The sequence below is a fragment of the Castanea sativa genome, chromosome 12 (genome assembly GCF_040712315.1).
Source record: "Castanea sativa cultivar Marrone di Chiusa Pesio chromosome 12, ASM4071231v1".
In the NCBI taxonomy this organism is placed as follows: Eukaryota; Viridiplantae; Streptophyta; class Magnoliopsida; order Fagales; family Fagaceae; genus Castanea; species Castanea sativa.
This window is the reverse complement of record NC_134024.1, coordinates 1,804,210-1,948,388: the sequence shown is the minus strand read 5'-3', so window position 1 is coordinate 1,948,388 and position 144,179 is coordinate 1,804,210. Positions and strand designations below refer to the sequence as shown.

Here is a 144,179-nt window from a genome sequence, read left to right as displayed (position 1 = left end):
CTTAAGCCTGACAATATTGTCTTAACTGCAGTGAGTGAGGATCTGAACCTTCAAAATGCTATCAGTGAAGTGAATCAGTAGAAAAGACTGGATTTGGTCCATGTCTTTCTATCCACCCATCTTGTAGATCTCTTAAAGTTTAGATTCTATTGGTACTTCTTCTCATCTCATTTAAAATTTTAAGAATCCCGTATGTTGGGTCCCATTTATCAAAGGAGATTCTAAGCCCACATGTGAAGGGGAGTATTAGAATTATGATTAAATTCATCATTTCCTAATAGTTTAAGTTTTTGGGAAAATCGGTAAATTGACAATAGACTCTGAATAAATTTGATTGTGCTCTCTACATCACTTCTTTTTATCAGGGTCACTGGATCTTTACACAGATTCTTTAACTTCTTTTCTAAGCTTTATGTCAGCCACAAGTTTTTATTTCAAATGCGTAGTAACATTACATTCTGAAGAGCTGTAAGATAATATAACTTCCTTGGTTTCAAATCAATAGTGGAAGATAAAGAATATTGTAGTAGATATGAGGCTATGATTTGGAGATGCTCCCTTCTGCTTCAAATTTTTTTGCTAACATCTTAATCGTCATCTGAAACTTTGGTTTTATTTCTCTTGGTGATTGATCAGCACCTGCCTTTTGATCAAGTTTTCTATCCTTTTTGCCTGCTTTGAGCAAGCAGATTTTAGGTGATCATATGGTTTCTCTTTAGACATATTACTAGTTTAAAATTACAGTTTAGGGTACCTGCATTATGGAAATAGGTTAAATGGTTCTTGTACATGAAGTTGGCAGAGAGGAGTAAGAAAAGGTCTCATAAAGGAGTCGACAACATTTTGAGTGGGGCTTCAAAAATAATCTAGATATGGAAAGCTTTGGGTGGGCGAAGGTTGCTTTAGTTTAACCTTCCCTTTGCATTTTTCTTTTTCTTTATAATATCAATAACTGGGATTATAATTCCCAACTTATTAGTGGGGAATCAAATGTCTCTTTGAAGATAAATGAGATTGAAAATGAAATTGTGCCTGGGGGTGGGGTTTCATTTCTTTGAAATTTTGGCTATGCTATTTGGTGAAATTTAAAGGTGGATTTGGCAATGAGCTGTGCCTCAATTGGAACTTCCTTGCCCCTTAGAATGGGGAAAACAGATTTTGAAATCCACTAGATGCATGTATAACTTGCCACTTATAAAAATAAAGTTGGAGTTTGAACTCTTGAATCTGTTGGTTTCAAGTACAATGGCACTTGTACTCCACTTGTTATAGATTTAAATCTGGAAATACCACTTATATATACTAATGTATGTAACTTTTAAATAGTTTTTTTTTGCTAAATAGTTAAAAGTAAACATTCGTCCTCTTCTAATCCTAGAAGTTGAAATATTTTCCAAATTAATCTTAATATTGTCACATATACCAAAGCTTCTACTTGATTGGTGGGTTCGATTTTGGCTTGACCCATAATTTAGCATGGCCATTGCCAGGTTCCCATTTCTCTCAACTTTGAATGAAGTAGTGTGTATGTGCATTCAAATTGACTACACTGGTTGGGCTGGTTTCCAGTTTGGGAGGATAGGATGCTAGCTCAATAAGTAATCATGTAAATATAAATAATCTCATATTGTTTCGGTTTAACTGTTCTCGTAATCATTTATAGTACTAAGTGACGTTGAGCTTCAGTCAGGCCCCTCAATCGCTATGTTACAATTTACCATATTATATGTGTGTGGTGTTTGCTTTTTACTCATGCAAGATGTTAAGTTCTAAGCTGTATGCTGTTTAGATAGGTCAAAGTACTCACAGAATGCCAATCCAGAAGCATGGATAGCCTAGAAGGTAACATAATCTTTCACCCTTCTGTTTTGCATTACTTTTCCTGATGGCCCTTTCATTGTTACTTCATATTATCCTCCTTCTGTTCATAAAAGTAAGGAGGATTGGGGGAATATATCTTAACAGAGTGGTCCTCTTCCAAGTATCTATATCAACCCCTCACCCCCCTTTCCCCAGGCCCCTGCTTTTTTAACAAATAAAAAACAAGAAAAACAGAGAAAAATAAATCAAACTGTTGCTCCACGACCAAAAAATAATTTTGATATTATAATCCAGCTCCACTGAGTGGTGGCTCAAACTAATCGGTATTTATTATGGAAATCCATTTTTTGCTATTTAAGCCTATCTATGGCTGTGTGGACAAGTATTTTAATCAATCTTCTGTTCTTTGATCTATATTATTAATACATGTAAAAATTATAATGTTTATATTGCAGAAGAGGGAGAGGATTCCCAAGAAAAAGAGGGGAGATCATATGGTTCTCTTATGATTCAGAGGTTAACTGGAAGTGAAGAAGGACGGATTGATCACATGCTTCAAGTGCGTTGTTTTACCAATTTGATGCTAAATCTTGCAACCATGTACATTGTCATGCACATGCGCATAATTATACTGCACATATATTTCTAGTGATAACTGGGATTAGCATCTTGCATGGGTTAATTGTTAGAAGTCATTAAAAATGGGTAAGGTAGTACCAGTTCAACATATAAGGACCTAATCTGATCATTGGAGCAGCTATCTTGCCAGATTCTTTGTATGTATCCCCACCTTGTTGCATGCTAATCTTAAAACAAGGATATGGACATGGTGCTGTGTACCCAGCACATGTTGGTCTTAGACATGGCAGCATTAAGATAAATGACATGATGTGAATGTTAAGAGGGTTCAGATGGATGACTCGCAACAAAAGGAAAATCAAATGAGGAGTTGAGATATTGATGCAAAGATTGGCATTGCATCAAACAAGGATAAGATGCGGGAGTGTTTAAGGGTAAGCCGATAGGGGGATTAAAAAAATACGTGGGTAGTAGTAAGAAGATTTCCAAAGAGTTAGCAAAGAACATGACTTTTGAAGTGTTGAAGTGGAAAAAGACTCATGTAACTGATATCAATGTTGTGATTAAGATTAAGTTGAACTTGAGTTGTATTTGCATGTTGAAATATGTTTTTCCAATAATAGTTTGATCTTGTTGGTGCAGGATAAAACATTTGAACATCCATACTTACAAGCCCTTGGATCACATACGTAAGTACCCGCTTTCTACTTTCTAAAAGAAGTCATTTTATACATAATTTTGGTTCTGTCAAGTATTGCTCGTTATTGGGCAAGTACTCACTATCTACATTGTGTGCAACTATATCATCTGCCTTCCATCATCAACTTCTCGTTTGAACATTTGGCACAAAATGTTTATGCAATTAGCATGTAATGATTAATGTATCTGATCCCACCAACCATATTTAAGCAACAACTCTCACTATATTTCTTCTTATGTGTTTACATTTATTGGCCTTTTTTGCATTTTTTCAAGCTATCCTATTTGGTTTTTATCTTATAATCTGTTTTTGCTAACCATAAGGTTTTCACAATGTCAATGATTACTATATACTTGCAATTGTTAAAAAGTTTTTCTTTTTTCGTTTCTCTTTCTTATTCTTACACCACAGAAGGGTTAAAATATTTTAACAAAATGTCGGATTGAGTTAAGGATATTTATGTTCTCAGAACTTTTTTTTTTTTCATCTGTTCGTAATCATTTGATAAATTACACTAATCTTTTTCATCTGTTTGTAATTGTTAAATTACCAATTGTCCTAAAAGTTTATTCTATTAGGATATGGTAGATTTAATCATTTAACCATATACTTCTAACACTTTCCCTCACGTGTGGGCCGAAAATTACCTTTTAATAGGTGAGGCACAACACGTAAGAATTTAAATCGGAGGTAGAATGGAGGAGACAAAGATCGAACTCAGGACCGCTCGCTCAGATACCATGTTAAATTACCAATTATCTTAAAAGATTAAGTTATTAGAATATGGTAAATTTAATCATTTAACCATATACTTTTAACAGTAATCTTGTTTTATGACTAAAGAAACTGAATTAATAACAGAACCACAAAGAACAGATGCAGCACCGACTTGAATTAATAACATGTGTACAACAGCAAAATCCGTAGGCAACAAAAATTGTCGCAAATCCATAATTTCAGTCAGAAAGAAAGAGATTGAGTTGCAGAATTGGAGAAAAAGATTAGGGAAAATTACATTTTACACCATATATTTCTAGGGTTCTTTCAAATCAAATACAATAATTGTGGTTTCAAAATAAATCCTATAATTTCAAAAGTTTCAATTTAAATCGTGAAGTTTAAGACTCTTACAAATTAAACCTTATAGTTTTGTTAGTTTCAAATTGAAATTTGGACTCTTAAAATCGTATCACTTTAAACTCTGGGCTTTTTGAGTTTGATTTGGGGGTTTGATTGTGGGGTTCAAAAATTTAATAGTTTTCTCCTCTTTTATCCCCATTCTTTGTAGTGGGAAATATAATAACAAACAAGTAACTTGAGCTTGCATGTTGTGTTGCTTTTGTACCTTGATCTTATTTTAATTTGTGAATCTTGGTATACAGAAACTATTGGAGGGATCATGATACCGCTCTTTTCATATTAAAACACATGTATCGAGATATACCTGAAGACCCCAACTCAACTGCAGAATCTAGTGGGGGCAACTCAAAAGAAGAAAGTGGTTCCACAGGCTGGTCTGATCAAAGAGAGACTGTTGATGAAGAACTTCCATTAACATTCTCTGACACAGTTATGGTTAGAAATTTTTCAAGAAAAGCCAAGAAGATTTGGAGGAAGCGTTGATGATAGAAGCAGTATTCAAATTCTTGCTGCACGCCTTTAGATGCATTGTGCAAGTGCATTTGATGACAATGGAAGCAATTTTTGTTATTATCATATCATTGTATTCAGGGCCAAATTATCTCATACTTTTAACATTGCGGAAAGTCCTGAAATTTATGATTGTGTCATGATGCGGTGGGAATGATAGTCAAAGTTACAATGAAAAGGATATGCTAGTCCACACCAGGGCTCACCCTTGAAATGTTGATTGAGAATGAGGGGAGTGGGTTAGTTGTGCTATGTAGCAGAGTAGCAGTTGGTTAAATGAAGTATACTTGAAACTAATCCCTATGGGATTTTGGTGAAATCAAATGGACATATACAAATAGTGTATAGTGTTGTTCAAAAAAACATGTAGACAGTGACACAATAGAATGATATAGAATGGCGTTAATGGAACTCTCTCTCTCTCTCTCTCTCTCCCTCTCTCTGGGTGATGAGAATTGCAAAAGATGGTGTAAATTTGTAGCTTGATTGTATAAAATTACTCCTTTTGTGGTGATTATTTGAGCTATCAAATGGAAAACTGTTGTGGTGTGTAACTTTAAAAATCAATTCACTATATTGAAATACTATTTTATCATGTTGATATTTTGCTACAAGCCGACAGATTGATAAATAAGGTTGAGCAAATTGTTGCTTAAGATGATTGGCAACTAGTAGTGGTATAAATCCTGGCTACGAACCCACCAAGGCTGATTTGTGCATTACAAAATCATTGCAAAGAGATCAAGTCATGGGAATAACATCCATGGTTCAAACAAAAAAATAAAATAAAATAAAGGTTTATTATCATTCCAAAAATGTACTAGTATAAAGTTGTCAAACCCTCCAACATGGACTTTATGTTATGTCTTGTACTTCCTAGGAATCTGGATGCTAGGAGTAATGTGGATTTCCCCGTACCAAACGCCACATTAATACCTACGCTTAATACAAACTCCCTCCTAACACTAAAAACATCTAGCTAATATTGATTGATATGTATTGTAAGGTTCAAATTTAAGACTTAAATACATTTCTTTAGATATTGTAAAAAGTGTCATCTTCTTTTGATAACAATTAAATTTAACCATGTAACTAGATGCTCAAAAAAAAAAAAAAACATTTGTGTAACTTAGTCTTCCCAAAGAGATGGAAAAGCATAGTTTGAACATGGCGGAACATTCACACTGTCACGAAATCTTCATGCTTACGCAGAATATGTTTTTGGCAAAATGTGTTCCACCCTTCCTTGAGAACATAAACCCTGGACTCCCAAAGTTTGAATGTCATTGAGTGTTCCTTATTATGTCATACATAATGATAGGAATTTGATTATCAACAACTTCATTCTTGTTTAACAATGGTAAGAGAGTTTTCGACATCTAGTTTGTTCAAGGACAGCTTGCTTTGGTCACCCCTTACATAACTGAATGCCAATTGCTTCTCAAAAGGCTTAAAGCATGCTCTTATGAGGCTGTTGAGGCGTGGGAATGGTGGGAAATCTGGGGCCTTGCAGGAATAGGCTTTCATGGACAAGGTTATTAACCATGGTTTTCTTCGGAAACATTGAATGGGTTCTGGCGTGCTAGTATTTGCTACATGTTGCTTATGCCTAATTCTTTGGCTTTTGATTTCATGCAAAGCTATGGTAAATTTCTCATCCAGCAATTGGTATGCTTTATGTGAAGAAGAATCATGGCAGCTTTGTCTTGCTCATTGAATTTGTGAAGGAAGTCATTGCCATTAACATATCCACTCAACCTTATTTTCCCCATAATTTAATTTCAGTATCTAAGTTTATATGAGGAAAGGAGTACGTCTACAAGACTAATATAGTAATAGGATGAAAAAGGGTTCATCAAACTATTATTCAAATTGTGTGCTCACTATTGTATCCATGAAAAAGATTTGTGGGTTCTCCAAAAATATTATTTAATTTGATTTAACAATTTTGCTATAAAGAGGGGCAGTAGGGTGTTAAATAATTTTTAGATAAAATGGAAACTTTATTTTATTATTATCATCAATCATAAGATGTACAGAGTTGTAAGAGCATAATTACTTATGAAAAAAGAAAATAGAGGTGTGAATGCATTGGAATAGGTTGGATTTTGTTTTGTGTTTTTTTAAAAGCCAACAATTTCACATGTTGAGAGTTCAACTCAACTTGATTCATAGGGAACATGTAGGATTGGGTTGGTTCGTTAGAAGTTAGAACCATTTTGTTAGGCCTAATAAAAAATTTTGGTTTTCATTCACCAATTTAAAGCCATTTTTTTAATAAATAATTACAATTTCATCTAAAATAAAACTCAAAATACTAAGATAGCCCGAACAAACAAATTTAATTTAAGTAATAAAGTTTAAAAATGTTTAACGTCTGTGCTATGTATCTAAGAGTTAGACCCTTTTGAAAATACACCAATGTCAGTTTTTTTAAAACCTTATCCTCTCTCTCCATGTGAATGTGTTAAAACACTTAGTATTTTTTTTTTTTTTTTAAATGATAGGAATATAAAATCTAAAACAAAATGAATTAAAGAGTTTATACATATATTGTTTTTTAAAGTATTAATTAATAGCGGGTTAGATCAGGTTATTTGGATTGAAATTTTTGTCAACTTTTCAACCTAATCCAACTCAAGTTTCAAAAAATAAGGACCCAACCAAACCCTTCAACCCACAAAAATCAAACCCTGATGTTGGTTTGGATCAGGTTCATCAAGTTGTTAAAGAAGAACAAACAAAAGAACTACAAAACTCATAAATAATAGAAAAAAATTCACATGGATGTTAATGTTTTACACAAGCTAAATTACATACAAATTACAACACAAAAGATGAGCAAATCCACGGTTGAACCAGTAGCAATCTTCCAACAAACTACCACAAAGGCATCTTGGAGTTCAAACTTTTACATTTATTACAGACAAATAAGAAACAAAGTCTTGAGTATTAATTTATTGAACAATAACCAGAATACCCAAACAGTATTTAGAATTGGAGCTCCTAACAAAACATAATCCTTTTGAAGCAAACAAGGTAAACCCATAATCTTCAGCATCATTCTGCCACGAGTAAAACCAAAAAAAAAAAAAAAAAAACAGAGACATGGCTTATTAAAACTGACAAATTCATGTTCCAAACCACAAATAATAAGACATCATAGCCAAACCAAATCTAAGATAGCTCAATACATACAATTGAAAGTCACAAACAAGATTAGGATTATTGACATGCATGGAGGACACATAATGAAAAAACCCAGAAAAAGTCAGTGTTGCATAATTCACAATCTTGTATCTTCCAATCACACATCATTCATAGAGGACTTTCTTGGAACATATGGTGGGCATTACTCACATACAGAACATGCCTACAAACACACATTACACATGCATACACACCAAAATACATTTTAAAAACAATATTTTAACATAGGATCTAGAAGCTAATTCATTCTATTTCAAAGAATTTGATGTATTTATTAGTTTATGCCAAGATGGTAACTAAATCAAACTCCAAGCAATCAAGCAGTAGCAAGCATTGTTAGGCATGAACATGGTTACTTATTTATCATGTCAGAAACCATTAGTTTCAAAAACTTAAGCTATTACAAAGTGGATAAATAATATAAGTTGAGCATATATAAATTTGTTAGTGAAATAACTTAGATGAAGCAAAGCTTTTTTTTTGGGGAGAAGGGGGGTTTAGATGAAAGATAGAAATGAGCGATAAACATTCATGAAGAAGAAGAAGAAGAAGAAGAAGAAGAAGAAGAAGAAAAACATAGAGAATTGAGAAGCTACCTTCATGAAACATTCCCGAATTACTACCAAATGTAGATCTTTGGGATGAACCGCAACACTAAATAACAAAGAGTAACTTATGAGTTATGTCTAAAAGTATGATAACAAATTTAAATAGATATTGCTAAGTTAGGTAATACAAAGTATCAAGTTGTAGTTCCAATCACATAAAAGAAGACATAAACAAAATTGTCAACATGTATTAGTTGGAAATTATGACTTGGATCAGTCATTTCTCTTCTTGAGCTTATGACAACCTAACAATGAGGAATGCAGTAAAAATACAGTTAAAGCAAGAGATTTGCTACCCAAAAGAAGAATTGGAAAAACAGAGGAAAATTGGAAATCTCCTTAAGAATTTATATGTAACTCAAGGATTTTTAACTAGGACTCAAGAACCATAAGTTAATGGCCAAGATGCATCAATTAAGGGAAAATAATTAAATTGTGATTATACTTATCAAAAAATAATCACATCTCATTCATATAGGAATTGTGAACTTAAGAGCATAGGGTCTAAAACAGAAACTAATAACTTTTTTCTTAACCTAATACAACCACTTTTTCATGCATGATGCATAGATATAGAAATGGAGAGAGACTATGCATCTTCTGGCTATTAGTTTTTGCATCTATTGGGTACTATGGTTAAGAGTCGGTGCATCTTCCCAAAAACAAGGCACTAGTCCCCCTCCCCTACATGATCTCCTCAAAATAATATTGTCTTAGCATAAATGGGAGGGAAACACTATGAGGAAAATATGAGGGTATATAAAGTCAAGAAAATTATTTCTTAACTTAAATGCTGCTTCTCAAATGGATAGTAGTATGTACAAACGAGTACAAGGGGCATCAATGAAAAGACATAGGGAGCATGTGCCAAGCTAAAGAAAATTACCAAAGACATCCTATCTTAAATTAGACTATAAATCTATGAACTCAGTGTGGCAGACTAACAATGTGAGCACTTAAAGAGTTAAAACATCCTATTATCAATGGCATAATAATAATAATAATAATAATAATAATAATAATAATAATAATAATAATAATAAAAAGAAGAAGCTATTATTAATCAATGTATTTCATGAGGACTAGTTCTCAAATTATATAAGAAGCAAAGTATGCACTTAGAAGTTTGAAATATAAAGATTTATATATAAACAAATCATAGGCTAACATGTGGCTTACTAAAACGGACAATATGTCGTCCAAACCACAAAAAGACATTATAACCAAACCAAAAATAAGAAACCTCTATACATAGAATTGAAAATTATATGCAAGCTTAGGATTATCAACACTCATGAAAGACGCATAATGAAAAATCTAGCAAAAGTCGTGGGGTTACATTATTCACCATCTTGTATCTTCCAATCACACAACATCCACATAGGACTTTCCTCAAACATATGGTGGGCTTGACATACCCATAAACATAATATACCCAAATACATTTATATAAACAGTATTTTGAGTCAGGCCCAGAAACTAATTTTATCTATTGCGAGGAATTTTTATTTTTCTATTCCAAGATGGTAGATAAAAACAAACTCCAAGGAATCAAGCAATAGCAAGCATGATTCTGTTGTGGGTAAAAAAAACAGAGATATGATCAAGTACAATTAATCGTTGGAACGGATTATTTATTTATGATCTTAGAAACCATTAGTTCAAAGAAATAGCTTAAATGATAAAATGAATGCAACCATTCATTTAAAGGTTAAAAGTGGAAGAAAAAATTGATTGAACTGAGAAGCTACCTTTGTGAAACATTCTGAATTATTTCTAGATGTAACTCTTTGGGATGTGCTGCACCTTTAGAAAATCCACGTTGTGAATGCGATTTTTAAGTTCCATTGAGATAGATTTCAAATACAGTTCTTGGAGATTTTGAAGGTATTCAATGCCCAAGGGCACTGTCTTTAACTCCATACAGCTGGCAATAAGTAGTGATTTCAGATTTGGCATCACCCCCTTTTCTATTATTATCTCATTCAATTGAGGAAAATTACCAATATTTAATATTGTAAGCTTAAGAAAGCCTGTATTGAAACATAGCTGTCTTCCAACATAGGCATTAGTAAGTTCAAGACGTCCCAAATTGGGCAAAGCAGCGATGTGAGGGAGTAGATCTTCTTCCAGTCTCGACCAACCTAGTGACAAAGATGTGACGCTTCGAAGTGAAAGAAACCACCGCGGCACCTTTTCTAGTTTTCCAACCAAAATAAGCAATCGAAGCTTGGGTGGAGGAGCTGAGAGTGAATCCATTCGGAGAGTTTCCTCCACATTAGTTGCCATAATAAACAAGTAGTGCAGTAGTTTCATGTTTTGAATTGAGAGACATAAGTCTATCTCATCTGCTTCTTTCACATTTGAAATACCGATCCTGGTAAGTTGGGTCATGCCACGAATCTGTTGCATCAAGTCACCATTTGATTCAATAGCGGACACTGACTGCAAATTCGTTAGTCTACTGATATTTGATGGCACGTTTGTCCCATTAACATATCTGAAATCGTTCCAATTCCGAGTGTATCGATACATAATTAGATGCCGCAAGTTTTGCAAATTCCCAATTCCACGAGGAAGGGCCTCTATTTGTGTGTCCCTGATGTCCAAGGTTTCAAGATTTAGGAGCCTCCCTATGGAATTTGGGAGCCTCTTAAGTAAAGTTCTTCTTAAATTCAAATACTTCAAGTTAAAGAAGTTGACTACTTCATCAGGTAATTCATCAATAAGGACATCCTGCAAATCCAGGACCCTTAACATTTTACTTCCGGAAGGCAATGTTTTGCAGTTGTTAAAAACAAGAAAAGACCGAAGCTTTGACATGCCCATGAACAATTTTAGTTCTACATCCTTTTTGTGAATTGACATGTGGCGTGCTTTGCAGTTTTCCATCTCTTCTCCTCCATCATATATAACACCAAAAATTTGTTTCTCTAAAATTGGTAGAGCAACCTCATGCATAAGATCATGCATTTTACATGCTTTTGGCCTTCCAAATTCATTCTTGTATACAACTTGAAGCATGCTTCGAAAAATGAGTTGTTCTAGATATCTATCTGCAACTTCTTCTGGAGTGAACCCTTTATCTTGTTCTACAAATCCTTCTGCCATCCATAGCTTAATGAGCCTCTTTCTTCGAATCTCATAACCTTTTGGGAAAAGGGAGCAATATAAGAAACAATGCTTCAATTGATGTGGCAAATCGTTGAAACTAAGCAACAAGATGGTCTTCACCATTTCTAGCTCAGGATTTTTATTTAGACTCCAATTCAAGCTTTTGTAAATGGAAGTCCACTGGGACTCATTCTTGGAGTACATAAGACTTCCCAAAGCCGCTATTGCAAGAGCTAGGCCTTCACATTTTCTCACAAGTTCTTGAGCAAACGAAACAAGGTCAGGGGAATAGCATATATTAGAACTACTCGAGAATGCTTTCTTGCAAAAGAGATCCCACGCCTCATCCTCTTCCAATGGTTGAATATGATAGACGTGCTGAGTAGCTTCAAAATTGAAGCTAGCTACATGTTCATTTCGAGTTGTAAGGATGATTCTGCCCATATGACAATTATCAAGGATAGACGACTTTATTTCATTCAAGATTCTTCTTTCCCACACATCGTCCAAGACAAGTAGATACCTTTTCTCCTTTAAATAGTCCACTAGCATTTCTACCAACTCTGTGTAATTCATGGAAGCCAAGTTTGTAGGCTCCACTTCATTCATTGACTTGTAAAATCTCTTGACCATGCTCCTCAATAAATCTTCTAATTCATATGCTTGAGAAATTGTGATCCACGCACAACAGTCGAAATGTTTCTTTACATCATCATTGGTGTAGGTGTTGGCAACTAGTGTGGTTTTGCCTGAACCTCCCATTCCAACTATCGAAACGACAGTTTGGTCTACTCCATTCATTAACCTTCTCATTAACTCTTTCCTTTTCTTTTCAATCCCTACAAGTTTGTCTTCTTTAAAAAAAGAGATGATTCAGCATGCTGCACCAGCCATTTTTGATTATCTTTAGAACTAGTTCCCTCTATATGATTAATATCATATCTCTGGTTTCTCTTTCGTATGCCTTTGATTTTCCCATTAATTTTTTGTATCTTGGTGGCTGTTTGATGCCTCACCCAGAGATTCTTTAAAAAGTAAATGGTGTGGTGAAGGATCCAGGAAGATCGACCCCTGATTCGCTGGTAATTTATGTGATACATGAACTCATCAATAATGTCTTCGACATCATACGCCATGTCTCTCACACTTGCCACCCAAGTTTTCTCTCCTTCACTCCCTACTCCCTTTCTATCAGCATCTACTAAGAATGATCGCATGCTTTTCAACTCCTCTTTGATATCTTCAATTGCATCACGAGTCCCCCATAACAACGATGCTTCATTTGCAAGGATTGAAATGATATTGTCAATCAAGAGTTCCACTACAGCCTGATCCATTTTTAACTTCACAGTTCAAACTCCCCTTCTACGTTAGTCACCAAGTTTTTGGGCTTCCCTTTTACCAATTATATCACATCAAAGAGAAAGAGAGTGCTATGCTTTGACTTGTAGCTCACCGATCCAAGGATTCCTACACAAAAAAGAATAGAGGTGAGAAACATAATGCATGAAGGTATTCTAATTCTCAAAAAGTGTAGCAATACGTCAGCTGAGTTTAAGAATGATTTTTTTTTTTTGGGTGAAGTGGTGTAGTCGCATAGATTTCGTTCATCAACGTTGACTTCAATTAGCAAAGTTCATATAACTCATAAGGATTAGAATTTCATAAATACAATGATCTTTGTGTTTATCTAAATTAAAAAATGATAGATATTACTATTTGTCGGTGACAACATTTTCAATAATTAAAATATATATCATCATTTCCATATGGTCTGTATTTATACACCAACATGTTGTCTAATTTATCTGGTCAACAATGGAAGAATGTGTACAACTGCACAATTTTTTTTTCTTAGAAGAGTGTACAGCTGCACATTCATATTAGTTTTTTTTTTTAATTGAACAATAATGGTAAGGGAAGGTGAGGATACCAGTAAATGTTTATGAAGATTTATTAAGAACTAAAATGAAATAACGTATAATCTGATAAAAGAATTAGAAAATTATATAGTTTATGGACCAACATTTTGACATTTTTTTATATCTTTTGAAACAAAATAATTGAAAATTTCTAAAATATTATTCTTATCTTTTCTAAAATATCATTCTTATCTACACAACTAAAAATTTTGAACAAATTATTACTTTATGATAATCACATTTATTCTCAAGTAAAGATATTAAAAAGCATCGACAAAAATATAAATTTTAGCATATAAGACTTGTTCAAGTGAAAATTAAATCATTAACAAGATGAAGTTTAATAAATTTGTTTTTGATTTGCTTTGTAAGAGATGATTTGCAATTTACATTTCAGTTTTCCTTGATCTATTATTTCTATATTAAGAAACCTTAGAGTCATGTTTCCATGAGGGGACCAATTTATTTTAATTGTTTTGAAACTTCCCTCCTTCAATAAAAATCTCATATCAAACTCTGAGAATTTCATTTTATACTCCATTATTTATAGCATATAATATGTTAGATTTTTTTTTTTTTAAAGTGTGACTGTATAGTGTATACAATTTTTTTTAATACAAAATAGAAATTTTACTCTAACTTAATTTAAATGTATACGTGTATAAAGCTCTCTTCTAAAGACTTGAACTCCAACCCTTATCCCTACAAAAAATATTTGTACTTGTAAGGTAACTATCGTGCTAAGAGTACTCAGTGTATAGTGTACACAATTGGTGGTGCATAAAGTGAGGATTGATGATTATTTTTTCCACTTTATCATTAATTGATCAAAAAATTTGGCATTTTTTTCTTTTCAATTTTTTTTAGAGAATTTAAACCTATGTCATCCACTCCTCATGATAACTCTTTATCATCAAACCAAAATACCAATAAGTTTTTAGTGTAAACAGGGATTGAACCCGAGATCTCTTATTCAACCATCAGAGACTTTATCGGTTGAGCTAACTGAAATTCACTATTTTCAAACTTGATAATAAAAGCATTGCCAATATTCAATTTAAAGATAGATGTAGAAACCTAGGAGATCTAAAAGAACAAATAAAAAAAAAAAATAGAAACAAATGCTAATAAATGCTTTTAAATATTTATAATATGCCAATACAATGACGAAATATTTTAAAGAATAAACTTACTTGAAAATTTCACTTGAATATTTTCTATCCACTTCAAGAGCTTACGTACAAGAGGACTTTACAGTAAAGAAATACAGGCATTGAGGATCGCAAATGAGAAATAATATCAAGTCAGGTTTCTCCACTCTGTATTTCACTTGAGAGTTGAGAATAAGTAGCCTTCTCTTTGAAGATAGATGTAGGAACCTAGGAGATCTAAAAGAACAAACTATCAAATATTATATCAATTATATTCTGTTTTATATCAAGAAATACATGACAACCACACTATCTATATATATATTTTTTATAAATTGATAACATTTAAACATTACTACTATTTTTAAATTTCTTTAATTTGATAACATGAATGTAAAAAAGTCTTTCCGTATATCACACGGATTAACGACTAGTTAATAATAACAACCAATACTTTGTTACATGAATAATAATATAATTATAATAATAAATAAAATTATAATCCTACAAAATATAGGCAAAATTCTTCAATTTTGTTATATTTTTTTTATTGTTCAATGTTTTTTTATTTTTTTTAATTGTTCAATGTTTCCCGTGAAAACACAAATAACAAGTTACTTTACTAATAAAAAGACAAACTATTTTTTTTTTTGAGAAAGAAAAGAAAAACTAATTGATTAAAAACTCAACCTCATGAGGTGCGGTCTCAATAAATAATAAAGAATAAATATATGACATAGACGTAAGTAGAATTAAACAACAAATTTACAATCTTCAAATTTATAAAATAATATATAAAAGTTTTCAATTCCAACCTCCATTACTAGAAATTGCTACTCAAGACTTGCACCATCTGATATTCAATTTGAAGATGTAGGAACCTAGGAGATCCAAAAGAACAAATTATCAAATATAGAAACAAAAGCTAATTTATGCTTTTAAATATTTAAAATATGCAAATACAGTGATGAAATATTTTAAAGAATAGACTTACTTGAAAATTAAACTTGAATATTTTCTTGAGAAGAATTATACACTTCAAGAGCTTACAAGAGGAGTTTACAATTGAAGGTGATAAAGAAATACTAAATAGGGTGGCTCTCAAAAGAGACAAATAAATCAAATAATATAAAGATGGTTTTTCTCCGCTCTGTATTTCACTTGAGAGTTGAGAATGAGTAGCATTTTCTTTCATCACAGCAAAACAGAGAATGAGTAGCCTTTTACTACAGACTTGAAGTAGCCATTGCTGACCAGTGACCCACTTTCTTCTTATTTTGTTTTCTCCAGTTCACACTTGACATTGGCAAATATCTCCTATATTCCTTTTTTCGTAGGAGACTTGAAAATAATATCTAGATAATTTTTCAACCGTCTTCCATGGTGAGAATGAGTAGCCTTAATGGAGTAGCCCTTCTCGACCACTTATTAACGAGTCACATAGCTTCATCTATTTTGTTTTCAAATGGGTCATCCGCATCTTTTAATTGTTGTGGTCCCGTGGTTTGTTTTCATCTGAATTATTGTTTCACATTTAAGTGGGAATTCGTGATTTCGGGTTAAGGGAAATTTTTAGGGATTAAGGGAAATGAAATTGTGTAATGGTGTAGACTAGTCAATAGCTGTGGCGAAGGGGCAATGATCTAGGAGAGAGTCCTTCATTTTTGCTACTTCTTACTGTACAAAATGACATCACTACATTGATAGACAATGCCAAAAATTGTTGCAAATCAATAATTTTAGGGCTGGTTTCAAATCAAAATTCTATAATTGTCGTTTTAAATTAAACCCTAAAATTTCGAAGTTTAAAACTTATCCATGAAGTTTTAGATTATTACAAATTAAGCCTCACACTTTTTGTTAGTTTCAAATTGAAATCTAGACCTTTAAAATAGTATCACTTTAAATTCTCGTCTTTTTGAGTTGGATTTGGGGCTTTGATTGTGGACATTAAGATTTAGTATTTTTCTTGTCTTCTATCCCCATTCTTTCAGTGGGAAAAATAATAATAGACAGGTAACTTGGGCTTGCATGTTGTGTTTCTTTTGTACATTGATATTGTTTTAATTTGAGTCTTGGTATACCGAAACTATTGGAGGGATCATGATACTACTCTTTTCATAATAAAACACTCGTAGAAAGATATACCTGAAGAGCCCAACTCACCTACGGAATCTAGTTGTGGGGGCAACTCAAAAGAAGAAAGTGGTTCAACAGGCTGGTCTGATCAAAGAGACTGTTGATGAAGAACTTCCATTAACATTCTCTGACATTGTTAGGGTTAAAAAAAATTTCGCGAAAAGCCAAGAAGATTTGAAAGAAGCGCTGATGATAGCAGCAGTATTCAAATTCTTGTTGCATGCCTTTAGATGCATCATGCAAGTGCAATTGATGACAATGGAAGCAATTTTTGTTATCATTGCTTTGTTTTTTGTATCTATCTTGCAGTTTTGCAGTCATATCTCTCATTATTTTCACACATAACATGCATACACTTTGCTAAATTGGGTACTCAACTTGATTTAAAAATTGATTGATTAATTTTTGAGTCTTTTGTACATTCTAGTATATGTTATTTTTTATGTGTGAACTATAAAAACTATTTTTCTTAAGAGATATGGTGGATAATCAATGTGCAAATATTTTCTCTACTCATGCAACTGTTTGTGGGTCACATAGTGTCTAGTTTGCATATATTAAAAGAGAATATTTTTCTTAATGTGTATCCTCAACTCAATTTTTTTTTAGTTTGGTTTGTGTCTTTTTATTTTTCCCCACCTCCTTTTTTTCCCCAAAACTGTTTTCCCAAAACTTGTTTTGTTTTTCTTATTTTTATAGGGGGAGAAAAGTTTTTTTAACCTTTGTTGTTCATAGGGGGAGTTATTGCTCTTCATTGGGGGAGTTGTCTCTATTTTCTATAGAGTTGAATTGTCTTGTGTTCCCTTTATTCTCTATTTTCTCTTATCCTTTGTTGTGTATGTTTTCTGTTTACTCTTTGATTGAGTTGTCTTTGTCAATACGTGACAAAAAGGGGGAGAAATAGATGAAATGTCTTTGGGGATCCTATGTGTTTTTTTTTTAGGGGGAGTTGAATTTGTTTTTGAAATGGGGAGAATATAAAAACTTTTTGATGTGTCTAACTTAGGGGGAGAATTAGTTTATTTTTGTTTTTATATTGTGTTTCATGTTGGTTTACTTGTATTTTCCACACATGCGTTTATGCGTTTGTTGAGTGTTTCAGGAATATACAGGTTGATTCAGTCATGCTACTATCTACACTTGCAACTGATGGATAGTAATTAGGTTGAATTTGTTATGTTGGGCTATATTTTTGTAATGGGTTGTTTATATGTAAACTTTGAGCATTTTGTTAGGTTTTTGTTTTGTCACAGATTGCCAAAGGGGGAGTTTGTTAGGTTCTAAGACTTTTAGGTTTAAATGTATTAGAACTCTAATTTGCAATGTTGGCAGACCATGATCAAAAAAATTTTAGTCTTGGTTAGACTGCTTAAAGTATGTGTCTTATATGTAAAGTTGGAATCGAGTTGCTGCAGAATTTACTGTGCAATTCTGCCTAACTCGATCAATTGAGAATTAGACTCGACCGATCGAAAGTTGTGTAGATTATTTTTCTGCAGTTTATTCTAACTCAGCCCAAGCTCATTAAGGATTAGGGTTTCAGATCTACTTCTCCCACTATATAAAGGAAACCCTAAGCATGTTTTTAAAGACTTCTAAGAGAGAGAAGAGTGTGCCTCTTTTTGTATCTAGGGTTTGTACCCAAACGCTCTCTAGAGTCTTTGTTTTTGTTTATGTTGTATGTGTGAATCTCTTGTAAGATCTAGAGGTGTTTGCCTTCACATATACTTAGGGTTATCAAGAATCAAGACTATGTCAAGAACTTGTTGATCATTCAATTGCTGCATTAAGAGCTTAAAAATATACAAGCGGGAGTGCTTGTACTTGTTGGAGAATCCAAGGAAAAAGGAGTCCGTGGTTTCGGAGCTTGCACGTGGTCGTGTCAGTAAGTTTTCTACTGGTGGGTAGCAATAGGATGTTAGTGGTCTAAATCGCTATTGTACAAACTTCGATTCTTTCGTAGTGGATTCAGTTTTACCTTGAGGATAGCTAGGTTAAATCCTCCCCAGGTTTTTTACCGGTTTGGTTTTCCCAGGTCATCATATCATTGTGTTCTTTATATTTCCGCTACTTTGCATGATATGATTATATGATGGTATTAACTTAGATCTGGAATTTGAACTAAGTAATAACTTGGCTGATTAACTAGGTTAATCCAATTGTGCTTCTAAGGGGTCTAAAAACTTTACAGATTGTGTGCTCACTATTGTATCCATGAAAAAATTATTGGGTTCTCCATAAATATTATTTAATTCGTTTTAACAATTTTGCTATGAAGAGGGGCAGTAGGGTGTCAAATAATTTTTAGATAAAGGGTCTATTTGGGACCTGCTTATTTTGATGAAATAGAAAAGTTTTTGCTGAAAGTATTGTAAATAAAGGTAAAAGTTAACTGAAATAATACAGTGGGACAAATGAATAGTACCAAAAAGTACAGTGGGACCCATGAATAGTACCAAAAAGTGCAGTGGGACCCATGAATAGTAACAAAAATAAGCTCAATAATAAAATAAGTTGGCTTTTTAATTTTTGTAAAACACACACAAAATGAAAACTTTATTTTATTATTATCATCAATCATAAGATGTACAAAGTTGCAAGAGCATAATTACTTATGAAAAAAGAAAATAGAGGTGCGAATGCATTGGAATAGGCTGGATTTTGTATTATGTTTTTTTAAAAGCCAACAATTTCACATGTTGAGAAATGTTCAACTCAACCTAATTCATAGGGAACATGTAGGGTTGGGTCGGGTCGTTGGAACCATTTTTTCAGGCCTAATAAAAACTTTTGGTTTTCATTCACCAATTTAAACCCATTTTTTTAAATAAATAATTACAATTTCATCTAAAATAAATCTCAAAATACTAAGACAGACTGAACTAACAAATTAAAAGTAAGTTATAAAGTCTAAAATAAATTAAATTTTTTTGATAGGTGTTTAAAATCTAAAATAAAGTAAATTAAAGAATTTATACACATATATTTTTTAAAAAGTATTAATTAAAAGCAGTGTTGGATCAGGTTATTTGGATTGAAATTTTTGTCAACTTTTCTACCCCATCCAACTCAGGTTTCAAATAAATAAGGACCCAACCAAACCCTTTAACCCGCAAAAAACAAACCCTGATGTTGGTTTGGATCAGGTTCATCAAGTTGTTAAAGAAGAATAAACAAAAGAACTATAAAACTCAAAAACAATAGAAAACAATTCACATTGATGTTAATGGTTTACACAAGCTAAATTACATACAAATTACAATCCACGGTTGAACTAGTGACAATTTTCCAACAAACTGGCACAAAGGCATTTTGGAGTTCAAACTTTTCCATTTATTACAGACAAATAAGAAACAAAGTCTTAAGTACTAATTTATTGAATAACAACAAGAATACTTAAACAATACTTAGAATTAGAGCTCCAAACAAAATAGAATCCTTTTGAAGCAAACAAGGCAAACTCATAATCTTCAGCATCATTCTGCCATGAGTAAAACCAAAAAAAAGAAAAAAGAAAAGAAAAAAGAGATATGGCTTATTAAAACTGACAAATTCATGTTCCACACCACAAATAATAAGACACCATAGCCATACCAAATCTAAAAAACCTCTGTACATACAATTGAAAATCACAAGCAAGATTAGGATTATTGACATGCAAGGAGGACACATAATGAAAAAACCCAGAAAAAGTTAGCGTTACATAAGTCACAATCTTGTATTTTCCAATCACACATCATTCATAGAAGGCTTTCCTGGAACATATGGTGGGCATTACACATATGCATACACACCAAAATACATATTAAAAATAGTATTTTGACAAAGATCCAGAAGCTAATTCATTCTATTTCAAAGAATTTGACGTGTTTGTCAGTTTATGTCAAGATGGTAACTAAATCAAACTCCAAGCAATCAAGCAATAGCAAGCATTGTTGGGCATGAACATGGTTACTTATTTATCATGTCAGAAACCATTAGTTTCAAAAACTTAAGCTATTACAAAGTGGATAAATAATATAAGTCGAGCATACATAAATTTATTAGTGAAATAACTTAGATGAAGCAAAGCTTTGTTTTTCTTTTGGGGGGGGGGGGGGGTTTAGATGAAAGATAAAATTGAATGCGAAAACTATTCATGAAAAAAGATAAAAAGAAGAAGAAAAAGGGAGAGAATTGAGAAGCTACCTTCATGAAACATTCTTGAATTGCTTCCAGATGTAGATCTTTGGATGCACCGCAACACTGAAAAACAGTGTGAGCACTTAAGAGTTAAAACATCCTATTATCAATGGAAAAAGAATAAAAGTAAAATAATAATAAAAAAGAAGCTATTATTGATCAATGTATTTCATGATGACTAGTTCTCAAATTATATAAAAAGCAAAGTATGCACTTGGAAGTTTGAAACACAAATATTGATATATAAACAAATCACAAGCTAACATGTGGCTTACTAAAATAGACAATACATGGTCCAAACCACAAATAAGACATCACAGCCAAATCAAATCTAAGAAACCTCTATACATAGAATCAAAAATTATATGCAAACTCAGGATAATGAACACCCATGAAAGACGCATAATGAAAAATCCAACAAAAGTCGTGGGGTAATCACACAACATCCACAAAGGACTTTCCTCAATCATATGGTGGGCTTGACATACCCACAAATAGAATACACCCAAATACATTTATATAAACAGTATGTTGAGTCAGGCCCATAAACTAATTTAATCTATTGGGAGGATTTTATTTTTTATTTTTATATGCCAAGATGGTAGATAAAGCAAACTCCAATAAATCAAGCAATAGCAAGCATGATTCTGCCATTGGAAAAAAATAGAGATACGATTAAGTATATTTAATCATTAGAGCAAATGACTTATTTATCATGTCAGAAACTATTCGTTCAAAGAAATAGCTTAAATGATAAAATGAATGCAACCATTCATTTAAAGGTCAAAAGTGGAAGAAAAAATAGATAGAACTAAGAAGCTACCTTCGTGAAACATTCTGAATTACTACCAGATGTAAATCTTTGGGATGTGCTGCACCTTTGGAAAATCCACGTTGCAAATGCGATTTTTAAGTTCCCTTGAGGCAGATTTCAAATCCAGTTGTTGGAGATTCTGAAAATATTCAATGCCCATGGGCACTATCTTTAACTCCATGCAGCTGTCAATCTTTAGGGATTCTAAATTTGGCATCACCCCCTTTTCTATTATTATCTCGTTCAATTGAGGTAAGTTATGAATTCTTAAACTTGTAAGCTTAAGAAAGCCAGTACTGAAATGGAGTTGTTTTCCAACATAGCCATTAATAAGTAAAAGATCTTCCAGATTGGGCAAAGCAGCGATGTAAGGGAGTGGATCTTCTTCTAGTCTTGACCAATGCATTTGCAAAAATGTGAGGCTTTGAAGTGAAAGAAACCATTGTGGCACCTTCTCTAGTTTTCCAGTCAAAGCAAGCTTTTGAAGGTTGGGACGAGGATATGAGAGTGCATCCATTCGGAGAGTTTCCTCCTCATTAGTTACCTTGATAGACAAGACCCTAAGAAGTCTCATGTTTTGAATTGAGATACATAAGTCCGTCTCATCTGCTTCTTTCACATTGTTAATACCAATCGAGGTGAGTTGGGTCATACTTCGAATTTGTCTTATTAAGTCACATGTTGTCTCAATAGTGCACATAGTTTGCAAATTCTTTAACAGACCGATATTTGATGGAGCTTGCATCCCCATATGATATGTAAAGTCATTCCAATTTCCAGTATAACGATACATTATTAAATGCCGCAAGCTTTGCAACTTTCCTATTCCAAGAGGAAGGGCCTCTATCTGTGTGTCCCTAATGTCCAAGGTTTGAAGATTAAGGAGCCTCCCTACGGACGTTGGGAGCTTCTTAAGTAAAGTCCCCCTTAAATTCAAATATCTTAAGTTGAATAATTTGAATACTTCATCAGGCAATTTATCAATGGAGGCATCCTCCAAATCTAGAACCCTCAACATTTTACTTCCTGAAGGCAATGTTTTCAACAACTTGTTAAAAAAAAGAAAAGAACGAAGCTTAGATGTACCCGTAAATGATTTGAATTCTCCATCGGTTTTGTGAATTGAAATGCGGCGTGCTTTGCATTCTTTCATTTCTTCTCCTCCACCATGTACAACACCAAACTTTTCTTTGACTGATATTGATAGAGCAAGCTCCCGCAAAAGATCATGCATTTTACATCTCCTTGGCCTTCCAAATTCATTCCTATCTACAACTTGAAGCAGATTCCTGAAAGTGAGTTTTAATAGATAGCTATCTGCTACTTCTTCTAGAGTGGACCCTTCAACTTTTTCTACAAAGCCTTCTGCCATCCATAGCTTAATGAGCCTTTTTCTTCGAATCTTATGATCTTCTGGGAAAAGGGAGCAATACAAGAAACAATGCTTCAATTGATATGGTAAATCATTGAAACTAAGCAACAAAATGGTCTTCACTGCTTCTAGCTCAGGATTGTTACTTAGACTCCAATTCAAGCTGCTATAAATTTCATTCCATTGAGAAGTATTCTTGGAGTACATAAGGCTGCCCAAAGCCGCAATTGCAAGAGGTAGGCCATTACATTTTCCTACAAGTTCTTGAGCAAAAGATTTAAGCTGCGGTGGACAACTTCCATTAGGACTGCTTGAGAATGCTTTCTTGCAAAAGAGTTCCCAAGCCTCTTCCATTAGCAACAATTCAATATTATGAATGTGATGCTTACCTCCCATTTGATGGCAAGCTACACCATCTTCTTTTCGAGTTGTAAGGATGATTCTACACCCAAGACAGCTATCTCGAAGTGATACCTTTATTTCATCCAAGAGCTTTGTGTCCCAAACATCATCTAGGACAAGTAGATACCTTTTTTTCTCTAAATAATTCACCAGTGTTTTTACTAACAGTCTGTAGTTCATGGAATTCAAGTCTACTGGATTTGTTTCCTTCCTTGACTCGTGGAATTCCATAATCAAGCTCCTCAATATGTCTTCTAATTCATATGCTTGAGAAATTGTGATCCATGCACAACAGTCAAAATGTTTCTTTACATCATCATTATTGTAGGTGTTGGCAGCTAGTGTGGTCTTGCCTGAACCTCCCATCCCAACTATCGAAATGACAGTCAGATGTGGTTCTCCATCCATCAACCAATCCATTATCAATTGCCTTTTCTTTTCAATCCCTACAAGTTCGTCTTCTTTAAAGAAAAGAGATGATTCAGCATGACGCATCACCCATTTCTGATTATCTTTAGAACTAGTTCCCTTTATACGATCAATACCATATCTTTGGTTTCTCTCTGGTATGGCGCCCTTGATTTTCCCATTAATTTTTTGTATCTTGGTGGCTGTTCAACACCTCACCCAGAGATTTTTTGGAAAGTAAAAGGTTTGGTGAAGGATCCAAGATGATCGACCCCTGATTTGTTGGCAATTCATGTGATACATGAACTTATCAATAATGTCTTCAACATCATACGCCATGTCTCTCACTTTTGCCACCCAAGTCTTCTCTACTTCACTCCCTACTCCCTTTCTATCAGCATCTACTAAGAACGATTGCATGCTTATCAACTCATCTTTGATATCTTCAATTGCATCACGAGTCCCCCATAACAACGATGCTTCAGTTGAAAGAATTGAAATGATATTGTCAGTCAAGAGTTTCACTACAGCCTGATCCATTTTTAACATCACAGTTCAAACTCCTGCTTCTAGCATAGTGACCAAGTTTTTAGACTCCCCTTCTTCCAATTATATCACCTCAGTGAGAAAGAGAGTGCATGCTTTGACTTGTTGCCCACCAGTCCTAGCTAGGAGACCTACACAATCAAAGAATAGAGGTGAGAAACATAATGCATGAAAGTATTCTAATTCTCAAGAAGTGTACCAATGCGTCAATTAAGTTGAAGAATGATTTTTTTTGGGGGGATAAGTGGTGTAGATACAATGATTATAATATTTATTTAAACTAGTCGCAGACTCGCGCGTTGTGCATGATAATTTTTTAGATAAAATACTATTTTAGCCCCTAGACTTTGTAAGGATTTTTTTTTTTTTTTTTTTTTTTTTATTATATAAATAGTTTTATCATATTTTCATAATCTTATCTATAACATTTTTTACCATTATCATATATTTATTGGTTGATCATTTGTATAAAATAGACATTAAATGAGAGGTAGAACTATTCAATAATTTTTTTTTAAGTCATGGTGTATGAAGAATATGATTTTATATATATATAATTTCCCTAGTTAGAGTTTGATTAGTTTTAAGTTTAAATTTTGTATTATTATATTTAATTGTTGATTTTATTGCACTATAAAGTTTTTAATGTCCTCTGTATAGCCATCTCTATTTTATTTCTTACTCCTCTTTACCACCTTTATATTTTCCGAATAACAGTTATTAATTGATATTTGATTTCATTTCTTTTTTTCTTCCTTCATTTATTCTTTATTACTTTGTATGTTCCTAGTTGTAAATTTTATGGTTATTAATAAGAAATAGACATCATAGATGGCTTAAATAGTTATAGATGTAGTTATGTTAGTGGTATGTTAAAGGTTTTTTTTTTTTTATTTATTGGGGATGTGGCTGAATTTAAATAATAAAATGATATGAGAAAAAAATAAAAATAAAATACATAACAATAAACACTAACTTATTCAAATAATTCTATGCAATATAATAATAGTACATTCTTATATACTATTTTTAATGCAATATGATAATATTTAACAATCAAAGTTAAAAAATAAAAAAATAAAAACTTAAAACACAAAACTAAATCCCATCAACTAAAATAGAGTTCTAAAGAATACAAAACTTTACCAAGCTAAAATAGAGATGCAAGAAAAATAAAAATAAAAATCCACCAAAAAGTTGAGAGAGAAAGAGTGGGAAATAACCACTTTTTTGTGAGAGAAAATTATGTAAAGAATGGAAGAGTGAATGACAAATTTATACTAAGAGGATGATAATAAAAAGAAACAAAATAAAGGAAGATGAAAGGAAAGAGAAAGAGTGATATCAAGGTAGAATGTTTGGGGAGATGAAAAGGTAAAAAGAAGGAGAAATGTTGGAGAAAGTGTATATGTTAAAAAAATGAGTACAATTTGATGAGCACAATAAAAAATTACATTTTTTATTTTTAAAACAAAAAGAGAGAGAAAATATAAAGAATTTAATTTTAAGGAGGATCTGGTTGAATTTCAATATTGAGTAAAATAGAAGAGAAGAAAAAAAAAATACGAAAAATTTAAAGATATAACAATAAACACTAAATTATCCAAATTGTGGTATGTAATGGAATACTATTTTTTTTTTATCTAGTATCTTTAATTTTTTATAATGTAATTGGATAAAATTTAACAATCAAAGAGCAAAATAATAATAAAAATAACTTAAAACACAAAACAAATTGTTTCAACCTAAATTAGAGTTCTTAAAAACACAAAAATTTATCCGCCTAAAGCGGAGATGCAATAAAAAATAAAAATGCACCAAAACATTGAGAGAGAGAGAGAGAGAGAGAGAGAGAGAGAGAGAGAGAGAGAGAGAGAGAGAGAGAGAGAGAGCCTTTTTGTGAGTGAAAACTATACAAAGAATGGAAGAGAGTGACAAATTTATAGTAAGAGAGAAGGGCTAAGAAGAGACAAATAAAGGAAGACGAAGGGAAAGATGAATAGCATTATTAAACTAGAAGGTAGTGGAGAGATGAAAAGGTAAGGGAAGAAGAAATGTTGAAGAAAGTGTAAATATTTAAAAAATAAGTGAATGTAAAAAAATTATAGAGAAATTGGAAATAAATTGATATATATATATGTATATATAAATGTTAAAATTGACAAAGATGAATATGCAAAGTCAATAATCTATTTATATATATATATATATATATATATTATTTTGTAAAAAAAAAGAATAAATAACAAATAATAATTATGTGGAGAATGACGTGGCGATGAGGTGGCACAACAGGAGCTCAACAATAATAAATGCCACGCCTCAGCTTTTAGTAATATATAGATATAGATTAAACTATGATCATTGTATTTATCTAAATTAAACAGAGATATATTTCCATTTGTCGCTGGCAACATTTTCATTTTTTTTTTAAACAGAACATATCAAAAAAAAAAGAGGATGTGTACATTAGTATATACGTTAGATTTTTTTTTTTATTGCATAATAATGACAAGGGAAGGCAAGGTATGAATAAATGTTATAAAGATTTAAGGAGTAATATTCTAAAAAAAAAAGATTTAAGGACTAAAATGAAATAACAATAATTTGATAAAAGAATTAAAAAATTATATAATTTATGGACCAAAATTTTGACCTTTTTAAAAATTTCTTTCGAAAAAAAATAATTGAGTCTTTCTAAAATATCATTCTTATCTTATTACGGAATTTTAAAATTTTTTAAAAATTATTACATGATAATAATTGCATTTATTCTCAAGTAAAGACAATAAAAGACATCGACAAAAATATAAATTTTCACATACTCTTAAACTTGTTCAAATGAAAAATTAAATCATTAATAAGAGATGAAGTTTAACACATTTGTTAGATTTTCCATTTTTAAGAGATGCTTTACAATTTACAGTTCAATTTTCCTTGATCTATTATTTCTATATTAATAAACCATAGAGGCATGTTTCCATAGGGGACCAATTTATTCTAATTGTTTTGAATCTTCTTATTTTCAAGCAAAAGTCTCACGTCCTATTCTAGTTTTTCACTTTATAGTTTATACTTCATCAATTATTATAATATGTTATGTGTTTGATTTTTTATTTTCAAAACAATATACTTTGGTTACCTGAAAATGAGAGGTGAAAAAATAATGTGATAGTATATTATAGGTGAGACATAAAGTAGAACACCCAAAGTATGACCAATGGTTTTTATTCCTCTATCATTAATTGATCAAGACAATTTGGCCTTTTTTTTTTTCTTTTCAAACAATAAGTTTCATTGATAATAAAAGCATTGCAATTTGCTATTTAAACCAATAATACAGTTAGACAATAGGTGACCAATGAGAGAGAACAGAAAATATTAATACATAAAATGAAGTGATTCCACCAACTGAAAAGATAGAAAACCCTTATTTTACTCCTCATGAAATAGCCCCACACTTACAAATGAAATTTACTAATAAAAGTACAAAATAATTGATTAAAAGCAGAACAATTAGAAATTCAAATTCCCCTTAAAAAAAAAAATTAAAAATTCTACTGACCCAATCTCAACCTCAACCTCATGAAGTGTGGTCTCAATAATTAATAAAGAATGAATAGATGATATAGAAATAAGTAGAATTGAACTCCAATTTATAATATTCAAATTAATAAAATAATAAATAAAAATTCCAACTCCAACCTCCAGTCCTGTCCTGAGTCCACTAATCAAAATTGATACCCAAGATTTACACCATCTGATATTCAACTTGAAGATTGATGTAGGAACCTAGGAGATCCAAAAGAACAAATCATCAAATATAGAAACAAATGCTAATAGAATTAACTTACTTGAAAATTAAACTTGAATATGTAAAATACGCAAATACAGTGGTGAAAAATGAGAAATATTTAAAGAATAAACTTACTTGAAAATTAAACTTGAATATTTTCTTCAGAAGAATTGTATACTTCGAGAGCTTACAAAAGGAGTTTACAATTGAAGGTGATAAAGAATAACAAATAGGGAGGATTGCAAATGAGAAATACTATCAAGATGGTTTTTCTCCACTCTGTTTTTCACTTGAGAATAAGTAGCATTTTTTTTTCCTTCTCAGCAAAAACAGAGAATGAGTAGCCTTTGACAGACCTGAAGTAGCCCTTTGTCACCATGTTCACACTTAAACGTGGACAATTATCCCCTATATTCTTTTTCGTATGGGACTTTTGAAATAATTGTGATTGGGTCTTGGCTTTTTCGATGAAGGTTTGGTATTGAATTATTGATCACTTTTTTTTTTTTGTTTTATGAGAATTATTGATCACCTGGTTTACCATTTGAGAGAGTATTCAATAGTCATCATATTATAAATGTTGAGAAAGATTGTCACCATGTTCACACATAAACGTGGACAATTATCCCCTATATTCTTTTTCGTACGAGACTTTTGAAATAATTGTGATTGGGTCTTGACTTTTTCGATGAAGGTTTGGTATTGAATTATTGATCACTTGGACTGAACAATTGATTTTGAATCTGCATTAGTAGATCAGCGAATATGAGGCAATGTTTGGTATCTCTAACAAAAATAACTTGTCGCTTTCAACTGGTATCCCAACAAGTTCAGAAGTTTTTATGTGCGTATGGAAATAGCTTATTCATAATAAATTTTTTTAATGTTTATCAAAATATATAATTTTTAGTAATTTTTATGTTAAATGTGTTACAAAAGCTAAAAATTAGTTTATTTCAAAAAAATCTAAAAGTTAGAGTATTTGAAAAAAAAAAAAGAGAAAAAGAAAAAAAACAAAACTTTTCTCAACAATTTCCAAAGGAAAAACTAATATTTCCAACAAAAACTTTAAGGTTTCAAATCCTCTTTTTTTTTTTTTTTTTTTTTTTTTTTTTTTTTTTTTATAATTGGTTCTAAAGTAAAGAAAAAAAAAAAAAGGCATGAAGCCTTCATTATTGAACTCATTTTTCAAAATTAAGCAATTCTCAGTTGATACTCAATACGTTAAAGTTAATAAAGATTTTGTTTTTGGTTTTTGCTCAGTCTCTCTGGGGCTTTAATTCTCACAGATTGAGCCCAGCCTCAAATTTCCACATATTGAAGATAAATAAATAAAATTATATACACTCTTAACTTTGGTTTGGATAGGCTAAATGTGTATCATAAGGATATCATATGATCAATACCATATCTTTGGTTTCTCTCTAGTATGGTGCCCTTGATTTTCCCATTAATTTTTTGTATCTTGGTGGTAGTTTGACACCTCACCCAAAGATTTTTTGAAATAAATCAGCGTAGATTTCGCTCGTCAGCGTTGACTTTAGTTAATTAGCAAACGTCATAAGTCTTAGAATTCCATAAATACAATGATCTTTGTATTTATCTAAATTAAACAATGATTTTTTTTTTCTTTTCGTTCTCAATTTTTTTTTGAGGAAAAAAATATTTAAACAATGAGAAATATTATTGTTTCTATTTGTTGCTGATGGCATTTTCAATAATTAAAATATCATCTTCTCCATATAGTTTGTATTTATGAGTTATGACACCAACTTCTTGTCTAATTTGTCTGGTCAGCACTGGATGGATAGAGAGTCATCCCACATCGGTAAGACGTGATATTGAGAAAAAGTTTATCACTTGCTCCGTGACACTAACTGCCACATGCGATTTTGGTGTTGGCGTGTGAGTGTATTCTCTTATCTCATCTCCCTTCTCATATATATATATATGTGTGTGTGTGTGTGTGTGTTTCTTAAAAAAAAAAAAAAAAACTCTGGATGGATGGGTGCATGTCTTTTACATTAAGCTTCTTCTTTTTAATTTTTTTTTAATTGCATTATAATAGTAAGGGAAGGCAAGGGTACCAATAAATGTTTATAGAGATCTAAGGACTAAAATGAATTAACCGATATTTGATCAAAAGAATTATTAAAAATTATATATTTTATGAACAAAAATTTTGACATTTTTTTATTAATTTGACATGTTTTTAAGAGATTCTTTACAATTTACATTTTAATTTTCCATGAGGTTTACATCTAATTTTTTCTATATTAAAAAAACCATAGTCATGGTTCCCGTGAGGGACTAAATTGTTTCAAGTGTTCCACAATATTCCTCTGTATCATTAATTGATCAAAGAGTTTGGCCTTTTTTCTTTTCAAACAATATGTTTCTTTGATAATAAAACTATAATAGCATTGCAATTTTATTTCCCAAATGGATTCTCTGCCTTTTGATTTATAGTTCTCACGCAGCTTTTTTTTTTTTTTTTTAAATTTTTTAGATTAGTGCTTCACATTTTATTTTTACATTTATTTAGGAAAAAGATAACAGCTCCACTTGCCTTTTACCACTTGAAATAGTCTTCAATAGTCCTCATATTATAATGTTGAGAAACATGTCACCATGTTCCCACTTAAACGTAGACAGTTATCTCCTATATTACTTTTCGTATGAGACTTTTAAAATAATTGTGATTGGATCTTGGCTTTTTTGACGAAGGTTTGGTATTGATCACTTGGACTGAACAATTGATTTTGAATCTGCATTATCATATCAGCCAACAAGAGGCAATGTTTAAAGCTTGTATTGTATATTCAAGAGTTAGGCCTTTTTAGATATACATCATTGTAAGTTTCTTTAAAATCTGCTCCCTCTCCTCATGTGTGTGTGTTAAAAATATTTAGTATTCTAAAAAAAAAAAAAAAGATCAGCCAACAAGAGGCAATGTTTGGTATTTCAAACAAGGGTTATTCTACCATACCCCCTCTTTTTTTAGAGGGTATGGTACCCACCTAAATCTAAACCGTTGAATAAACAAAAATTTGATCCGGACCATTCATTTAATTTAGAGTAATTTAAAGCAAACACTGGCTACCGGTCAAACAAGTTATATATATATATATATATATATATATATAAGTAAAAAAAAACCAGTCTTCACTGTGTGCTTCTCTTTCTCAAGAACAAAATTCTCTCCATCGGGCTTCTTTCTCTCACGCTTCCGATTCGGTTTATCTAAAGAACCCAGAATCGGCTTCTTCTCTTACTAATAAACCACAAGAACCCAAGGCGGCTAAACAAAACCCAAAGAAGAAGAAACAGTATCGGCCGTCCTCTACCCGGCGACGATATTTGAAATAGGTTTGTCTTTCTCTCTCTCTTTCTCTCAGACGAAGTTGATTTTACTGCTAATATACTGATTATTAAAGTTTCTTTGACTATCAACGCATGATTTGTATTTAGTTTTATTCATTGTTAGTAATCCCTAATGCTATTAACTGATTTGGGTTTTTATTTTTATTATTTTGATAGGAGATTTGGGTGTTGTTTGTTAACTTATTTTGGCTGAGAGATTTGTTGCTTCTGCTGTTTTTGTTTCTTCATGGGTGTGGATTTATTTGGGTTTTTGGCTGCTTTTGAGACCCCTGTGTTTTTTTTTGGTGGGTTGGGAATAAATGGATACAGTAGTTTTCTTTATTATGTTTCTCATTCAAGAATCATGATTGTGTTTATGGGCTTTTGATAAAAATTCAATTTTTAACATTCTTTAGTGATAATGATTGAATGATGATGAATTGGATGTGATTTGATTGCTATTGAACTGTGATCTCATTAATCTAGAGATATATTGTTGTTGTGGGGTTGGATTGCTAATAGGCAAGCATGGGATTCCAATTTTATAATACTCTGTTTAGGAGAATAATTGAGAGAAAAAAAGATATGGTTTACATTTGAGTCCCATGAGATGTAGTACAAGTTGAAGCCCCCCAAAAATGAAACTGCTCTATAGCTAATAAAGAAAAAAAGGCTGCGCTATTGCAATTTTAGCTACTATCTTCCTTGTGATCTATGGTTGGGGTTCAACATTTTAGGCTGCCAACTGCCCTATGGTTCAAACCTCACCTCCCCTCTCCCCACTATCTACCAATCAAAGAAAGACAGAAGAAGTAATGTGCCCAAGTACAGGATCCACCCAAATAGCAATTTTTTGTCCTACTAGCAATAATTGTTTCTACTTGATGGCTCTGATGCACACTCGAGAGTGTCCAATGTAGTTTTCACAAGCTTGTGGAACCACCTCCCAATCACGGATGTTGTTAGTTTCCACAGCTAGATGCCAACTGAGGTAGTCAATGCCGAGATTGTAGTGGCCGCCAATTTGGTGGGGGATTCCTCGGTGTGTTGATATAATGGTGGCAAGGAAGAACAATGATAAAACTTTCACGGTTATTTGTGAGGGAAAGAGCTAGAGCACTTTGTGCAAATTGACAGACTTCATTGCTTGGTGCCTCTATTTATAGGCTCTAACTCTGCAAAGTGGCCTTACTTAGGGATTTAATTTACTCAAACACCACCAGTCTAGTAAAAGATCATTTCAATTGAAAATTCATACACTTGCATGATCACACCATCATTAAAAAATTTACTTGGCTTTTGTTAACAACTTAAGAAGGAATCTATTTGTTTCTACTACCAATAATTGTTTCTAACCACCCTCCCTCATTGTAAATATTGTAAAAGCTAGCTTAACTACACGTATGTGTAAAACATAAAATGCCTTTGGTCAAAACCATAGAACTTATATATATATATATATATATATATATATATATATATATATATATATATGCCAAGACCTTGTAATTCAACTTTCACTTCTTGATATTTCCAGTAGACATCTAGGATTCCTCTTACCCCTAATTATCAATACATATATGAAGTGGGGTACATATCAGAGACAGACTTCCAATATTAGAAATTTGCAATGTCCTTTAGCCAAATTAATACATAAGCATAATCCGTTTCAGCCAATGAAAGGAGATCTCATATTCTCATCTTCTAAAGATTTGGTCTAGGGGTATGCATGGGACGGGACAGAGGTTTTATGAATTCTTTATATGGGCGGACGACGGGCTCAATGTTTTCTTCAATTGAGGGGTTCCTAGATTTTATGGACTACCTAGGCTCTAGCTAGTTGTTTTTTCCCCCTCTTTAGGATTCTTGTATACAACCTGTGTACTAGATTGTCATTTTTTAAATAAATTTATTTACATATAAAATAAAAATTCCCATCACATCCCAATCCCTCACATGTGTAGAAACCAATCCAACCCACATGGAACAAGTTGGGTTGGGTTAGTGGATTGTGCTTACATATTCCATGGCTTATAAAAATTTATGCTTTCATAAACTATTTAAGCATTTTTTTAATAAATTTTTACAATTCACATAATATGACTAAATCATATTCCAAACTCATCAAAACTAATTCTTAAAATATTAAAATAAATCAACCTAAAAAACTAAAATAACCGTAATCAAATGGGTTGGAAAACCTACCAACCTGAACCCAACCAAACTTAAGGCTCAAAATAAAATTCCAACCCAACCCAAGACATCGGGTTGGGCTGGGTTGATTTTGTCAAGTTAGTGGGTTGGCCCACTTCAGCTTCATACCTTTAAGCATTGACCCATCATCAATCTGTGACTTCTATTTTGTTAGGATGCAGACACGGTCAAATATCTTGTATAACTAGTGTCAAGGATAGTAACAGTAGAGACTGCAGTTGGCAGCCTAAAATGTTGAACCCCAACCATAGATCACAAGGAAGATAGTAGCTAAAATTGCAATAGCGCAGCCTTTTTTTCTTTATTAGCTATAGAGCAGTTTCATTTTTGGGGGGCTTCAACTTGTACTACATCTCATGGGACTCAAATGTAAACCATATCTTTTTTTTAATTGTGTTCCTTTGATAAATAATAATACTTATTAATTGTTTTTAAAAAAAGAATGAATCTTCATTCATTGGAATAATATCGCCTTCATATAGACACTCATCATTAACACAATTTTTATCATACCGCAATTACAACTTGTTTCCATAAGTAGTTGTGAGATTTTTTTTTTTTATTTTTTTTATGGACCTTTATTATATCTGTACATATCTATTCTATTTAGTTTGGTTAAGTTTATTACTTATAAACATTTAGTGTCAGTCAACTATTTGCGTTTAAAGTTGATAGCAGATTATTATCTCATCCCTAACTTTACAACAACAACAAAAAACCCTTGATCCCATGAATCAATGGTTGGATTCCTCATCTCTTACTAAGGAGGAAATTTAATGATCACTGATTAAGTTACGTGATCATTAATAATCATAGAGAAACTTGGATCCCAATTAGAAATTAGAATTTGGAATATACTAATATACCTTTCTAGCTAGCTCTTCGATAGGGTGATAGAATTTGTTTCTTGTTGACACAACATGTTACTAGATATTTTTAAATTAAAATATTTTTATATCTTGACTCCCAACTTTGCCCGAATTTAATCCAACTTGTATATTTAAAAAAAATATTATGAAGATGCAAAATTAAGCACAGAAAGAGTCAAGAGAAGGGTACAATCTAAAATAAATTTAGTCATAATCTTGAATAAATTAGTTATGTCAGCAAGACAGATGTGACGTGACAAAGCCTACTTCTTAATCATTATAATATGTTGTCTGATTAGATAGAAGCATCTTGGTGAATATGGCACTTTAGTGAAGGATATGACCATCCACAAATAACAAATATTATTTCCATTTTATAGTAGTGACACAGGTTATTGTATAAAAAATAAAATAAAATAAAATAAATAAAAACGTTGATCATCTATGTTGTCCAGGACGAAGTTTGCAAGGAAAAAGTTTGCAATTCCCATAGCTTTCAATTGTGATTTTTTTTTTCAAATGTATGTTATTGCTTACCTTGTTTTTATTTCATGTTATATTGAGATATGAGTATGGGGAGAGTGGAAAATATTGAAGAGCAGGGTGCTGTCCAAGTTCCCCCCCCCCCCCCCCGAAAAGACCTGTTGGACCATTTTTAATTTATTAGTAAGATTCATTTTCATTATATATCCATTTATAATATATTTCCTATTGTTATATTTAAAATAATATGTTTCATTAAATTTGGATTTTCAGTAAAAAGCAATTGGAATTGATGAAATCTAAGGGCATTGTCGATAAGATAAGCACAACTGTAAGTGAATAATATTTATAGTTTTTAGATTATTTTTATTGTTTAGTTGACATGACATATTCATGGAGATCTTAATTGAGTTTGAATATCTATTACAGGTTAAGAAGGAGATTAGAGAAAAGTGGATGAATCTTGATGAAGACTCTAAATTAGAGTACAAGAAGGAAGCACGTGAGAATTCTGAAAAGTATGCTAATTTGTCACATAATATTCCTCGCAAAGCACGTAAAGTAAGTATTTACCTATGACACTTTTAGCATTCAGGATTATGTATTAAATTTCACAATGAAACCCTTTTTATTCATTATATAATGCAGGTTTCATTATATACTCGGTGTGCCCCTAATCGTGTTCATTTGATGGTTTCAAATTTAAATGAAAGACAAAGATTTGTTATTCGAGAAATGAGATTTGGTAGTATGTTGGATTTAAGGTCTATACAGTTGAATAGAGATTTTTGCAAATGGTTAGTTGAACATTTTGACCACAATTCTTGTGCATTGGATATTTGTGGAAGGAGGTTACCAATATCCACTAAAGATGTAGAATTTATTCTAGGAGTAAAATCAAGTGGGGTAGATGTGTCTATTGTTGCAAGCGCTGAAGAGATAAATCATATATGCCAACAACATGGATTAAATGTGGTAAGGGATATACCAATTAACCTCTTAGAGGGTAAGCTGAAGGAGATGAAAACATCAGGAAAAGAATTTGTTGGTTGTTTTGTGCTGTTTGTATTGGGTACTTTATTATGTCCCACTTCTAAACCTTATATCAAACGGTCCTTTATCTCAATTCTCCTTAATATTGATGAGTTCAAAAGCTTGAATTGGGCAAAGTTGGTGTTGGATTTTCTTATTCGAGGTGTGTGCAAATATAAAGAAAAGAATTGTGTTGGCGTTAGTGGTTGCTTGCTATTTTTAATGGTAATTTGTAGAAAATAATTACTTTCAAGAATATGATTTTCTTTTTTATCAAATTTGTATGACTCTTTTGACTAAATTTCTATGACCCTTTTATACATATTGCAGTTGTTTTATTTTGAGCATGTCAATGTGGAAACGAATATTGAACATGTGTCCAAACGACCTCAACCACGTATCTGTTATTGGGGGAAAAAAGAAGTTAACCAAAGGATGCTTAAATTACATTCAATTGGAAGTTTTGACAGTCCTAAGGTAATAATTGACTTTTTTTAATGTTTGACTATTTAGAAATAAGTTAAATATGTTTTATATGTGAATTATTACCCCCATGTAGTTGACATAATTTTTATTTTCTTTTTATCATAGTTGTTTGTAACACAAATGGATGGTGGACATGAGACAGAAAATATTCCACTACAAAAACAAGATATTAATGAATCTCATGCTATGCCATCTCAACATGAAGACAAGCCAAATATGGTATCTTTTTTCAACCAATAAATCTTATGAATTTGATGATAATTTGGTGCTAGACATTTGTTGATGATTGTACCTATAAATTAATCCACAGGGTTTTGATGAAGCAATTCGTAGAATTGAGCAATCAATAACAAGTCTTAAAGATGAAATGCTAGTCATGCAGAAAACCGTGCAAATATTGCAAACAATGTGGACACATTTAAGAATGACATTCTTTTGGAGTTAAAGAAAACAGCAAGGGAACATTATGGACATTCCAATGACCTCAACTTAAATAATATTGTAGATGTTAAAAAAGAAATGAAGTCTGCATCTCCATATATAATCCAAGACACAATGGATGACGATGATACAGTATGTGCTAAAAAAGAATCTAAGATAGAGTCTACATCTCCAGTTCAAGACAAAATAAAACAAGATGATACAGAGCACATTAAAGAAGTATCTAAGATAGTGTCAATGGAGGAAGACTGTAGTGTTCACATTGCTGGGCAAACTCAATCTAATAAAAAACCTGGCAGCAAAACACCCTTATCTCATAATGTGGTAAGTGAATTAGTATTTGTTATTTATTTATTTTAAATGTGTTTAGGATGTTTAGTAGCAACATGAGTTTTTTTTATTTTATTATTATTTTTTTTTATTGCACAGGATGTGGATATGATGCAATTAACTTTCCCTCATAATGTTCGACTTAATGCATCATGTGTTACACCTTCTAGCAAGCCCAAAGTCACCAGATCACAAAAACGCAGCCCAATTGTCACATCACAAGCTGAAGTTCCAAAAGTCAATAAAAGGCAAAAAATCAAAGATTCATTGTAGGTGAGTTCATGAATGTGTGCATTGATATATAAGGGTGCGAAAACAACAAATTTTTATATGCTAATTTGATTATACTATATTCTTTTAGGAATCTAGATTGGGTGATGAGGAGGATATGAATGAGTTCGAACCATTTACTGAAATGGAGAAGATCATATGTAACTACATTTTTAATAAAAATTTTGAAGAGAGGTCTGTCCTTTTTGAAGTTGGTATTAAAAATAATGAATTTATTGAATAAGCTCTAACATAGGAATTTGTCAATGAATAATGTTTAGTGAAGTTCTTGTTTCCATGAAATATGAGTATGGTGATCGTGCAGCTTTCAATACCTTGCTCCCTAACCAATGGATAAGCAGTCAGGTTAGCGTATGAACTTTAAATACACTAATAAATATTTGTGTTGTTTATTTATACAATAATTATAACATTATGTTGTATTTTAGATTATTAATTTGGTCTTTGAATTTCAATTAAATATGCACCCATGTCAAAATTGGGACAAAATTGAGGTGAGAGGACTTAGTATATTCAGAAGCTAGCTGAATATTAGAGAAGAGGATAATTTGAAAATTCACCCGTTCAAAGAAATAATTTGAAAAGTCAATGCGTAAATATTTGCAAGTAATGATTGATAATAGAATATTGAAAATATTTAGCATGGAACTCATTTAAAATATCCTCTCTCTTTATTAAAAAAAAAAATTTATGAGCCGGACAAGGCCTGGCTTTCTGCTGATCAATAAATCTGGTAAGACACAGAATATATACTTACTTGGTGCACAGTAAATTGTCATGGAAAAAGCATGGGATAGCCTGTGATTATGTGCAACTTGTATGTCTAGCTATATATTAACCTAAAGAGAAGCTAAATAAGGATGTAAAGTTGTTGTTTTGTGCCTTAGCCTATGCACAAACCCATCTCCAAAAAATTTCATAATGTGACTTGTAAACTATTATCTAATTAACCAAATAAACACAGTAAAATATTTGCATATTAACACAACACATATTTGAATTAGATACAATATAAACATACAATGTCAAAAAGAACAAGTTGCAATGGAACAAATTAATGTTTGAACAAGCTCACCTCCTTCAGAAGGTCTGCTTCTAACAAATATGGAGACCACTGCAACAGCATCAAAAGATTAGACATAAAATGTTGATTACCACGCAGGATTTTCAGTGTACCAGTTGATGAATTAAACTGATAATCCACCTGCAATCAACATGGTGGACTTCAAAGTAAGAGAAACCAGGAAACACACAGTAATTGACACCTACCATGACTTTGTGATTTAATATTTATTCGCTCAAAACAAGACTCTACCCAGGCTAATCATAGTGTATAACTTATGAGATGTTCACGCCACAATGCATGAATATAGATCATATTAACACATTTATTGCTCACACACTAACCAAATGATATTTACGAGTTCACATTTTTTGATTTTTAAATGCAAATTAGCGAAAATACATGGAATGTCACTACTCACAATACAAGGACCTCAAAGTATAGCAGTGAAACTCACCGTGTGTAGTACTATTCTGTCTTGGCCTGATCGTGATAAAAATGGATACAAGAGGAGTCCAATGCTTTGAGTCAATATCCTGTTTATGGAATACACTAATATTAGGAAACAATAAGTTTGTACTGGCAATAACAAAAGTAACAAAATCAATATGAATAAATAGATTAAAAATTATTATTCTTTGATGTATAAAGGTTATTCTTAATATCTTTGTTCACATGTCAATGATATTTTTCTCACCATAATTAAAAAACAACTGTCAAATGAGTAAAGCATCAAATTACAGGGAATAAAGAAACAAAATGCAGAAGTACACATGTAGAAAAGATGCAAGGGATCTAGAAGTCATAGAATCCTTGAATACGTGAAAAGCAGATGGACCCCCAGGCCAAATAAATTTCCAACTTCTTGAAAGTCAAATAAAAAAAGAATTCAACTAAAGTAAAAAGAATTAGAAGGTGACTCCAAAGCTCCCATGCACGCACACACACATCTAGATTGCCAAATTGGAATCTATAAATAATATCGAGTTGCTGCAAAACTTTTTTGGTACCAGAGAACCCACAAGAAACCCTTTTAACCCCTAACACACATCTTGCTAATAACCATATCAAGCCCACAATTCAGCTGCTCTTATTCTATTCCCCAAGGCTCTGAAACAGCTCAGGTTTGACTTTGATGAAATGATGCAGGCCAAGACTTGTGAGGGGTGGTTGAAACCAAGGGATTCAACCAAGAAAATGGAGAACTCCAAGGATGCCACTCAATTTGGGGTAGCAGACTTAATCAACACTACTAAAAGCAAATGCTACTCAACACGACCAACTTAATTAGAAGTAATAACTCAACTAAACTCCAATTGTAACACAAACTTGCAAATATTTCAGAATCAAAGACGCCCTCTCTTCTCTTTCTCTTTGATATTTTATTGGAAATTACAAGGCATGACCAGTCAGGACTTTCAATAAATGCTAAGCAACTTCCAAGGTGCTTACTAGATAGTGAAAAAATTTATTCCCTGGACACAACATACTACGCACATTCTCACATTATCCAAAACTTACTAGAAAATCAAAGACAATTGACAAATAACACTAATACCAGAAGAAATTAAAAACTTATTATACATTTCAAGGCATCAAAACCTTCAATTTTTTCAAACACCTTGGTTACCATTTGTCATCCCCATGCTCGTGTTTCATGAAACCAGTCACAGAGGTCCAGATCACAAAACAAGCAACAACTCAACTAAAACCTAAAAGTGCACAAGCATGCAATTAATGATCAGGCCTAACATGAAAATGACATAGTACTCAACCCAAAAACAATTGGATTTCTTAGATGATAGAGAAGTATACTGTTTTGATGTGCTCAAGAATCTCCTGACTCTTTTTTCACCATCACTAACAATTTTTTTTTCTTAGAAAAAAAGCAGGAAAAAAGGTAAGGATTTATCATCACATGTTGTACATGATTGATGAGTCCATTAAGTTCCAACTTATTACTCTCATTTTGAAATTTAATTGAATTCACATCAATCATTTTCATGAAAAATAATATAGTGCAGGGGTGGACTCAAAATTGAATAAAAATTATGACCAGCTACTAACATCCAAAAATGTACTACAAGGTGATACCCATAACAAGCCCATGTATAGATTAAAATTCTTTATCTTCACTCCCATCCGACCCAAAATAAATAAATAAACAACAGATCAATACTATTTTTTACAAATTAACAAACTTACTTATAATTTAGGAAAAAAATTGACTACTGTCTAAATTTGCCTTACATAATGAACAGGGATCAATAAAAACATCAACCAACACTGCAACATAGATAATCATAGAATTCTCATGGTTTAAGTATATACAATCATCATAGTTTTCTCACCTGCTAGTGACCAAAAGGAGTAATAGAAGAAGTAAAACCTGCTGGGTTGTGTTCCTAGCAAACCTGCGAACCCAAAAAGGGAACCAAAAATTAAAAACAATCAAGCAATAAAGGGACCAAATGGAAATTTTAAATACATATAATAAAAAATAAAAACCAGATGGAAAAAGGAATGTTAAAAAGGGATGTACCGAAATTTAGAGGCGATAAACGGCAGATTTCGCGAACAAAGAGAGATGCAGAGAGAGATAGAGGAAACTGTATCTTTTATCGTCGACATCGAAGGGAAGAAGATATGCTGCTACCGAACTGAGAAAATTCCGGAGCAGACAAAACTTTAGAGCTCCGTGGGCTTGTGGGATTCTTAGAGCTCCGTAAAATGTGAAGAAAAACAATTCATAGAGAGAGAGAGAGAGAGAGAGAGAGAGAGAGAGAGAGGTGAAAACTGAAAAGAGGGAAAGGAAAGAATTGTTGGTCAGAGGAGGTGAATTTACAAGAAATGAGGGAGAGAGTCATTCTTAGATTTCAGGGGCATTATAGTCATTTTTTATGTTCTAATGGTATTTTGATCATTTTATAGGTTGTAATGGTTTTTTTTTTTTTTTTTTTTTAAATGTTAGAGGGAATTGAAGGAGTTTTGGTCATTTTTTAGGTTTTGAGTGAATTTCGGTCCTTTTTAATGTTTTCGAGATCATTTTGTAGGTATTAAGGATAGGGATGTGTAGCGAACCCACCAAAACAAAACCGACCCAACCCAACCCACCGGGTTAGGTCAATTTTTAGGAGATGGTGGGTTGGGTTGGGTCATGATTTTTTTTTTTTTTTAATAGTGAGTTAGGTTAGGTTTGGGTTATGAGATTTACAAACCTACCTAACCCAACCAGACTCACCTATATTTAATATATTTTTAAATTTAAAAAGATATATTATATAATTTTGATATTTATTTTTTTTTACCCCTTTTCCTAAACAAACCCTGTACATTACACCGCTAAGGCATGAGAGAATGCATATGTGGTTGGATCTGGACCCTACACTTGGAATGACTGTGAACAAAGGAAGAGGAAGCATTGGCTGAAAGATTCTATTCTTGGTCCGTGCTAAAGGCATGACTACTTTGGAAAGGAAGTAAGATATGCATCTGACATAGTACTTAAATACACACAAAAAAGGAGATAATGACTTTCTAAGTTCAGCAACTATAGGGACACTCCTTATTGGTTAAATGCATGCTGGACTACTTTAAAGACGTGTATCATTCACAGTACTCCTGATATCCCTCTCAATGTCCAGGACTTGTTTCCCAAGCAGCAGCAAAGTCACCTACCCACAGGTCTTAGTGCCACATTGACGCAATCTCCATCCTTTAGTCAGCTTTCCATATCACAGCTATGGAAAGTTAGAAAACAAGGTCTCTCTTTAAGGAAGAACACCCTTATTGTACAAGAGCGACCTATTTTCCCCACATAAAACAAATTTGAACAGAGCAATAACATTCAATTCTTGCTCAAACCATGGTTTTTCATCCATTTTTCTAGGGTTTTCCACGTACATCTTATTTCCTTTTTACGTTTTTGCTATCACTTTCATCTTCTCTAACATGTGTCATGTCAAAGTTAGCATTTTTGTCACTTACAAGCTTTTTCATCTTCTCGGTCTTTGTTAAGTTTCTAAGGGTATTTTTAGATATTCTCTATGTATAGGGACCATTATGGTCATTTTCTTCTCTAAGGGTATTATGGTCATTTTCTTTTGTAAGGGTAGTTTGGTCATATTTTAGTTTCGTGGTTATTTTAGTAATTTATTTAGATTTTATGGTAATTTCGGTAGGAAACTTTAGTTTCGTGCTTAGCAATTCAATTATACAATGGCAACAATTGAAGGAAAAAATAATGATGCCATGGCCAAGACAAGTCAGTTCGAAACTTCAATTTTTTTTTTCCATTACACAAGAATTTTTTTTTTTTCCAGAAACCAAACCCAAATATAGGCTGGGCTTTATTGAAACAAGGAAAAAAACATCAAGAAACATCACCCAAAACCAGAGGGGCAAAATCCTCAGGACAATCCTCTAACCAAACTTGTAAATCACACACTACTTTAGCACGTTTGGCCAAGGCATTTGCCACTTTATTACATGACCAAGGAACAAAACAAAAATCAGAGAAATATAAAAGAGAAGCTTAGGCTAGAATGTCATCGACTATGTGACCATACAAGGATTGGTTGGCCGATCCATTAGAAATAGCATTGATGATTACTATTGCATCACCTTCAAAAATCACTTCGTGTAGCCCAATTTCAATAGCAAATTGTACAGCTCACCTACAAGCTAGAGCTTCAACCATTGCCACGGATTGGGGGAGTGGGACTCGCATTGACAGAGCGCCTATGACCGCGGCATTGGTGTCTCGAATTATCACGCCCACACTAGCTGAGTCAGTGCTTTTGAATAGAGCTCTGTAGAAGTTGACTTTGTATCTTGGCCGTGTTGGGACAAACCATTTTGGCTGGACTGGATTCCGGACTAGGACTGGTGCATCATTGTGAGCCTCAAGGAAGTCTTGCAAGATTCTGGCAGCTTCAGAGAAGACCTGGTTCAGTGGCATTAACATCACTATGATGAATCTCCCTCAAGACTACACAACATACAAATAAATTAGATTAACATCACTTCAAATTTCTAACATATATTTTCTCAAACATCTTCAGTGCATTTCACAACTCAAACCACAATAGTAACATAGGGAATGAGAAAAAACTGATCCACTGTAACAAACTTCAAACTGAGATATTTTTATCAAGCTAAGAATCATAGTTTTGTTTTAGTGAAAGAAACTAAGGAATAAGAAATGGATACTCTTAGGCAAAGAAATCAAGATCAGAAGAAAAAATCAAAGATCTAGTATCAACATTTCCAAAATGCCAAAGCCAATAGACCCATACACACAACAATTACAAGAAAACCCATTTTCATTCAATCACAATAGATTCGGCCATATTGCAAAGCCCTAATTTTCAAACTCAAGCAAAACCATCAAGCTTTACACTCAACAAGAAAACCCATTAATCAAGCTAATAAAAAAAAATCCAATTTCCATACACATAGCATCACAGTTTTGGCATAAAAAAAAAAGAAAAAAAAAAAGGGCAGAATACAGAGAGATGAACTAAAACTCTATGAGGCATTTCAACAAACATCTTCAATGCTCACCCAAAAACCAGCTTTAAAAATGCCAATAATAACAGTTATTGCTAATTCCAGAAATCCAAACAAGAAAACCCATTCATCAAGCTAATCAAAACTGAAACAAAATTTTATTCATAAAACAAAATCTCATCCCTCTCACCCCAAAATCAGTGAGCAAACAAGAGGAAAAAAAAAACCCACATAGAAAAGAAAATAAATTAAGGAGAAAAAGAGGGTACCCGACGACCACTAGCGTTGGTGACGTTGTTGAGAAACCGCTAGAGATGGTGGTGTTGGGGTAAGCAAAATCTTGGTCATGGCTAGACTTGAGAGAACGAGAAAAAAGAGGGACCTTAAGAGAGGAGAAGGTTAGACCGGCAAGCATCGCCGGTGGTGGTCGGTGGGCCTCGGAGGCTTCCAGTTGTAGCCATGGTTATGGAGATTAAACTTGTTGGAATAGAGAAAAGTTTTGAAAATTGAATTTGGTGAATCTGAAGACAATAGAAAGGGGAGAGATGAAGAAAGGTAGCCCAACACTAGGTGAGACACGGATCGATGACGTGGCAACTAGTTGCAACTGTTGGATTAAATTAAAGGTTGAGATTATGAATCCAATTTTTCTTATACGAAAGTACAGAACAGTGGTACTACTCAATAGGGAATTTCATAAAAGTGCACTGACATGTGATATTGGTGTTGCATAATGTGAGGATAGTACCTTTAAATGTGAGAAAAAAATAAGAGAATTATGAATGTGATAAAAGTAGTGGCAGAGCTAGGATTTTAGTCTAGAGGGGGCAAAATTAAAAGACGATATTAAAAGTGAAATTTATCTAATAAACATTAATCAACAATAATAACAAAATAAATAAAAATTGTAAGCAAATATGAATATATTTCATATTATTAAAATAAATAAACAAAAACAACCAATTCATAGCTACTAAAAAATTTACAAACTGATGGAGTAAAAATATGATTAGTGTTACTTAAAAAATATAATGAATAAATGTTTGAAATTATTTTTTGTGATTGGTGACATGCTAATTTGTAAGATATAAGTAGTAAAATTTGTAATATCTCTAGCATCATTTAAAGATAAAATGCTGTGAAAAGTATCATAAATAGTAACAATGATGTAAATAATGATATAAAAAAAAATAGTGAAATAGGTGGTTTGGTCACTTTCAAGTTTCAACAAGTAGAAGCTTTTTTTTTTTTTTTTTCATGTGACTACTAATACCAAAAAAAAAAAAAATTAGGAGTCAAGCGGGGCAGGTGCCCCCCCTCACCCCCCTCTGGCTCCACCAGTGGATAAAAGTACAGTCACATGTGATGTTGATATTATGCAATGTGAGGCTGGTACCATAAAATGTGAGAAAAAAAAAAAAGGGAATCACCGAATGTGATAAAAGTACAGTCACATGTGATGTTAGAACAGTCAAATGTGATGTTAGTACAGTCATATGTGATGTTGGTATTACGAAATGTGAGACTGGTACTATAAAATGTGATAAAAAAATTAAGGGAACCATCAAATATAACAAAAAAAATAGTCACAGGTAATGTTGGTACTACGTAATGTGAGGATGATACCATAAAATGTGAGAAAAAAATAAGAGAACTACCAAATGTGACAAAAGTGCAGTCACGTGTGATGTTGGTACTGCGCAATGTAAGGATGATATCATAAAATGTGAGAAAAAAATAACAGAACCATCGAATGTGACAAAAGTACAGTCACATGTGATGTTTGTACTGCATAATGTGAGAATGTTACTATAAAATGTGAGAAAAAAAATAAGGGAACCATTGAATGTGACAAAATTACAATCAAATATGATGTTAGTACTACACAATGTGAGGATGGTACCATAAAATGTGAGAAAAAATAAGGGAACCACCAAATGTAACAAAAGTGCAGTCACATGTGATGTTGGTACTGCACAATGTGAGGATGGTACTATTAAATGTGAGAAAAAATAAGGGAACTACCGAATGTGACAAAAGTACAGTTACATGTGATATTAGTACTACACAATATGAGGATGGTACCATCAAATGTGATATTTTGGTAACCTGGTATAGCAGGTTGACTACTAGTGGGTACCATACCCCCAAAAAAAAGGGGGGGGGGGTACGCTAGAATTACCCTTCAAACAAAAATAACTTTAAAGCTTCCAACTTGTATCCCAACAAGTTTAGAAGGTTTGATTCCATTTTGGAATAGCTTATTTTCAGTAATTTATTTGTGGTGTTTAATAAAAAAAATATAGTTTTTGATAACGTTGATCAATTTATGTTAAATGTGTTTTAAAAAAAAGAAGCTAAAAATTAGTTTATTTCAAAAAACAGCTAAGTTAGAATATCTGTATAAAAAAAAAATACAAAAAGCAAAAAAACAAAACTTTTCTCAACAATTTCCAAAGGCAAAACTAACATTTCCAACAAAAACTTTTAAGGGTTCAAAATTCAAATCCTCCTCTCTTTTTTTTTTTTTTTTTTTTGATAATTGGTTAGAAAGTAAAGAAGAAATGCATGAAGCCTTCATTATTGAACTCATTTTTCAATATAAAGCAATTCTCAGTTGATACGTTAAAGTTAATCAAGCTTTTGTTTTTTTTTTTTTTTTTTGCTCAGTCTCTCCGGGGCTTCAATTCTCACTGATTGAGCCCAGCCTCTAATTTCCACATGTTGAAGATAAATAAATAAAATAAATACACTCTTTAACTTAGGTTGAAAAGGCTGAATCCGTATCATAAGGATATCATACGCGGAATCCTTCTTTATTTCTATGGAATTGATTGTATTCACTACCTACATGCATGTTTTAAAACATGGCAAAATGTTCATCATATCATAAACAACACAAAGGATCAGAGTTGGACATCTAAGCCTGAAAGTAAGCATATGTTTAAGATCTTGAACAAGCAATAATTGGCAAGATTTACCATTTCCAAAACAGTAAACCATATGATAAATAACTTAAGTATAAGATTCATCTATATATGCTGCCCTTGAAGAGGATGGAATAATCAATAGTTGGGAAGATTTGCAACTTTTAAAGTAGTATATCATGCCTTAATTTACTAATACTAAGAATATGGGACCAAGCACTACAAAAAAAGAGTCTAATAACGAGGCTCAAATGCCCTCGCAAAAATTCAAATATGGTCGCAAAAGATTATTAGCGAGGGCATATGGCCCTCGAAGGCCGTCGTATTTGCTCTTGTTACTAAAAGAGATTTTGTGATCATACCTTCGCAAATAGATAATTTACGAGGGCAATTCACTGTTGTTATTGAACAAATTTTCCCTCACAAATATATTACCAAAAGACGATAAAAGTCGACGACTTATTTTTAGCGAAGGAAAGTAGTCGTCGTTAATAACTATTTGTGAGGACCTTCATACCCTCACAATTAATTATTTGTGAATTTCAATTTGACAACATACTTTTTAGAGACAAATACTGCCGTCGCTAAAATTTATTTGCGAGAGCTTTTGACCCCTTGCAATTAGTTAGAAATAATAGTGACGACGTTAAACTGTCAGTTAAAACGTTTTTGCAAGGGGTCAAGTGGTATCGCAATTCTATAAATTGCGAGGGACTTTGTCGTTACTATAAAGTTATTTATAACCAAATTTTTATGTCAGTGATCATATTTTATATAATATTTTAAATATTTTACTATTTATTTATTAATAATTTATTTTATATCATTTTTGTTTAACTATCCTGTTACAATATCACAATGATTACTAAAAATTGATCCATTAAAACATAAAAATTCTTATAAGTTCAAACTTTAAAATATATAATATACAAAGAAATCCTGAAATTAAACCATGATATAAAAATATTGTTTTAAACAACTAGAATTATGAAAAGATCTATATTAGTTTTCCTCTAAGTCACCCTCCAAGTTGCTTTCGACCTCCATGTAGAAATATTGTTTGAGTTGTCCTCTTCATCCCTGCTAGTACCATCCTTTTAAAAAAAAAAACATTAAACATGAGTTAAAATGAAACAATTAAAGTGAATTTGTATTTCTATCAATGCTTCAATAAATAAGTACACATATTAATATATCAAAGATAATCATATAATATATCATAAACAACAGTAATATATATATATATATATATATATATATATATATATATATTTAACAATAATAATAACTTAATTTGATTACTTAAACCACTATCAAAATTAAATATAAACTAAAATAATATAACAATTGTGAAAAATGTAAACTACAAATAATGGTTAGAGAGAGTGCAAGAGAGATAGAGAGAATTTATGACATGTATTTCATTCATACTCACCCCTCATTCTCCATCCATCCATTTATCCACCATCTTTTTCCAAAAGAGTGTAGGAATGAAGGAAGGACCATTCTGTCAAATGAGAAGCACAATTAGAATTTTCAAGATATAAATCATTTGTACATGCACAAGTTTTATGAAAATGATAGTACTCTTTAATCTAAGATGCATTGAATCATTTACCTATTAGGTTAGTTGCCTCACTTGTTTGCAATAACCACTATTTTATCTATGGTTTTTCTTTAATAATTATTCACTAATTATGCAATACCTCCCTCCCCCAAAAACTTCTCTTAAGTGCAATTTATCCTAAGAATGGATCATTCAAACTAGTGCTTGTATTGGACAAATGAACTTCCACTTATTTTTTAGTTTCTTTTCATCTAATATTCAGAAATTTGACCAAATTCTCACAAAAAGTTCAATCTTAGTCTCTATACATATCTTTATTAAATTAATATAGACCAACCCAAACCACAATTAGATGATTTTTTTTAAAATTTATTTGCAAAAATATAGTGTTAAACCCAAAAAAAAAAAGTTAGCATATAGATATAGCTCTGTCATATTCATGTTTAGCACCATCCTAAAGCCATTAACTAATTAGCATCCACAAATCTCTTTATTTATTTATTTTTGACTCTCTGGGCAATTTTTACACGCACTTGGCATGCAGACTCTGCCTCTATGGAAACAATAAAAAAGACATTAGCAAAAGACAAAGGCAAGTCCAAGTTGGTTACTAAGATGAAACATAAAACCAAAGTAGTATGGTATTATAGTAAAGAGTAACAAACACAGAGGGGTTGATAAGGTTACCTAGATGAAGAAAGATTATTGAGTTCGGCAATGGCAACCTCGTGGGTTCTTAGTTCTTTGATGAGGCCCACTCTGATGCTATACAAGCCTATTATTAGACTAATATATTAAATTAGTAGAACAGTAGAGTGCCGATCAATGGTAACATAGGCTTGTCCATGGGTTAAATAAGAAAAGGAAACGGAGCACAATAAAAAATAACTTACAAAATTCACAAAATATTCTACATTTATAGTTTCAAATATGGAACCAATTTTAGAAAGCTGTAAGCAAACACTACCTCATTGAATTCAACACTCCCACACAACTTATCATCCAATTTGTACCTTGGGTTGTGATCATATAGAATTGAAACTATCTTAAAATCACCTTGGTTCTTCAAAAGCACCATAAGAGAGAGCCTTCAATCATAGTCCACATCAACTCCTCTTTGCTTCAAGAATTCTTTGGCCTCTGCAATGTCCTGTGCAAAAAGAATTTACAATGGTTATGCAAACCAGAACTTCCTAGAATGAATTTAACCCAATACAAGTGCCATTCCACCTAATATATTGCACAAATATAATAGGAGAAAATTAAGGGTAGAGTGACAAAGAACACAAAACAAAAGAAAAGAGCTTCTGCCCAGGGGTGAAAATGTTGAGTTGTGTACATTGGATAATGATAAAAATCCAGTTAGTTCCAAATTTTATTTTTCAAATATTACAATTATAAGAGCATTATAATGGACCAAGAAACTACGACTACACAAATAGTTAAATCCATCACCAAATACACGTAGCATTAGAGATATATTACTGAACAACACATTTTTCAAATCTTGATCTGGACAAACATTAGGATTAAACTCAAAACACTCTGGAAACACTTTGATTAGTTTTCAAACTAGAAATCCTAACCATCACTTTGTTGCCTTATCCTTTGACCAAAAATCCTAACAATTCCAGAGATCCACAGTTTAAAGTAATGTAAAATCCTAAACTTGACACACTTATGTTCCACAACAAGTGATCCAACACGCTTTAGAGTCACTTATAAGTCAGTAAGTAAGCCAATTAAGTATTAGGGAAACATAACAGAACAAAAACCAGGGCAATTGAGCTGGTTCACTGCAAGGAGAAAAAAGAAACTCAACTTTGATAGCCTCAATCAAATTGACTAAGAGAGCTTTTTTTTTTTTTTTCCACTTGAAAATGGGTAAGGAGGGGAAATTGCCTCCTTTACCCCTCCAAAAAGGCTTGTCCTTCACCAAAAAGATGAATCCTCTTCCCCCCAATATCAACTTTTTTTTCCTCAATTATTTCTACAATTTTGTAATAGCTCTTTTAGGATTTTTACAATAAACATAGATTTTAAATAATTGGAAACATCAGCCAATACAAAAAGAGAAAATGCTAAATACTATTTAAATGGAAAAAAAAATGATTTTGCTGATGAGGATTGTAACTTATTCTGTGCCATGTGATTCTGTAAACAAACAAGAGTTTGACATTATAGATAAAATTAACTAGGTAGGTTAAATTAGATCAAATTGCTTGCTAAGTACAAACTAGAAATTAACAATTAGAAGACATTTAAGATTCTAATGCATATTACTTATAAAAAAAAATTCTAATGCAAATCTTCCACAGTTCCACTAATTAAGGTAGCTCTTGACACATGCAGTGTATATACACAAATAAAAATTTCCTGAGACAATCAAAGAAAAAAACAACTAGCCAATTACAAGAGAGAGAATGAGATCTAATTCTAGGAAGGGGAGAGGAAAAAGAGTACTGGAAGTGGAGAATAGTGGAAAGGTTGTTACCAAAATTTTAAATCTTCATAATAAAATAACCATAATTGTTTAAGTTAAATAGAAAAAATCATCATTGAAAACAATATAAGGGTTTTCTTAATATATAATGGAATTATATCATAGTAAATACTATTAACACATTGGTATCCACACTGCTGACCATGATTTGTTTAACTAGTCCAAAGAAAAGAACATGATTGGAAAGTATGCCTTGAATTTTATGGTCTGATAATCACAGCATCGGCATTCAAAGCAAAGCATATTCAAATACAACAAGACTCTCTAGGAACTTAATATCCATTGGTGGGGACTATAAATTGAAAGTCAAGTACATACAGTTTAGTCCTACCTTTTGAACAATTGCAACCACAAAGAAATTTGGGAGAAGGCACATTAGATTTCTTTTTCCAATGGTTTGGACAGTCTTAATGAATTTCGAAATCCAATTCATCAAAGATATTTAAGATAATATGCCCAAAGAAGGGTGGAAATCATCTAACTATATAAATGACCAAAAAAAAAATTAAAAAAAAAAACTGTTAGAAAGAAAAGAAGAAGAACTTACAGTGAGTGTGGGTTTGAGAGATAATCTAATGAAGAAGATCAGATCGGTGGCCGTGGGTGGTGGCTGAGGTGAGAGAGAGCAGATCTATGGCGGCAGTGGCTACAGCTAAGGCAATGGCGGCGGCTACGGCTAGGGAGGTGGCGGTGGCTAGGGCTAGGGAGGTGGCTAGGGGCGGTGGAGATGTGAGAGAGAGAGCTCCGCATGGTGAAAATGAAAATGGGTTAGAGAGGAAAAAAAAATGGAGTTGGATGGGAAATGAAAAATGAGTTTTTAACTTTTAACAGCTTGAGAAGTGGGAGCCGAATGAAAAGAAAGGAAAACAAAATTAAAGAAAAAAGTTTTGGGGAAAAAAAAGGTGGGAAATGAAGAATAGGGGGAAATTTTATGAGGCAATGAAAAATTTGGGGGGAAGCATATAGCACCATTTTATGGAACATGTCTATGCAACACATAAATTAATTAATAAAATAAAAATGAAATAAATTAGATACAGTTTCACACATTTGAATAGTTGGTCAAAAATAGATAATAAAAAATAATAATTATCTTAAGTCACATGTTAAAAGAAAAATATGTAATCACCACAGTAAGCTAAGAACAATATGTAATCCCCACAATGAGCTAAATCATATACAATAAATTAAAATTTTTAAATTTAAGAGCTCTTGGCAATTGATTTGGGGAGAACTCGTTTCATAATATGTCTACTATTAAACTACTCAATAACTTATTATTGAATTCATATTTGGAAAATCCAACTGTTGGATTACATGTTCTCTATGGTCTCAACATGCATGCTAATTTTTGTGTCAATCGGATGTAATTTACCATTTAATCTATAAAGTCATGTTTTTATGCCTTATTTTAAACTACAAAAACTTAAATTTAAACAATTGATTGATGACATGGCTATTAATCTTTGATCACCTTGAAATTTTGTAAACATAAAAAATATATGAAAATAATGTAATGTAACGGTAGATTTATCAAAATTCACATCGAATTAAGAAATCTAGAGTTTATATTAAGTTACACCTGATGTAACTCAAAAAAATGTTACACCTCCCAATAACTTATTAATGGATTCATATTTTGAAAATCTAACCATTGGATTATAAGTTGTATATGTTCTTAACATGCATGCCAATTTTCATGCCAATCGGATATAATTTACCATTTGATCTATAAACTCGTCTTTTATGCATTATTTTAAGCTACTAAAACTTGAATTTAGGCAATTGATTAATGACATCACTATTGATATTTGATCACCTTGAAATTTTGTAAGCATGAAAAATATATGAAGATAATGTAATCTAATGGTAGATATGTCAAAATTCACATCAAATTAAGAAATATAGGGTTTGATTCAAATTACACCTGACGTAATTTTAAAAAATGTTACACCACCCAATAACTTATTATTGAATTTATATTTTGAAAATCCAACCGTTGGATTATATGTTCTATACGGTCTTAACATGCATGCCAAGTTTCATGCCAAATGAATACAAGTTACCATTTGATTTATAAACTCATCTTTTATGCATTATTTTAAACTACTAAAACTTAAATCTAAGCAATTGATTGATGACATGGTTATTAATTTTTTATCACCTTGAAATTTTGTAAGCATGAAAATATCCGAAGATAGTGTAATCTAATGGTATATTTGTCAAAATTAATATCGAATTAAGAAATATAGGGTTGAGTTCAAGTTACACCTAATGTAACTCCAAAAAATGTTACACCATCCAGTAACTTATTATTGAATTCATATTTTGGAAATCCAATCGTTGGATTACATGTTTTATATGTTCTTAACATGTATGCCAATTTTCATGTCAATCGCATGTAATTTACCATTTGTTCAATAAACTCATCTTTTATGCATTATTTTAAATTACAAAAACTTGAATTTAGACAATTGATTGATGACATGCTTATTGATCTTTGATAACTTTGAAATTTTGTAACCATGAAAAATATATGAAGATAATATAATCTAATGGTAAATTTGTCAAAATTCACATTGAATTAAGAAATATAGGGTTGGGTACAAGTTACACCTGACATAACTCTAAAAAATATTACACCAGCTAATAACTTATTATTGACTTCATATTTTGAAACATCAACCGTTGAATTATATGTTCTATATGGCCTTAACATGCATGCCAATCGGATGTAATTTACCATTTGATCTATAAACTCATATTTTATGCATTATTTTAACCTACTAAAATTTGAATCTAGACAGTTGATCGATGATATGACTATTAATCTTTGATCACCTTGAAATTTTGTAAGCAAGAAAAATATATGAAGATAATGTAATCTAATGGTAGATTTTTCTAAATTCATATCGAATTAAGAAATATAGGACTGGGTTCGAGTTACACTTGATGTAACTCTAAAAAATGTTACACCACCTAATAACTTATTACTGAATTCATATTTTGAAAATCCAACTGTTGGATTACATGTTCTATATGGTCTTAACATGCGTGCCAATTTTCATGTCAATTGAATGTAATTTACTATTTGATCTATAAACTCATGTTTTATGTATTATTTTAAACTACTAAAACTTGAGTCTAGACAATTGATTAATGACATCACTATTGATATTTGATATCCTTGAAATTTTGTAAGCATGAAAAATATAGGAAATAATATAATTTAATGGTAGATTTGTCAAAATTCACATCGAATTAAGAAATACAAAGTTGGGTTAAAGTTACACCTGTCGTAATTTCAAAAAATGTTACACTACTCAATAACTTATTATTGAATTCATATTTTAAAAATCCAACCGTTGGCTTACATATTCTATATGATCTTAACATGCATGCCAATTGTCATGCCAATCGGATGTAATTTACCATTTGCTCTATAAACTCATCTTTTATGCATTATTTTTAAACTACTAAAACTTAAATCTAGACAATTGAATGATGAGATGACTATTGATCTTTGATCACTTTGAAATTTTGTAAGCATGAAAAATATACGAAGATGATGTAATCTAACGACAGATTTGTCAAAATTCACATCGAATTAAGAAATATAGGTTTAGGTTCAAGTTACACCTAACGTAATTCTAAAAAATGTTACACCACCCAATAACTTATAATTGAAGTCATATTTTGAAAATCCAACCGTTGGATTATATGCTTTATATGTTCTTAACATGCATGTCAATTTTCATGTCAATCGGATGTAATTTACCATTTGATCTATAAACTTATCTTTTATGCATTATTTTAAATTACAAAAACTTGAATTTAATCAATTGATTGATGACGTGACAATTAATATTTGATCACCTTGAAATTTGATAAGCATGAAAAATATATGAAGATAATGTAATCTAATGATAGATTTTTCAAAGTTCACATCGAATTAAAAAATAGAGAGTTAGGTTCAAGTTACACGTGTTGTAACTCTAAAAAATGTTACATCACCCAATAACTTATTATTGAATTCATATTTTGAAAATCCAACCATTAGATTACATGTTCTATATGTTCTTAACATACATGCCAATTTTAATGCCAATCGGATGTAATTTACCATTTGATTTATGAACTCACCTTTTATGCATTATTTTAATGGGAATAAATTTTTATTCACTTGAGAGAGAGAGAGAGAGAGAGAGAGAGAGAGAGATAGAGAGTACAAAAGGCTGAAATTCTTGAGTTTTAGGCTACCATTTTGAAGTTGAAAGTACTATCATTTTTTTTATGGGTACAATTATTTAGAAAATAAGGGCAGACCTTTCTTATATAGAATGTATATAAAATGTTTTTTTTTAAGACTGTAAACAAAAGGTTAATTTAAAGAATACAAAATACTATATGTTTATATGTTTCTTTTTATTTTTCTTTGAATTTTAGAATAACTTTTATCTCCAAAAAAAATTAATATTTTATTGATTTTTTGCGAAGGTCAATCGTGGCCCTCGCAAATAATTTAGTATTAGTAAGGGCATATTTTTAACCCATATAAAAAATAAACTTTTTGCAAGGGATTTTTACTGTCCCTCAGAAATAATTTGGTGAGAACATTTCCCTCCAAAATTTTTGACATTTTAATGATTATTTGTGAAGGTCGATCCTAGCCCTCGCAAATAATTTAGTATTAGTGACGGTTTTCTTTTAACTGTCACAAATAATACACTTTTTGCGAGAGATTTTTAATTGTCCCTCGCAAATAATATGGAGGGAAAATTTCCCTCCAAAATATTAGTATTTGTGACAACTATAACACATAATTGCGACAGCTTTTTTTGTTGGTCACAAATATTTCACATTTTACCAAGTATTTATGAGGGCTTTATTTTGCCATCACAAATAAGATTTTTTGAGAGGGCTTTTTAGGTCCGTCAAAAATTCTTGGTTGCTAATATGCATTTTTTTTTTTGTAGTGAAGATATCTATTGTGAATTGAGATAATTGAAAGATAATGTAGTCAATTCGAGATGACCAATCTCTTGAACTTGAGAGCGGAAATAGACATTTTTCGATTAATTTTCTACTTGCTTCATTCATAATTCCTACGTACATAAATACTAGTAAGGAGATAAGTTTCATCACAACCAAGTCCTAAAACATAGGATCTAACTCCTACTTAAATGTAAATACAAATTGAAATTAAATCCTAATCCTCACCCTATTGCATAATTTTATTAGAATTCTATTCAAATTCAAACTTCTTTAACTACTTCAGAATTATTTGCCATTTGGCCTTGGGACACAACATTCCTTTCCCCTTCAGATGAATCTTGTCCTCAAGATTCTGCAACATAGAAATTAACCCTTGCTCACATTGATTAGTTAATACTCGGCCTCGTATTTTGAAGTGTTGAAGGAAAATTATGACCATGAAGACTTGCACCAATTCTTTAACCATTTTTGTGAGCACTAGAAACAAAAATATCTTGCTTCTCATACCCTTGAACTCATCAGGAATCACAAATTCAATGTGTGGGATTCAGATCGACTCTTTTGAATTCATGAAAAGATCCCTTTGATCAACATTTTCCACTTCATTAAACCTTTGATCTTCAAACTCAATTTTTGCAGAAAGTGCACCCTCCAACATATTACTTTCTTGAATTGTTGGTGATGCTTGGAGTACATCACTTTGATTCTCCGAAATTTCATGGGATCCTTGTTCTTTTGATTGTTCTTTGAGTTCCAAAAGAACATTGGATTGTTTATCTAAAACCTCTATCATTTGATCCCAAGAATCTTGCATCTTTGCTTCCATCCTTGCTATGCTTTTGGACATGTCCTTGGTAATATCTAACATTCAGTTGACAATTTCCAACATGCTCTCCATTCTTTGTTTTCTGGGATTGACACTCTTGATAGGTAAATGTGGGTTTTTTTTAATTTTTTTTTAATTTTTTTATTTTATTTTTTTATTGGTTGGGTGTTGCAGCAGCTGCCTGGAAGTATATTGGCTGTTGTTTGCCTTGGGTTGTAGATTGGAGGATAGTATGGGATGAGAATACGATTGAATTTTTTTTTTCAAGAAATTGGATGGATCTATTGGCTCTGATACCAAATGTTATGAACTGAGATAATTGAAAGATAGTGTAGTCAATTCGAGATGACCAATCTCTTGAACTTGAGAGAGGAAATAAATATTTTTTGATTAATTTTCTGCTTGCTTCATTCATAATTCCTACCTACATAAATACTAGTAAGGAGATAAGTTTCATCACAATCAAGTCCTAAAACATAGGATCCAACTGTTGGGCTTTGTGGAGCTTAGTTGTGTTTGATCCGGTTGTCGTGTGAGAGAAATAAGAGACTGCAGCTACACTTTGTATTTTACCCTAATTAGAGTGAAATCTCTACGACTCTGTGGACGTAGACAAATTGCCGAACCACGTAAATACTGTCTTGTGTGTCATTAATTTTTCTTTGGCATGTGTTTTCTCTATTTTTTCTGTTTTTCACAGGTTGGGAATTTCTTGGTAATTCCCTACAACTCCTACTTAAATGTAAATACAAATTGAAATTAAATCCTAATCCTCATCCTAATCTATTGCATAATTTTACTAGAATTCTATTCAAATTCAAACTTCTTCAACTACTTCAGAATTATTTGTCATTTGGCCTTGAGACACAACAATACCCTTTTCATCAAATAATCATTTAACTAGTGAATAAAACAAATTACAGCTTCAAAACAGAATAAGAATTAAATAAATGTCTTGGTTCAAGGTCTTGGATTTATGGTTTCAGAGACACGGACATTTAACGACAACCCAATAGTATCAAGGCTCTTGAGTTGATCCAACTGTTTCTTACCACAGCGAAGGGAGTACTCAATATAGAGGAAAAATTTTCAATCTACTTGCTTAGAATTATTGCAGAACTTAGTTGACACAATGGAAGCAATCTTATGTCAATCTTCAGCAGATTTGGAATAAACTACTCACAAAAACCCTCTATATAGAAGTGCTTGCTTCTGCATTCCAGAAAGCCTTGGACCCTTAGAGGTTCTCATGGAATCTTCTCGTTAATTTCGCAATTGAAGATGCTTTCTGTGTAGCAAGTAAAGAAATCTATGAACTTTCTTCTCTCACATTGCAGAGCAACATTAAACAGTATTTACTTGTAAAACTTGAACAAAAATATCCATAACTACATTTTGAGGAAAGCAAAAGTGCAAGCATGTTAGAAGATTTCTTACTTCCTTCTTCCAAAATGACTAAAAGATGATAAAAAATGATAAAGAGGAAAAACTACTCAAAGTGGCTATTGTATCAGTATATGGACATGCAACAGTGAATAAAAAAAGAGAGTTACTTATGAGTCATGACTATGAGTACGATCCCAAATTCAGATAGATATAGCTAACTTAGATAACACAAATTATCAAGTTGTGTTCCCAATCACATAAAAGAAGACACACACAAAATTGTTCAACAGGTAGTCTTGGATATTATGACTTTGAGCAGTAATTTCTCTTCATGAGGTTAAAGACAACCTAACATGAGGATGCAATGAAAATACAGTTTAAAGCAATAAATTTCTACGCAAAAGAATAATTGGAACTAAAGAGCATAATGAATTGCGAACTAAATAAACCTGATTATACTTATCCAAAAATATATAAACCTTAATCACATCTCATTTATAAGAGCATTGCGAACTAAAGAGCATAATGTGTAATGCAGAAACTGGGAACCTTTTTCCTTAACTTGACACACTTTCATGTGCTGCTGCAGAAATGGAGGGGGATAGCACAGCTAATCGTTTGTGTGCATACTGGGTATTAAGGTTAAGAGGATGCAAAATGAAGGTTCAACACTTACCAGAAACAAGGCACTAGTGCATATGCTCCTCAAAACAATCATGTCTCAGCTTAAATATGAGGGAAATACCTATATAAATCAAGAAATTTATTTCCGATCTTATACATTGCATCTCAAATGGATAGCAGACATACAAGGGCCACAATGATAAAATGCAGGCAGCATGTACCAAGCTGATATGCAAGTACAGAAGACAGTCGAATAGTCTATCTAAAATTAGACAACAAATCTATAACCACAGTGTGTAACACAAAATATGTGAGCACTAAGCAATCGAACATCCTATTATCAATGTAAAAAGAAAAAAGTTATTAGAACAGAAGGACAAATAGTCAAATTTGTTAACAACTAACAAGGTCGTCAAACCTAGAGTTGAAAACAAAGGCTCCAACTGTGATTCCATCTAAGATCGAGTATTATGCTGTAACTTGGGCATGAAGGAATATATCCTGCTCAAGAATGTTCAAAGATGGTTGATGTTGACAATTGCCTAGTGTGTTGATGGATTGCCCCGGGTGCTACTCTGTGTTGAAAGCAGTTGGCCTTAATTAGGCCCTAAGATGTTTCCAATCTGGTGGAACTGTTATTGGCATATCCAAGAAACTATACCTGTTTATAGCCAGGCTTTGATAGTTTTGGTGTCAAATTGTTAGTATTGTTGATTTGTAAGTTAGCAATCTCAGTTAGGTGGTCTATGAAGGACTTTTTGTGCGTATAGGAGTTGTTGTAGTCTGCTAGCTGTGAGCTTTTGCTCTTTGTTTGTAATGTGTTTATTCGTCAATAAATTGTCTGAAAAAAAAAAAAAAAAAAAAAAACCCTACTATTAATCAAAGTTTCTCATTATTACTGTTCTCAAATACAAGAAGCTTTTTTTGAGAAACCTTAGATACAAGAAGCTAAAAAAGCACTTAGAAACACGAATATATGAACAAATCATGGGCTAACATGTGGCTTATTAAAACAAATACATGTTCCACAGACCACAAATAGATATCATAACCCAACCAAATCTAAGAAATCTCTATACATACAATTGAAAATCACATGCAAGCTTAAAAATAATCTACAAGCATGAAAGACACATAATGAAAAATCCAACAAATTAAAGTCTTGGGGTTCACAACCATCTTGTATTTTCCAATCAGACAACCTCACAGAGGACTTTCCTACAAACACACTAGCATACATGCATACACACACCCAATAACATATATAAACACAGCATTAAGAGTCATACCCAGAAACTAGTTATATCTATTTCAAGGAAATTCATGTGCTTATGCCAAGATGGTAGCTAAAACAAATTACATGCAATCAAGCAGTAGAAAGTATTAGTGAAAAAAAAAAAAAACAGAGATACAGTAAAGTAAATTAATTGTTAGAAAAGATTACTTATTTTTCATGTCAGAAAACATTAGTTCCATTTCTAAGTGAATTAATAATATAATATAAATCAAGCATGTTACAAATGTATATAAATTTATTAGTGAAATAGCTTAAATAATGCATTTTTTTTAAAAAAATTTTAAGTATAAAATGAATGCAATGACCATTCATTTATTAAAGATACATTTCAAATTACTACCAGATGTAGATCATTGGGATATGCTGCACCTTTAGAAAATCCATGTTGCAAATGCGATTTTCAAGTTTTACTAGGACAGATTCCAAATTCAATTGTTGGAGATTTTTAAGGTATTCAATGCCCATGAGCACATTCGTTAACTCCATGCAACTGCCAATATACAGGTATTTCAGATTGGGCATAACCCCCTTTTCTATTATTATCTCATTCAATTGAAGGAAGTTACGAATCCACAACTCTGTAAGCTTAAGAAAGCTTGTACTGAAATACAGCTGTTTTCTAACATAGGCATTAGTAAGTGAAAGACGTCCCAAATGGTGCAAAGCAGCGATGTGAGGGAGTAGATCTTCTTCCAGTTTCGACCAATGCATATACAAAAATGTGAGGCTTTGAAGTGAACGAAACCACTGTGGCACCTTCTCTAGATTTCCAGTCAAAAAAACCTTTTGAATGTTGGGAGGAGGAGATGAGAGTGCATCCATTTGGAGAGTTTACTCCTCATTAGCTACCTTGACAGACATGTTGTTAAGATGTGTCATGTTTTGAATTGAGATAAATAAATCCATCTCATTTGCTGCTTTCACATTTGAAATACCAAATGTAGTTACTTGGGCCATGCTCCGAATTTGTCTTATCAAGTCATCGTTTGTTGCAATAGAACACACGGCTTGCAAATTCTTTAACTGGGCAATATTTGATGGTGCCTGTATCCCTACAGAAAATATGAAGTCATTCCAATTTCTAGTGCAGCGAAATATACCTAGATGACGCAAATTTTGCAACTTTCCTATTCCAAGAGGAAGGGCCTCTATTTGTGTGTCCCTTAGGACCAAGGTTTGAAGCTTAAGGAGCCTCCCTATTGAATTTGGGAGCTTCTTAAGTAATGATCCCCTTAAATTCAAATATCGTAAGTTGAATACTTTGAATACTTCATCAGGAAATTTATTAATGGGGGCACCCTCCAAATCTAGAACCCTTCAAATTTTACTTCCTGAAGGCAATTTGTTCAACATCGTGTTAAAAACAAGAAAAGAATGAATCTTTGACATACCAGTAAATGATTTGAGTTCTCCATCGATTTTGTGAATTGTAATGCGGCGTGCTTTGCATTCTTTCATTTCTTCTCTTCCATCATGTACAGAACCAAACTTTTCTTTGAATGATAGTGATAGAGCAAGCTCCCGCAGAAGATCATTCATTTTACATCTCCTTGCCTTCCAAATTCGTTCCTCTTCAACTTGAAGCATGTTCTGGAAAGTGAGTTCTACTAGATAGCTATCTGCATGGACAGAGCCATGTTTGGACTTGGGGGCAATGACCCCCATTTAAATATATATATATATATATATATATATATATATATATATATATATATATATATATATATATATATATATAAAAGTACTAATTTTAGCAATTTTGTTTTAGACAATTATACTTTTGTTCCCTTTAAAATATCATTGATTTTTTTAAGAGTATTGTTATAGTCACAAATTTTTCTATAACATTTTTATAGACGGTTAAGATAGCAAATTCTTATTGGTTCGCATTTGGGCTCACCAATTACATTATTAGCAATTTATAAAAAAGTTTGTAGTTCAAACATTTTCCACATTTTAAAGACCATTAAAAATATTTATATGTCTAAAATCTAAAAAAGAAATATACAAGCCCAAAAAAATTAGTACAACAACAAAAATTATCAATAGTAAAACTAAAAAAAAATATAAAAAAAAAAGCCTGGTCAACCAATTTTACTTAAAACAAAAATTTTGACCCTTTAAAAAATTTAAACAATTAGTAGCTAAGCGATTAAGTAGCAACAAAGTCGAAAGCCGAAGTTATTGCACACAACCAACAGCAGAGCCGCCCCCCCTAATTCTAAATTCTGGCTCCGTCCTTGGCTATCTGCTACTTCTTCTAGAGTGGACCCTTCAATTGGTTCTACAAATCCTTCTTCCATCCATAGCTTAATGAGCCTTTTTCTTTGAATCTGATAATCTGCGAAAATGGAGCAATATAAGAAACAATGCTTCAACTGATATGGTAAATCATTGAAACTAAGCAACAAAATGCTCTTCACTCCTTCTAACTTAGGATTGTTACTAGGACTCCAGTTCATAGTTGTTCTTAATTTCATTCCATTGAGACATATTCTTGAAGTACATAAGAGTTCCCAAAGCTGCAATTGCAAGTGGTAGGCCTCCGCATTTTCCCACAAGTTCCTCAGCAAAAGATTTAAGCTCCAATGGACAACTTCCATCGGGACAATTTGTGAATGCTTTCTTGCAAAAGAGTTCCCAGGGCTCTTCATTTTGTAGCAATTGAATATGATGTTTATGATGTTTACCTCCCAGAGGATAGCAAGCTACATCTTCTTTTCGAGTTGTAAGGATGATTCTGCTTCCAAGACAACTATCTTGAAGTGGTACCTTTACATTATCTAAGAGATTTGTGTCCCACACGTCGTCCAAGACAAGTTGATAACTTTTCTCCTTTAAATAGTCCACCAGCGTTTCTATTTACTCCATGTGATTCATGGAACTCAAGTTTGTAGGATCCACTTCCTTCATTGACTTGTAAAATCTCTTGATCATGCTCCTCAACAAATCTTCTATGTCATATGCTTGAGAAATTGTGATCCATGCACAACAGTTGAAATGTTTCTTTACATCATCATTGTTGTAGGTGTTGGCAGCTAGTGTGGTCTTGCCTGAACCTCCCATCCCAACTATCGAAATGACACTTTGGTGATGTTCTCCGTCCATCAAATATCCCATTAACGATTGCCTTTTCTTTTCAATCCCCACAAGTTTGTCTTCTCTAAAAAAAAGAGATGATTTAGCATGCTGCACCAGCCATTTATGATCATATTTAGAACTAGTTCCCTTTATATGATCAACACCGTATCTTTGGTTCCTCTCTGGTATGGCTCCCTTGATTTTCTCATTAATTTTTTGTATCTTGGTGGCGGTTTGACGTCTCACCCAGAGATTTTTTGGAAAGCAAATGGTGTGGCGAAGGATCCAGGAAGATCGACCTCCAATTTGTTGGCAATTCATGCGATAGAAGAACTCATCAATAATGTCCTCAACATCATACGCCATGTCTCTCACGTTTGCCACCCAAGTTTTCTCTCCTTCACTCCCTGCTCCCTTTCTATCAGCATCTACCAAGATCGATTGCATGCTTATCAACTCATTTTTGATATCTTCAATTGCATCACGAGACACCTGTAGACGACTAAATTCTTAGTTCAAAATAAATCAAACAAGTAAAATAGTTTCACAAATGTGAATTTGTATTGATGAATATGTGGTACAATTCTCTGTAATTACAAAAGAGTGATCTTTTTATTCAATCTCCTTAAAAGATTTGTTAATTGCAATTGTGGTAATATAATTTTGATTCGAGCACAAGATATCCTTCAATTTGGCTGAGTTAACGGACCGAAGATCTTTAAAACGGAATTACAATGAATCTCTGGCTATGAGCTTGTTAGAAATTCTTTGTTCTTCACGTTCTTTATGCTCTTCATGTTCTTCATGCGTTCTTCTTTTCTAAAGGTTTGTGGTGGAGGTTCTTCAGGGCTTTAGAGGCTAGAATCCTTAGAGCTTCGCTAATTTGTGGTTTGTTGAGGTTTCTGGAGGCTTTTGAGCTTGATTCTAGTGACTTTTGAGATCTAGACAAGTAGTTTGGATGATTTTGCTTTGAATGTTGTTTGTATTTGAGGTTGAAGTTTTTGAAGTTCCTAGAGGCTTCGGGGTTTGATTTCGGCTGAGCTTCTGGATTTCTGAACTCATGATATCTTTTTCTATCCCCCCTAAATGTCTTAGGAAGGCTTCTATTTATAGGAGTTTGGGGTGGGTGAGCGACACGTGGCAGAGTCTGATTGGTGACACATGTCACAGCCTGAATGGTCCGCTTATGTCATTGCTTACACGTGCTAGATTGCTTGTGTCATCGCTTACACATGTAGGGCTGCTTGTGTCATCACTTACGCATGCTGATGCGTTTCATGCCTCTATATCAATAACACTTGGCAAATTTTTATTGGTTTTCGAATAGTGATAGCAAAATCTAGCAGCAATACGTGGCACTTTGTAATTGGTTGTATTTTGTGGACTTGGTAGTATGATGTGTCAGCTTGTGATAGGTCGGGAATTTTCCCTCTCTACATCCCCCATAACAACGATGCTTCATTTGAAAGGATTGAAATGATATTGCCAGTCGAGTTCCACTACGGCCTGATCCATTTTTAACTTCACAGTTCAAACTCCCTTCTAGCTTAGTCACCAAGCTTTGAGGCTCCCGTTTTTCTAATTATACACATCAATGTGAAAGAGAGTGTATGCTTTGTCTTGTTGCCTGCCGGTCCTCAGAGACCTACACAACAAAAGAATAGAGGTGAGAAACATAATGCAGGAAAGTTTTCTGATTCTCAAGTAGTGTAGAAATACGTCAGCTAAGTTTAAGAATATTTATTATATATATTTTTGGGATTAGTGGTGTAGATACAATGATTTTTGTATGGAAAATGTTAACAAATGTATTAGTTTAGTAAGTATTTTTAAAAATAATTTATGTAAAAATGATAAAATAATTAATTTTTTGGACAGCTTTTTATATTTCCCATTAAAATAGTGTTAAAATTTTACTAATATGGTTTTATTAATAGTTGCTCTAAGGGATCACTGCGCACCCTTAATGCGGTGGTCACTTCATAAGTATAAATGCTTTTTTGGAGTGTGATAAGCAAGGGTCAGGGTTCAAGTCTTCAGGAATGGGCTTCACACACATACACTTAGATTAGGTTAGAGTAGAATTTCTATCTTGTATATAAAAAAAAAAAAAAAAATTGCTCTAATGGCACCCGTTAACTTGACCATTTTTGTATTTATCTAAATTAAAGGGTGAGAAATATTACTATTTGTCGCGGGCAAGTGGCAACATTTTCATTATTAATATTTTTGAGAAACTTGCAATAATTTCTTTTAAACAGAACATTTCAAAATTTTGGTCCATAAACTATGTATCCGTTTGGATCCGCGTTTGTGGATCCACGTTTGCGTTTGACTTTTCAGTAGTGAAGCACTGTTCATGGGTCCCACAAACTTCACTGTTCAGTAACTTTTTCATTAAAAATGGGTCCCACGGCACTATTCACATATTTAAAAATTATTTTGCTACAGTGTTTTCAGTTTTCAGTTTTCAGTTTCAGCAAAATAAGTTCTATCCAAAATGGACCCTATATAACCTTTTAATTATTTTATCAAAATTATTGGTTATTTCATTATAGTCCTTACATTTTTTTTTTTCTTTTTATGAGAATTTTAGTCCTTAAATCTTTATAAACATTTATTGGTACCCTTGTCTTCCCTTAATATTATTATGCAATTTGAAAAAGATAAATTTTGACTACAAATTCAGTTGTAGCTTAAGGTTACAACTCCCATTAAAAAAAATTAACATAACTTTATATTTTGAAAATCTAACTGTTGGATTGCATATTCCTTATGTCATTAACACGCATAACAAATTTCGTGTCAATCAAATGTTATTTACTATTCAACTGATCATAAAATTATTTTTATGTATAATTTTAGACCACAAAAACTTGAAATTTAAACATTTAATTGATGACATAACTATTAATTTTTTTATTTTCTTAAAATTTTGCAAGTATGGAGGATATAAGAAGAAATGTAATCCAATGGTGGATTTGTTAAAATTCATATACTCAATATTTTTTTATTGGATACAAATTATAACAAATCCACCATTAGATTACATTTTTTTTTTTGACAAAATTTGGCTACAAACTTTTTTTTTTTTTAGAGTAATTTGGCTACAAACTTGCCTAAAACTACAATTCTACTCAATATCTTTTTATTGAATGTGAATTTTAACAAATCCACCATTGGATTATATTTTCTTCTTATATCCTCCATACTTGCAAAAATTTAAGAAAATAAAAAATTAATAGTTATGTCATTAATTAAATGTTTAAATTTTAAGTTTTTGTAGTCTAAAATTATGTATAAAAATAATTTTATAAGTTGAATAGTAAATAACATTCGATTAACATGAAATTTGTTATATGTGTTAACAACATAAAAAACATGTAATTCAATGGTTAAATTTTTAAATTATAAAGTTATGTTTCTTTTTTTTTTTTTTTATGGGAGTTGTAGCTTTGGGCTACAACTAAATTTGTAGTCAAAATTTGTCTTTTTTTTAATTGCATAATAATAGTAAGGGAAGACGAGGGTACCAATAAATGTTTATAAAGATCTAAGGACTAAGATTCTCATTAAAAAGAAAAAAAATATTTAAGGACTAAAAATAACCAATAATTTGATAAAATAATTAGAAAGTTATATAGTTTATGGACAATTTTGAAAATTTTTTATTTCTTTCAAAATTTTTTTTGAATCTTTCTAAAATATCATTCTTACCTAATTACACAATTAGAACTATTAAACAAAATATTACTTTACATTAATCACATTTATTCTTAGGTAAAGAGAATAAAAGGCATCGACAAAAATATAAATTTTCGCATTTTAGACTTGTTCACACGACAATTAAATCATTAATAAAAGATGAAGTTTAATACATTTTTTTGATTTTCCATTTTTAAGAGATGCTTTACAATTTACATTCAACTAGTCACAACCCCGCATGATGCACAGGAATATCTGATTATTTTCTAATATTCATAAAATCATATATTATGATTGCTTAACAATGATTAATTGGACCAATTAGAAAAAATAAAAAATTGTAGTAGATAATCTATTGAGATTATTTTCTTTGTAGTAACTACAAAATTGTCCACCCAAAAAGATAACAAATAAAAAATTATTAGCAAAATCTCCTACAAAATTTTCATCAGTGTATTATTGAAGGAGATTCAAAAATTGTGTTTAAAGCTTTAACAAGAGATTTTTCTGATCGCTCTAGTTTTGGTCACATAGTAAAAGACTGTAAGTCTATAATGGTTTTGCTACAAACTTGCTCTCTCTCATGTTAGATGGCAGGGTAATGGGGTTGCCCATGCCTTAGCTAGGAGAGCTAAGAATTCTTTTCCCCTTTTGGTGTGGATGGAATGTGTTCCACCAGGCATTTCTTTTCTAGTTCACGTTGATGTAATTCCTTAAGATTTCTTTAATAAAGATCGTACAGATTTCCTTTTTCTCCACCAAAAAAAAAAAGTTTCAATGTGCATCCTTATATAACAACAACAACAACAATAATGAAAATACAATTGCAAAAGCTAAAATATGTCACTCATCCCATCATTTTTGTTTGACTAGTCTTTGTTTTTGTCTAAATAAGTGACAATATAGGGTACTCTAATACAACTATGAAGAGTACTTTTTCTATAAACACTACAAATTTGTTTACCCAAAAGGATTAAAAAAATAAAAAATAAAAACTTAGTAAAATCTCATAGTTTAACATCTAAATGGATTACTAAAAAAAAAATCAAATTTTAACTTACAAAACAATATTAACACAAATCAAATCAAACCAATGGGACAAAGAAAAGAACTTGTGAACGGGAGTTGGAATACCAAAATACACAAATATGCATAAAATTCTATACAAATTTGCCAAATAGAGAAACAAATATAACGTGACAATTAAATCAATAATAACAAAAACACCATTAGCAGGAAAAAAAAATGATTGAAACAATAAACGACTCCACCAAAAGAGAAAAAAAATTGGAGAGAGAGAGAGAGAGAGAGAGAGTATTGACCTTTTTTGCCATGAACATCGTGGAAGGCATAGGGGAGAGAGGTGGAAACGAAGTAAAAAGAAATTTATAAGAAAATTAAGATGAAATAGGAATAGTTGAAGTAGATGAAAGGTTGGAAATTTATAAAGACAATGATTGAAAAAATTTCGAAAGAGTAGAATTTAAGATGATGGAGAAAATTTAAATTTTAATAAAGGAATCAAATGAAAATTTTAAAAAGATAATGATTTGAGAGGAGATAAAGATTGAACTAAGAAGACAATAGTTGAAGAAGATGAAATGTTGAATAAAGTAAAAATTGCAAAAAATAAAAATAAGAAATGATGATAATGATGTGGTGCAAAAAGATGTTTGTAAAATTTATTGCAAAGCTTCCATATTATATTTAGTATAGATAGATATGTCATATGTATATCGTATTGACCTATTTTGCCATGAACATCTTGGAAGGCATAGGGGAGAGAGGTGGAAATGAAGTAAAAAGAAATTTATAAGAAAATTAAGATGGAATAGGAATAGTTGAAGTAGATGAAAGGTTGGAAATTTAAAAAGACAATGATTGAAAAAATTTAGAAACGGTAGAATTTAAGATGGAGAAAAATTAAAATTTTATAAATGAATCAAATGAAAATTTTAAAAAGATAATGATTTGAGGAGATAAAAGATTGAACTAAGACAATAGTTTTTTTTTTTTTATAATACAAGATAGAATTTTTACTCTAGCCTAATTTAAGTGTATATGTGTGTGAAGCTCCCTGCTGGAGACTTGAACCCCCGCCCTTGCCCCCCACACCCCACAAGCATTTATACTTGTAGAGTGACCACCACACCAAGGGGGAGCGATGGCAAGAAGACAATAGTTGAAGAAGATGAAATGTTGAATAAAGTAAAAATTGCAAAAAATAAAAATAAGAAATGATGTTAATGATGTGGTGCAAAAAGATATTTGTAAAATTTATTGCAAAACTTCCATATTATATTTAGAATAGATAGATATGTCATATGTATATACATTGTTTTTGGTTTTTGATTATTCATTGATTTTATTTTATCGTTATATACTTCTAAATTAAAAAAGATGAATATGTAAAGACAAAGTTATATGAAAATTAAAAACACCAAAGATGAATGTGTAAAGTCAATCAATTTATATATTTATTATTGTCAACAAAATTTAGGAATAAAAAATAAATAAGAAAAAGAATAATTATATGACTAATGACATGGCGGATGAGATGGCGCAACATGAGCATAGCAACAATAAATGCTACCCATTAGCTTTTAGTTATAAATATAGATATAGATTTTCCTTGATATATTATTTCTATATTAAGAAACGATAGAATCCAGTTTCCTTAAGAGACCAATTTATTTTAATTGCTTTCAATCTTCTCCTTCCCAATAAAAAATCTCATGTAAAATTTCATTTTTACTCTTGTGTTTCATTTTATACTCCATCATTTATAATATGTGACGTATTTGATTTTTTATTTTTAAAACAATATATTTTGGTTACTTGTAAATGAGAGGGGGGAAAATGTGTGATAGTGTAATTGGTAGAACATAAAATAGAAACACTCAATGCGTTATTGAGGATTTTTATTCCTCTTTATCATTAATTGATCAAAAAATTTGACCTTTTTTATTGTTTTCAAACGATATGTTTCATTAATAATAAAAGCATTGCAATTTGCAATTTAAATCAATACAGTAGGTGACCAATGAGAGAGAATAGAAAATGGAAGTACATAAAATGAAGTGATTCCACCAAGTGAAAAGTTAAAAAACCCTTTATTTATTCCTAATGAAATACCCCCACACTAAAAGGACAAACTAATTGATTAAATAATAGAACATTTAAAAATTCAAACTGATCTCAACCTTAACCTCATGAGGTGTGGTCTCAATAATTAATAAAGAATAAATATATGACATAGACATAAGTAGATTTGAACAGAAATTTACAATCTTCAAATTTATAAAATAATAAAGAAAAGTTTTCAATGCCAACCTCCACTACTCGAAGTCGGTCCCCAAGACCTGCACCACCTGATATTCAATTTGAAGATAGCTGTAGGAACCTAGGAGATCCAAAAGAACAAATTATCAAACATGGAAACAAATGCTAATTGATGCTTTTAAATACTAAAAATACGCAAAATAAAGTGGTGAAATATTTTAAAACATAAACTTACTTGAAAATTACAGTTGAATATATTCTTCAGGAAACTTGTAGACTACGAGAGCTTACAAGAGGAGTTTACAATTGAAGGTGATAAAGAAATACAGATAGGGATGATTGCAAATGAGAAATAATACAACGAAGGCTTTTCTCCACTTGATGAGAATGAGTAGCCTTTTCTTTCTTCTCAACAAAACAGAGAATGAGTAGGCTTCTACAGAAAGCAGAAAGCCAACTTTTTTCAATATACCGGAAAGCTAAACACTCTTAGGGTCTGTTTGGTTGGGAGGATGGAAAGTGGGAGGATAGAAAAGTTTTTAGTTTTCTTCAGTTGTATTTGGTTGAGAGGGTGGAAAAGTGGAGGGATGAAAAATTTTTTAGTTTGGTTGAAAATAAGATTTATATAAATTTACCATTATGTCACTCTTAAATAAAAGAGAAAGTAATGCATTATAATTAAAAAAAAAATCGTGTATAGATGAAAGTAGACATTTCAAAAAAATAGCATAAGAAATCATCTAAAAGTGTTGTCTTAAAAAATAATAAAAATTAAAATTAAGAGAGAAAAAAAAAAAAAAAAACCTAATGCTATAGTGGAAAAGTAAAAAAAAAAAAAAAAAAAAAAAAAAAACTGAGAAAGTGGGGGCAGTTTTGTCAAAAAAAAAAACTTTTCACTTTTCACTCCAATTTTCACTCTAATTTTCTCTCCAATTTGGAGAGATTGTATTTTGAAGGGGAGGAGAGAAAACTTGTGGGCCCCACCACTTTTCTCTCCCCTTCTCCCTCTTAACCAAACAGTGAAAAATGTCATTTTTCACCCTATTTTCCTCTCCTTATTTTTCATCTTCCCTGTTTTCAGCCCAACTAAACACACTTAAGGATATGGACAGCTGAAATGAAGAGAAATAGAGTGGATGCTATGACTTACTGGAGAAAAAATAATGGACGAAGCTATTCACTTTCTCAAAACTGGTGTCGCTTATTTTACTTCGAGTCAGGTAAGACTTCCTCAGTGAACAACTTTTAACATCCAAGACATATTTTCAGACATGTTAGAAGATGAGCTGTAGTCATCATTGACCGGGGGGTTTTTTTTTTTTTTTTTGCGCGGGGGGGGGGGGGGTACTAGTGAAAAACATAAAAGGTGATTGCTAGCTTTATCACTACGTTAGTCGTTTGAATGATATAGTATCCATTAGCGGACGGTCCATTCAATGGACGATATAGTATCCATTGTATAGGTGAAATCATAGTATCCATTAGCGGACGGCTTTATTTCATTTTCAAATGGGTTGTTGTCTTCCCCTGACATAAGAATCTATCTCCACCCCTCGATCTATGAATTTTGCTTTCACCTTCACAATTTGTCTGCTTTTTTATTTTTAATTATTGCTCAGACATTAATTGTTTTGGATTATTACTCCACATTTGTATAGCCATCATCTTATTATATTGAGAAAGCTGTCACGGTCTACGTTGAGACGGCATTTAGCAATAATCTCCTATATTTTCTTTTTTGGAGGCATCGGTGAGTAATTGTCATTGGACATTGGGTCTTGGCTTTTTCAAATATGACTTGGGATTGATCACTTGGACTGGATGATTGATTTTTTGAATCTGTTTAATCAGATTATGCAGCAATGTTACATGACTATACTCCAAATTCCTTGGTACTTTTTACTTGTCCAAAAGAAATAAACCACTCACTCTAATGCCCATTTAAGCATTTGAGATGGAACACACCGCGGTATTTGCTTGAAATTCATCCATTTTTTTATTCATAAAATTAAGATTTCAGATGCAAGGTCACGTGAGGATTAGAATGTAGTGATCATTCTATTAAGGATTAGAATGCAGATTTGTTAAATACTTCAGGACACAATCATGTATTCCAGTTGGTAAAAAAGAACGTCAAAAAATAAAAGTTGGTAAAAAGCACTGTAAGCTAAGAACATCTTTTAGTTGCAAAATATTTATATTAATTTTTTTACATTGACATTGTTTTGAAATTATTTAAGAATTTAAGGGTCTGTTTGGTATATGTATTTAAACAACAGTTTTTAGTTTTTTTTGGAAATAGGTGTAGGTACAAAAGTGTGTGGAATTATGTGTAATGTTGTTTAAAAAATGAAATCATGGGTTTAAGATCATGTACCAAATAGGGCCTAAACTTTTTTTTTTTTTTTGTTGTTGTTGTTGATGCCCAGTCTTTAGTTAAGGTTGCTAAAGAGACTGAAGAGGCAAGGATGTAGTTGGAGGAGAGTCCCTCATTTTTCTTTCTGATTGTACAAAATGATATTTCTTGAGAGAAACATTTTATTTCCTTTTATTGTTATTATTATTATTATTTTCAAAAATTGACCAAAATAAATTGGTGGTCTCTAAAATTTAACTCATGGGTCGTTTTAGTCCCTAAAGTTGTGATAAATATTAGTCGCTAATAAACTTAAGTGATAGTTTTTAAGTCCTTCAAAAACTTTAAGTGATCTATTTTAGTTCCTAAAAAAGTTAAAGTGGTCACATTTAGTCCCTATGGAGAGATGACCTTTTAGTTTCTAGTGGTCACATGGCATCCAAGGGACTAAAAAGTAAAAACAAGTACTTTAAACTTTAGGTACTAAAATCGCTCATGATAATTTTTGGGGACCAACAATATATTTCAGCCTTAAAAAGAGAGAAGAAAAAAGAGGCTGAATGGAAAATTATTCATCATGTCATAAACAACACAAAGGAAAAGCATTGGACATCTAAGCTTGAAGTAAGCATATGTTGAAGATTACGAACAGGTAATAAGTGGCAATATTTACCATTGCAAAACAGGGAACCATGTAAGAAAGAACTGGAATAAGTAATAAGAGTTCTTCATCGAGAAATCATTAGTTAAAAAGATTTGCAACAGTTAAAGCAGTGTACCATTTCTTAATTTACAAATACTAAGAATTTGGGACGAGATTTAACTAATGAAAGAAACAAATTTCAGCTTCAAAAAAGAATAGGAATCAAATAAATGTCTTAGCTCAAGGCCTAGGATTTATGGTTTTAGAGACACTGACTTTTAATGACAACCACCCAATTGTATCAAGGCTCCTGAGCTGACCCAGCTTTTTCTTACCACGGTGAATGAAGTACTCAATGTAGAGGGAAATTTCCCAATCTACTTGCTCGGAATTACACAGAACTCAGCTGACATAATTGATTGAATTGTACATCGATCTTCACCAGATTTGGAACAAGCTGCATGCAAATTCCCTCTATATAGCCTCCATAGCATCTTCTCATCAATATGCAATCGGATATGCTTTCTGAACAGAAAGAAAAGGAGCCTATGAACTTTCTACACCCACACTGCACGGCAGCATAAGACAGTTTATTTGTAATGTTTAAACAAAAATAACCACACATATATTTCAAGGAAAACAAGAAGGAAAGCAGATTTGTAAGCAAAGAGAAGAGACATCTTACTTCTTACTATCAAAATGATTACCAAAAGAGAAAGAGGTGCATTTGATAGAGGAGAAAAACTACAAAAAGTGGTTGTTACATATATTAGTATATGCAAAGGCAACACTGAATAACAAAATAATAACTTGAGTCATGACTAAGAGTACGATTACAAATTCAAATAGATATTGCTAACTTAAGTAACACAAATGTATCAAGTTGCAGTTCTGATCACGTATTAGAACACTGAAACAAAATTGTTTCAACATGTATTACTTTGATATTATGACTTTGAGCACTAATTTCTCTTCATGAACAGACAACCTAACAATGAGGAATGTAATAAAAATACAGTTTAAAACAACATATTTGCTACCCAAAAGAAGAATTGCAAAAAAAAAAAAAAAAAAAGAGAGGAAAAAAAAGGGAAATCTCATTAAGAATTTATATGTACGTCAAAGATTTTTAATGAGGACTCAAGAACCATAGGTTAATGGTCAAAGATGCATTAACAAAGGGAAAACAATTAAACTATCATTATACTAATCAAAAAAATAAAATAAGCCTTAATCACATCTCTCTATATATATATACAGGAATAGGAAACTAAAGAGCATACGGTGTAAAGCTAAAACAGAAAGTGGGAACCTTTTTATTTTTTCCTCAACTTGATAGAACCACTATTTCATCATTTTCAAGCATGGGTACAAAACTGGAAGGGGATTGCTCATCTACCGTCTATTAGTTTGTACATCTAATGGGTACTAAGATTAAGAGATGATGCAAAAAGAAAGTATGACTAAGAGCGTCTACCCATAAACAAGGCACTAGTCCAGTAGTCCCCCCTACACAATCTCCTAAAAAGTAAAAACAACCATGTCTCAGCTTTGGGAGGGGAATACCTGTGAGGAAAGTATGAGGGACAACATGTATAAAGTCGAGAAATTTATTTCTGAACTTACATGTTACTGCTCAAATGGATAGAAGCATGTACAAGGGAATCAACAAAAAGACACAGTAAGCATGTACCAAGCTATTATTAATCAAAGTTTTCCATGATGACTAGTTCTCAAATTATACAAGAAGCAAAGTAAGCATTTGGAAGTTTGAAACACAGATATTTATATATATATATATATATATAAATATAAACAAATGGAGCAAATATGTAGCTTATTAAAACAGACCAATACATGTTCCAAATCACAAATAAGACATCATATCCAAACCAAGTCTAAGAAACCTTTGTACGTACAATTGAAAATCATATGCATGAAAGACGTAATGAAAAATCCAGCAAAGTCTTGGGATTACATAAGTCACCATTTGTATCTTCCAATCACACAACGTCCACAGAGGACTTTCCTCAAACATATGGTAGGCTTTACATACCCACATAGCATTAAGAGTCAGACCCCAGAAACTAATTCTATCTGTTTTGAGGAACTTGATGTGCTTATGCCAAGATGGTAGCTAAAACAAACTACAAGCAATCAAGCAGTAGAAAGCATTAGTGAGCCTGATTCTACAGTACCCCAGGGAAAAAAAAAACAGAGATACGGTAAAGTAAAATCAATCATTAGAAAAGATTACTTATTTTTCATGTCAGAAAACATTAGTTCCATTTCAAAGTGAATTAATAATATAATATAACAGATAGACATGAGAAGCTACCTTGATTAAACATTCCGGATTACTAACGGATGTAGATATTTGGGATGTGCTGCACCTTTGGAAAATCCACGCTTCCTTCTCCTTCAATGCGATTTTGAAGTTCCATTGAGACAGATTCCAAAAGCAGTTCTTGGAGATTTTGAAGGTATTCAATGCCCTTGGGCACTGTGTTTAACTGCATACAGCTGATAATATCTAGGGATTTCAGATTGGGCATCACCCCCTTTTCTATTATTATCACATTCAATTGAGGGAAATTACGAATTCTTAAACTTGTAAGCTGAAGAAAGCCTGTACTGAAACATAGCTGTTTTCCAACATAGGCATTAGTAAGGTCAAGACGTCTTAAATGGGGCAAAGCAGCAATTTGAGGGAGTAAATCTTCTTCCAGTCTCGACCAATGCAGAAACAAAACTGTGAGGCTTTGAAGTGAATGAAACCACAGTGGCACCTTTTCTAGTTTTCCAGCCAGAACAAGCTTTTGAAGGTTGGTAGGAGGAGATAAAAGTGCATCCATACGAAGGGTTTCCTCTGCATTTGTAACCACAATACACAAGTAGCGCATAAGCTTCATGTTATGAATTGAATCACATAAGTCCATCTCATCTGCTGCTTTCACATTTGAAAGAACGACCGAGGTAAGCTGAGTCATGCTCCGAATCTGTTTCAACAAGTCACCTTTTATTTCTAAATATGTCATAGCTTGCAAATTTTTTAATCTACAGATATTTGATGGTGTTCGCGGCCCAATAACAAATTTGAAATCATTCCAATTTCCAGTGAATTGGTGTAGAATTAGATGTCTCAAGCTTTGCAACTTTCCAATTCCATGAGGAAGGGCCTTTATTTGTGTGTCCGTGATGTCCAAGGTTTGAAGATTAAGGAGCCTCCCTATGGAATTTGGGAGTTTCTTAAGTAAAGTTCCCCTTAAATTCAAATATCTTAAGTTGAATAATTTGAATACTTCATCAGGCAATTCATCAATGGGAGCATCCTCCAAATCTAGAACCCTTAACATTTTACTTCTTGAAGGCAATGTTTTCAACGACTTGTTAAAAACAAGAAAAGAACGGAGCTTTGACATACCCGTAAATGATTTGACTTCTCCATCGGTTTTGTGAATTGAAATGCGGCGTGCTTCGCAATCTGTAATTTCTTCTCTTCCAACATGTACAACACCAATCTTCTCTCTCTCTGATATTGATAGAGCAAGCTCCCGCAGAATATCATGCATTTTACATCTCTTTGGCCTTCCAAATTCATTCCTTTCTACAACTTGAAGCATGCTTCGAAAAATGAGTTCTAATAGATAGCTCTCTGCTACTTCCTCTGGCATGGACCTTTTATCTTGTTCTACAAATCCTTCTGCCATCCATAGCTTTATGAGCCTCTTTCTTCGAATCTCATGATCTTCTGGGAAAAGAGAGCAATATAGGAAACAATGCTTCAGTTGATATGGTAAATCGTTGAAACTAAGCAACAAAATGCTCTTCACTGCTTCTAGCTTAGGATTTTTACTTAGACTCCAATTCAAGCTGTTGTAAATTTCGTTCCACTCAGACATATTCTTGGAGTACATAAGACTGCCCAAAGCCGCAATTGCTAGAGGTAGGCCATCACATTTTCCCACAAGTTCCTGAGCAAAAGATTTAAGCTCCGGTGGACAACTTCCATTAGGACTGCTTGAGAATGCTTTCTTGCAAAAGAGTTCCCAAGCCTCTTCCATTAGCAACAATTCCATTTTATGAATGTGATGTTTACCTCCCATTTGATGGCAAGCTACATCATCTTCTTTTCGAGTTGTAAGGATGATTCTACTCCCAAAACAACTATCTCGAAGTGATACCTTTATTTCATCTAAGAGGTTTGTGTCCCAAACATCATCTAGGACAAGTAGATACCTTTTTTTCTCTAAATAATTCACCAGTGTTTTTACTAACAGTCTGTAGTTCATGGAATTCAAGTCTGCTGGATTTGTTTCCTTCCTTGACTCGTGGAATTCCTTAATCAAGCTCCTCAATATGTCTTCTAATTCATATGCTTGGGAAATTGTGATCCATGCACAACAGTCAAAATGTTTCTTTACATCTTCATTGTTGTAGATGTTGGCAGCTAGTGCGGTCTTGCCCGAACCTCCCATCCCAACTATCGAAATGACAGTCAGATGTGGTTCTCCATCCATCAACCAATCCATTATCAATTGCCTTTTCTTTTCAATCCCTACAAGTTCGTCTTCTTTAAAAAAAAGAGATGATTCAGCATGACGCACCACCCATTTTTGATTATCTTTAGAACTAGTTCCCTCTATACGATCAATACCATATCTTTGGTTTCTCTCTGGTATGGCGCCCTTGATTTTCCCATTAATTTTTTGTATCTTGGTGGCTGTTTGATGCCTCATCCAGAGATTTCTTGGAAAGTAAATGGTGTGGTGAAGGATCCAGGAAGATTGACCCCCAATTCGTTGGCGATTCATGTGATACATGAAGTTGTCAATAATGTCTTCAACATCATACGCCATGTCTCTCACATTTGCGACCCAAGTTTTCTCTCCTTCACTCCCTACTCCCTTTCTATCAGCATCTACTAAGAATGATCGCATGCTTTTCAACTCCTCTTTGATATCTTCAATTGCATCACGAGTCCCCCGTAACAACGATGCTTCATTTGCAAGGATTGAAATGATATTATCAATCAAGAGTTCCACTACAGCCTGATCCATTTTTAACTTCACAGTTCAAACTCCCCTTCTACGTTAGTCACCAAGTTTTTGGGCTTCCCTTTTACCAATTATATCACATCAAAGAGAAAGAGAGTGCTATGCTTTGACTTGTAGCTCACCGATCCAAGGATACCTACACAAAAAAGAATAGAGGTGAGAAACATAATGCATGAAGGTATTCTAATTCTCAAAAAGTGTAGCAATACGTCAGCTGAGTTTAAGAATGATTTTTTTTTTTTTGGGTGAAGTGGTGTAGACGCATAGATTTCGCTCATCAACGTTGACTTCAATTAGCAAAGGTCATATAACTCATAAGGATTAGAATTTCATAAATACAATGATCTTTGTATTTATCTAAATTAAAAAATGATAGATATTACTATTTGTCGGTGACAACATTTTCAATAATTAAAATATATATCGTCGTTTCCATATGGTCTGTATTTATACACCAACATGTTGTCTAATCTGTCTGGTCAACAATGGAAGAATGTGTACAACTGCACAATTTTTTTTTCTTAGAAGAGTGTACAGCTGCACATTTATATTAGTTTTTTTTTTTTTTTAATTGAACCATAATGGTAAGGGAAGGTGAGGATACCAGTAAATGTTTATGAAGATTTATTAAGAACTAAAATGAAATAACGTATAATCTGATAAAAGAATTAGAAAATTATATAGTTTATGGACCAACATTTTGACATTTTTTATTTCTTTTGAAACAAAATAACTGAAAATTTCGAAAATATTATTCTTATCTTTTCTAAAATATCATTCTTATCTACACAACTAAAAATTTTGAACAAATTATTACTTTATGATAATCACATTTATTCTCAAGTAAAGATATTAAAAAACATCGACAAAAATATAAATTTTAGCATATAAGACTTGTTCAAGTGAAAATTAAATCACTTCTCAAAAAAAAGTGAAAATTAAATCATTAACAAGATGAAGTTTAATAAATTTGTTTTTGATTTGCTTTGTAAGAGATGATTTGCAATTTACATTTCAGTTTTCCTTGATCTATTATTTCTATATTAAGAAACCTTAGAGTCATGTTTCCATGAGGGGACCAATTTATTTTAATTGTTTTGAAACTTCCCTCCTTCAACAAAAATCTCATATCAAACTCTGAGAATTTCATTTTATACTCCATTGTTTATAGCATATAATATGTTAGATTTTTTTTTATTTTTTAAAGTGTGACTATATAGTGTATACAATTTTTTTTAATACAAAATAGAAATTTTACTCTAGTCTAATCTAAATGTATACGTGTGTAAAGCTCTCTCCTAAAGACTTAAACTCCAACTCTTACCCCTACAAAAAAAAATTGTACTTGTAAGGTAACTATCGTGCTAAGAGTACTCAGTGTATAGTGTACACAATTGGTGGTGCATAAAGTGAGGATTGATGATTATTTTTTCCACTTTATCATTAATTGATCAAACAATTTGGCATTTTTTTCTTTTTAATTTTTTTTAGAGAATTTCAACCTATGTCATCCACTCCTCATGATAACTCTTTATCATCAAACCAAAATACCAATAAGTTTTTAGTGTAGACGGGGATTGAACCCCAGATCTCTTATTCAACCATCAGAGACTTTATCGGTTGAGCTAACTGGAATTCACTATTTTCAAACTTGATAATAAAAGCATTGCCAATATTCAATTTAAAGATAGATGTAGAAACCTAGGAGATCTAAAAGAACAAATAAAAAAATATATAGAAACAAATGCTAATAAATGCTTTTAAATATTTATAATATGCCAATACAATGGCGAAATATTTTAAAGAATAAACTTACTTGAAAATTTCACTTGAATATTTTCTTTCCACTTCAAGAGCTTACGTACAAGAGGACTTTACAGTAAAGAAATACAGGCATTGAGGATCGCAAATGAGAAGTAATATCAAGTCAGTTTTCTCCACTCTGTATTTCACTTGAGAGTTGAGAATGAGTAGCCTTCTCTTTGAAGATAGATGTAGGAACCTAGGAGATCTAAAAGAACAAACTATCAAATATTATATCAATTATATTCTGTTTTATATCAAGAAATACGTGACAATCACACTATCTATATATATTTTTTTATAAATTGATAAAATTTAAACATTACTACTATTTTTAAATCTCTTAAAGTATTTTTAAATCTCTTTAATTTGATAACATGAATGTAAAAAAGTCTTTCCGTACATCACACGGATTAACGGCTAGTTAATAATAACAACCAATACTTTGTTACATGAATAATAATATAATAATAATAATAAATAAAATTATAATCCTACATAATATAGGCAAAATTCTTCAATTTTTTTATTTATTTTTTTATTGTTCAATGTTTTCTATTTTTTTTTAATTGTTCAATGTTTTCCGTGAAAACACAAATAACAAGTTACTTTACTAATATAAAGACAAACTAATTTTTTTTGAGAAAGAAAAGACAAACTAATTGATTAAAAACTCAACCTCATTAGGTGCGGTCTCAATAAATAATAAAGAATAAATATATGACATAGACATAAGTAGAATTAAACAACAATTTACAATCTTCAAATTTATAAAATAATATATAAAAGTTTTCAATTCCAACCTCCATTACTCGAAATCGGTACCCAAGACTTGCACCATCTGATATTCAATTTGAAGATGTAGGAACCTAGGAGATCCAAAAGAACAAATTATCAATATAGAAACAAAAGCTAATTTATGCTTTTAAATGGCAGAATTCTATAGCCTTTTGAAGAAGAGTAGTGACTATTGACTTGGATGTGGGCCATCAGCCAAGTCCTCAGCTAAGAAGTTTGAAAGAGAGTAGCGCAGATTTAGAGCGTGTGATGGGAATTAGGATTGCACCCAAGGAATTCATATTGGACTTTGTAATGTAAAAGAAAGGAGTGGATGATGCCATTTAAACAAGATTTCAAGGCCATTAATTGTATCCTAAATCCAAAGAGAGAGAGAGAGATATGTATAAAATATGTCGTTATTGCACCATGAAATGATTGCAATGGAAATTTTTTCACTGGTTGGATTCTTCTCAATGATTTAGAAGACCTGGACTACGTTGAAAGGATAGTCATCCCACGAAGTTACCTGGATGTCTTAAGAAACTTCTCGGATGACTTACAGTATGTGTATTAAAGTCACAAGTAGCACACAGCAACTACACACTTCACAAGCATGGCTCACTCGCCATTTCCATTTCCATAATGGTTGTACGTGTTAGTCTTGTAGAATTAGGGAATTTGAATAACCTTCTAGAATTACATCTCAGTTCAAATAAACTTATTGGTACCATTCCCTCAAACATAGGAAAGCTAAAGAAGCTGGTTCTTTTGGACCTAGAATATAACGTGCTCATTGGTCCAATCCCTTTCTCGTTGGGTTAATTAACCAGTTTAACCTATTTGTCTCTTGGTTCCAACCTTATCAATGGGTCCATTCCTCCACAAATTGCCAATCTAAGAAAACTCGGCTACTTGAGCCTCAATAATAATACACTTATTAATTAGTCCAATTCCTTCAGCTATGTGTCATTTAACTAATTTAGAAACATTATTACTCAGTTCCAACTGTTAGTACATTATAAATTAAATATATTGAAACTCAAAATAACTAAAGATGAATGTTGGGGACATATTTTTATGTAATTGGTATATCCTCAAACTTCCTTGTTACTACTCACATTCGGCCACAACTCACCTTAAAGAAGAAAACACCACATAGATTTAAAGAGAGATGGGCCACTCACCTAGATTGTGCAAATATCATACAGGTAGCTTGGGGTTCAAATGTACCTCATGGAAGCCCAATGGCAAAGCTATTTGAAAAAATAAGAAGATGCAGATTTGCCCTTGTTGATTGGAGCCGACATACCTTTGGACTCTCAAAACCACAATTGCAAGAAAAACAAAAAATGCTGGAAGAGTTGTGCCTACAGAATAGAGCCGAGAATTTAAGCACCATCAAAAATCTCAAAGCCGAAATTACAAATATTATCCACCAAGATGAGCTTTTTTGGTGACAAAGATCCTGATCAATTTGGCTACCTGCGGGAGAAAAGAACACAAAATACTTCCACAACCGAGCCAGCCAACGCTGACGAAAAAATCATATCTCCGGAGTGTTTGATACTGAAGATAGGTGGTACACTTCTGATGAGCAAATTGCCCAGGTGGCCGAATCATACTTCTAGTAATTGTTCTCCACGGCCCACCCACAAAACATTGAGAGTGTTTTACAATCGGTTCAAAGAAAAGTCACCCCACACATGAATGAGAGCCTCACCTGTCTGTACACTGCTGATGAAGTCAGACTAGCCCTTTTTCATATGCACCTATCAAAATCACCTGGACTGGATGGTATGTCCCTCTTTTTCTTTCAGAAATATTGGCATATCGTAGGAAATGATGTTACTGAAGCTATTTTATATGTTCTGCACTCTGGCCATATGTTGAAAAAAATTAACCACACACATATTGTTTTAATCCCAAAAAAGAAAGACCCTAAATACTTGGCAAACTACAGACCCATTAGCTTGAGTAATGTTGTCTCTTGGATAATTTCAAAGGTTATTGCCAATCGTTTGAAGCATATCTTTCCTAATGTGATTTCTGACTCTTAGAGTGCTTTTGTGCCAAACCGTCTTATTACTGACAATACAACAGTTGCCTATGAGATTCTACACAGAATGAGAAACAGAAGAAGAGGGAAGGTGGGACATATGGCGATTAAGCTAGACATTAGCAAAGCCTATGACCGGGTGGAGTGGCCTTTTTTGCAGGGTATTATGCAGAAATTGGGTTTTGATCAAAGATGGGTGAAGTTGGCCATGGAGACAGTCACCACAGCCTCTTATTTAGTCTTTATCAATGGGGAACCAAAGGGCTAAATCACTCAATCAAGGGGCATTCGACAAGCAGATCCACTATCTCCTTACCTCTTCCTCCTTTGTGCTGAAGGCCTCTCAACACTACTAAATAAGGCCGTGGAGAATCATGTGATCAATGGAATTATGTCCAGCCAAAATGGGACGTGCATCTCCCATCTTCTATTTGCAGATGATAGTTTACTATTTTGCAAAGCCACAGTTGGAGAGTGCCAACAACTATTGAGGATTCTTGGCCAATATGAGGTAGCATCAAGACAAGCAATAAACCGCCGAAAAACTTCCTTGTTTTTTAGCAAGAACACAAATCCTGAAATAAGGAGATTGATCCAACACCAATTGGGGGCTAGAGTGATGACAAAAAGTGACAAATACCTTGGTTTACCAATGATATGTGGTAAATCAAGAGTGAACAACTTCAAAGAATTACAAGAAAAAATTCTCAAGCATGTGTTGGGGTGGAAAAAAAAGTTTATATCAAAAGCAGGCCAGGAAGTCCTTATAAGAACAGTAGCACAAGCGATCCCCACATATGCAATGAGCCTATTCAAGCTACCCAAATCCATGTGTGACTCCATCAATTCCTTGCTAGCAAAATATTGGTGGAGACAAAATAGAGAAGAAAAGAAGATCCTTTGGGTTAATTGGAAAAAACTATGCAAAAACAAGAAGGAAGGAGGGATGGGTTTTAGAGATTTGCATGCCTTCAACTTGGCAATGCTCTCAAAGCAAGCATGGAGACTAACCCAAGACACAAATTCTTTGTTTTACAGGGTATATAAGGTGAGGTACTTTCCTAATTGTTCATTCATGATGGCTCAATTGGGGAGTAACCCGTCTTTTGTTTGGGGAAGCCTACTTGCAGCAAGGGACATCATTTACAATGGGTCAAGGTGGCGTGTGGGAGATGGCAAAACAGTGGGGATATACTGTCACAAATGGCTATCACACCCTCCAATTCCAATGAATGAACATGCCAAGGACATGCGGGTCTGTGAGCTCCTAGATGAAGAATCACGGCAATGGGACAGAGGAAAAATTGAGACAATGTTTGCACAGAGGACACGGCAGGAAATTCTGGCAATACCATTGGACCATCTGAACTCCCCGGATACTCTGATATGGACAGAAAATACAGCTGAAAAATTCACAGTTAAAACAGCTTATCAGCTTGCACTTCGACTGAACTCACAACCTTGGGCAAAGCATTCATCAACCCATGCGTTCAAACCAGCTTGGAGAAAAATCTGGACACTCAACGTACCACCCAAAGTTCGGATGTTTCTATGGAGAGCTTGCTCAAATTGCCTCCCAACCAGGGAAAATCTCCATAAGCGTCGTGTACAAGTGAATACAAGGTGTGAATTCTGTCATCAACAATTCGAGAATACCAGTCATATCCTATGGGAATGCCCATTCACACAGAATGTATGGGCACTGGTGAGCAACTAAATCCAGAAATGCAGAAACGTTGCAGACGATTTTTTTTCATTTATTCCAACAGCTACAGGACAAGCTTAGCCAACAGGAAATTGAGCAGTGAGCAGCTACAGCATGGTCGATTTAGAATGTGAGGAACAAATTTTACTTTGAGCACGTCCAACTCCAACCGAAAATAATTGTTGAAATCGTGAGAGGTCTACTGGAGGAGTATCAACCCCTCATGGCCATGCAGTGACAAGCTACATTCTTTTGCTTTATTGTAACTTGTTTTCAAGCTATTGAAACCCCAACACATACACGGGGGGTCACTACTGTACTTCAATTTTTATTCTAATGAAAATTTCTATCGTTTGGATGTAAAAAAAAAAAAAAAAATGTTAATGAAATGCTTTTAGATATATAAAATATGAAAAATTCAATGGTGAAATATTTAAAAGATAAACTTACTTGAAATTACTCAACTTAAATTTTTTTTCTTCAGGAGAATTTTATACTTAGAGAGTTGTACAAGAGGAGTTTACAAATAAAGGTGAGAAAGAATCACAAATGGGAAGGATTGCAAATGAGAAATATATCTTAATGGATTTTCCAGTCTTTAATTTGAGAATATGCATTTCTTTGATAGATTGTCCTTAGCAATTAATCTTGGAATATACATTTCTTTAGCATTTGGCCAAAGATAAGAATCTGGTCGTTGCAAATTATAATTTTTTACCATTTTATGCTTTAAATTTTCTTCTTTTGCATTATGTTGGTGCATTTTAAATTAACAATTATTTGCTAAATTTCTTTGAACCTTGGTTCTCCTTGTAAAGAAAACTAAGCATTGCCATTGAGCTAGAAGTCTTTAATTTTAGAAAGTTCCACCTTGACAATGATAAGTATAATATTTATGTGAAAAAATGGGTTATAATTCCCATTAATCTTGAATAAATCTTACAAGTCTACTAATAGACCCATTTGCAAGTTGCAACATCCCTCAATATAAAAACAACAATACAATATCTATAAAGATATAAAAAAGTAAAACTGCTTTTTCTTTATACCATAGTGTTCAGAGTCAATATTCTTATCTTTGGCTAAATGCTAAAGAAATGAATATTCCAAGCTTAGTTGCTTAAAGAAAACCCCTTAAAAGAAATGGATGTTCCAAGTAAATTGTTGGGCTATCATTGTCTCCATATATGTTTTGTGATTATAAGACCAGCATGTTGTCCAATGTATCATGTCAGCATTATTAGGAACTGTACAAAAAAAGTCTTTTAAATTAGCAAATTTTGTTTGCATAATAATGGTATGGCAAAGCGAGGGTACCATTAGGTCTTATCAAAACTTCAAATGAAGGTTTAAAATGAAATGACTGATAATTCGACAATTGAATTGGAAAAAAGGAGATAGTGTGAATGTCATGAGGAGTTTGAGCTTACCTGGTACGAGATCCAACAGGTTAATTTCAGGGTCAGCTCTGTGTCTTGTATTAAGCGGCCTGACTGGAAACTCTATAGCTCACTCGCTGGCTAATTAAGTTTGCCAGAAATCTGGCAGATGAAGTTGTTTGGATGGAAGATTCCCCTATGAAATAACATCAATTTCTTCTCTTAATATATATTTATATATATTAGGAACTTGAAGAACCAAAATCATATTTTGACATTTTTATTTTCTTCTAAACATAAAAGATAAAGGTCAAGACTTCCTAAATTATCATTATTAAAATTGTTGAACAAACTATTTCTTGGAACAAGTACATTGAGAGCAATTAGATTTAGAAGACACTAACAAGGATTATCTCATTGGTTAAATAGCAAAACCATTAGGAAGAAAAGAAAATTCAAACTGACCCAACCTCAGCCGACAAAATCTGATCCAGATTATTAATAAAGAATAGCACGTATAATTAAGAACAATTTACAATCTTCAGATTAATATAATAAAAATATACAAATTTTATAAATCCAACATGCAACACTCGAAAATGGTTCCCTAGGGCCTAGACTTACACCAGTTGATTTTCAATTTGAAGATTGACGTAAGAACTAAGAACCCACCATATACAATAGAGCAAAATTATCTAATATAGGAAAAAAAATAATGTTAATGAAATGCTTTTAAATATATACAATATGAAAAATTCAATAGTGAAATATTTCACTATACAATGTGAAATATTCAATAGTGTAGTCAATTCCAATTAAGTTTATCTTCTAAATATTAATATTTAGAAGATAAACTTAATTGGAATTGACTACACTTGAATTTTTTGCTTCAGGAGAATTGTATACTTAGAGAGTTTACAAGAGGAATTTTCAAAAAAAGGCGATAAAGAATTACAAATGGGGAGGATTGCAAATGAGAAATATATCTTGATGGATTTTTTGGTCTTTCACATGAGAATATACATTTCTTTGATAGGTTTTCCTTAGCAGTTGAGCTTGGAATATGCATTTCTTTAGCATTTGGCCAAAGATAAGAATCTAGACCCAATGGTATAATCCAATAGTATTTATTTGGTCGGCAAATAAATGTGCTTTATTTGGTAGAAGCTATTAGTGCAGAATTAGCTTAAGTTACACGACAATTAAGTTGGACTATTTATCATGGAGGGACAAGTCAAATAAAAATTCTACTACACTGGTTTGTAAGTTTTGCTGACTGTAAAGGTCTTGAATCTCTTATAAAAAATATTGAACTTTCCATATTGCTTTTGCCTGATTGGTTTTGTTCTATTTTTTATTTTTATATCTTTAATTGATTTTTTTTCTTTCTAAAAAATAATGATTTTGTTCTATTAGAGCATTTTAATATTAAATTATTATTTTATTAAACAACAAGTTGACAAATATAATGAAAATATATGAGAACTTAATGTAGTAAATGATGAGTTACAGTATTATCAAATTTAGAATCATACATTAATTTTTAGTTAACTTTACTCTATTCCCCTCCAAGAGAATCAATTTTGTACCCGAAACTGTTTCAGTTTGACTAAGGGAATGAAATATTTGAATAATCTAAGTACATGTATGTGAATATATTTAATTCTGATAATGCGAAGAAAATCAGTAAGCTAGATGCTCCGGACTTGAAATGACTACTTGCTCTTTTGATGGCCTGGAAAAGAAAGAAAAGCAATCAAAGATGACCGGGGCTGCCGGCCAAAAACCCTCCGATGGCAAAGTTAGTTTTTTTCTCTATATTTTCAGAGTTCCAACTTTTTGGGAAATGTCTCGCGTACCTTTGTTTTGTCTGAGTGAGCGTTTATATAGTATTCTAATAGACGGTTATCACACTTGTAACCTCCTCTGGATTCAAGGAGGTGTAAGGATTTAGAGATAACTTCCATAACCGCTTAGGAGTTATATACTTCTCACACGACGGTTACTGGAAGTTATACGTGTAATAAGGAGTTGTAACATTACACTCGGAAATTTTCCTAAGTGTGACAGCCTCGTCCTAGGCTCTCCTTGCCGAGCATCCTTAGCTTAGAAGAAATGGTCGTTCCTCTTATGGACGGATTTTGTTTAGGACAAGCTTTGCAACTCTCTTAGGTCGAGACGACTCGTTCCCTGGTCATGTGAACCTCGTCCAAGCTTCTTCCTTCATGGACGAGGTAATCCTAGGTAAGGTTTCCGGGGTTCTTGCTTTATTGGCTAAGTCACAGACAACCTATATGGATGACTTTAGTGTAGGCGCTCAATCGTACCCTATTAGTTGCCCCCTCGTCCAAAGGTCGTCCAGGGCTCTTGGTCTTTGGACACATGTTTCATTATGTCACCCCACGTGTCTCAATCTTGATGGTTGAGCTCCCTTGGCTTCGGATTGTGCCACGTGTCATCACTATGTTGGTTAACCGTCGCATCGATTTGTGTTTTCGAGGAAGTTGCCATATGGTTCTTCCTGATTGAGCACGTCGTTCCAGGTTCCGTTTTTCAACGCCTATTAATAGTGGATTTCCTCCCATACCCTCTGCATTTTTCAAATTTTCTTGTTTGACATTACTCGTCCATTGCCTTGTCTAAAAGTATTCCAGCGTCCCTAGTTTCCCTTCGTCTAGAGCCAGGTATTCTCTTTACACTCGTCTTTAGGTTTCCCTTAAATTTCCACAATGTCTGAAGTTTTTTCTTCGTCTAGTAATAACGTTGATAAGAGATAGACGAATACCACAACTCAACTAGTTACAGTGGCTCTAGCAGTAATAGTAGTAGTAGTGGAGGTAACACCACAGACGAGTACCTTTCTGGGGTTCCTGGGGTTCCCCTGGAAGTCTTTCAAGAGGAATTTAGAACGAGAGTGGCGTCTGGCTCTGGGGCTGGTCCTTCTAGTGCACCCTCGTCCACTTAGAAGGACGAGGTTGAAACCATCTATAGCTGTGCTGTGGGGGTTCCTGCTAAGACAGACGAGAAGAAATTAGCGTCTCTTAGGAGCTGGTATCAGATTCCAGATGAGCTAAATTCTAGGTTGGCCGTCCGTGATGAGTGGTGTTGCCAGCCTCATTTTGGCATAGGAGTCTACGAGGCCTATCTTCTAGGAGGTCTTAGATTGCCTTTCAATGCATTTGCTAGGGAGTTGCTCACTAGATTGGGTTTAGGGCTGTGTCAGTTCAATCCCAATGCATGGAGACTTATCATCTCTATGCAAATTTTGTGGAGAAAGGTTTTTGAAGGGGATTGTCCCCTTACCGTGGACGAATTCCTTTTCTGCTACAAACCCTCTGAAATTAGCCAATCCCGTGGCTTTTATCAATTTACAACCAGGAGAAAAGATTGTAGGATAATAAAATCATTGGTCACATCGGATAGGAATTGGAAGACGGAGTTTTTCTTCGTCTCCGGTTTTTGGGCAGGGCGCCCTGTTGAGGTGGGCAAGGATTCATTTGCCCCATATACAGGAGAGTTAAGGAACCTTCGTCCTGAAGGTATGCTTATCACTATTGTAGCATTACTGTTATCACATGTCTTTCTATACTAACTAAGCTCCTTGTCCTTACTGCAGGTGTTAGAAGGCCGTCTTTGAACAAGTTTGATTTGGGACGTGTTCAAAAGGCTCGTCTTCACCCAGAGAGGGACTTCCATTCTTTGGTTACCCTTCAACGTCTTGCTACTTGGGGACTTGGCCCTGAACCCTCTCCAGAAGCCCTAGCTCACGAAATTACAATTCGTCGACGTAAGTTCTTGCCCTGAGATTTTGTCTTCATTTTGTTCGTCTTGCCATCACTACAATCATATCATCATAGGTACATATATGTTGAGTTATTATTATTATTTTTTTTTTTTGCAGGAATGGCTACTATGAAAGAGAACAAAGGCAAGGGAGTTGTGGACGAAGCCAATAGGCAAGACGCTGAAACTAGGGCTCGTCCTGCTGTCGGTGATAAGAGAAGCCTGTCGAAGGCTATTAATCTTGAAAATCTCCCCAGCCATCTGAAGGAGAAGAGAGCTAAGCATAGGAGGTCGTCCAAGCCTGGGGTCGTCACTCTTGCTGTCCCCATTCCTCCTCTGTCTCAATCGCCGTCCATCCAGATCCTTGACGTGGAGTCGTCTGAGCCTACCTATACTCCTCCGTCTAAAACTGGTGTTCCTACCTCGTCCCAGCCTCCTGTGGAAGTTGCTTCAAACCTCCTCGAGAGTGAGGACTTTGCCTGGGAGAGGTTTGAGAAGGCAGTTTCTGGCGAGGACGTGGCTGCATGCTATAACATGTCCTTGAGAGAGTTTGAACACTCAGGTGTCCACGACCTTTTCAAGGTAATTAATATAAACTTCTCTTTTTTTTTTCTTTTTTTTTTCATACTCTTATTTCCTTTGCTTTATACAAAAATTCGTAATTACTTATGCAAGCTATGTCAAAGTTCATAGCCGCGTCCAGACAGGCTACTGAGCTGGATAAGACAAGGCTTTTATTGGAAAGGAGGATACAGGAAGTCAAGGACGACTGTAAAGGCTGGGCTGAAACAGCGGCTAAGGCTAAGGAGGAAACCAAGGGTTTGCAGAATCTCGTCGAAGAGCTAAGAGCTGACATAGTAGAGAAAAACACTCGTCTTGATCACTTGTAGAAGAAGACCAACGAGTTAAGCAATTCTCTTGAAAAGGCTAAGGAAGATGTTGTGGAGGAATTTAGGGCCTCAAAGTAATTAACCGACCTTCTGGACGCCAACTACGTAGCCGGATTCGAAGATTTTCGCATGGAGGCGAAGGAGAAGTTTCCCGAGGTTGATTTTAGCTCTATCGTCCTTCAATTAGGGGGTGCTGCTAGTTCTTTCCTCCAGACTAGTTCTAAAGATATCAATATTGAAGACAACGCCTCAACTAAGCCTGCCCAGGACGACCCCAATGCCTGATGCCCCCGCTACCTGAAGACTTTTTAACTATCTGTTCAAAGTGTTCCTTTTATTTCTTTGCTTTGGTCCACTATTTTTAGGACCTTTTTCAAATGTATTTGAATACAATTATTTCGTCCAACATTTTCTGGACGAGTCTATTTACAATTTCCTTTTAAGGCTTACTTCGCAAGGGTTTTTGGACGTTGGTCGTCTACCCTTGTTTTAAATTTCGATGAATATATACTTTTATCCAGTACTGAATTTTATTGTATGGATGAATCTATGCTCTGTTTTCACCATTAGATGTTATTGGCTTTTTAAACAGTTAGCACTGTAAGTGTTGTATGGTCGTCCATGAATTTTTCTTATGGACGATCTACTTATGTATGGACGTCTTTGTTAACTATTTTAATTTTGTATAGACGTTTTAAGTGTTTTTTCCTCATCCTATAATCTGAGCGTCTTGGCCAGATGCTCGTCCATGGACGAGCTTCACTGTGTGCCTTTTATGCCTTAGTCTCTCTTTGCTTTATCTTCGTCTTGAGGAAAGCTTACGAACGTTACGTCCTTGCGTCCAGAGATTTTCATTCGTCTTAGGATTTTGCCCCCCTTGTAGGTGTTATTATGGGAGTTAGATTTGTGCGTAAAATACACTAAAAATCCAAACCATATTATTACATAAACATTGTCCACAAATATGGCACACGCTTAGAAGCTAGTGCCTTAAGAAAATACTAAGTACATAACCTCGTCTTTTGTAAGCTGGTCTATAAGTGGTGCAAAAGTTTAAGAACTAGTGTACTTTTTATTCTTAATACACACCATAGTAGTAGTAAGAACACAACAATAAATATAAGCGAACATGCGGATCATAGCTGTAACTTCGTCACTGACTTCCCTCGTCCCTGCTTATCACTGATAGTACCTCTTCAGGTGCTCCACATTCCAGGGATGCTCTAACTTCCGCCCGTCCAGAGCTTCTAGGCAGTAAGACCCCTGCCTCTTGTAGTTGATTACCCTATAAGGTCCTTCCCAATTGAGTCCCAATTTTTCATAAGCTAGGTTCCTAGTTGCCAAGGAGACTCTTTTGAGGACGAGGTCCCCCACACTGAACCGTCTGGGTTTCACCATGGCATCATGTTATCTAGCCATAAGATTCTTGTATCTTGCTGTCCTTTTCTCCGCATCCATTCTTACCTCGTCAATAAGATCGAGGTCAAGACGAAATTGTTCCCCATTCTCTTTCTCCTGATACTCCATCACTCGATGACTAGCCATATGAACTTCCGCTGGTATGACAGCTTCGCTTCCATAGGCTAGTTTAAAGGGGGTTTCTCCTGTCGGAGTTCGTACAGTCGTCCTATAGGCCCAAAGAACACCTGGTAACTCGTCTGGCCATATCCCTTTTGCTCTCTCGAGCCGAGTCTTGATGATTTTCAACAGGGATCGGTTCGCTACTTCTGCTTGTCCATTCGCTTGTGGGTAGGAGGGTGAGGAATAGTGGTTCTTGATTCCAAAATGTTTGCAAAAGTCCCTGAAGGGTGCGTTGTCAAATTGACATCCATTATCCGATACTAATACCCTGGATACTCCAAACCTACATAGAATATTCTTCCATACAAAATTTTTGACATTTTGCTGGGTGATTGTTGCAAGAGATTCAGCTTCTACCCACTTGGTAAAGTAATCGATTCCTACCACCAAAAACTTCATTTGTCTGGTTCTCATGGGAAAATGACCTAGGATATTCAGTCCCCACTGTGCAAAGGGCCATGGGGCCATCATTGGGGTCTGGTACTCTGACGGTTGTCTAGGGACATTGCTATAACGCTGACACTAGTCACATACCTTGACATAGGCCTTAGCATCCGTCTGCATTGTAGGCCAATAGTGGCCTACACAGACGATCTTATGCACTAGTGATCATACTCCTGAATGATTTCCACATGCTCCTTCATGAACTTCCCTCAAAACAAAGTTTGACTCGTCAGGAGCCAAGCACCTTAGATAAGGTTGAGAAAAACATCGCTTGTACAGCATTTCATTTATAAGGACGTACTTGGCTGCCTTGACCCTCAACTTCCTAGCTTCATCTTTGTCTTCTAGAAGCCTTCCATCTTTAAAATAAATTACTATTGGACTCATTCAATTCTCTCCTCCTCCTATCTGCTGTATGTCAAGAATTTCTATGCTTGGCATATATTGGACATTGTTGCACTTGTCCGTATCTCTTGCAGAAGTTGCTTTTGCCAAGGCATCCGCTTCCATATTTTCCTCCCTAGGGAGTTGAACAAAGCTTATCGCTGAAAACTTTCGTGCGAGTCGTTTCACTCTACTGAGGTATTTCTTTATCTGATCCTCCTTAGTATCACACATTCTATTTACTTGGTTGATGACTAGCTGAGAATCTCCTCTAATTGTTATCGACTCCGCCCCTAAGGACTTAGCCAATTCCAATCCTTTAAGTAGTGCTTTGTACTTAGCCTCGTTGTTGGTGGTTTGATACTGTAGACGGGCCGCGTACTCCAGCTTATCACCCTCAGGGGACTTCAGTATAACTCCAATTCCTCTTGCATATAGTGTGGACGATCCGTCTACATTAATCACCCACCTTTCAACTCCTTCGTCCTTGTCCAGGTCATCCTGGCTGGGGGTGAACTCTGCAATGAAATCTGCTAATGCCTGCGCCTTTATCGCACTCCTTGGAAGGTATCTGATATCAAACTCGCTAAGTTCAACAGCCCACTATATTAGTCATCTAGCAGCTTCCAACTTGTTCATTGCCTTCTTTATGGGGTGATCTGTTAGGACGTTGATAATGTGAGCTTGAAAATAATGTCTCAGCTTCCTAGAAGCCGTAATCAATGCAAAGGCTAGTTTCTCCATCATCGGGTATCATCCTTCTGCTTCTCTCATTGCACGGCTGGTGTAATAAACTGGTTTCTAGATTCTCCCCTCTTCTCTGACCAACGCTGAGCTTACTGCGTGTGGGGACACTGCCAAGTACAAATACAGCTCTTCTCCAGGTACAGATGGACTAAGCAGCGGTGTTGTCATGAGATATATCTTCAAGTCTTGGAAGGCTTTTTGACACTCGTCCGGCCACTCGAATGCCTTCCTGAGGACTTTAAAGAATGGCAAACACTTGTCAGTAGCTTTCGACACGAACCTGTTAAGGGCGGCGACTCGTCCCGTAAGAGTTTGGACTTCTTTGATATTTGTCGGTGGTTCCATATTCAGTATCGCCTGGATTTTGTCCAGATTTGCTTCAATTCCTCTGTGCGAAACCATGAACCCCAAAAATTTCCTCGATGAAACTCTGAAAGTACACTTGCTTGGATTTAATTTCATGTTATACCGCCGCAGTGTATCAAAAGTCTCTTGAAGGTCGTTTAGATGATTGTCCTCATCTTAGCTTTTCACTAGCATGTCGTCTACATAAACCTCCACATTTCGCTCGATTTGGGGACGAAACATGTGGTTAACCAGTCTTTGGTAAGTTGCCCCTGCATTTTTCAAACCAAAAGGCATTACTTTGTAGCAATACAACCCTTGGCTTGTAATGAATGAGGTTTTTTCTTTATCCGCTTTATCCATCTTTATCTGGTTGTAACCTGAGAAGGCGTCCATGAAGCTAAGCACTCTGTGACTTGCCGTCGAATCCACCAGCTGGTTAATAAGTGGCAATGGGTAGCTATCCTTAGGGCAAGCTTTGTTTAAATCGGTGAAGTCCATGCACATTCGCCACTTGCCGTTAGCTTTCTTCACCATGACCATGTTCGCTAGCCAATCTGGATAATAAACTTCTCGGATAAACTCCGCGGCAACCAACTTCTATACTTCTTCTTTGATGGCATTGTCTCGCTCAGGAGCGAAAATCCTTTTTCTTCTGACGCACTGGTTTTAAATAGGGACACATGTTAAGGCTATGAGTAATAACACTTGGATCAATGTCAGGCACGTCTTCATGACTCCATGCAAAGACATCGAGGCTTTTCTTATGAAACCGGACCAAAGCGTGCTTTGCCCCTTCTTCCATGCTCGCCCCAATTCTAGTGAACTTCTCAGGCTGGTTCTCGTCCAAAGGGACGTCTTCTAACACTTCAGTGGGTTCCGCTGCGATCCTTCTCTCATCTATACTCATTGCCTGCATGTGCTCGTCCATCGCCAGCATAGCTAAGTAGCATTCTGTGGTAGCCAATTGATCTCCTTGTACTTGGCCCACTCCGTGCTCGATTGAAAATTTGATGGACAAGTGGTAGGTAGAGGTTACCACCTTCCAGCTATTCAGAGTTAGTCTTCCAATAATTGCATTTTATGACGATGCACAATCAACAACAAGGAAATTTACCTCCTTGGTTATCTGCCGTGGATATGTTCCAACGATCACTGGTAATGTGATGGTGCCCACCGGTTGCACCTTCATTCCTCCGAATCCCACCAATGGCGAATTTACTGGTCGAAGCTGATTTCATCCTAACCTCATTTGCTGGAAGGCGGGGTAGTAAAGAATGTCTGCAGAACTACCATTGTCAATCAACATCCTCCTGGTCATGTAGTAAAAAATAAGTAGGGTGATGACTATCACGTCATCGTGTGGGTGGTGAAGTCGTCCTGCTTCCTCATCCATGAACTTAATGGCCTGCTCATCTACTGCCCTCGTCTTAAGAGGTCGTCCAAACAGTTGGATGTTCTACACCACCTTCAGGTATGTCTTCCTCGACTTGGATGACTGCGCTGTCGAGTTTCCTCCTATAATTACCCTTATTTCTCCTAGTGGGAGTCGTGACGACTCTTCCACCTTAGCTTTCAGTTTCTCATCTTTTTGGTCTCGTCCAAGGAAGTTTCTCAGCTTTTCTTGTCTAATGAGATTCTCTATCTGCTATTTCAAATCAAAGCACTCGTCCGTGTCATGCCCGTGATTTCTATGAAAGCGGCAGTACTTGCTCCTATTGCGCTTGTTAGGATCTCCTTTCATCCTATCCGGCCATTTCAAGGTCGGATCATCCTTGATCTGTGTAAGAACCTACTCTAGTGGCATAGTTAGGGGCGTGTATTGCTGATTCCTCACAGAGGAACTTGCCTTCTTACCATCCTTGCCTTTCCTCTCATCTACCCGAGCTTTCTTTGGACAAGGTCCTCGATCTGAGTAACGATGGTGGCCCGCTTCTGAGCGCTCTGCCCTTTTTCTTTTCTTGGCTATGATAGCATCCTCAACATTCATGAAATTCTGGGCCAAATGGACGAGCTCGGCCATAGTCTGTGGTTCCTGCTCGTAGAGCTTATGAATGAACAAATCAGAATTGACCCCATTGTGGAAAGCGGCCAGCAACAACTTGTCATCCATTTCGTCCACCGTCAAGGCTTCCCTATTAAACCGGGTAATAAAGGATCGCAAACTCTCATTTTCCCCTTACTCTATAGTCAGCAAACTAGAAGAGGAACGCTTGTGGCGCTGTCCTCCAATGAAATTATTGACAAACAACTTACTCAACTCTTCAAACGATCCCACCGAGTTTGGGGGTATTTTACTGAACCACACCTGCGCTGGTCCCTTAAGTGTAGTAGGGAAAGCTCTGCACATAATCTCGTCTGGGACCCCTTGAAGGTGCATGGTCGTCTTGAAAGTAGCAATGTGATCGGACGGGTCGCGATTTCCATCATACGAATCCAAAGAAGGCATTTTGAATTTTGGAGGTAGGGGATGACTATTGATGGAAGTCGTGAAAGGGGAGTCCGTTCGGTGAACCATATCATCCACTAGGTTTGCCCGCCTCATGTTTTCCCTCATCTCATCCAGGGCTTTCCTCATCTGGTCCATCTCTCTTTCCAAGTATGGCATTCTTCTTAAAGCGGTACCCCTTGTCTAATTCTTGGACTCGACATTTTCTCTTCCACCTTCCTGACTTTGGGCCCGTCCCTCCGTATGCCCATCTTGGCGTTGCCTCCTAAGGTTGATCTCCCTATTCAACTCCTGATTCTAACGTGTCAGTTCTGCCATAGTGGTAGCCATGGATTGTATATGTTGAATAAAAGGTGGTTGCATGACAGGCGCTGACCTGTGATCGCGAAGGGGATTACTAGATGCATCCCTACTCTCCTGGTGGCCTAGGCTGGTAGCCCTTAATCTTGTTCGAACCAGTCAACCTTTTTTCTGGGAAAGGCTAATCCTTGACAACAAATGTAAAGTCGAATGAAAAGAATAGTGAATAGTATTTTTTTCACAGACGGCGCCAACTGATAATGCGAAGAAAATCAGTAGGCTGGATGCTCCGGACTTGAAAGGACTACTTGCTCTTCCGATGGCCTGGAAAAGAAAGAAAAGCGATCAAAGGTGACCAGGGCTGCCGGCCAAAAACCCTCCGATGGCAAAGTTAGTTTTTCTCTCTATATTTTCGGAGTTCCAACTTTTTGGGAAATGTTTCGCGTACCTTTGTTTTGTCTGAGTGAGCGTTTATATAGTATTCTAATAGACGGTTATCACACTTATAACCTCCCCTGGATTCAAGGAGGTGTAAGGATTTAGAGATAACTTCCATAACTGCTTAAGAGTTATATACTTCTCACACGACGGTTACTGGAAATTATACGTGTAATAAGGAGTTGTAACATACACTCGAAAATTTTCCTAATTGTGACAGCCTCGTCCTAGGCTCTCCTTGCCAAGCGTCCTTAGCTTAGAAGAAAGGGTCGTTCCTCCTATGGACGGATTTTGTTCAGGATGAGCTTTGCAACTCTCTTAGGAGGAGACGACTCATTCCCTGGTCATGTGAACCTCGTCCAAGCTTCTTCCTTCATGGACGAGGAGATCCTAGGTAAGGTTTCCAGGGTTCTTGCTTTACTGGCTAAGTCACGGACGACCTATATGGACGACTTTAGTGTAGGCGCTCTATCGTACCCTATCAAATTCATTGGGCTTAAATGTAATATAGTCTTTTGGGAGAAATATGTAATATAGTGTTTTAATATTGGATAAATTTCGTATTTAATTCTTAACCGTCTTCCCTCTCCCCTTGTGTGAGTGTTAAAAATACTTAATGTTTTTCAAAAAAAAAAAAATTTATATTTTTCTCTAGAGTTTAAATAAATTTGAGCAGTTTTGGAATTTGTAGCTTTTTAAGCAAAAAATAATACATTGAATGATGTTTTCTTAAAAGTTGGATTTTCTAAATAGAACTAACAATTTGGGACAGGAGACAGATTTTTGATATATTTTTAGTGAATTATTATCACTAACACTATCATATGTAAACCCTCTTCACCATATTTGTGTTTTTGAGAAATTGTGGGCAAAGGAAAGAGTCCTGGAATCTTAGAGCAACCTTTTAAACCGTAACTGACTGTAATTAGATTCCGAATCTTCTAAATATTTGGGTTTTTATCTTTGCCACAAATTTTGCTTTGACTAGGAAAATTATGAAATACTTCAAAAGCAATGATCTCTCTCATATATGAATTTTGGTTCTTTGTTTGAAGCACAAACCAATTCGATCTATTCGGTTGTTCACACAACTTCGCACAAAAAAGATGGGACTTTCAATGCACCGTTGAAGCTAGTGGGGGGTCATGGCCCCCAGACTTTTTCAATTTTCCATTATAGGTAGTATGGAAATCACATAAATAATTACGAGTCACAGAAAAAATGCACTTATTGGCCCCCTTAGATTTAGAATTTAGGTCGTAACTCCTTAAAAAATTTTATTCAGTCCAGAAATCCCCCCCAAAAAAGACCATACAAATTTATAATTACTCCTCAAAGTATTTGACTTATTGGTTGGTCTCAATAATTAATAAAGAATGAATATATGATATAGACATAAGTAGAATTGAACTAAATTTTACAATATTCAAATTAATAAAATAGAAAATAAAAATTTCAACTCCAACCTCCAGTCCTGAGTCCACTAATCGAAATTGGTACGCAAGATTTACACCATCTGATATTCAAATTGAAGGTAGATGTAGGAACCTAGGAGATCCAAAAGAACAAATTATCAAATATAGAAACAAAGGCTAATTAATGCTTTTAAATATTTAAAATATGCAAATACAGTGGTGAAATATTTGAAAGAATAGACTTACTTGAAAATTAAACTCGAATATTTTCTTGAAAAGAATTGTACGCTTCGAGAGCTTACAAGAGGAGTTTACAATTGAAGGTGATAAAGAAATACTAAATAGGGAGGATCGCAAACGAGAGAAATAAACTAAATAATATAAAGGTGGTTTTTCTCCACTTTGTATTTCACTTGAGAGTTGAGAAAGAGTAGCCTTTTCTTTCTTCTCAGCAAAACAGAGAATGAGTAGCCTTTTACTACAGACTTGAAGTAGCCATTGTCGACTGCTTTCTTCTTATTCTTCACTTTTTTCACTTTTATGACTCTTTGCTTAACTGCTTGTTTGCTTTATGACTTTTACTTGTCTGTTTCTTGAATTATTACTGTCAACAGCTTCTTCTTCTTTTTTTTTTTTTTTTTAAGATTATTGCTTCACATTTTTAAATTTATTAGGAAAAAGATGACAGATTATGTGCTTCACTATTTGAGACACAGTCTTCAATAGTCATATTATGTTGGACTGATTCAGTATACCACTCATCTCACATTTATTTCTACTATTTTATTTTTTAATTTGTTTAGCAAAAACCATCTTATTTTTAAATATTAAATTTTTAACTTTTTAACTTTTTTTTTTTTAATTTATCAATTTAAGCTATCCAATCAGGGTCATATGACTTTATTTATTTTGTTTTCAAATGGGTCGTCTGCATCTTTTAATTATTGCGGTCCCATCGTTTCATCTGAATTATTGTTTCACCTTTAAGTTGGAATTCATGATTCCAGGTTAAGGGAAGTGTTTAGGGATTAAGGGAAATTAAATTGTGTAATTGTGCTGGCTAAACTAGTCTATAGCAGTAACAGAAAGCAGAAAGCAAAACTTTCTTCAATATACCCGAAAGCTGGACACTCTAAAGATATGGACAGCTTAAATGAAGAGAAATAGAGTGGATGCTATGACTTATTGGAGAAAGAATAATCGACGATCGAAGCTATTCACTTTCTCAAAACTGATGTAGCTTATTTTACTACGAGTCAGGTAAGCGTAAGGCTTCCTCAGTTAACAAATTAAAATCCACGATATATATTTTCAAAAATGTTAGAGATGAGCTGTAGTCATCATTGACTTCGGTCTTTTTTATTTATTATATTTTTTTCTGTTTCTTTTTAATGCAGAAAGAAATTCATGTAATACTTCACGACTCATAAAGAAATTCATGCAATATCCTTTTATGTCCACTCTTACATTGACCAATTCATTGCAAAAAATTTGAAAATTTGTTTTAAAAAAATACTATAGATATTATTTCTTTCCATATCCCAAATTATTTGTCATGTTCAAAAAATCTTAATTTTTAAGAGAACATAATTTAAATTGTCTTCTTTTATGTAAAAGGATGGGACTTTCAAAACTATTATCATTAATTTAAGGAAAAAGCCAACGTTCCCTAAGAGCATTTATTAATGAATTATTTTTAAAAAAAAATTAGAAAGCATTACATTTTCAATATTTTTACAATAAATTATAAGATTTAAGTTTTTATTCGTTTTTACTTAAATCCATAAATAAATTATTATTTTTTTGTCCATCTATAACAATTAATAGTAACCTACTATTTAAAGATATATTATGAAAATATTATAAATATAACATTTCTTAAGTTTATATGGGAAAAGAAAAAATAAACAATTAATATCTTGATAATTTTTCTATTTTCATAAAAATTGTATTAAAATTTTCTAATATAGTTCATTAATAAATACTTTAAGAATATTTGTTAATTAGACCTTTAATTTAAACTCTAATGAAAAAATGGTATTGATATTTCAAAAAAGTAAAAAAAAAAAATTAAGAAATTTAGACACATTAAAATAAATAAAAGACTAACCACTTGAGACAGTTTTTTTTTTTTTTTTTTTTCGGCGTAGCAAATTCCGAGACGAGCTTAAAAAAATAAAAATAAAAAAGTTTTTGGTAGAATAAAATAAAAATTTTGTCGCTATACAGTATAGACTGTTAATTAATGTCGTTGGACCACCATTTATGGTTGTGCTGCATGGGAAAGAGTTAGATTCCCAGTCAGCGAGTTGGGGCAAGTGGCCAACACGAATTTAGATTCCCTATGGCAGTCCACCAAATCACGTGGTATTTTGACTATTTTATATTTTCACATTACCTGTCAACATGAATTTCAATTCTCGAGCCATGTGAAACTGAAAATGCCACGTAAAAACTCATGCTTGGTTTGGCAGCAATTTTTAAGCATTATTTTTTAAAATAGTGAGAAAATTATGATTTAAAAAATGTTATAAAAACAAGTATTTAAAATTTTACTAGCTTTTTTTTTTTTTTTTTTTTTGGTTAGTGGTCCTATTTTGTAGAAAAAAAAACTTTGTTTTTTTTATTTTTTATATATAATTTTTATTTTAAAAATCTAATTTATAAGTGAATAAATCAATTTGAAAATTAATAAGAGAGTGATTATATTTTTTAAGTAATATTTTAGTGGAAGTTAGAGTTATATTTTTACCGGATTGTCCTTTAATTTTTTCTCTACTTAAATATAGGAGTTTAGGGACATTTTTGAACTAAAAAATGAAGAATCTAAACAGGAGGAGTTCCTTAAAAAATAGTATAGATAATACAAAAAATGTATTTGGCACCTTATTTTAAACTAGCCTCATCACATGCGCTTGAGTCTTTTTTTTGGGTTAGTGATCCTATTTTGTAGAGTTTTTTTATTATTATTATCTATACTACTATTTAAGGGACTTCTCCTATTTAGATTCCTTATTTTTTTAGTTCAAAAATGCTCATACAGTCCTATGTTTAAGTATGGACAAAACTAAAGGACAATATGGTAAAAATGCAACTCTAACTCCCACTAAAACATTGCTGGGAGTTAGAGTGGTCCTATTTTTTAGGCAATGTTTTGCTGGGAGTTAGAGTTGTATTTTTACCGGATTGTTCTTTAGTTTTGTCTTTACTTAAACATAGGGCTGTAAGGGTATTTTTGAACTAAAAAATAAGGAATCCAAACAGCGGAAGCCCCTTAAATAATAGTATAGATTTGGGTTAGTAATCCTATTTTGTAGATTTTTTCTTATTATCTATACTACTATTTAAGGGACTTCTCCTGTTTGGATTTCTTATTTTTATTTAGTTCAAAAATGCCCCTACAGTCCTATGTTTAAGTAAGGACAAAACTAAAGGACAATTCGGTAAAAATGCAACTCTAGCTCCTACTAAAACATTGCCTAAAAATTAGGTCCACTCTCCTATTAATTTTTAAATTAATTTATTCACTTATAAATTAGATTTTTAAATAAAAATTATATATATATAAAATAATTAAATACAGTTTTTTTCTACAAAATAGAATCACTAAAAAAACAAAAGCCTCATCGCATGAAGCGCGTGTAATAAGGCTACTATATATATAATTTTTATTTTGAAAAATCTAATTTATAAGTGGATAAAGCAATTTAAATAGAGAGTGGTCCTATTTTTTAGGCAATATTTTACTGGGAGTTAGAGTTGTATTTTTACCGGATTGTCCTTTAGTTTTGTCTTTACTTAAACATAGGGCTGTAAGCGTATTTTTAAACTAAAAAATAAGGAATCCAAATAGTGGAAGCCCCTTAAATAATAGTATAGATAATATATTTTAAATTTAAAAAAATTTTAGTCGTATGTATGATGTGTATGTATTTTTAGAAAAAATTGATAATTTTTCTAACAAAAACAATATTTTTATTTAACCAGAGAGAAACTCCCACATATTGTAGTTAGCCATACCTCTCTCTCTCTCTCTCTCTCCTCCCCCCCCCCCCTCCCCCTCTCTGGGTTAAAAGACCCAACAAACCAAAAATCTATAAATTTCACCCAAATCAACCAAAATTGAGAACCTCTTCTCTTCCCACATCTTTTTCCTTTCGAGCTAAACATACTAACACACAAATTTGCAAAAGAAGTTTAAAATAGTTCACAAATTCCAATTTACAAAACCCATAAAATAACCCAACACACCAAATCTAAAAATTGAAGAGAGAGACAGCTAAAGAGAGAGAGAGAGAGAAGAATGGCAGAAGACAACGTGCAAGAGAGAAACGGGAAACATAAATAAATTAAAAAAGAGAAGAAGAGGAGAGAGTGGCAGCATGCGAGAAAGAGGGAAAAAAAAGGAAAAAGAAAGAAGGAGAATAAAGAATAACGATGTGCAAGAGAGAGAAAAAGAAAAAAGAAAAGTCTAGAGAGAGAAAGAGAATATGGTTACGCATTGTCAAATCCGTGGATCTCATTTTTCTAAATCAACATTGTTATTCAAAAACTAAAAACTAATCTGGATGTGTTCTTATAATATAGTGTTTCTTAAATTGAGAACTATAACTAAAAAACTCTTAACTAAACAACCTTACCAAACATACTTTTTACAACTTCAAGTAAGAGAGTTTTAAATTCCCTACAGTTGTGCTCCACTTGTTTTTTTTTTTGGTGGAATGTGCTCCGTGCACCAAAACAAAATGTTGGAGAAAACACAAAAATAATGGAAAAAACACAGAGAGAAACTGAATAATACTTCTAAATATTATTAATTTGAAGAGAAAAAGTATACAACAGTATATGGACTGAAGCGCGACATCAAAGCAAAATGTTGGAGAAAACACAATAATAATGAAAAAAACACAAAGAGAAACTGAATAATACTTCTGAATATTATTAATTTGAAGAGAAAAAAGTACACAACAGTATCTAGACTAAGGCACGACACTTGTTTTCTTTAAGAAGATTCAAGTCCTTAGTTGGTTGGTGCAAACCTTCTCTGACTTGTCTCCCCCAAAACACAACAGTCCAACAAATGTCGTACGGCTAGAATAACCCCTACACAAAGTGTTCAATCCCCAAAACTCCTCCAAAAAGAACACATTTCCTTGCCAAGAACCTCTATTTTTTAGGATATAAGAATGCTTGTAATTATTGTATTTTTTTTTTTTTTTTTGTGTTTGTGACATTGTATACTATCTTGAGTCTAAATGAGTCTATTTATAAAGAAGTTCTTTCTGGTGGAGTTTTGGGTTGAACATTTTATGCAGAGGTTATTCTAGCCATATGATATTTGTTAGACTGTTGTATCTTGGGGGAGACAAGTCAGAGAAGGTTTGCACCGGTTACAAAATTTAGCCAACTAAGGACTTGAATCTTCTTAAAGAGACTAAGTATTGTGCCTTAGTCTAGATAGTGTTGTGTACTTTTTCTCTTCAAATTAATAATATTCAGAAGTATTATTTGGTTTTTTTTTTTTTTTTCATTATTATTGTGTTTTCTCCAACATTTTGTTTTGGTGCCAGGAGCACATTTCACCCAAAAAAAAAAAAAAAAGATTAATTAGGTCCATTTGCAAGATTAATTGCTGGACATAATCTGATAGATTGGAGTTACACACTTAATAGATCAGATAAGAAGTTTATGAATGAATAAATAGGTCTAACCGCTAATCTATTAAGTGGATAAATGATTCTTCATTTTCCATAATAAAAAAGGTCATTTACTCACTAATAGATATGAAATATATTATGAATGTATCTAGCTTAAAATTTGCTCCAATACATATCAACCTTAATTACCATAATTAAAAAGAATAAAATAGTCTCTTTCATTTTTAATATAAAATTAATCATTTTACTAACTCCTTATCTTCCATATTAACTTTCATATAATTATATTTACATTGTGTAATTTATCTAATTTAATTAAATAATATTAAAATGTTCTACTACAAAACAATTATTTAAAATCTGTTTGATTAGTGATAGAAAAGTAGGAGTATAAAAAATGAAGAGGAGAAGAAATTTTTGTTAATTTGCCCATAAATTCATAAATACTAATATTGTCTTCATAGACCGTTGATTCGGTGTTTCGAAGCAAAATGTTGTCGGCCCACCAAATATTGTGCTGCATGGAATAGAGTATTAGATTCCCAGTCAACGAGGACGGGCAAGTGCGTAACATGAATTTAGATTCCCCAAGGTAGTCCACCAAATCACGTGGTATTTTGACCATTTTGATATTTTCATTACTACCGGGCAACACGAATTTCAGTTACCCATATCAGTCCACCAAGCCATGTGAAACTTAAAAATGCCATGTAAAAGGTAAAAACTCATGCTAGTAATTTACAACTTCAAGTAAGAGGTCCCACCAAAAAAAAAAAAAAAAACCTTCAAGTAAGAGAGTTGCGCTCCACTTGTCTTATTATTATTATTATTATGTTAAATGTGCCCGGGCACAAAAATAAAATACTAATTATGTAGGATTGGTTTGATTAATGACAAAAAAGTGGGAGAATAGGAATTAGAGAAGAGATAAAAAATTTTTAAATTTTTTTGTGCTATTTAGTTGGAGAGATGTAAAAGTAGAGTGATAGAAAACATTTTTTTTGTTTGGTAAAAAAGAGAAATGAGAAGATGAAAAATATAAATTGTATAAAGTTATTTTCATGTTCCTGGTAGATAATTTTTAAAAAAATATCTTATTAGGGAAAAAAAAATGTAAGCTAAAATGGAAAAAAAGAAAAATAAAAAGAGAGAGAAATCAATGTATAGAGTTGTGGGGTTGGGGGGGAGGATGGGGGTAGATGGGTAATTCCATCAACTCCTCCCCCTCTATTTTTTCTCCATTTTGAGAGAATTGAATTTTAATGGATTCAGAGAAAAAATTGCCGGACCCCACTATTTTTCCTCTCAATCAAACACACAAGTCTTTAATTTTTTCTTCTATTTTCTATCTCTTCAATTCTTAACGTCCGTTTGAATACGGCGCATTTTAATAAGTAAAATATATAATTTGTATAGTTAAATATGTGACAAAAAGTTATACAACTAAGAGAACAGAAGTTAGATTATTTGAGGGGCGAAAAAGTGAGAAAAAAATTAAGTCTTTTCCCAAACACATGGTTTTAGAAAATGCAATATTGACTACGCTTTGGTTTTAAAAGTTCTGTTACATGATTAGTCCATTCATCAATTGATATTTTAAAAAATCATATTGCTAATGAACATAGAGAGATTGCAATGATATCTATTGAGTTAAAAGAATTAGAAAATTGAAATTTTCTAAAGATTTAAGAACTAAAATGAAATAACATATAATCTGATAAAAGAATTAGAAAATTATATAGTTTATGGACCAAAATTTTGACATTTTTTTTTTAATTTCTTTTGAAACAAAATAATTGAAATTTTCTAAAATATTATTCTTATCTTTTCTAAAATATCATTCTTATCTACACAATTAAAAATTTTGAACAAATTATTACTTTATGATAATCACATTTATTCTCAAGTAAAGATATTAAAAGACATCGACAAAAATATAAATTTTAGAATATAAGACTTGTTCAAGTGAAAATTGAATCATTAACAAGATGAAGTTTAATAAATTTTTTTTTGATTTGCTTTAAGAGATGATTTACAATTTACATTTCAATTTTCGTTGATCTATTATTTCTATATTAAGAAACCTTAGAGTCATATTTCCATGAGGGACTAATTTATTTTAATTGTTTTGAAGCTTCCTTTCTTCAACAAAAATCTCATGTCAAACTCTAAGAATTTCACTTTTTTTTTGGATAAACTGGAGTGTTTCATTTTATACTCCATTAATTTTAGCATGTAATATGTTAGATTTTTTTTTTTTAAGTATGGCTATATAGTGTATACAATTTTTTTTATATATATAAAAAATAAAAATTTTACTCTAGTTTAATCTAAATGTATATGTGTGTAAAGCTCCATTGTAAAGACTTAAACTTCAACCCTTGCCCCTACAAGAATTTTGTACTTATTGAGTGACCATTGCGCCAATGTTCTTGGTGTATAGTGTACACAATTGGTGGTGTATAAAGTGAGGATTGAGGATTATTTTTTCCACTTTATCATTAATTGATCAAACAATTTAGCCTTTTTTTTTTCTTTTCAAACTTTTTTTTTGAGAAAATTTCAACCTATGAATTTATACTTGTGGAGTGACTATTGCGCTAAGGGTGCTTAGTGTATAGTGTACACAATTGGTGGTGCATAAAGTGAGGATTGTGGATTATTTTTTCCACTTATCATTAATTGATCAAACAATTTAGCCTTTTTTTTTCTTTTCAAACTTTTTTTTTTGGAGAAAATTTCAACTTATGGCGCCTATTCCTAATAATAGTTCTTTATCATCAGACCACACTTTACCAATTGAGCTAATTACTAAAATCCACTCTTTTCAAACTTGATAATAAAAGCATTGACAATATTCAATTTAAAGATAGATGTAGAAACCTAGGAGATCCAAAAGAACAAATAATCAAAAAATATAGAAACAAATGCTAACAAATGCTTTTGAATATTTAAAATATGCCAATACAATGGCGAAATATTTTAAAGAATAAACTTACTTTTTTTTTTTTTGAGAAAGAAAGAATAAACTTACTTGAAAATTTCACTTGAATATTTTCTTCACACTTCGAGAGCTTACAAGGAGTTTATAGTAAAGAAATATAGACAGGGAGGATCGTAAATGAGAAATTAATAATATCAAGTTGGTTTTCTCCACTCTGTATTTCACTTGAGAGCTGAGAATGAGTAGTCTTTTCTATGAAGATAGATGTAGGAACCTAAGAGATCCAAAAGAACAAACTATCAAATATTATATCTGATGAAGTACGAAAATTAGTAGGCTGAAATACTTCAAGTTACAGTAATGACTGTGTATCCTGAAAAGAAAGAGAGTACTGTCAAAGGTGACCGATGTGACCCGGCTAAAGACCCTCTGACAGTTAAATTAGTTTTCTCTCTAGGACACAAGGAAAGAAAACAATGAATGGTTAGAACTTACCTTGAGTAGACAAAATTTACTCAGTTTATAGAGAGTTAGACATGTGTCTACTTATTAGGATCCATTACCATCATGGGTAATGCTTGTGGTTGACAAAGAAAATGTATTACATGGGGCGTTGTATGTGGAATCTCTTCCACGTATCATGCAACATGTCATATTTTGCTTATGTGAATCTTATGGAGGGTTTTTATAAAATTCACCAAGTATGAATAACTTGTCCACGTACATGTTGTCTATAGATATACTCGTCTATAGAGAATTCTCTTTGTGGCATGACTTGGATGTCTATGAATGAGCCCCTCTATGTGTTCTCGTTCTTGGATGAGTTGATATGACTTCTCTTATGCTTTGGACGATGACACAAGGATGAATAGCACTTAGTGTTCATCACCATCAATATCAATTATGTTCTTTTTTATATCAAGAAATACACTTAGTGTTCATCACCATCAATATCAATTATATTCTGTTTTATATCAAGAAATACATGACACTGATGACAGTCACACCATCTCTCTCTCTCTCTCTCTCTCTCTCTCTCTCTATATATATATCATTTTTTTTTTGATAACATTTAAAAATAATAATAATAATCCTACAAAATAGGCAAAATTCTTCAATTTTGTTAATTATTTTTTTTTGTTCAATGTTTTTATTTTTATTTTTTTTATTGTTCAATGTTTCCTGTGAAAACACAAATTACAAGTTACTTTACTAATAAAAAGACAAACTAATTGATTAAAAAGCAGAACAATTAGAAATTCAAACTGACCAGAACCTCAACCTCATGAGGTGTGGTCTCAATAATTAATAAAGAATAAATATATGACATAGACATAAGAAGAATTGAACAACAATTTACAATCTTCAAATATATAAAATAATTAATATATAAAAGTTTTCAATTCCAACCTCCACTACTCGAAATCGGTACCCAAGACTTGCACCATCCGATATTCAATTTGAAGATAGATGTAGGAACCTAGGAGATCCAAAAGAACAAATTATCAAATATAGAAACAAAAGCTAATTTATGCTTTTAAATATTTAAGATATGCAAATATAGTGGTGAAATATTTCAAATTATAGACTTACTTGAAAATTAAACTTGAATATTTTCTTGAGAAGAATTGTACACTTCGAGAGCTTACAAAAGGCATTTACAATTGAAGGTGATAAAGAAATACTAAATAGGGAGGCTCTCAAACGAGATAAATAAATTAAATAATATACAGATGGTTTTTCTCCACTCTGTATTTCACTTGAGAGTTAAGAATGAGTAGCATTTTCTTTCTTCTCAGCAAAACTGAGAATGAGTAGCCTTTTACTACAGACTTGAAGTAGCCATTGCTGACCAACTATGAAGCACGGGTGCATTTTGGGATTCGGGTGCGGGTGCGGGAGCGGGTACCGGACTCGGCAATTTTTGAAAAGTAGGGTGCGGGTGCGGTGGGGTGCAGCGATTAAAAAATTATTAAAAATATTTTTATTTATATATTTAATATATTGCTAAACATACTTTTTTCACATTATATAAATATATACCGAATTTAAGAGCAATAGTAAATAATAATTAGAATACAGAGAATGGGAGAGAGCCTAGCTGAAGAGAAATACTTTTTTTTTTTTGAATTTCGGTCGGTATCGGCCGATTTTGCCGGTACCGGTTTGCGCCGGATACGTACCGATTCGGGCAGAATCGGCGCGAATCGGCCCGATTTCGCGCGCGTAGGCCCAAATCGGCACCGTATCGGCGTGAATCAGCGCGAATCGCACCGAAAAAAGTATTTTTTTTAATGCCTGACGTGGCACGGACTTGCAGGCAGCGGCGTCGCCTACGCGTCCCTGCGTCGGGCCACGTTGGACGTGGGTGCGGTGGCCCAAACGCCGCACCCGTGCTTCCCAGTTGACCAGTGACCCACTTTCTTCTTATTATGTTTTCTCCAGTTCACACTTGACATTGACAAATATCTCTTATATTCCTTTTTTTCGTAGGAGACTTGAAAATAATATATCTAGATAATTTTTCAACCATCTTTCACGGTGAGAATGAGTGGCCTTAGTGGAGTAGCCCTTCTCGACCACTTATTACAGAGTCACATAGCTTCATCTATTTTGTTTTCAAGTGTGTCTTCTGCATCTTTTAATTGTTGTGGTCCCATGGTTTGGTTTCATCTAAATTATTGTTTCACATTTAAGTGGGAATTTGTGATTTCGGGTTAAGGGAAGTGTTTAGGGATTAAGGGAAATTAAATTGTGTAATGGTGCAGCCTAGTCTATATAGCTGTGGCTGAGGGGGCAATGATCTAGAGAGTCCTTCATTTTTGCTACTTCTTATTGTACAAAATGACATCACTACATTGATAGGCAATGCCAAAAATTGTCACAAATCAATTAGTCACCAAGAATGAGAATAAGTTGCAGAGGTGGAGAATAAGATGTGGGAAAATTACATTTTAAACCATATATTTTAGGGGTGGTTTCAAATCAAAATTCTATAATTGTCATTTTAAACCCTAAAATTTCAAGGTTTAAAACTTATCCATGAATTTCAAGATTGTTATAAATTAAACCTTATAGTTGTTAGTTTCAAATTGAACTCTGGGCTTTTAAAATTGTATCACATTAAACTGGGCCTTTTGAGTTTGATTTGGGGGTTTAATTGTGGGGTTAAAAAATTTAATTGCTTTCTTCTCTTTTATCACCATTCTTTGTAGTGGGGAATATAATAACAGACAAATAACTTGAGCCTGCATGTTGTGTTGCTTTTGTGCATTGATCTTCTTAAAATTTGGGAATCTTGGTATATAGAAACTATTGGAGGGATCATGATACTGCTCTTTTCATAATAAAACACTTGTAGAAAAATATACCTAAAGACCCCAACTCACCTGCGAAATCTAGTTGTGGGGGCAACTCAAAAGAAGAAAGTAGTTCAACAGGTTGGTCTGATCAAAGAAAGATTGTTGATGAAGAACATCCATTAACATTCTCAGACACGGTTATGGTTAGAAATTTTTCAAGAAAAGCCAAGAAGATTTGGAAGATGTGCTGATGATAGCATTAGTATTCAAATTCTTGTTGCATGCCTTTAGATGCATCATGCAAGTGCAATTGATGTCAATGGAAGCAATTTTTGTTATCATTATATCACTGCATTCTGGGTCAAATTATCTCATATTTTTAACATTGCAAAAAGTCTTGAAATTTATGATTGTGGCATGTTGTGATGGGAATGCAAGTGAAAGGTACAATGAAAAGGATATGCCATTGTCCACACCAGGGCTCACCCTTTGAAATGTTGATTGAGAATGAGAGGAATGGGTTAGTTGTGTTGTGTAGTAGAGTAGCAGTTGGTTAAATGGAAGTATACTTGAAACTAATCCCTGTGGGATTTAGGTGAAATCAAATGGAAATAAACAAATAGTGTATAGTGTTGTTAAAAAACATGTAGATAGTGACACACAATAGAATGATATATGTTAGTGTATAGTTTAGACTAGATTAGCTCATTGGGCTTAGCCCAGTATACTGTACTTGTAGTTTACTCATATTAGTTGTTGTGCATACATACCTAGCCTATACAAGGCTCTCTATTGTACATATTATTTACACAAAATATACAGACTATTCAATCTTCTTCTCTCACTTTATATTCTTAACATGGTATTAGAGTCAATGCTCTGACTTTCTGGCGCCTGTGGTCTTCTCTAGCGTCTTTTCGCTGCCCTTGCCTTCGGCCAGTGCCCACTACTAGAAGAAGTTGTAGTTTTGTTATTACAAGTGAATATCCTCTTCTTATGGTTTGATCAATCATCATTGTAGTGAGTTTGATGAATTTTCCTCCAAAGTAGTTTAGAGGAAAGTTTTTTCTGACAGTAAAGGTTGTGACAAGGGAATATCTCCTTATCACATGAGTATTTTCATCATGAGAATATTGTAAATGTAAAAACAGAAATGGTTTGGCTAGGGAATATTCCATTACTATAAGCGATTTCTTCAACTGTAAACATCATTTCAAATGGACAGTAATTCTAAAGACTATTTCACATGGTCTCAAGAATTTACTTTCATTCCTGTATAAGCAAATTTAAGTTGACAATCTTATTTGTCATAATTACATTAATGTTGTCAGTGGCTTAAAACAATGAATTATTCTGTGTCACTTGATGATCAAGGAACGAAGTAAGCTTAAACAATTGAAACCCATACTGATGATTTTTGTCCCCTACCGAAACATTATTCAAGCAGGTGATAATCCTCAGTAGCTTTCTCGGGATCAAAGGACGGACCACAGAGCATACCACCCCGTTGAGGGAAGTAAATAAATGTGATTGGAAGTGTACACACGATCATCATCATACCCATTAGAGAAATGCTAGTTTGCTTTGAGAATTTAGAGCCTGAAAACAATAATAGCTGTGTCACCACTGCCCCCACAGTCCCTCCACTTCCGGTCATACCGAAACAATAATAGATTTATGGCATGCTGTAGATGTTAATGGTTTAATCCTTGCATGATGTTGGAGTTTCGAGTTTCATGGCAGATGTAGGAGCTGATTGGCTTCAATTACTAGCAAGTTTAATCTTTGATGCTCAATGTAGCACTGAAATATCATTTTGTTGTATTTGCCTATTAGAAGATGGTATGGATCCTCATTTTGGGGTTGGGTATGGATTCTCAACATATTTGTTAGGGTCAGCCGTATGTATTCTTTGCCTCCATTCTACTCTATCTAAAGTCATATTATATGTTACTCTCTTAATGACATATCCTTTTTTATTACTTCTAGTAATGTGATTTTTAATCTTCCTCTACCTTTTTTGTTTCCTCAACTTTGATAAACTAACTATTTCTTACTGATGCATTAGTTCCTCTACCTTATTTGATGACTAGGGACCTTATCAATTGAGCTAATTAGAACCCACATTAGATTCTATAAGCTAAAAATTCCTCATAGTATGCTGGTACATTACCTGAAAAATTCTCTATGCTTACCTGTGCAAGAGCCTTGCTTTTGTTTGATATGGCCTATACATATTAATCCAGGTTTGCTTGCTTGATGAGTGGGAGAATAGTGTGGTAGGAGTCCCTTTAAGATAACTCATTCTGCTGTATGTCTGGAATAAAAAAGCATATATGTGTGTGTGTGTGTTTGTGTTGTTTAACACAAATTCACTAGTCATGCTTAGGAAAAAAAAGGAGAGAAATAATCATGGTGCTTCCAAATTCATGAAAAGATTGATATTTCTCCCTGTTATTCTCTGCAAATTTACGATCAAACAACTGCATTGCTTGCTTAATAGCCTTAACACTTCTTTATATATTTATATTCATTTCGTTCCTTCTTTAATGTACTTCATGAGCATTAGCACATCAAGGTCAGGTATACATCTTGATGACATTCTGGTGCTCTTGTTTCTACAGAGCTAGCTGCCTCGGTCCCTCGCACTTAGATAGTGGGCAATAGCGATTATTTTCGTTTTCGAGTGAGGGATTCTCTTGCCATAGAAGCATCTTTCTTGCAGGTGATGTTTTTAGACTTCTTAGTTAGTTTAATAATAAGCTTTTCCCTTCATGTTCATCCTGGATTGCTGGATATCTTTCAGAAACTACAGACATAGGGAAAAAATGCTGATAGTATCTGTTGATAGTGATTGGTTTAAGCCGGATGATTGTTATTTGTTGAGTTGGCAGCTAATCTAAATGATTTTCTCTATTAATTGAATCACTTCTTGAATATACATTTACAGCAAGAAGAAGACTTGCTCTCTAGTTGGTGGAAGAATATGCAGAATGTAGTGAATGTCCAAGAGGACGACCCAGCTCTAGTAAGGTGGATAAGCAACAAAGTTGATCTTCTTTGGAGGGTGCTCGATCAGCCCAACTATATGAAGTTGAAGAAGAGAGAGTTGGTGTCCCTGTAAAGGGAGGACTCTATGAGCTATCTTTAAAAAAAAATTGTTTCTGCTTTAAGATATTCTATCTTTCGAGACATATATATAGTTTCAGTAAGCAATCTATCTTAATAGTTTTCTTTTTCTGGTGACTTCTTCTTTGAAAATTCCATTTTGAATTGAGACATCTACTAAATTTGATGCATATATTTTTTCTTTGATCAATGTAGATGAGAACTTAATAGAATGATTAAAAAAGAGGAAAAGATTGTCCGAGTCTTTAATTTCTTAGCCCTCAGTGAAGAAAATTGAAGACCTACAGAAGGGATCCTATAGAAAATCAGAAAAAACCAATTCAGGTCTAATGCTTTGTTAACATTTGAGAAACCATGTTGCTCTTGGGGAAAATGGCAAAAACGGAGGGGGAAAGGGAATGAAAATCATGCAGAAGATTGTTTTACCTAATGTTATGTCAGTGTGCCTACCTTATGATATGTCAGTGTGCTTTTTAGATGACAAAGGCTTTATTTACTTGACCTGTATCTTATTTGGTGATAGTCGTCACTTTTGAGCTCAATTGAACTTTAATCTACAATTTAAACCCTCATAAATCTCTGCAGAGGTGGAGACTCATCAATCTCACAAGTCAGCACAAAAAAATTGTTTTGGGCTCATGCTTAGAGGAAGGTGGTTGACTGAAGTGACCAAGGCCGTCTTTTGTAACACTGTTTTGAGTACAGAGTGACCTTTTTAATTCATAATTGAAATCAAATTTGGGTTTGTGTAATTATTTCATTAGCAATCATCAAAGAGGTATATAGTGGAGATCTATTAGATGCCAATGAGAAGAGAGGACTGATATATTTTTAGCTTATTCGTTTATTTGGCTAGGTAAAGCTTTTTAAAGCCTAAGCTTTTTAGGTATAGTTGTAAATTTACGTAGCTCTCACATTCACCACTTTGAGGCCATGATGATATTATACGAGCATTTTGTTTGGGATAGGTTAGGAAGCAACCCTTGAACCTGTTGATTGGTTGCCTTGGGCTACCTTTATACATTTTACTAAATTAAGTACCTGCTCCCAACTGCAGTTTTGTTTTTTAATTGGTGGGTTTGGGTGGGGTTAGGACAGGGGCAATAGGGTTCATCAGGTCACCATATTCTTCAGAGGTGTGTGCAGTTACATATTTTTAAATGAGCTTTGTCTGGACCCATTCTTAGCAATGGAGAATTGTGGTGGTTTCCGCTGTTATATTAGTTGTATTTTCTATTTTGGTCTGTCCAGTTCAAACTTTAAAATTGGTGTGATAGGCTTCCATAATGCCAACTGTCTATGGCAAGGTTCACAACAGGATCCTCGCAAGAACCATTGGCCGTCCCTCAACTCTGAGTGTGAATTGTTTCTTATATAATTTGTAGCATCCACCGGCCTCCCCCGAACTCTGAATCTAATTTTGTTTCGTATATTATTTGTTGGTAATTATAGACAATTACCGGAAATCATATATCTTCTTTGATCCTTTTGTTAATTTTACAATTTTGATGTATTTATTTTAGTGTCTGAAAAATTTCTTAGAAATGATATTCTATGGTTTTATAGGCATTTTGAAGAACTTTGTCGTTTTTGTTTTACTTAAATCATTGTTTGTAAAAGTGAAATTACAATATTTATTCAGGTAGATTTAGTGAAAAGACATTGTTTCCCTGTTTATTGGAATGGAGAAAATCAGCGTGTTTTAAGAGGTCATTGGTTGGCCTTGATTGGCTTCCACTTCATGAAGACACAGCTGAACAACTGGAGATTGCATATCGTAGCCAGGTTTGCTACAATACTGGGTTTTAACATTTTGGATTATTACGTCTTTTGACTACGAGGATTTTATATGTATTCTATTCGTTACTACTAGTTGTCTGTTATATTCAAGCATGTATATGAACGACACTAGAGTAAGAAAATTTGAAGTTTACGTGGATGTTGAAGATTGTGTTTTCTTCTTTAAGCCTAAAGAGTACATAATTTCAGGTCCATGGTATAGCTTTCAGTTGTTGCAGTCTGCATATTCCTTTTTAAAGATTTTTAAAATTTTAAAATGTTGAAAGTTAATATAAGATCCTTGCACCCTTTGTTTTAGCGGAGATTCGAGCATTTGTTTGTTTTTATTTTTATTTTTTTTTATCTTGTTTATTGAGTTATAAACAGATGACAAAATGAATTTCTTGTATCCAGGTTTGGCACCATCGAACATTTCAACCGTCGGGTCTTTTTGCAGCTCGAATTGATTTGCAAGGCTCTACCCCAGTATGTGTATTGTTTTTGTAAAGCAAGAGTCCCATTTAACTCATTGTTAATATCTGTTGCATGAATACATCTTGGGGCTGTTCTTGTAGTGGTTGTTGCATGCACTTTTTACTGGAGAAGACGATACTTGGGAGGCTTGGCTCAATGTTGATGCTTCTGGTTTTTCTGGTGTAATGGGTTTTAGTGGAAGTGGAATTAAGATAAGGCGTGGCTATTCCCCATCTCACTCACCAAAACCTACCCAGGTTTCTAAATTTTCTCCTCTTTAGTTTTGTAGAAACTTTATAGCCTTCCTTTTTATTTCCTGTTATATGTTTGTACAACATATATGGCTTATGCCAATGGTCTTTGGACTCATTCCTCCTTGAAAATAAGGGTGGAGGGTTCCTGTATGGGGGTGTGAGTTGTGTTCATACTTTACATACAAACACAGACATCAGCGAACACCCCCCCCCCCCCCCAAACACACACACACACACACACACACACACACAAACAAAAGGAAAAACCCCCACATATGTTATGCTTGTATGCATGTATATGGGAACAGTTGTTTCCATTTATATAAGGGCTGCCTCCCCCTCCTTTATCTCCTTTAACAATCATTTGATCTTCCCCCTCTATTTCTCTTTAGGATGAATTACGTCAGCAAAAGGAGGAGGAAATGGATGATTACTGTTCACAGGTATGCACCATAGCATTCTTCTTGTTATGAGTTTGTTCGTTTTTTTTAATGCACTTTGTTTGTAATATTTGTATGTTTGTCCCTATATTTTTCCCCCCTTTTCTAATTTAGACATGTTGTCTTCATTAAAACTCTAAAGAATCTTGTAACGGTTTTGATATTACAAATATGAGGTGTGGGAGGATAAATATATGAGTGATATCTTTTAAGTAGTCTTAAGCATTTCCTCAGTTCAATGGACAACAGTTTTTTTTATTTTTTATGCGTATGGACAACGAATTGGGTGTGGTGTTACCGTGGTAGCTAAGCAACTAGTGTTTTGTTTCTAACTAAAGAAACTGTGCATGTTTATAGTTAATGTGATTAGATGTTGAACACAATTTTTAAACCTGTGGGCGGCATATCTAATAATTTGGGCCATCCAACGTAACATAAAGTTATGTGGCCAGAACCTTATAATCAACTTACATTTTGGCTATTAGATAGTTTCGTCTGTATTTTTCCACAATTGTTGCATAAAATTATAATTTTAAGAGATATTTTAAGAGATAATTCTAAGAGATAATTTGGAACAACTTACATCTTGGGCTTAATTTGTTCTACAGCATATTTGGAGGGCTGTTTGTATTGTCTCTTTAATTTGAAGATAAGGTCTGTTTCAATTATTTAAAGCAACTTCAAATTAGAAAGCCAAATATTTGATTATGGCAGTACACCATGCTTGATGTTTTTTATTCGTAGATGGCCTGATCTTCGCTGTAATGGAGCTGATTGAACTTCTTGTTTATGCTAGGCTCGAGCTCCACTTGAACACTTCAACTTAAGCTCTAGCTAGGTTCAGTCACCATTTAGGGGCCCATGTCACCCAAGGGAATTTGGTTAAGCATTTTTTCTTCCAGTATTTATCTGTTTTTATAGAAAGTGTCACCCCCCTATTATCTGCTCTTGGTCAATGTGGGTCACATAAGTAGGGCAGGGATTAGGTTAAGCACAGAAGTTTTAAGAATCAGAGGATAGAACCTCGCTCAGGTACTTCATATTTTTTTGGGGGTATATGGGAAGGTAGTTTGAGAGCTCCCACAATTTTACATCTTTGCATGATTCTAACCCGATCAGGAAAGAGTAAGATTGAATTAGCCATTCCTTAGCAGGTTTAAGTGGACCTTGTGATCACTTGAGCTAATGGGTTTCCTTGGGCTTTCAGTGTCACTTTCTAATCTGGGGCTTGCTTCTGACTATTTATGTCCTTCGAAAAGAGCAGGTTCATAAGTGAAGTTGTACTATGTTCGAGTTTGACCTGCTTTTATTGAGCTTGGGATTTGCATTTTTTTTTATATGAAATGAGACCAGCTGAGCATCAGTTGTTTGCAAATGGCTTGACTCAGTTGCAGCCTTCAATAACTCTTCTGTGATAGACAAAAAGGGAAAAGATAACATTATTTATTTATATTTATTTTCTCTGTTTCAACTTTTCCTTTCTTCTTTTGGATCCATGGTATGGCAACCATGTCCAAAGACATGTTCCATGCAAATGTTACCAGCTTGTTTTGTTGAGAAAGGTGTGTTAAGGGACAAGTCCATATGCATAACTAGATTTCCTGTATTGGACCTAGAAACTCATCTTCCTCTTTAGTATTCAACACAATAAACTACCATATCATTTAAATGATCTTTGTCTGACTGAAATTGTTCTAGGTACCTGTTCAACACTTAGTTTTTATGATTCATGGTATTGGTCAAAGGTTGGAGAAGTCTAATTTGGTTGATGATGTTACTAATTTTCGCCATGTCACATCAAGTCTTGCTGAACGGCACCTTACTTCACACCAACGTGGCACTCAGAGAGTCCTTTTCATCCCATGCCAGGTAAATGCTGCCAATTTATTTTGTGGATATTTTTTTGGTTACATGAATAAAGAATTCCTAGGCATTTAGTTTCCTGTGATATTGACAAGATCAAGCTTTGTTTATTTGAGGAAAATAGGATATAGAAAATATGAATGTGTGGATGAGGTTGGACAAGCTATTTGTTATGGTGATAACTATCTTCCTCCTTTCCTTTTTTTTTTTTTTCAAATTCTTTTTATTGGTAATTTAAAACCCTATGGGTTTTGAATTCACAAACTCACCCTCCACCCATTCTTGTGGAGGAGGATGTGCAATTTGAGCCAAAGCTGTTCAATTTCTCTCTCTCTTTCTTTCTTTCTTTCTTTGGTGGGTAAATGTGAGATTATCGTAATGTTTAGACTATATTGAATCAGTCACGTAATTTGAGATGAATGGGGAGTGAATGTGCTTATAATCTTCTCAAATTGATATGCCATTCAAACGGTGGAAGCACTCTCCTTCAACTTAGAGCATTATAGCACATTTATCATCAAATTATAAGGGGTTTCTTAAGCTGCAAATTCTATTATAGGTCACTTGTTACTGCTCTGTAGTATTCTACAATCTGTCTTGGGCATTGTGTTTCCATTGTAGAGATTTATGCCATTAACAGATTCACCATTAGTTGTCTACTTTCATAGAGATGGCTATGCAATTAGCAGAAAACATGGTCCCTAAATATTTAAGCTATTCCTGAAAGGAAAACAAATTGATTCATTGATTGTAGCAAACATTGATAACAATGGTCCTAGCAATCTATTCGTGTGAGCATGTTTATACCATTTTCTGAAATATAGAAGCAACGTAAGAAGTAGATTGAAGCTGAAAGTATTTTTGGGTTTGCTTTTAAAAAAATCTTTGGAGGACAGAATTTGCAATGTTTTAAAGCAAGAAAAATTCTTTAAATAAAGTTGTTAGCAGGATAGTACCCTATGTTAAGTGGTGCAAGTTGTAAGGAATTCAAATTGTTTTCAAAAAGGATAATGGTTCTTCTGTCTCCTTTTTTGAAAGATTTGAGTGCTTGGGTTGGGGTGTATATCTTGTTAATTGGAGTTTTTGGTGTTTGTATGTACTCTAACTAACTTGATGGGATTTGTATTCTAGTGGAGAAAGGGTTTGAAGCTTAGTGGTGAAGCTGCAGTTGACAAAATTACTTTAGATGGAGTTCGAGGTTTGCGTGTCACGTTGAGTGCAACTGTTCATGATGTCTTATACTACATGAGCCCCATTTATTGTCAGGATATAATTGACTCGGTATGGCTCTTGCATACTCTTGTAGTCATTTATGTTTCTATTTTTTAGTTCTTTATGTATAATTAGGTTGAATCTATTTAATTTCTGTAAAATCATCACTTATTGGAAAAAGGATTTTTTCAACTCCACACTTCTAACTGTCCATCCATTTTATAATATTCTGTTGGAGATATCATGTTCACTGTTGGCAATTCTTAAGCATCTTCATAATACATATTTTATTAGGGACACTTTATTTCTATTAATCTGTCTATATCATAGGAATTTTTCTCCTTCCAGTGGGGGGTAAATAGGAATTCATGTACTGAGTTAAGTTGTTGGAGGCTTAATTCTTTTGTACATTAATATTCTAAAACAGTACAAGTAAGGTTAATTCATAAGTATATTAATACATAGGTACATTAACTCAGTTCTTTGCTTCCTTTTAATTGTTGGGGGGATTTCATTATATGGAAATAATGAAACTCTAATGTTGCTACATAAGCTTTTGAAAGCCTACAATTTTTTCATTGTCATTATTCTAATATATATATTTTTTTTGAATTTAAATTCTACAAACCTTCTTTATTTACATCCTCTGTTAAAATCTTGCCACATCATATTTTCTTGAAATAGTATAATATAGTTCTATATAGAGAGACCATACTAATAAATGCCTATTAATAGCTACCATAAATATAAAATTTCATAGTTAGTGAAGAGAGAGAGAGAGAGACAATTAACATTTTGTTTTATTTTTCTCTGCATTACATGGGTTATTGACTAGTTCTTTTATTAAAAGGAAGGTTTGTGTACATCATCATACATCAAGAACTAAAATACCATGATAAACAACTGTTGGGGTTTACCTAAAAAAAAAAACCCTACTGTTTGGGCAGTTATTCTTATTTAAGTAGTGGGAGAGGAGGAAATTTCATTCCATGAAAATAATGAAACATTACCTATAAAAAAAAATGAAAAAATCGAAACTTTATATTCCTTTATTAGACTATTAAGGAAGGTTGGTCTACATTATCATACAGCAAGTTCTACAATACCATGATAAACAAATGTTCGGGCTTCCTTAAAATAACAACACCACCAAAGCTGTAGTCCCAAAAAAACTGTTTGGGAAATTATTCTCTATTTAAGAAGTGGGACAGTGATCAGATTAAGATCCAATCAATTTAAGAATATTCATGATATTCTAACATCCAAGTGTCAAATGGGTATCAATTGCACCATATGACTGTAGGTAAACAAGATTAGAAAGAACTGGCTGGTGCAGCATAAAGCTGATGCAATACCAGTCATGACGAGGCAGATTTACAGTAAAGAACCAGATTATAGCAAAAGGTAGGGAGAGGTATAAGAGTTTGGGTCTCCAGGATCTAGAGGCACAAGAGATTTTTTAAGTCTTAAATTTCAGATATCATATGAAAAAAGAAAAAAAAAACTGTGTTCATAAGGCGCTTAGAAGACAAATAAACAGGTTTTTTTTTTTTCCCGATAAACAGATTCATATCAGCCTTGTAGGATTTTTTTGGGTAAAAGGTGTACACTGAAGATGTGCTCTGGGTTTGCTCTCATAGGAATTAGGTTATGATCAATGAGAGGATCATCAGAGGATTTTTATGCATACATATGTATACATATGCAACAGTTGTAAGGGATTTGCTGATCATAGTTACTGATTAAGGAATTCTTCATGCATTACCTTTTGTTGGAGATATCTTGAGCATATAAGATCACATTGATTTGTATTCTTTTTTGAAATGACATTAATAGATATATTTGTATTAAATATTTTATAACTATTTATTTTCGTCCTCAGCAACTTCAGCTGTTGCTTTGAAAAAGTAAATTTTTTAATTAGTAGTGACCAACTCAAGCTATTAAGGACATTGGAGGTAACAGCATGATTAGTGCTTGAATTGATAAAAATACTTCCTCCTCCAGGTATCCATCCAATTAAATCGGTTATACTTGAAGTTTCTGAAGAGGAATCCAGGCTATGATGGAAAGGTTTGCAGCGGAATGCATCCCTGGTTTTTCTAATTTTTAAAATGAAATATAAGTTATGTACATTGAATGATATGAATCATGCTAACATTTATATAGGTTTCAATATATGGGCATTCGTTGGGAAGTGTCCTTTCCTATGATATTCTCTGTCATCAGGAGAATTTATCCTCCCCATTTCCAATGGAATGGATGTACAAAGAACATGCTAGAAATGAAGAATCATCTCCTGATGTGAACAACCAGTCTTCTCTGTGTGACTCTTTGACAAAGCTGGAGGATAAAGATTTCACGGTTGTTAATGAAACTAAGGACAGGGTGGATCACTTTGAGGACAAGATTACTTCACAAACAGATTTAGATGCTGAAAATGAGGAAGGAGATACTGAAGATTCCTCAATAATCGTGGGTCCTATCACTTCAGATTTAGACGAACTTACTGCAAAGGCTATGGACTCCAAGCAACCAGGTGGTGAGAAAGATGTTGATGAATTACTTTGTGATTCTAGTGACATACTTTCTCAGAAGAGGGATGCCTTGAGTGAAACTATGAACATGGATTCTGGCATCCAGATTGAGGGTTTGGAGAAAATGACTGAGGACATGTGTGAAGATGAAGGCAATAAAAACAAAGCAATCAAATTGCTGAAGAAAGAGGTGTGACTATAAAAAATGATCATTTTTCTTCATGGGTTTCTATGGAACCTTTTGTATAACATGTAATATTTGCTGCTTCAGATTGATTCGTTAAAGACCAAAATAGTGGAATTGGAAAAGCAATGTGGCGGTGGAGATACAAGGTTGCATCAAGGTGACCTCCAATCTTCACATAAAATTTTCCCCCCTTTTTTTTTGTTTATGTCTGAGTTTTGATGTGTAAAATATACAGGAACTAAGGAGGATCTTACAACTATTCAAGAGCAACACATAGATGAGAAGCTGCCATCTGGGCAAGATGATGCACCAATGAATTACACCCCATATATTAAGTACACGAAGCTTGAATTTAAGGTAAAGAAGCGAGATTTCTGGATCCTTTATTGTGCAATTTCTTTGTTCCTTTTTGCATAATGGAGTACCTTGTTCTTTACTTTATCTAGTGCTTGTGGATTTTCAAAAGTAAATGCTTGCATCTCTGAAGAAGAATGAAATTGGTTCTATGTTTAGTTGCAAATCAGATCTGCTCATATTTTGGAATGGGTATATTTTCTCATATGACTAAAATCTTTTACATCAGGTTGACACATTCTTTGCAGTTGGATCGCCTCTTGGAGTATTCCTCGCCCTTCGAAATATTCGCATTGGCATTGGTAAGAGTTAATATGCATATGGATTTAAGACCCTGTATGTGTATGGGTGCATGAATATCCTTTTTACTAAGAATGTTGATATCTCACTGAAATCTTCCAAAGTTCTTAAATGGTTATAATTATCTTATGATTAATTAGTCTAGATATTTAGTTTGTACTGATAGTATAACTTTCTTTTCTAGTATGAGTTAAAGTGTTTAACATCATGTGTTTATACTTCCATGTAAAATTTCTGCTTTTTTAGAGACTAAAATGTAACTGAACTTGATGCTCAAAGTTTCTAATCAATGTTCATTCAAATACTTATTTGTGGACAAGAGCTTCCGTATTTCTTAATTTTGAGTTGGGCTCTGACTATTTTTTTACTTTATTTAAATGTAATCTACCTGATAAATATGCAGAGGTCTGTGCGGAAAGTTAGTTATCTATAAATGAGTTTGTGGTTTGTGTTCTCCTAGTAATGGGCATAGGTTTGTTCAGGATTTGGTGAATTTTGGTAGGTGTCAGTCTTTTCTCTTGGGGTTGCTAATTTGCTTTGTAGCTTTAGGCTGTGTCTTTTTCTTTAGTTTTGAATTTCTGTCACTCTTTTATAAAATTAAGTAGTTTCAGATACGTGTTCCAGATTTAATGACTTGCTGTTCGTCTTCATCCCAGGAAAAGGAAAGGAATATTGGGAAGAAGAAAATATAAGTGAAGAGATGCCAGCCTGTCGGCAAATGTTTAACATTTTTCACCCGTTTGATCCTGTGGCATACAGGTCAGTCATAATTCCTCTATTACATTGATGTTTATCGTTTTTGTTTTGTTTTCATTTGCTTAGTAGACATTGTATTTTGTTAGAATTGGGTGTATGAAGGGCCGGATGTGGTTTCAACCAGTTAGTTTTTCTTTCCTCTTCTTGATTTTGTTGGTGGATTGATTTCTGTGTGCTAGTTTCTGGTTCCATTTTTATTGATTTATTCATCATTATTTGATTCCTCTTGCATACTTAGATGTGTACTTGGGTTGCAACTTGCAACCTTCCAATGAACTTATTTGGTAAGTACTTTTAATTAGATCTGCGTAAAAGATGTAGTGTTGATGGCTAGAGAGGAGAGAATATAAAAAGATTGTGTGAGCTTAACTCTAGAGTGGCTGCTTTCTCTTTTATATATCATTTATGAAGTAAAATTACAAGTTTTCTCGTATTGAATATTAACAAAAGAAAAGAGAAAATGGTGCATGTAAGGCATTGCATTGCTTACTTTTAAGGGAAAATGATGTAAGCAAGACATATATATAAGTGTGCTATTTAATAACTTTTAACTCGACTGCTGGAAATGGAGAAGGGCCCTCTTTCCTCCTCAACTCTCTTGCTCTTTCTACAAACTGATACAAACGCACGCACACCTACCCCTTTTTTACTTTGCATAAACATACACATCAAACCATGGTGGTATAAATCAGCTATAAGTTTTGTTATAATTGTTACCATTTTTCCCTTTTATATTATTTATTTGAATTTGGTAATCTATGGCAACATTACAACACATTAAAGAATATTTTTTGAAATTTCTTACAGAATAGAACCACTTGTCTGCAAAGAATACACCAATAAACGGCCTGTTCTTATACCTTACCACAAGGGTGGAAGGCGGTTGCATATTGGATTCCAGGTACGGCTCTTTAACAACACATAAATGTGGATTAAAGTCTCGTTCTCTCCCTGTTTTTAATATGCTCATGGTCTGTGGTGTAGGAATTTACTGAAGATTTGGCAACTCGTTCTCATGCAATCATGGATCATCTACACTCCATAAGGGTGGGCTCTATTAACCGTTCCAAAGTGAATATATCTCTCTAATTTCTTACATGCAAGAGTTTTATTTTTCAGATATAGAACTTAAAGAATGAGTCTAATATGCAAGTCCTGTGTCATAATTGGCATGTGATTCCATTCTTCTTTGAGAGTTCTCGATGCAGAATGGATTTTCATGAATAATAAATAAAAGGGAAAAAAAATCCTAGAACTTCACCATCTAAGGGTGCTTAGAATCACCACCAACTTGTAGAGAAAACTCTAACTCAAATTTATTTATTTACTTATTCAAATTGAACTGTCTCAAACTATTCTTAGAATCTCTTTTTAATAGGCTTCAAGGCTTACATCACGTTACAATTACATCCCATGAAATCCTCAACAAAATTAAAGCCAAATTTAGGGTATGTTTAGATACCGCTTATTTTGCTGATACTAAAAACTTATTGCTGAAAGTACTGTAGATAAAGATAAAAGTTAGTTGAAATAGTACAGTGGGGCCTATGAATAGTATCAAAAAGTGCAGTGGAGGCTATGAATAGTAGCAAAAATAAGCTGAATAGTAAAATAATTTTAATTTTTAATCGGTTCCCAAATGCACACTTAAAATTCAAAATTCAAAAATGAAAACTTATTTTGCTGATACTGAAAACTTATTGCTGAAAGTATTGTAGATAAAGGTAAAAGTTAGTTGAAATAGTACAGTGGGGTCTATGAATAGTACCAAAAAGTGCAATAGAGCTCATGAATAGTAGCAAAAATAAGCTGAATAGTAAAATAATTTTAATTTTTAATTGGTTCCCAAACGCACACTTAAAATTCAAAATTTAAAAATGAAATCTTGTATCTTAAATAAGAAAAATATATGTAATAAATAAATGTTAGAATTATGGTTAAATGATTAAATTAACTATTTCTAACATCTTAAGCTTTTGGAGAATTAGTAATTCAACATGGTATTAGAGAAGGAGGTCCTAAGTTTGATTGTTGTCTCCGCTCTACCTCTTATTTAAAATTTTAAAATCTCGTATGTTGGGTCCCATTTATCAAGGGGGATTCTAAGCCCACATGTGAAGGGGAGTATTAGAATTATGATTAAATTCATCATTTCCTAATAGCTTAAACTTTAGGAGAATCAGTAACTTGACAATAAACTTTGAATAAATTTGATTGTGCTCTCTACATCACTTCTTTTTAACAGGGTCACTAGATCTTTACACACATTCTTTAACTTCTTTTCTAAGCTTTATGTCAGCCACAAGTTTTAATTTCAAATGCGTAGTAGCATTACATTCTGAAGAGCTGTAAGATAATATAACTTCCTTGATTACAAATTAATAGTGGAAGATAAAGAATATTGTAGTAGATATGTGGCTATGGCTTGGAGATGCTCCCTTCTGCTTCAAAATTTTTTGTTAACATCTTAATTGTTGTCTGAAACTTTGGTTTTATTTCTCTTGGTGATTGATCAGCACCTGCCTTTTGACCAAGTTTTCTATCCTTTGTGCCTGCTTTGAGCAAGCAGATTGTAGGTGATCATATGGTTTCGCTTTAGACATATTACTAGGTTAATTACAGTTTAGGGTGCATTAAGGAAATAGGTTAAACGGTTCTTGTACATGAAGTTGGCAGAGAGGAGTCAGAAAAGGGCTCATAAAGGAGCTGACAACATTTTGAGTGGGGCTTCAAAAAGAATCTAGATATGGAAAGCTTTGGGTGGGGGAAGGTTGCTTTGGTTTAACCTTCCCTTTGCATTTTTCTTTTTCTTTTTAATATCAATAACTGGGATTATAATTCCCAACTTATTAGTGGGGAATCAAATGTCTCTTTGAAGGTACGTGAGATTGAAAATGAAATAGAGTATTCTTTAGTAATTTTAAAGGGGCATGTGCCTGGGGCCGGGGTTTCATTTCTTTGAAATTGTGGCTATGCTATTTGGTGAAATTTAAAGGTGGATTTGCCAATGAGCTGTGCCTCAATTGGCACTTCCTTGCCCCTTAGAATGGGGTGGACAGATTTTGAAATCCACTAGACGCACGTATAACTTGCCGCCTATAAAAATAAAGTTGGAGTTTGAGCTCTTGAATCTGTTGGTTTCAAGTACAATGGCACTTGTACACCACTTGTTATAAATTTAAATCTGGAAGAAATGCCTTAATCTGGGAATACAACTCTTATATACTTATGTATGTGACTTTTAAATGGTTTATTTTTGCTAAATAGTTACAAGTAAACATTCGTCCTCTTCTAATCCTAGAAGTTGAAATATTTTCCAAATTAATCTTAGGATTGTCACATATGCTAAAGCTTCTACTTGATTGGTGGGTTCGATTTTGGCTTGACCCATAATTTAGCATGGCCATTGTCAGGTTCCCATTTCTCTCAACTTTGAATGAAGTAGTGTGTATGTGCATCCAAATTGACTACACTGGTTGGGCTGGTTTCCAGTTTGGGAGGATAGAATGCTTGCACAATAAGTAATCATGTAAACATAAATAATCACGTATCGTTTCTGTTTATGATTAACTGTTCTCGTATTCATTTATAGTACTAAGTGACGTTGAGCTTCAGTAGGGCCCCTCAATCGCTCTGTTACATTTTACCATATTATATGTGTGTGGTGTTTGATTTTTACTCATGCAAGATGTTAAGTTCTAAGCTGTATGCTGTTTAAACAGGTCAAAGTACTCACAGTTTGCCAATCCAGAAGCAGGGATAGCCTAGAAGGTAACATAATCTTTCACCCTTCTGTTTTGCATTACTTTTCCTGTTTCCCCCCTTTCATTGTTACTTCATATTCTCCTCCTGTTCATAAATGTAAGGAGGATTGGGGGAATATATCTTAACAGAGTGGTCCTCTTCCAAGTATCTACATCAACCCCCACCCCCCTTTCCCCAGGCCCCTGCTTTTTTTACAAATAAGAAACAAGAAAAACAGAGAAAAATAAATCAAACTGTTGCCCCACGACCAAAAAATAATTTTGATACTATAATCCAGCTCCACTGAGTGGTGGCTCAAACTAATCGGTATTTATTATGGAAATCCATTTTTTGCTATTTAAGCCTATCTACGGTTGTGTGGAGAAGTATTTTAATCAATCTTATATTCTTTGATCTATATTATTAATACGTGTAAAAATTATAATGTTTATATTGCAGAAGAGGGAGAGGATTCCCAAGAAAAAGAGGGGAGATCATATGGTTCTCTTATGATTCGGAGATTAACTGGAAGTGAAGAAGGACGGATTGATTACATGCTTCAAGTGCGTTGTTTTACCAATTTGATGCTAAATCTTACAACCATGTACATGGTCATGCACATGCACATACTGATACTGCACATATATTTCTAATGATAACTGGGATTAGCATCTTGCATTTGTTACTTGTTAGAAGTCATTAAAAATGGATAAGGTAGTACCAGTTCAACATACAAGGACCTAATCTGATCATTGGAGCAGCTTTCTTGCTAGATTCTTTGTATGTATCCCCACCTTGTTGCATGCTAATCTTAAAACAAGGATATGGACATGGTGCTGTGTACCCAGCTCATGTAGGTCTTACACATGGCAGCATTAAGATAAATGCCATGATGTGAATGTTAAGAGGGTTCAGATAGATGACTCACAACATAAGGAAAATCAAATGAGGAGTTGAGATATTGATGCAAAGATTGGCATTGCATCAATCAAGGATAAGATGCGGGAGTCACCTCAGATGGTTCATTATGTGTAATGAAGATCTACAGATGCACTAGTTTAAAAAAGTTGATACAAGTGGAAGGAATGTTAAGAGTAAGCCGGTAAGGGGATTAAAAAAATACGTGGGTAGTTGTAAGAAGATTTCCAAAGAGTTAGAAAAGAACATGACTTTTGAAGTGTTGAAGTGGAAAAAGACTCATGTAACTGATATCAATGTTGTGATTAAGATTAAGTTGAACTTGAGTTGTATTTGCATGTTGAAATATGTTTTTCCAATAATAGTTTGATGTTGTTCATGCAGGATAAAACATTTGAGCATCCATACTTACAAGCCCTTGGAGCACATACGTAAGTACCCGCTTTCTACTTTATAAAAAAAGTCATTTTATACACAATTTTGGTTCTGTCAAGTATTTTTTGTTATTGGGCAAGTACTCACTCTCTACATTGTGTGCAACTATTATCATCTGCCTCCCATCATTAACTTCTCGTTTGAACATTTGGCACAAAATGTTCATGCAATTAGCATGTAATGATTAATGTATCTGATCCCACCAAACCATGTTTAAGCAACAACTATCACTATGATTCTTCTTATGTGTTTACATTTATTGGCCTTTTTTGCATTTTTTCAAGCTATCCTATTTGGTTTTTGTCTTATAATCTGTTTATGCTAACCATAAGGTTTTCACAATGTCAATGATTACTATATACTTGCAGTTGCTAAAAAGTTTTTCTTTTTTCATTTCTCTTTCTTATTCTTACACCACAAAAGGGTTAAAATATTTTAACAAAATGTCGGATTGAGTTTAGGATATTTATGTTCTCAGAAATTTTTTTTTTTTTTTCATCTGTTCGTAATCATTTGATAAATTACACTAATCTTTTTCATCTGTTTGTAATTGTTACATTACTGATTGTCCTAAAAGCTTAAGCTATTAGGATATGGTAGATTTAATCATTTAACCATATACTTCTAACACTCTCCCTCACTTGTGAGCCGAAACTACCTTTTAATAGGTGAGACCCAACACATGAGAATTTAAATCGGAGGTAGAATGGAGGAGACAGAGATCAAACTCAGGACGTCCCGCTCTGATACCATGTTAAATTACCGATTGTCCCAAAAGATTAAGCTATTAGGATATGATAAATTTAATCATTTAACCATATACTTCTAATAGTAATCTTGTTTTATGACTAAAGAAACTGAATTAACAACAGAACTATAAAGAACAGACGCAGCACCGGCTTGAATTAATAACATGAGTACAACAGCAAAATCCGTAGGCAACAAAAATTGTCGCAAATCCATAATTTTAGTCAGAAAGAGATTAAGTTGCAGAATTGGAGAAAAAGATTAGGGAAAATTACATTTTACACCATATATTTCTGGGGTTCTTTCAAATCAAACCCAATAATTATGGTTTCAAAATAAATCCTATAATTTCAAAAGTTTTAATTTAAATCGTGAAGTTTAAGATTGTTACAAATTAAACCTTATAGTTTTGTTAGTTTCAAATTGAATTTTGGACTTTTAAAATCATATCACTTCAAACTCTGGGCCTCTTGAGTTTGATTTGGGGGTTTGATTTTGGGGTTTAAAAATTTAATAGTTCTCTTCTCTTTTATCCCCATTCTTTGTAGTGGGGAATATAATAACAGACAAGTAACTTGAGCCTGCTTGTTGTGTTGCTTTTGTACCTTGATTTTCTTTTAATATGTGAATCTTGGCATACAGAAACTATTGGAGGGATCATGATACCGCTCTTTTCATATTAAAACACTTGTATCGAGATATACCTGAAGACCCCAACTCACCTGCGGAATCTAGTGGGGGCAACTCAAAGAAGAAAGTAGTTCCACAGGCTGGTCTGATCAAAGAGAGACTGTTGATGAAGAACTTCCATTAACATTCTCTGACACAGTTATGGTTAGAAATTTTTCAAGAAAAGCCAAGAAGATTTGGAGGAAGCGCTGATGATAGCAGCAATATTCAAATTCTTGCTGCACGCCTTTAGATGCATCATGCAAGTGCAATTGATGACAATGGAAGCAATTTTTGTTATTATCATATCACAGCATTCTGGGCCAAATTATCTCATACTTTTAACATTGCAGAAAGTCCTGAAATTTATGATTGTGTCATGCTGCAATGGGAATGATAGTCAAAGTTACAAGGAAAAGGATATGCCATTGTCCACACCAGGGCTCACCCTAGAAATGTTGATTGAGAATGAGGGGAGTGGGTTAGTTGTGCTATGTAGCAGAGTAGCAGTTGGTTAAATGGAAGTATACTTGAAACTAATCCCTATGGGATTTAGGTGAAATCAAATGGACATATACAAATAGTGTATAGTGTTGTTCAAAAAAACATTTAGACAGTGACACACAATAGAATGATATAGAAAGGTGTTAATGGAACTCTCTCTCTCTCTCTCTCTCTCTCTCTCTCTCTTTGGGTGATGAGAATTGCAAAAGATGGTGTAAATTTGTAGCCTTATTGTATAAAATTACTCCTTTTGTGGTGGTTTTTTGAGCTATCAAATGGAAAACTGTTGTGGTGTGTAATTTTAAAAATCAATTCACTATATTGAAATACTATTTAATCATATTGATATTTTGCTACAAGCCAACGGATTGATAAATAAGGTTGAGCAAATTGTTGCTTAAGATGAGTGGCAGCTAGTAGTGGTATAAATCCTGGCTACGAACCCACCATGGCCAATTTGTGCATTACAAAATCATTGCAAAGAGATCTAGTCATGGGAATAACATCCATGGTTCAAATGAAAAAAAAAAAGGTTTATTATCATTCCAAAAATGTACTATTATAATGTTGTCAAACCCTCCAACATGGGCGTCCTACTGACAAACTGAAAATCTTTTTGCTAAACCTCCCTACTCTAGCTAACAGCAATAGTTAATACCTACACTTAGAGTGTGTTTGGATACCGTTTATTTTGTTGAAAACTGAAAATACTGTAGCAAAATAATTTTTTAATTGTAAATAGTGCAGTAGGACCCATTTTTAATAAAAGTTTTGTTGAAAAAAGAGGTTTGTGAGTCCCGTGAACAGTGCATGGGACCCACTAGAACTCAAAAAAAAAAAAAAGCGTGAAACGCTAGATGTGGATGTGGACGCAGTATCCAAACGCAGGCTTAATACAAACTCCCTCCTAACACTAAAAACATCTTGCTAATATTGATTGATATGTAAGGTTCGTATTTAAGACTTAAATACAATTCTTGAGATATTGTAAAATGTGTCATCTTCTTTTGATAACAATTAAATTTAATCATGTAACTAGATTCTCAAAAAAAAAAAAAAAAAAAAAAAATCAACGGTCTAACTTAGTCTTCTTGAAGAGATGGAAAGGTATAGTTTGAACATGGAGGAACATCCACACTGTCACGAAATCTTCATACTCACATAGACTATGATTTTGGCAAAACATGTTCCACCCTTCCTTGAGAACATAAACCCTGGACTCCCAAAGTTTGAACGTTATTGAGTATTCCTTGCCTTTTATGTCATACATAATGACAGGAATTCCATTATCAAGAACTTCGTTCTTGTTTAGCAATGGTAACAGAGTTTTCGACATCTAGTTTGTTTAGGGATAGATTGCTTTGGTCACCCCTTACATAACTGAATGTCAATTGCTTCTCAAAAGGCTTAGAGCATGCTCCTATAAGGCTGTTGAGGCGTGGGAATGCGGTGGAAAATCCGGGGGCTTGCAGGAATAGGCTTTCATGGACAAGGTTAATAACCACGGTTTTCTTCGGAAACATTGAATGGGTTCTGGCTTGCTAGTATTATTTGCTACATGTTGCTTATGCCTAATTCTTTGGTTTTTTATTTCATGCAAAGCTAAGGCAAATTTCTCATCTGGCAATTGACATGCTTTATGTGAAGAAGAATCATGGCAGCTTTGTCTTCCTCTCATTGAATTTGTGAAGGAAGTCATTGCCATTAACATATCCACTCAACCTTATTTTCCCCATAATTTAATTTCAGTATCTAAGTTTATATGAGGAAAGGAGTACGTCTACAAGACTAATATAGTAATAGGATGAAAAAGGGTTCATCAAACTATTATTCAAATTGTGTGCTCACTATTGTATCCATGAAAAAAATTTGTGGGTTCTCCAAAAATATTATTTAGTTCGTTTCAACAATTTTGCTATGAAGAGTGGCGGTAGGGTGTTAAATAATTTTTAGATAAAATGGAAACTTTATTTTATTATTATCATCAATCATAAGATGTACAAAGTTGCAAGAGCATAATTGTTTATGAAAATAGAAAATAGAGGTGTGAATGCATTGGAATAGGTTGGATTTTGATTTGTGTTTTTTTAAAAGCCAACAATTTTACATGTTGAGAAATGTTCAACACAACCTGCTTCATAGGGAACATGTAGGGTTGGGTTGGGTCGTTAGAACCATTTTGTCAGGCCTATTAAAAATTTTGGTTTTCATTCACCAATTTAAACCCATTTTTTTAATAAATAATTACAATTTCATCTAAAATAAATCTCAAAATACTAAGACAGTCCAAACTAACAAATTTAAAGCAAGTTATAAAGTCTAAAATAAATTAAATTTTTTTATAGGTATATAAAATCTAAAATAATTTAAATTAAAGATTTATACATATATATTTTTTTAAATATTAATTAATAGTGCGATTGGATCGGGTTATTTGGATTGAAATTTTTGTCAACTTTTGAACCTGATCCAACTTAAGTTTCAAAAAAATAAGGACCAAACCCTTCAATCCACAAAAAAAAAAAAAAAAAAAACCCTGATGTTGGTTTGGATCAAGTTCATCAAGTTATTGAAGAAAATTAAACAAAAGAACTATAAAATTTAGAAACAATAGAAAACAATTCATACGGATGTTAATGGTTTACACAAAATAAATTACATACAAATTACAACACAAAAGATGAGCAAATCCACCGTTGAACCAATGGCAATCTTCCAACAAACTGCCACAAAGGCATCTTGGAGTTCAAACTTTTACATTTATTACAAACAACTAAGAAACAAAGTCTTGAGTATTAATTTATTGAACAATAACCAAAATACCCAAACAATACTTAGAATTGGAGCTCCAAACGAAACATAATCCTTTTGAAGCAAACAAGGCAAACTCATAACCTTCAGCATCATTCTGTCACAAGTAAAATAAAATTAAAAAAAAAAAAAAAAACAGAGATATGGCTTATTAAAACTGACAAATTCATGTTCCAAACCACAAATAATAAGACATCATAGCCAAACCAAATCTATGAAACCTCTATACATACAATTGAAAATCACAAGCAAGATTAGGATTATTGACATGCATGGAGGACACATAATGAAAAAACCCAGAAAAAGTCAGTGTAAAATAAGTCACAATCTTGTATCTTCCAATCACACATCATTCATAAAGGACTTTCCTGGAACATATCGTGGGCATTACTCACATACAGAACACGCCTACAAACACACATTCACACATGCATACACATCAAAAGACATATTAAAAATAGTATTTTGACACAGGATCCAAAAGCTAATTCATTCTATTTCAAAGAATTTGATGTGTTTATCAGTTTATGCCAAGATGGTAACTGAATCAAACTCCAAGCAATCATGCAATAGCAAGCATTGTTAGGCATGAACATGGTTACTTATTTATCATGTTAGAAACCATTAGTTTCAAAAACTTAAGCTATTACAAAGTGGATAAATAATATAAGTCAAGCATACATAAATTTGTTAGTGAAATAACTTAGATGAAGCAAAGCTTTTTTTTTTTGGGGGGTGGGGGAGGGGGTTAGATGAAAGATAGAAATGAATGCGATAACCATGCATGAAAAAAGATAAAAAGAAGAAGAAAAACACAAAGAATTGAGAACCTACCTTCATGAAACATTCCCGAATTACTACCAGATGTAGATTTTTGGGATGCACCGCAACACTGAATAACAAAGAGTAACTTATGAGTTATGTCTAAGAGTATGATAACAAATTCAAATAGATATTGCTAACTTAGGTAACACAAAGTATCAAGTTGCAATTCCAATCACATAAAAGAAGACATAAACAAAATTGTTCAAAATGTATTAATTGGAAATTATGACTTGGATCACTCATTTCTCTTCATGAGCTTATGACAACCTAACAATAAGGAATGTAGTAAAAATACAGTTTAAAGCAAGAGAGATTTGCTACCCAAAAGAAGAATTGGAAAAACAAAGAAAAATTGGCAATCTCATTAAGAATTTATATTTTTTAACTAGGACTCAAGAACCATAGGTTAATGGCCAAGATGCATCAATAAAGGGAAAGTAATTGAATTGTGATCATACTTATCAGAAAATAAATAAACCTTAATCACATCTCATTCATATAGAAATTGCGAACTTAAGAGCATAGTGTTGCAGACTAGCAATTTGAGCACTTAAGAGTTAAAACATCCTATTATCAATGGCAAAAAAATAAAAATAAAAAGAAGAAGCTATTATTAATCAATATATTCATGATGACTAGTTCTCAAATTATATAAGAAGTAAAGTATGCACTTAGAAGTTTGAAACACAAATATTTATATATAAACAAATCACAAGCTAACATGTGGCTTACTAAAACGGACCAATATGTGGACCAAACCACAAAAAAAGACATCATAACCAAACCAAATCTAAGAAACCTTTGTACATAGAATTGAAAATTATATGCAAGCCTAGGATAATCAACACCCATGAAAGACGCATAATGAAAAATCCACTAAAAATTGTGGGGTTAAATAAGTCAAAATCTTGTATCTTCCAATCACACAACACCCATAGAGGACTTTCCTCAAACATATGGTGGGCTTGACATACCCACAAACAGAATACACCCAAATACATTTATATAGACAGCATCTTAATTCAGGCCCAGAAACTAATTTTATCTATTGCGAGGATTTTATTTTATTTTATTTTATTTTTCTATGCCAAGATGGAAGATAAAACAAACTCCAAGCAATCAAGCAATAGCTAGCATGATCCTGCCGAGGGTAAAAAAACAGAGATACGATTAAGTACAATTAATCGTTAGAATGGATTACTTATTTATTTATGATGTCAGAAACCATTACTTCAAAGAAATAGCTTAAATGATAAAATGAATGCAACCATTCATTTAAAGGTTAAAAGTGGAAGAAAAATAGATTGAACTAAGAAGTTACCTTCGTGAAACATTCTGAATTACTACCAGATGTATAGCTTTGGGATGTGCTGCACTTTTGGAAAATCCTCGTTGCCAATGCGATTTTCAAGTTCCATTGAGACAGATTCCAAATCTAGTTGTTGGAGATTTTGAAGGTATTCAATGCCCTTGGGCACTGTCTTTAACTCCATGCAATTGCAAATATATAGGAATTTTAGCTTTGGCATCACCCCCTTTTCTATTATTAACTCATTCAATTGAGGAAAATTATAAATGCTCAATCTTGTAAGCTTAAGAAAGCTTGTATTGAAACATAGCTGTTTTCCAACATAGGCATTAGTAAGTACAAGACGTGCCAAATTGGGCAAAGCAGCGATGTGAGGAAGTAGATCTTCTTCCAGTCTCGACCAACGCAACTGCAAATATGTGAGGCTTTGAAGTGAACGAAACCACTTTGGCACCTTCTCTAGTTTTCCAGTCAAAAAAACCTTTTGAAGGTTGGAAGGAGGAGACGAGAGTACATCCATTCGGAGAGTGTCCTCCTCATTAGCTACCTTTATAGACATGTTCCTAAGACGTGTCATGTTTTGAATTGAGATACATAAATCCGTCTCATTTGCTGCCTTCACATTTGAAATACCGAATGTGGTTAATTGGGTCATGCTCCGAATTTTTCTTATCAAGTCATCATTTGCTGCAATAGAACACACAGATCGCAAATTCTTTAATCTAGGCGATATTTGATGGTGCTTGCATCCCTATAGAATGTATGCAATCATTCCAATTTCTAGTGTAGCGAAACATAATTAGATGACGCAAGTTTTGCAACTTTCCTATTCCAAGAGGAAGGGCCTCTATTTGTGTATCCACAATGTCCAAGGTTTGAAGATTAAGGAGCTGCTCTATGGAATTTGGGAGCCTCTTTAGTAAAGTTCCCCTTAAATTCAAGTATCTTAAGTTGAATAATTTGAATACTTCCTCAGGCAATTCATCAATAGGGGCATCCTCCAAATCTAAAACCCTTAACATTTTACCTCCTGAAGGCAATGTTTTCAACGACTTGTTAAAAACAAGAAAAGAACGGAGCTTTGACGTACCCGTAAATGATTTGATTTCCCCATTGGTTTTGTGAATTGAAATGCGGCGAGCTTTGCATTCTTTCATCTCTTCTCCTCCACCATGTACAGCACCAAACTTTTCTTTGATTGATATTGATAGAGCAAGCTCCCGTAGAAGATCATGCATTTTACATCTCTTTGGCCTTCCAAATTCATTCCTCTCAACAACTTGAAGCATATTCCGAAAAGTGAGTTCTACCAGATAGTTGTCTGCTTCATCTTCTAGAGTGGACCCTTCATTTAGTTCTACAAATCCTTCAGCCATCCATAGCTTAATAAGTCTTTTTCTGCTAATCACATGATCTTCTGGGAAAAGAGAGCAATATAAGAAACAATGCTTCAACTGATATGGTAAATCGTTGAAACTAAGCAACAAAACGCTCCTCACTCCTTCTAGCTTAGGATTGTTACTTGGACTCCAATTCGCGTTGCTCTTAATTTCATTCCATTGAGACATATTCTTGAAGTACATTAGACTGCCCAAAGATGCAATTGCAAGTGGTAGGCCTTCGCATTTTCCCACAAGTTCTTCAGCAAAAGATTTAAGCTCCAATGGACATCTTCCATTGGGACAGTTTGTGAATGCTCTCTTGCAAAAGAGTTCCCAGGCCTCTTCATTTTGCAGCAATTGAATATAATGAACATGATGTTTACCTCCCAAATGATAGCAAGCTACATCTTCTTTTCGAGTTGTAAGAATGATTCTACTCCCGATACAACTATCTCGAAGTGATACCTTTATTTCATCCAAGAGGTTTGTGTCCCAAACATCATCTAGGACAAGAAGATACCTTTTCTTCTCTAAATAATTTACCAATGTTTTTACTAACAATCTATAGTTCATGGAATTCAAGTCTGCTTGTATTGTTTCCTTCCTTGACTCATGGAATTCCTTAATCAAGCTCCTCAATACGTCTTCTAATTCATATGCTTGGGAAATTGTGAACCATGAACAACAGTCAAAATGTTTCTTTACATCATCATTGTTGTAGATGTTGGCAGCTAGTGTGGTCTTGCCCGAACCTCCCATCCCAACTATCGAAATGACAGTCTGATGTGGTTCTCCATCCATCAACCAATCCATTATCGATTGCCTTTTCTTTTCAATCTTTACAAGTTTGTCTTCTGTAAAAAAAAGAGATGATTCCGCATGACGGACCACCCATTTCTGATTATCTTTAGAGCTAGTTCCCTCTATATGATCGATACCATATCTTTGGTTTCTCTCTGGTATGGCACCCCTGATTTTCCCATTAATTTTTTGTATCTTGGTGGCTGTTTGACGCCTCACCCAGAGATTTTTTGGAAAGTAAATGGTGTGGTGAAGGATCCAAGAAGATCGACCCCCAATTCGTTGGCGATTCATGTGATACATGAAGTTGTCAATAATGTCTTCAACATCATACGCCATGTCTCTCACATTTGCCACCCAAGTTCTCTCGCCTTCACTCCCTACTCCCTTCCTATCAGCATCTGCTAAGAACGATCGCATGCTTATCAACTCATCTTTGATATCCTCAATTGCATCACAAGCCCCCCATAACAAAGACGCTTCATTTGAAAGGATTGAAATGATAGTTTCAGTCAAGAGTTCCACTACAGCCTGATCCATTTTTAGGCTCCCTTTCTTCAATTATATCACATCCAAAGAGAAAGAGAATGCCATGCTTTGACTTGTTGCTTGCCAGTCCTAGGAGACCTGCACAAAAAAAGAAATAAGAATAGAGGTGAGAAACATAATGCATGAAAGTATTCTAATTCTCAAAAAGTGTCCCAATACGTCAGTTAAGTTAAAGAATGATTTTTTTTGGGGGGGGGGGGGATAAGTGGTGTAGATACAGTGATTTTTGTATTTATTTAAATTAAACATTGATCGTTCTTCTTATCTAAATTAAACAGTAAGAAATATTTCTATTTGTCACTGGCAACATTTTCATTTTTTTTAAAGACACTAACAATATATTTTTTTTAAACAGAGCATTTCAATAATTAAAATATCATCATTTCCACATGGTTTGTCTTTATGCCACCATGTGTTGTCTAACATGTGATTTGTACATTAAACAGAACACTAAAAGGATGTGATTCGTGAACTTTTTTAAAAAAAAATACAAAAAGAGGAGGATGTGTACATTAGTCTTTACATTAGAATTTTTTTATTGCATAATAATGGTAAGGCCGTAAGGGAAGGCGGGGTAGCAATAAATGTTTATAAAGTAAAGATTTAAAAAGTGAGATTCTCAACAAACAAAAAAAAAAAGATTTAAGGACTAAAATGAAATAACGTTAAATTTTTTTTTTTTTTTGAGAAATAATGTTAATTTGATAAAAGAATTAAAAATTATACTATAATTTATGGACCAAATTTTGACTATTTTTTTTTTAAATTTCTTTTGAAACAAAATAATTGAGTCTTTCTAAAATATCATTCTTATCTCATTACGAAATTTAAAACTTTTAAACAAATTATTACAAGATAATAATTGCATTTATTCTCAGGTAAAGACAGTAAAAGACATAGACAAAAATATGAATTTTCACATATTAAACTTGTTCAAGTGACAATTAAATCATTAATAAGAGATGAAGTTTAACACATTTGTTTGATTTGCCGTTTAAGAGATGCTTTACAATTTACATTTCAATTTTCCTTGCTTTACTATTTCTATATTAACAAACCATAGAGTCATGCTTCCATAAGGGATCAATTTATTTTAATTGTTTTGAATCTTCTTATTCTCAAACAAAAGTCTCATGTCCTACTCTAGTGTTTCACTTTATACTTTATAGTTTATACTTCATCAATTATAATATGTAATGCATTTGATTTTTGATTGTTAAAACAATATACTTTGGTTACTTGAAAATGAGAGTGAAAATGAGAGGAGGAAAAAAAAAAAAAAACTATGTAATAGTATGTAATTAGTGGAACATAAAATAGAACACCCAAAGCATAATCGAGGGTTTTTATTCATTTTTATCATTAATTGATCAAACAATTTGGCCTTTTTTTCTTTTCAAATGATAAATTTTATTGATAATAAAAGCATTGCAATTTGCATTTTAAACCAAACAGTTAGACAATAGGTGACCAATGAGAGAGAATAGAACATATTAATACATAGAATGAAGTGATTCCACTAACTGAAAAGATAGAAAACCTTTATTTATTCGTCATGAAATTTACTAATAAAAGTACAAACTAATTGATTAAAAGCAGAACAATTAGAAATTCAAACCCACCCCCCCCCCCCCACCAAAAAAAAAAAAAAATTCAAATTCAAACTGACCCAACCTCAACCTCAACCTCATGAAGTGTGGTCTCAATAATTAATAAAGAATGAATATATGATATAGACATATGTAGAATTGAACTAAAATTTACAATATTCAAATTAATAAATAAAAAATAAAAATTTCAACTCCCACCTCCAGTCCTGAGTCCAGTAATCGAAATTGGTACCCAAGATTTACACCATCTGATATTCAAAGTGAAGATAGTTGTAGGAACCTAGGAGATCCAAAAGAACAAATTATCAAATATAGAAACAAAAGCTAATTAATGCTTTTAAATATTTAAAATATGCAGATACAGTGGTAAAATATTTCAAAGAATAGACTTACTTGAAAATTAAACTCGAATATTTTCTTGAGAAGAATTGTCGACTTCGAGAACTTACAAGAGGAGTTTACAATTGAAGGTGATAAAGAAATACTAAAGAGGGAGCATCGCAAACGAGAGAAATAAATTAATTAATATAAAGATGGTTTTTCTCCACTCTGTACTTCACTTGAGACCGAAAGTTGAGAATGAGAAGCATTTTCTTTCTTCTCAGCAAAACAGAGAATGAGTAGCCTTTTACTACAGACTTGAAGTTCCCATTGTCGACCACTTTCTTCTTATTTTTCACTTTTTTTCACTTTTATGACTTTTTGCTTAACTGCTTGTTTGCTTTATGACTTTCACTTGTCTGTTTCTTGAATTATTACTGTCACACAGCTTTTTTTTCTTTTTCTTTTTTTTTTTAAAGATTATTGCTTCACATCTTTAAATTTATTAGGAAAAAGATGACAGCTCATGTGTTTCACTATTTGAGACAGACAGTCTTCAATAGTTATATTTTTGATGATCTCTTCAATAGTTATATTATGTCATTGACAAATATCTCCGATATTATTTTTTTCGTATGAGAGTGAGACTTGAAAATAATATCGTTCACTTGAGAATGGATTTGGATCCGGTACTGCATCGAGAGCAATTACACTAACTCACTCTCACGTCAATTTTTACTATTCTATTTTTTATTTTTTATTTTTTAATTTTTTAACATTTTTTAATTCAATGTTTGAGATTGAAAGTTAAAAATTCAACTTTCAATCTCAGTCATCCAATACTATTACACTAAGTATTACACTTAATCTCAATCTCTTGAGAGTGACTTGCCTTAATGAAGTAGTCCTTCTCGACTACTTATTTTCTGTTCACTTGCCTTTTTGCTCTTATAGAGTCACATGCAAGTTTGTCAAAACCAAGATTCTGCGTAGCATCTTGGGAGGTAGGTATAAGATCATAGATTGTAAGATTCCACACTATTTTAGAAGGAAAAAAAATACATTGATAATTATGTTAAATAATCACATAAATTATACATTTATTCATAAAAAACTAAAAATTTGCATTTATTTGATGTAATTACCATACATCACTACATTCATTTGTAAATATCATTTAAAAATGCCAAAAACCTCAAAACATGATACTCTATTAGGATGTTATTTTTTATTTTGGTTCAACTAACACTCTATCTCTCTACCTTAGAATAGTAAAACGGGTTCTATTAGGATGTTATTTTTCATTTGGATCCAACTAAGCCTTCTGTCAAGTTAAAGAAGATTACAAGAAATTAAGATTGTTTGGGAACGTCAGAATCATTTGATCCTACCGATCCTGAATGATCGTAGCAATCCTACTAAAGATCTGTGAAAGATTCAAATCATTTTGGGTAAATAGGATTGTAAAATCATAGAATCATAAGATCCAGATTGAGATTTTGACAACTATCACATGACTTCATTTATTTTGTTTTCAAATGGGTTGTCTGCATCTTTTAATTATTGTGGTCCCATGGTTTCATCTGAATTATTGTTTCACATTTAAGTGGGAATTCGTGATTTAGGGTTAAGGGAACTGTTTAGGGATTAAGGGTAATTAAATTGTGTTATTGTGCTGCCTAAAAAAGTCTATAGCTGCTTTTTTCAATATACCCGAAAGCTGAACACTCAAAAGATATGGACAGCTGAAATGAAGAGAAATAGAGCGGATGCTATGACTTATTGGAGAAAGAATAATGGACGATCAAAGCTATTCTGTTTCTCAAAACTGGTGAAGCTTATTTTACTACGAGTCAGGTAAGATTTCCTCAGTTAAATCCAAGATATATATTTTCAGAAATGTTAGAAGATGAGCTGTAGTCATCATTGACTTCGGTCTTTTTTATTTATTATATTTTTTTTCTGTTTCTTTTTAATGTAGAAAGAAATTTATGTAATACTTCACGACTCATAAAGAAATTGATGTAATATACTTTTATGTCCATTCTTACAATGACCAATTCATCGCAAAAAAATTTAAAATTTGTTTTAAAAAAATACTATGTATATATTATTACTTTCAATATCCCAATATGTTGGTCATGATCAAAAAGTCCAAATTTTTAAGAGAACATAATTTAATGTGTTTTCTTTTATGTAAAAGGATGCTATTTTCAAAACTATTATCATTAATTTAAGGAAAAAGCTAACGTATTCTCTAAAGGCATTAGTTAATGAATTATTTTAAGAAAATAATTAAAGAAGTGTTGTGTTTTTAACATTTTCACAATAAATTATAAGATTTAAGTTTTTATTCATTCTAATTTGAATTCATGACTTTTTTTTTCCTATCCATAACAACGAATAGTAACTTAACATTTAAAAATTAATTATGGACTTCAAAAAAATAAAGATTTATTATTAAAATGTTATGAACATAACATTTCTTAAGTTTTTATGAGAAAAGAGAAAATAAACAATAAATATTTTGATAATTTTATCTATTTTTATAAAAATTGTATTGAATTTTTTTAATATAGTTCATTAATAAATACCTTAAGAACATTCATTAATCAGACTTTTAATTTAAATCCTAATGAAAAAATGGTATTGATATATATATTTTTTAAGTTAAAAAATAAATTAAGAAATTTAGTTATTAACTTTTCAAAAAAGATTATATTTTTTTAGACATTAAAATAAATAAAAGACTAACCACTGGAGACAGTTTTTTTTTTGGCGTAGCAAATTCCAAGAGGAGCATAAAAAAAATAAAATAAAAACTTTTTTAGGTAGAATAAATTAAAAAATTTGTCGCTAATTTGGTGTTTCGAAGCAAAATGTTGTCGGCCCACCAAATATGGTTTTGCTGCATGGGAAAGAGTATTAGATTCCCAGTCAATGAGTTTAGATTCCCTGTGGCAGTCGACCAAATCACGAGGTATTTTGACTATTTTGATATTTTCACATTACCTGTCAACACGAATTTCAATTCCCTATGTAAGTCCACCAAGCCATGTGAAACTAAAAATTGCCATGTAAAACTAAAAACTCATGCTAGTAATTTACAACTTCAAGTAAG

At 33.2% G+C, this 144,179-nt stretch overlaps 3 protein-coding genes, 2 long non-coding RNA genes and 5 pseudogenes across 5 annotated transcripts; 3 read left to right on the top strand and 7 right to left on the bottom strand.

The window, feature by feature from the left end:
* Nucleotides 1–10,344: 10,344 nt before the first annotated feature.
* Nucleotides 10,345–13,019, bottom strand: LOC142618385 (disease resistance protein RPM1-like; annotated as a pseudogene).
* An 8,902-nt stretch (nucleotides 13,020–21,921) lies between these two features.
* LOC142618244 (disease resistance protein RPM1-like) lies at nucleotides 21,922–24,741 on the bottom strand (annotated as a pseudogene).
* A 9,855-nt stretch (nucleotides 24,742–34,596) lies between these two features.
* On the top strand, nucleotides 34,597–36,719 carry LOC142619453 (uncharacterized). The gene is made up of 5 exons (XM_075792549.1): nucleotides 34,597–35,526; nucleotides 35,617–35,674; nucleotides 35,773–35,904; nucleotides 35,992–36,538; nucleotides 36,706–36,719. Exons 2-5 carry the CDS (start codon nucleotides 35,636–35,638, stop codon nucleotides 36,717–36,719), a joined length of 732 nt encoding a protein of 243 aa, XP_075648664.1. The 5' UTR covers nucleotides 34,597–35,526; nucleotides 35,617–35,635.
* A 15-nt stretch (nucleotides 36,720–36,734) lies between these two features.
* LOC142619312 (uncharacterized) lies at nucleotides 36,735–37,244 on the top strand. Its single transcript, XR_012841483.1, has 3 exons — nucleotides 36,735–36,852; nucleotides 36,967–37,080; nucleotides 37,172–37,244. It is a non-coding gene; the product is annotated as an uncharacterized LOC142619312 (long non-coding RNA).
* Nucleotides 37,245–38,977: 1,733 nt separating this feature from the next.
* On the bottom strand, nucleotides 38,978–41,757 carry LOC142619452 (protein MICRORCHIDIA 6-like). The gene is made up of 4 exons (XM_075792548.1): nucleotides 41,529–41,757; nucleotides 41,338–41,400; nucleotides 39,444–39,522; nucleotides 38,978–39,127 (listed from the first exon to the last, which is right to left on the bottom strand). The coding sequence occupies exons 1-4, from the start codon at nucleotides 41,615–41,617 to the stop codon at nucleotides 38,978–38,980; spliced, it is 381 nt and encodes a 126-aa protein (XP_075648663.1). The 5' UTR covers nucleotides 41,618–41,757.
* A 7,104-nt stretch (nucleotides 41,758–48,861) lies between these two features.
* Nucleotides 48,862–52,139, bottom strand: LOC142619367 (uncharacterized). Its single transcript, XR_012841487.1, has 3 exons — nucleotides 52,042–52,139; nucleotides 50,048–50,131; nucleotides 48,862–48,931 (listed from the first exon to the last, which is right to left on the bottom strand). It is a non-coding gene; the product is annotated as an uncharacterized LOC142619367 (long non-coding RNA).
* An 8,819-nt stretch (nucleotides 52,140–60,958) lies between these two features.
* On the bottom strand, nucleotides 60,959–65,218 carry LOC142618746 (disease resistance protein RPM1-like; annotated as a pseudogene).
* Nucleotides 65,219–76,049: 10,831 nt separating this feature from the next.
* On the bottom strand, nucleotides 76,050–78,755 carry LOC142619447 (disease resistance protein RPM1-like). The gene has a single exon (XM_075792542.1). It carries the CDS (start codon nucleotides 78,747–78,749, stop codon nucleotides 76,050–76,052), a length of 2,700 nt encoding a protein of 899 aa, XP_075648657.1. The 5' UTR covers nucleotides 78,750–78,755.
* A 34,951-nt stretch (nucleotides 78,756–113,706) lies between these two features.
* LOC142619446 (phospholipase SGR2-like) lies at nucleotides 113,707–131,707 on the top strand (annotated as a pseudogene).
* A 2,518-nt stretch (nucleotides 131,708–134,225) lies between these two features.
* On the bottom strand, nucleotides 134,226–139,121 carry LOC142620998 (disease resistance protein RPM1-like; annotated as a pseudogene).
* Nucleotides 139,122–144,179: the final 5,058 nt, after the last annotated feature.

Excerpts from the sequence above, each read along its gene's own strand:
- LOC142619453 (XM_075792549.1), top strand. The coding sequence starts at position 35,636 with ATGAAATCTAAGGGCATTGTCGATAAGATAAGCACAACT. Across the intron at positions 35,675-35,772 it reads TCGATAAGATAAGCACAACT|GTTAAGAAGGAGATTAGAGA; the intron begins GTAAGTGAATAA and ends TATCTATTACAG. Across the intron at positions 35,905-35,991 it reads TTCCTCGCAAAGCACGTAAA|GTTTCATTATATACTCGGTG; the intron begins GTAAGTATTTAC and ends TATATAATGCAG.
- LOC142619452 (XM_075792548.1), bottom strand. The coding sequence starts at position 41,617 with ATGTCGACGATAAAAGATACAGTTTCCTCTATCTCTCTCTGCATCTCT. Across the intron at positions 41,401-41,528 it reads TTTATCGCCTCTAAATTTCG|GTTTGCTAGGAACACAACCC; the intron begins GTACATCCCTTT and ends TTGGGTTCGCAG. Across the intron at positions 39,128-39,443 it reads ACAGAATAGTACTACACACG|GTGGATTATCAGTTTAATTC; the intron begins GTGAGTTTCACT and ends TGTTGATTGCAG.
- LOC142619447 (XM_075792542.1), bottom strand. The coding sequence starts at position 78,749 with ATGGATCAGGCTGTAGTGGAACTCTTGATTGATAATATCATTTCAATC.